The sequence below is a fragment of the Lemur catta genome, chromosome 3 (genome assembly GCF_020740605.2).
Source record: "Lemur catta isolate mLemCat1 chromosome 3, mLemCat1.pri, whole genome shotgun sequence".
NCBI classification, from domain to species: domain Eukaryota; kingdom Metazoa; phylum Chordata; class Mammalia; order Primates; family Lemuridae; genus Lemur; species Lemur catta.
The window spans coordinates 40,135,718-40,279,896 of record NC_059130.1 but is presented as its reverse complement, the minus strand read 5'-3'; the positions used below and the strand labels follow the sequence as shown (position 1 = coordinate 40,279,896).

Below are 144,179 nucleotides of genomic sequence, written 5' to 3'. Positions count from 1 at the left end.
AATTGATTGAACAAGCAGATAAAATCATCAGTCAGAGTTAGAGTATTTGAACAACCTGATCGAAAAACTTGACTTAATGGACATGTATTACTGTCTTGACCAGAGTAGCATATGCATTTTGTTCAAAATCTACAGAATATTTTACAAAAATTGGCTATATGCTAAGCCATAAAGTCAACCTAAATAAATTTTAAAAGGCTGAAAAATGTAGATAGGGGTCTTCTGAGCACAATTAAATTAAGTGAGAAATCAATGATAAAATGATAACTAGAAGAGATATCATTTAGTGGGCATTAAAAAACACTTCTAAATAATCCTTGGTTCAAAGAAGAAATGCTTATGCAAATTAGGAAGTATTTTTAACTGAATGATAATAAAGAACACTACAAATCAAAGTGTGTGAGATGAAGCTAAAGCAGGAATTAAAGAGAATTTTATAACTAAAATGCCAACTTAAGTAAAAGAGAGGTCAATCAAATTTAACAATGCATAAAAATGATAATACATTATGGCAAAGTTGAGTTTATCTCAAGAATACAAGATTTTAATATGGAAAATTAAATTTATTTTAACATTATGAGATAAATGGAGGAAAATCATGTAATAATCTTGGTAGGTGCAGAAAATACGTTATCCATGACTTATAAGAATTTAGCAACCTGGGAGTAAAAATAAATTATTTAATTTAATAAGGGGTATATGCAAAAAAAATCCAAAAAGTGAAAAACAAAAACAAGAGCAAAGGGAGGGAGAGAGAAAAGAGAAAGCATCATTTATAATAGTAAAACTTTGAAAGCTTTCTCTTTGAGATAAAAAATGAGACAAGTGTGCTTTCTCTCAGCAATTCTTTCAACATTGCTTTGGAAATTTTAACCAATAAAATAAAGGAAAAAAATATAAGTTTTAGAACAAAAGAAACATTTCATCATTCAAAAATAAGATTTTTGTATGTAGAAAATTCTATAGAATTCAAGGATAAACGATTAGAATTAATGAGTTTAGTAAGCTTGCTTGATAATTAATATACAAAATTCATTTATATTTCTATACATCATCAGCATACAGAAAATGAAATTTTTACAAAAGTGATCATTTATAAGATCACGTGAAGCCATGTTGGGAGATACGTTTCCATGAGGCCTTCAAAGTCCTACATTTCTTTCTGGGTATGTCAAGAATGCAAGGCCCTGACAACTTCTCACATGGGTCATATCTTAGGGTTGTTCTTGTAGTAAAAAATTTTGAAAGATGAGATAATGTCTTCCTCTGGGAAAAAAAGCAAACCTTCCTACTGCTTGCAATGGAATAATGGGTTTCCCAAGCTCAGTGCTCCTCAGCCGTAAAGCAAACCCACTTTGTATAGCATCTACCTGAGTTCCTTCATGGGCCTTGGTTTGAGGAAAACCAATGCACATGCTGCTTGCTATGTCATGAGTAATAGTTTTCATGTGTGCGGGAGCCTTATGTCTTCTGCCAGAATTTGCAAAACAATAATAAGCCAACTTATTAGCTTATAAGTAGTATAAAATCAAATATCAGACCCCAAAAAGTAGCTGGCAGTGAATCTAATAAAAGATGTGCAAAACTTCTTAGATGAAAATTATAATCCTTTATTGAGAGACATTAAAGAAGATGTAGTAAGTTGAGAGATAGTCTGTGTTTATTGATTGGAGGACCCAACATTGTGAAGAGGCCTAATCTTCCAAACTGATTATGTAGAGTTAGCACATTTCCAGTAAAAATTCCAACAGAGTTTATTTTTTTTTGGTGAAACTTTACAAGCTGATTAGAGAATTTATTTGGAAATGCAGTAAAGAAGAGCCAAACTCTCTTGAAGAAAAAGAACAAGATGAAAAGGTCTTGCTCTAGAGATATCAAAAATTATTACCAAACAATAATAATTGAGATGGTGTGGTACGGGGGCTGGAATTGACAACTAGATCCACATTAGAAAGTTGACATTGCAGATCAATGGGCAAGGATGGACTTTTAAATAAATAGTAATGGGAAAATTTCCTATTCATATGGAAAGAAATGAAAATATATCCCTGTCTCACATCAGATATTGTGTTGAACTATATAGAATTGCCACTTTGTAGTTCAAAATCAGCCAAATATAGGTAATTTCATGTAATTCTAACTAATAAAAAAATTCCAGATAGATTAAAAACTAAAAGTAAAAGGTAAAACCATAAGACTTCTGAAGATAACATGGGAGAATATATCCAGGTGCCAGGATCAGAAAACAAAACTGACAAATACTAACCATCAAGGAAAAGATAGATAAATTTGACTACATTGAAATAAAAAACTCTCTTTATTAAGGACATCATAAAGACAGTAGAAAGACAAGCAGAGTACAAGAAGATATTTTAAATGTGCATAACTGACTAATGATTTCCATCTAGAATATATAAAAATAACTCTTAAAATCACTAAGAAAGTGACAAGGAACCTAATAGAAAAATGGTTCGAGTTATGCAGATCTTCCAAATTTGACATATTTTATTACACAACTTCAAAAACTTACATTTTTTAACATCACCACTGGTCTTATCAGAAGAGTTCCTCAGTGTTGGGAAGCTGTCAAGCTTACCGTGGTACATAAAAGTTTTTCAAAATTCTAATTTTCTCTTGAGAGCTCAAATTTTATCAAGATTGTTTTCCTTGAAGTGACAGTTTCACTTGGCTCATTTTCGAGGAAATGTCTCCCAAACACCCAAGTCTAAAAGACTTGGGTTTATCTGTCGGTTGTTCTTTCAAGTAAAAATGGTTTTCTGTGAAAAAAGCAGCTAGTTCAGCTGGTGACTCAAGCAATTACACGTGTTCTTTTCCGCAAGATGCTCATTGTGCTCAGGTATGCTGCAGAAGCGCTTTAAGCATTCTTTCCATTAGTCATACAGAATCAAAAAGACATGTATTCAGGGTCAAGATGTAATAAAATTAATAATTTTTACTTTTTCAGCAGGGTCATTCTTAAGTGAAACTAGCATTTTTTTTTTTTTTACTGTGAGTAACGAATATAATTACTTGAGTACAGTCTGTTGTCATTGCCTTGATTTGTGCTAAGGCTTCTGTAGCTTTGCCTACCATCAATGCAAACATCAATGTAATGAAATATTTTCTCACTATTACTATGAAAATAGTTTGGATTTTGTGGGTCCCCTGAAAAGGTCTCACAGACCCCTGAGGGTCTGTGAACCTCAGTTTGACAACTGCTGCCCTTGGTAGGTGATTTTCCCAATGTCAACAACATGCCGATAATAAACACACCTACACTTCGGGTGGTCATTATCTTTTTTTTCCGCCAGAAGATCTCTCAGGACCATTCTGGCTGAGCTGGTAATCAGGACGTTTTGATGGGGTCTAGATGATGGAGCTCTTTTGACATAACCCATGTGAGTACACAACTGACATGACTTTGGGGCTGGATGCAGTGAGCTCAAAGATGGAAACAGGCTATGTTCAAAGTTTCCTATTATTTTTTTTCAAAGCTGGAAGTTAATAATGGGGTTGGGTTGTTTTGTTTTGTTTTTTAGACTGAGTCGAAATTTTCCTGCTCTAAATGTCATAAACCTACTTATTGTATTTCATAGGTTAAGATGCCTTTAGCAATGTTAAATTAAACTAGGTTTGGCCTGAGGGTGCCTCCATACTTTGAGTCCTTACAAAATGATCTGCAACCTAACTTAGTGGGCAAACTGACAAGCCCGAACTTTGGGACAAATATCTGAGTTTCAGCCAATCACAGCAGCCAAGCTTCCATCAATCACAGGTGGCCAACTTATCAGACCATGTTCCAATAAGGTAAATTCCAAGCTGTAACCAGTAAAGCTGTTCCTGCACCTCACTTCTGTTTTCTGTCCATAAATGCTGCCCGCCCACGTTGTGGAGCAAAGCTCTCTGCTCGTTCTGAGGGTTGACAAGTTTGCAAGTCGTTCTTTGCTCAGTTAAACTCTGTTAAATTTAATTTGTCTAACGTTTTTCTTTAACAGTATCACATAACAGAAAGCCCAGCTAAAATTGGCTTAAACAAAAAAGGGGATGTATTCATAACTCCAGGTCCAATTTGAGTCAGCAACTTAAAAATGTAATCAGACCCATTTTCTTTCAGTGGCTCTGTTTAGCCTCGTGCAGTGTCAGCTTCTAAGTCCGGGTTTTTCATGGAGGGAAAATGGATGCACTAGTTCTAAGAGTTTTGTCCATACACCACAAAATGCAGAGGGAGCAAGAGTTTCATTCCTTGAAGCCAACAAAAAAACATTTGTTATAACGTTCTGGGGCAGAACTGGAACATGTGTTCACCCCTGAAGTGCTAACCGCAGTCCAGAATGGGATTGTGATGGTTAACGTGGGCCTGAACACCTGTGCCCTACCCCTAGAGCAGTGATTTTTCAAGGGAGAATGACTTTGGCTCCAGGGGACATTTTTGGTTGTAACAACTTTGGAGAGAAAAGTGTGCTACTGGTATCTAGTGGGTAGGGGATGATGCTAAATATCCCACAATACCATAATGCACAGGACAGCCCATCCTCCAGCCCCCAATCAAGAATTATCTGGCTCAGAATGTCAATAGTGCCAAGACTGAGAAACTGCGCTAAGAAAATATTTAAATATGAGAATGAAATTGGGGAATTTAGCAAGAGAAAAGGGAATGGATGTTGGGAAGGCAAATATTATGTCTATTGTACATGTATTTTCCCACTTCTGGTCTGTTGGAAACCCTTTCCCATGGAAAACTAAGTATCTTCCATTTGGCCTCAATTCCCACTCAGGAAATTGGGAATAATTTATTCTTTTCATTAGGAACATGAAGGGATTCAAATGTTGTTGATTGCCTTTGAGAACTTTACATTAAAATTAAATAACTATGATAGTATTTGAAGTGAAAGTAAAAGAAAATTCTATCTTAGGCAGACACTGAGAAAGTTTTAAGAATCAAAATGAAGTCACTTGTGTTAAAAAACAAAAACAAACTCTGATAAATAGAGCTTGGGAAGACCATGAAGGGAGGGTCTCACTCATAAATGACTGATAACAAAAATTATCACAAAAGACTGTAAAAACCACAACCTGCACAAGCACCATCACAACCTTACACACAAAAATTCTTCTATGAGGACATCTGCCCAACAACTTCCTATCCAACCCTGGGCTGGTGCCAACCTTGTTATTAATTCTTATAGCCAAGGATAATGATCTCAAAACAGTTATGTAATCCCCCTCATTGTTCCTTTAAAGACCTTTGTCTCCCTTTACCTTCCTGAATACACACATAGTTTACTCTGGCATGCGTATTCTTATTGCAATGCCTTATTCCTGAATAAATACAATTTTCTTTTAGAGAGGCTCTCTGTTTGTTATTTAGGTTGATATAAATGGTGTCCAGAAGTGGAGCCTGAAGCAAGATCCATTTCGGAAAGAATTGGAGATTCTTGGAGCTGGTGTGCAGTCCTCACTCAAGCTCTTTGAGCTCCCTGCTTCCATGGCTGACTTTTCTGCTCAGGTGAGTCTGCTCTAAAGGCTGCGCCTCCTTGTTTTTGGTAGAGGCTTTTTCACTTTATCTGGGATTTGGTTTGCATATAAAGCTACCTTAAATAAAAGAGTTTGTATCCCGTTTGGAACCATGGAAGGTTTTTGTTTGTTTTTGGTTTTTGTTTGCTTTTTTTTTTGGCAAGCCCTTTTTGGTATAGAGACAAGCGTCTTTCTGGTTTGAGTAATCTGGTTTATACAGAATTTACATTCTGTCTAATTTAATCAGCTTTGTTTAATCTGTGCACCTGGGTTAAATTCTTTGTGAACACACTGATTTTGGTTTCATTTTAGTTTGATTATGTGTGTCTGTAAATTATTTGGCTCTTTTTTTCTTGCTGGCTTCTGAAAATCTTTAGAGCAAAAATTAATCTAAGTAGTGGGCACAAGATGGCTAATTATTAATAAAAGCCACTAAGATAGTCATCACCATCTAAAACACTAGTGCAAACTCCTCATATTTCCTGACAGGATTTATAGGGTTTTCTTTGCTCTTGAGAGATTAATAAGAAATGGAGTGAGATTCTCAAAATTCTATGGCATGCCAAGTTTTCTGCCACTCCAGTGGACTATATGGCTTTTCCTCATGCACATCATGGAGATTATTCAGAGTCCTCAAGCCTGTTTTTCTTAAGGCTGAATTAGAAATGGCAACTATGGAGTTAATATGTAGAGCTGTCTAAGTTCTTTCTCTCTCTTTATTTATTTTTTCTGCCTACTTTAAATCTGCTGCTTTTTCTGCTGGTGCTGTAACAACCTCACCGCTTATGGCCTTTCAAATGAGATTTTTAAAAAAGTCTTAAAGGGCTTTCAAATTAATGGCTTTGCAAATTACAACAGCTCCGTGGCAACCAACAACCTAGACATCTTTTTGGAAATGTAAATTTAAGTGTGCCTAACAGTTTCACAGGGTGATGGAACAGTTAACTGAAGGATTAATATTCCAAAAGAAGAAGAACTAAATACATGTTTATAAAAGTTAGGGTCTCAGATCAAATAGGTCAAAATCTTGAGCTCAGAGCAATAATACAAGGTATCTCTGTCTAGCATTAAGATTGCTTAATCTTCCACTTAGGATCCAGAAAAAGCAAGCAAACAAACAAAAAACACCAAACAACAAAAACTCAAAAAACAAAACTGCAAATAGCTTTTTAAAAATGCTTCCTAGCCCACATTGACTAGTCAACCAAACCATACCAGCAAACAAAACATAGATTTGTTACTGATTGAAGGCTACTAGCGTTATGGACCAAAGCGAGAAAGTCAACCACGAAAGACTGATTGAAATTTAGTGAGCCTTTATTTTTATTTATTTATTTTATTTCAGCTTGTTATGGGGGTACAAATGTTCAGGTTATGTATATTGTCTATGCCCCCCCATCCCCCTGAGTCAGAGCTTCAAGCGTGTCCATTCCCCAGACAGTGCACATCGCACTCATCATGTAGGTATGCACCCTTCCCCTCCCCTCACCCCCCACCTCTGTCCGATACCCAATTGGTGTTATTCCCAAATGTGCACTTAGGTGATGATCAGGGAAACCAATTTGCTGGTGAGTACATGTGGTGCTTATTTTTCCATTCTTGGGACACTTCACTTAGTAGAATGGGTTCCAACTCTATCCAGGAGAACAAAAGAGATTCTATATCACCGTTATTTCTTATAGCTGAGTAATACTCCATGGTATACATATACCACATTTTACTAATCCACTCATGAATTGATGGGCATTTGGGTTGTTTCCACATCTTTGCAATTGTGAAATGTGCTGCTGTAAACATTCGGGTACAGGTATCTTTGTCATAGAATGTCTTTTGTTCTTTTGGGTAGATGCCCAATAATGGGATTGTTGGATCCAATGGTAGGTGTACTTGAATCTGTTTAAGGTATCCCCATATTGCTTTCCACAGGGGTTGCACTAGTTTGCCCCCACCAGCAGTGTATGAGTGTTCCTGTGTCTCCGCATCCACACCAACATGTATTGTTTTGGAACTTTTTGATAAAGGCTATTCTCACTAGAGTTAAGTGATATCTCATTGTGGTTTTGATTTTCATTTCCCTGATGATTAGAGATGTTGAGCATTTTTTCATATGTTTGTTAGCCACTCTTATATCTTCTTTTGAAAAATTTCTATTCATGTCCTTTGCCCACTTTTTGATAGGGTTGTTTGATTTTTTCTTACTGATTTTCCTGAGTTCTAAATAGATTCTTGTTATCAGTCCTTTATCTGATGTGTAGCATGCGAAAATTTTTTCCCATTCTGTAGGTTGTCTGTTTACTCTTATGACTGTTTCTTTGGCTGTGCAGAAGCTTTTTAATTTAATCAGGTCCCATTTATTTATTTTTGTTGTTGTTGTGATTCCCTTAGGGGTCTTCTTCATAAATTCTTTGCCTAGGCCAATGTCTGTAAGAGTCTTTCCTACATTTTCTTCTAGAATTCTAATAGTTTCACACCTAAGGTTTAAGTCTGTTATCCACTGTGATTTGATTTTTGTGAGAGGTGAAATCTGTGGGTCCTGTTTCAGTCTTCTACATGTGGCTATCCAGTTTTCCCAGCACCATTTATTGAATAAGGATTCTTTTCCCCAGAGTATGTTTTTGTCTGCTTTGTCAAAGATTAGATGGTTATATGAGGATGGTTTTATATTTGGATTTTCTGTTCTGTTCCACGGGTCTGTGTCCCTGCACTTGTGCCAATACCAAGCGGTTTTAATAACCACAGCCTTGTAGTATAGTTTGAAGTCTGGCAAATTAATACCTCCCATTTTGTTTTTATTGCTTAAAATTGCTTTTGCTAAACAGGGTCTTCTCTGGTTCCATACAAAGCATAAAATTATTTTTTCTATATCTGTGAAAAATGATGTTGACCAAATGGGCTTCATCCCAGAGATGCAGAGATGGTTTAACATACACAAATCTATAAATGTAATTCACCACATAAATAGAAGCAAAAATAAAGACCATACGATCCTCTCAATAGATGCAGAAAAAGCATTTGACAAAATTCAACACCCTTTTATAAGAACACTTAACAAAATAGGCATAGACGGGGCCTATCTAAAAATGATACAAGCCATATATGACAAACCCACAGCCAACATCATACTGAATGGGGAAAAATTGAAAGCATTCCCACTTAGAACTGGAACCAGACAAGGCTGCCCACTGTCCCCATTACTTTTCAACATAGTATTGGAAGTCCTTGCGAGAACTATCAGGAAAGAGAGCAGAATCAAGGGTGTCCAAATGGGGACAGAAGAGATCAAACTCTCACTCTTTGCTGATGATATGATATTATATCTAGAAAACTGCAAGGATTCAACCAAGAGACTCTTGGAATTGATCAATGAATTCAGTAAAGTCTCAGGATACAAAATCAATACACACAAATCAGAGGCATTCATATGTGCCAATAACAGTCAAACGGAGAACCAAATTAAGGACTCAATACCCTTCAAAATAGCAACAAAGAAAATAAAATACCTAGGAATATATTTAACTAAGGAGGTAAAGAACCTCTATAGGGAGAACTACAAAACACTGAGGAAGGAAATCGCAGAGCATGTAAATAGGTGGAAAACCATACCATGCTTGTGGATTGGAAGATTTAATATTGTTAAAATGTCTGTACTACCCAAAGTGATCTACAGATTCAGTGCAATCCCTATTAAATTAGTGAGTCTTTATGAGCTGGCCAGTGGCACGCTCTCTGGCAGGGAATCCCACCGAGCTCGGAGTGTGGCCCTGAGCACAGGTTTTGTGACAACTTATATACCCTTCATCATTACACCATATGGAACATTAAACATATACACCTTGGGACATCTTAGGCAACACTTTTCAGCTTTGAGGTTATGAGATCATCTAAAGACCCTCCGGTCTTATCTGATTAACTATTTTAAATAATCGAATAAAAAGCAAGCAGGTTTACAGAAGCAGATAGCATCAGTTAGAACAAAGTACAATTTCCTACAACCTAAATAAGCATTGTAAAATTTAACTTCATATAGCTGGGCAGTATTTGTTAAATCGACTGCCCCTTCCCTTGGACCTAGGACCTGCCTTAGGTCACTTTGATTATTCACCCATTGTACTATGCTAGCAGATAGTCATCAACACAGTCAATAATCAGAAGACCTTCTTTCTTTTCTCTGCATCTGGGGTGGACTCTCGCCTTCCACCTAACTAGAGAGACCAGAATTTACGTCTGCTTATCACACTAGGAGATTTTGTTTTTCTCATATAATTCAGCTAGTCCTAACTAAAATGCAAACATTTGAATATTTAACTCTAAACTCATTTGAAACTGGAAAAAAAAGATATGAAGAGATATTTTTTTTGTTTTTTTGTTTTTTGAGACAGAGTCTCTCTCTGTTGCCCGGGCTAGAGTGCTGTGGCATCAGCCTAGCTCACAGCAACCTCAAACTCCTGGGCTTAAGGGATCCTACTGCCTCAGCCTCCCAAGTAGCTGGGACTACAGGCATGTGCCACCATGCCCGGCTAATTTTTTCTATATATAGTTTTTTAGTTGGCCAGATAATTTCTTTCTATTTTTTTAGTAGAGACGGGGGTCTCGCTCTTGCTGAGGCTGGTCTCAAACTCCTGACCTCGAGCTATCCATGTGCCTTAGACTCCCAGAGTGCTAGGATTACGGGCGTGAGCCACTACGCCCGGCCTAAAGAGATTTTTAAAAATCAAAAATCAAGGTACAATGGAAAGTGCTTTACCCAAAATTTTGGTCCACAGTCCTCATAATATTACTTATTGAAGCAAATAAAATTTAGCCATGTAAACAGGACCTATTTTGTCAAAAATATAATTTGGATACAACTGTCCCTTTATAAACTGGTGAGTTTGTCTTACTATGTTTTTCTGTCTTATGATTCAAATTTCAAAATCAAAGCTAGGGAATCTGCTTCTGTCTCTGTATTTGTGTTGTTTATATGTTTTTATGTTGTGTGTTGTGTGTATTTTTCTACCAAAATATACGAAAAAGCTCTGATTAATAAATTTAAAAGAAAAAAAGTATTTTATTAACACTACAGCAACTAACCCAAATGTTTTTAGTTATGTGACTTAAGTAAATCTTTGATAAATAAGCTAATTTTAAATTTGTTGATAAAAATAAAAGTGTCTTCAGAATTCTCAGCATACATTTATGCCTAGGTTTACTGGTCAGACAGGATTACATTTGTCTCTGCTAGATGCGTTTTAAAGTGTCAGGGTTTGACACAAAGATTATAAAACTATAAACCTGGCCTAAAAATAGAATGATTTTGTTTGTGTAACTCTTTGATAAATAAGACCAATTTAATATTGTTGGTTTAATGAAAACAGCTGTATACTCTGAGTTATCAGCAAAATCCCCACATATTTAACTTTAATGTTCTTTCTTAGGTGAACACTTGATATTCACAGGCTATAAAAACAGTTAGTGTGAACTAAAATAAAATCTTAAGCCCCCAGAAATACCCTAAAGATGAGTTGCAGGCCATTAGAAGAGAGGTCAAACACACCCCCTTACCCCTACCCCTTTCTTGGAAATGTCCTTAACAGGCCTAAGGCTATGCAAGACAAAGCTTAAACCACATAGATCGTGCCCTGTCACTTATCTCTGATCAGCAGACATCCTTAAGTTAAAACATGCCAAGCCTTTAGACAAAGCATCATTTCTTTAACTAATTACAAATCAAAGAATATTTAAACCCACCTATATCCCATGAGCCCCTGCTTTGATATGTACAGCCTTTTCAGGCCAAACCAATATACGCCCACTGCCTACTGACTCAGGGTCCTCTGTGTAATTCCTGTCTCCATGAATGTGTAAAACCAGGCACGTTTTCTCAGGACCTATTGAGGCCATGCGCTACCAGCTCGTCACACACATTTGGCTCAGAATAAACCTCTTGAAATTATTTTACAGAGTTTAGGTATTTTTCCATTAACAACAGGGAAATAACTTGAAATGATGACTAATATCTAATCTCAGTTTTCATAAGTAAATTATTTAAATTAGGTGAATATAAATGGGTAAATGTTTATAAATGAACTTTTCATGTAATTTAAGGTCTTAATTGTATATTAAATTAAGTGATAGATACTCACTATATGTCTAAGTTATTTTCAAATCAAATAAAATACTATGTGGCAGACAGTCAAAATTTCTTGCTAGTTAAGTGTTCACTAGAAATTAAGGTTACTAAGAGTTAAAAATTCTAATTAGTATACAAAAAAATAAGATATGCTTTCGATGCAAAAAATTATCAGAAAGGCATAAAATGTATTATTTATTGATAGAAAATAATAACTCTGTGTAAATTCAGAGGTTATTAAAGGTTGTTTCTAAAAGTAAATTTAGGAAGAAAATAGAAACAAGATAGAAAGGAACCAGTAAAGAGGAATGAGAGAGATGTGAAGAAAGTTATAGGTATGAAGATGTATTTCTTTTTTTTTTTTTTTGAGGTTGCAGTGAGCTATGATAACGCCACTGCACTCTACCCAGGGTGACACAGTGAGACCCTGTCTCAAAAAAAAAAAAAAAAAAAGCCAAGAAACCCCAACAACAACAACAATTTATGGTACACTGCATATTTCATAAGGAAAAAAAAAGCAATCTAAAGATTATTTCCTCCAAACTCCACCATTACTTTAATCCCACATTGTGTATTCTTGCTTAGAACCTCATCCTTCTGTTCTGCCACTGTGAATCAATTCTCCATGTTCCTTTTCGTAACCAATCCATCTATTTGTCCACTAAATCTGAAACTCTCTTTTCTACTCAGTAACCTACTTCCCATTATTCTCTCTCACATGCATTCTGAAAATTTCCTACAGCAACATGCAAATGTACTGTATTTTGTGGACATTTCTTTTTTTTTCTTTTTTTTTTCATGTGAGCATATTTATTATGAAGATGTATTTTTGGTAAGGAAGGTTAAAAGAAAAAGAATAATTTTGTATGAGGAACAATCTTGTGTATTAAATTTTTGTCCTAAAGTAAAAGGGTTATTTAAGAAAGAGAAAGCTAAGACAAAGCAAAAGGCTTAAGCATGTTATCCAAGTTCTGAGTATGTCATGATAAGGTTTGTGAAGGATGAATTTATGAAAGAAATTTTGTGTGTGATCAAGTTTGCTATAATTAGAAGGGAATTATGTCTTTCTAAAGATTGAGCTTTGATAATACAAATATACTGATGTAAAACTAAAAAGAATTTTGTTCTCTGTCAAAACAATGAGGTGTTTTTTTGCCAAGTGGTGATCTGCTTTTAGTAAAAACAGGTTTTTACTAAAAAGGTTTTGATTGTTAATTCTGAAATCTGTTTCTGTAAATTTTCAATTATCTCCTGAACTGCATCTTTTTCCTGCTTTTATAGTTTCTGTTTCTGCCACATTTCTTCCTAAGATCCATTCAGTTTCCCTAATTTCAGGTTAAAAATGCTGTCTTCTTTATTTGGAAGGGTAATTTCATTTCCCAAGGTACAGTTTTCCTCTTGAAGCTTCTCAGAAGTTCAATTTTACCTGTATTACACTGCACATGATTTGCAGGTCACACAACATTGCATTCTGCTCTCCTTTCTCCCCTTGAGAAATTCTGGGATGGTATGTCTCTCCATCAACATCTTGGCAGCTGCTGTAACTTTTTTCTCTGATTCTAACTCTGCTATGTGACCTGACAACAAATATTTGTCTTGAAGGCCTACAAAAGCAGTTTTCCTTGAGTATTACTTGATTCTGTGCTCTTCGCTTTTCTTGATGTGTCTGAATTGTTCCATGTAACCAGGAAACTTTCCATGCTGTTACTAAGAGCTATGTCTCTCCCTGCTCAATGTACTAGTTTTTCTGTTTATGTTCCTCTATAATATGGTGTACATTCATAACCTAAGACATACTCTTCCTGTGTCTGATTAAATTCAAGTATTAATATCTTTTCTTTGGGTTTGACTTCCAGGTTCCCCATAAGGAAAAGCAATCACACTACAGGAAGTTTTACTTTACCTTTTTGGTAACTGCCTTGGACAAATATTTTGCATTTTATCAAGATAATTTCAAGTCATCTTTGGTTTTTGATTACTTGGCAAAACTCAACTTTGAAAACGTTAAAGTAACTTTCTGTATATCTTTTGAAACCTTTTGATTATCACTCTGGTTAAATGAGTGACTATTATTTCCACAGTGACCTGTGATCTTATTTTGATCAAGTGTTTTAAACCTTTTGGCATCTTTGACAGGCTTCTCCAATATTAAAATTCTAAATTAAGTCTCTTTAACCTAATATTGACTTTGAGATTTTTTTGGTTGGGCCCCTGGAGAGCCTCAAAGGATGTATTTCTCATCTTGTAGAGATATGAAATGATTAGGCTTATTTGGTAAATTATATGGGAAGCATAGTCAAATGATAAGTGATACTAGCTGTTTGAGTTACATTTATGGGTATGTTATTGATATAAATGTTCTAAAATTATATAAAATTCTTAAAAATCTAATATGTCATTGGTCATAATTCTGATTATTATGTTGTATGCCACAAATTTTTTCTTGTCAATTGCTGATTATAATGAACTTCCATCAGATTTTTAACCATGGCTATTTTAAGCCTCTGTCTTCCATACTTATTGTTTTAACTTTTCTGTAAATAACTGATGGGTTCATGAAACTGCTAATCAAGATCAAGCAGAATAAAAGTTGACTACATGAGATTGAATAACTGATGAAATTAAAGTTATCATGACTTTTACTTGAAATATTAGTTCTTTATTTAAATGTTTTGTTTTCCAGATTTAAGGAAATTTTTCTCTTCTAAGCTATCTATAACTTACAGCAACTTGGTAAAGTATACTTTTGTGAACAAATGTGGAATCTTTTGCTTTTTCTCTTACTTAATTACTCCAAAATTCAGAAACTATCCATTAATATTCTTATTTTCTCTTTTCAATATGGTTATTTGCATGAATTCAATAAGAATCTTCTCTCTTTAGAACAGGACACAGTTGGAAACATTGGCTATATTACCAAGGATTTGACTGAAATATTATATTTGAGAATATGTATAGAATGCCTAACTTCAGGAGTTTTCAGCCTTACGGAGAGTAAATAAAAATTATCACTTCCTAATAGGCTCAAGAACCTTATAACTGTAGGTACAATCTAAAGTCTACCTTGGTTTGGCTTCCTAGCCTCAGGAGGTTCTTAAATCTGAGATTCCTGTGTGATCAACATAGAAAAAGTTATATTTTTAAAAGAAAAACTATAATGCACCTGTTATTAGATTATAGCCCTGTGTATTGTTTTCAAATTCTTGTTATCTATCTGTACACTAGACCAAATCCTAAATTCTTCTAGGTTCCTTTCTAAAACACAATTACTAAAAATGGGAAATATTCTGTTCCCAAAGCCCTATAAGATGAAACTAGATAAATTTTAACGGCCGTGTCTTTTGTCTGATGTGTGGGTCACAAAAATTCACCAAACTGCCCAATGCCATAGACAGAGGCACTCAAATTGCAAACTAGGACAAGAAATTGATGGCTTCATGCTGTAGACAGCTTTTCCAAAGATGTTGGAATAAAACTTCATATCTTAATGAGCCTCTTACCTCTCTTAAGGGCTACCTTTTTCATTTCGCAGAATAACGGCCATTTGATTTATTCAATTGGTTGCCTTTAAGTCTAGGTTCATGGCTTGAAATGATTATGCAAACAGATTGTCACATCACTATTAATTTTACTTTGTGTTTTTGCTTTTTAAACTATGTACTGGTTACTTGTTAAATTTTTACAGAAGTGCAACTCCTAATAGAATGTTGGCCCAGCACTTTGAGATGATGGCAAATGCCTATGAAACAGGCAAAATTCAGTTTAACAAGACTCCAGGTAGACTTAGCCTGAGAGCCCACTCTCTCCAAACCTTCGTTGTTGCTCCAATATGGCTAAAAGTATTTGAAATTGGCTCCTAGCTGCCAGTCACTGCCTCCAACATGAGACCAGACCAGCCACCCAGGACAGGTCCATCCAACACCAAAGGACAATCAACATCTAACTACAGGATGACTGATTAGTGATGCTTTTGGAGAAAGATCTTGATCAAAAGGGGAAATGTGAATGTTGTCAGAATTAAAATTGAGTTACTTGTGTTTTAAAAAAACCCTGACAAATAGAGCTGGGGAAGGTTATGAAGGAATGATTCTCATGTGTAAATGACTGATAACAAAGGCTATCAAAAAGTCTCTGCAAAAACCCCAAACTTGCACAAAGGCCTTTGCAACTTTACACAAAAAATACTTTTGTGAGGACATCTGTCCAGCAACTGCCTGTCCAGCTTGGACTGGTGCCACCCTTATTACTGATCCTTGCAGCCAAGGGTAATTATCTCAAAACAATTAGGTGAGTCTCCTCAGTTTTCCTTTAAAGTGTTTGCCTCCCTTTACCTCTCTGAATGTGCACATAGTTTATTTGCCTTATTCCCAAATAAGTATTATTTTCTTTTAGAGAGCTTCTTTCTGTTTGTAATGTAGGTCAGCAACACAAAGGTGTTATGGTTTACCTGAATTAGTAGGTAGTCTGTGATTTCCTGTCTTCCAGTTCCCTAGCTGGATGTTGTGACTAAGCCAACTGTATACTTATAAAGCCTTCCAAACAGTTTTCTCAAACTGTTATACACCCTGAAATAAAATTCCTAAAAGATTTACAGAGACTGCCTCTCAGACAAAAAGGAGAGAAATCAGACTGTTGGTAATATCCTCAGGATCCATCTCATCCTCAATACATGTGTGTTATTTCTTCCATTTCGATTTGACTACTTAGAGAAAGAAGAGGCAGGGATGTGAAATGTCTTCTCCTTTTGTAATCTGACTTCTTTTAGGGTCTCCTTGAACATAGACCTCCTGTATTCCTCTAGGGGATTGACCCACTCTAGTCAGGTTTTCATAGCATCACGACCAGCCCTCCAAACTGTCTCTGTCAAGGTCACTAATAAGCTTGTCATCTTACTCTTCTCTTGGCAGTTCATTCAACACAGTTGATCCCTCTCTCTTCCTTGAATGCTTTCTTTACTTGGATTTTAGGACGCTACACTCTCCTGTGTTTTCCACTTCACTCAGTACCTTCTCCTTTTCAGGCTTCTTTTTTCCTCACTCTCCTGATGTTGGAATGCCCCACCTATTAATTGTAATTCCCAGGCAACCATGAATAAAATAGCTTGAAAATATAGTAAAAGAAATGACAAGTGAACTAAAATGCAACACTAGAAAATATCTTTAAAATGAGATTACATAAGACATATTATATGTCTCATTTAATATAAGACATACAATATTATGTCTAATATCTAATATTTTAAAAAAGACATAGAAAAAATCAAAATGGCATAGGTAAATCCTACCTTATCAGTAATTACATTAAATATAAAGAGATTAAGTGCTCTAATCAAAGGATAGAAATTGATGGAATGGATAAAAAACATGATAAAACTGTGCTGCCTACAAGAGACATTTTAGATTCACAGATAAAAATAGGCTGAAAGTAAAAGCATGAGCAAAGCTATACCATGTAAACAGTAATCTCTCAAAAAAGAGCTGAATTGTTTGTATTAATATCAGACAAAATAGGCTTTAAGATAAAAAATGTGAGGGATAAAGAAAGATATTATGATAAAGAATTATGATAAAGAAAGATATAATGATAAAAGTGTTAATATATCAAGAAAATATTAATAGAACAATTATAAACATATATGCACCTAACAAACAGAGCCCAAAATACAGCAAAAACTAATGGAATTAAAGGAAAAACTAGACAGTACAAAAGACATAATTACACAATTCAATACCCTATTTTCAATAATGAATAGAACACCCAGAAAGAATTTCAGGAAGGACGTAGAAGACGTGAAAACATTATAAATCAACTAGACCTAGTAGACATCTGTATAAAATTCCATCCCATACCAGCAGAATACTCATTTATCTCAAATACACATGAAACATTCTCCAGGATAGACCATATGTTAAGCCATAGGACAAGTCTTAATAAATTTAAAAGAATTTAAGTCGTACAAAATGTATTCTTTGTCTGTAATTGAAATTGATAACAGAAGGAAATTTGGGAAATTCACAAATTCATGGGAGTTAAACAACATACTCCTAAATAACCAATAGTTTAAGGAAGTAATCAGAAGGGGAATTAGGAAGTACTTTGAATTGAGTGAAAATAAAAACACCACATACCAGAACTTATAAAACACAGCTATAACAGTGTGTAGAGGGAAATTAATAGCTGTAAATACCTATACTAAATAATAAGAAATATTTCAAATCAGTAACTTAAACTTTGCCTTCATAAAGTAGAAAAAGAGAAGAAAATAAAACTCAAAGCCAGCAGAAGGAAGAAAATAATAAAGACCAGAGTAGAAATAAATGAAATATGGAATAGAAAAACAACACAGAAAACCAATTAAAATTTCTTCTTTAAAAAGATTAGCAATATTGACAAACTTTTAGCCAGACTAATGGAAAAAATAGAGAAGACTCAAAATACTAAAATCAAGAATGAAAGAGGGGACCTTACTACTGATCGGACAGAAACAAAAAAGATTATAGGGCAATATCACAAAAAACTCTATGAAAAGTTTAATAGCCTAAATAAAATAGAGAAATTCCTAGAAACACACAAACTACTGAAATTATCTAAAAAAGCAATAGAAAATCTGGGTAGTTGTGTAACAAGTAATGAAATTGAATTAGTAATCAAAAACCTTCCTACAGAGAAAATGCCAGGCCCCTAGAGTCACTGGTGAATTCTACCAAATGTTTAAAGAAGAATTAGCTTCAATTCTTCTCAAACTCTTCCAAAATACAAAGAAAAAGAAACACTGTCCAAGTAATTCTATGAGACTAGTATTACTTTGATACCAAAACTTAAAAAAGACATCACAAGCAAAGTAAATTACAGACCAATGTCTCTTATGAATATAGACACAAAAATCTCAAAAACAAAACAAAACAAAACAACAACAACAACAAAAAGCAAAGTGAATCCTGCAACATATAAAAAAGGATTAAATACCAGGACCAAGTGGGATTTATCCCATGAATGCAGAGTTGGTTCAACATACTTTGAAAATCCATCAGTATAACACATTATATTAATAGGATAAAGGGTAAAACCACATAATCATCTCAATAGTTGCAAAAAAAGCATTGACAAAATCCAACACCAAAAGTACAAGCAACCAAGGTAAAATAGACAAACTGAACTTCATCAAAATTAAAGACTTTTGTGTTTCAAAGGACACTATCAAGAAAGTGAAAAGACAACCCATAGAATGAGACAGTGTTTGCAAATAATATGTTATAAAGGATCAGTATGAAGACAATATAAAGAACTTACAACACAACAAAAAGATAACACAATTAAAAATGGGCAAAGGGTTCAATACGTATTTCTCCAAAGAAGATAAAGTGCCCAGTAATCTCACGAAAAGATACTCAACATTGTTAGTCATTAGGGAAATGTAAATTTCCACAAGGAGATACCACTTTACACCAACTAGCATGGCTATTATAAAAAAGGCCAACAAAAAGAGTTGGTGAGTTGTGGAGAAATTGGAACCCTCATAAATTGCTAGTGGTACAAAATGGTGCAACTGCTTTGGAAATACAGTTAGCTCTACATTAAGCATAGAGCTACTATATGATTTAGCAATTCCATTCCTAGGTATATTTCTAAGACAAAAACCCCCAAAAAACAAAAAACAAAAAAAACTCCGTATCTCTACACAAAAAAACGTGTACACAAGTGTTCGTAGAAGCATTATTCATTATAGCCAAAAATAGAAACAACTTGTATGTCCATCAGTTTATGAGTGGATAAACAAAATTTGTTATAGCTATTCAGTGGAATACTAACCAGTCATAAAAAAGAATGAAGTACTAACATATGCTACAATATGGATGAACATTGAAAACATTACACTAAGTGAAAGAAATCAGAAACAAAAGACCACATGATGTATAATTCCATTTATACGAAATGTCCAGAATGGGCAAATCCACAAAGACATAAAGCAGATTTGTGATTGCCAGGGGCTAGAGGAAGAGAAAATTGGGAAAGATTGTTAATGGGCATGGGGTTCCTTTTTGGGGTGATAAAATGTTCAGAAATTAGATAGTAGTGATTGTTATGCAACTTTGTAAATTTATTAAAAACCACTGAAATACATATTTTTAAAAGGTGAATCTTATTGGTATATGAATTATATTTCAGTTAAAAAAAACCCCTCATTTTAAAAGAGTCAGAAATTGGGGAAATGTGCAGTCATTCTTGACCTTTAACATCACACATCCAATTCACTAGGAAATCCTGCCAGGCATGCTTCCAAATATATCCAAAAACACACCAATTCTTGCCACCTCCATTGCTACTTCCCTGGTCCAAGCAACCATTATCTCTTCCTCAGTTATTGTACTAGCCTTCCCACTGGACTTCTTGCTTCCTTCCATACTTGCCCCTACTCTATTCTTATCACAGCAGCTAGTATGGTGAGGTCATTTTTCTGCTTGAAAATCTCTCATGTCTTTCCACTTTAATCAGAGTAAAAGCCAAAGTTGTTGTTATGGTCCACAGGCTCTAGAGCTATACAGTCCAGCATATAGCCATTAATCACATGTAGTTATTGAGCACTTGAAATGGAACCTTAGCAAATGAGGAAATTTTAAGCATGTTTGGAACAACTTATGTATATGAATCTACTTTTCTAACTGTGAATTTGATGTAGTTTTAGACTTAGAAATCGAAGTACAGATTGTATTGGTTTGCTGGGACTGCCATAATGGAGTACCACAGACTGGGTGGCCTACCTAGGGATTTGCTTTCTGCTGATTCTGGAGGGTGACAGTCTGAGAACAAGGTTGGCAGGGTTGATTTCTTCTGAGGTTTCTTTCTTTGGCTTGCAGATGGCCATCTTCTTCTGGCATTTCACATGGCCTTCTCTCTGTGTGTGTCTGTGTCCTCCTCTCCTCTTCTTACATGGACACCAGTCATATTGGATTAGGGTCCACCAATATGACCTCATTTTACCTTTTATTGCTTTTAAAGCCAGCCAGATTTAGCAGCAGAGGATTGTATACCAACCTCATTTTACCTTTAAGGCTCCTATCTCAAATACAGTTATGTTCTGAGGTGCTAGGGGGTTAGGACTTCAACATACGAATTTTGGGAGAACATAATTTAATCCATAACATGGGTTAAATATGTCTGATAAAAATTGAGTATCCAAATTGAGATATGCTAAAATACATACCAGAATTTGAAGGTACAATGACGGAAAAAATCTAAAACATCATTTTTTTTTAAAGACAGGGTCTTGTTACGTTGCCCAGGCTGGCCTCAAACTCCTTGGCTCAAGCAGTCTTGCTACCTCAACCTCTCAAGTAGCTGGGACCACAGATGCATGTAAAATAGCTTTTTCATAATTTCTTTTATATTGGTTACATGTTAAAAAATAGTCTTTTAGATATCTTCACAAATAGAATATATTATTAAATCAATTTTACCTGCTCCTTTTTTTAATGTGGCCACTAGAAAGTTTAAAATTATATCCATAGCTCACATTCTATTTTTATTTTATTGGCTTCCCATTACCCAGTTGATTCCGTTTCCTGCTACTCTCCCCCAGTCTGTCTGTTCCGGTTTCACTGGTACACCTAGAACCCTGAGCTAGCTCCACATCAAGGTCTGTGCACTTGCTCTTCTTTCTGCCTGGAACACTTGAGCTCCAGATATCCCCACGGTAATAGTGATTAGCCTCAGAAGATAAATAAATGAGCAGGGGGGTGTTTTAGTCTGCTAGGGCTGCCATAACAAAATACCGTAGACGGGGTGGCTCAAACAACAGAAATTGTTTGCCCCCTACCTTCCCCATAGGATATTATTCAAATGTCACCTTATTGAGATCTTCCCCAGCCATACACACGTGCACACACACACACACACACACACACACACACACCATGAGGCAACGGGTGGAGTAGATTTTTAGGAGGTGCTCTCAGGAAGCATAATGAGGTCATAAGGGAAGTGAAAAAGGGAAGGAATGAAAGCCGTAAGAGGTGTCACAGCTGTGGGCACAAGGAGACCCTCTGAGAAACTAGGTAGGCCATATCAGAATGTTCTTGCTCAGGAACAAGGAAGCTGGAGTCTAGCCATCATTTTTCTCTAATTATTTGAGGATTGCTCCTAGAGCCATTCATTCCTTAACATTTCCATAGAAAAACATTGAAGCTTCAGGTAAAATGCCATTGGCATGAATGGGAACTGTCCCCCAAAGCTGCAGGGGATCTTGGGGGAGAGCTAACAGTCTGTGCTACACCCCTGCTATGGACTGAATGGTGTCCCCCTCAAATTCATATGTTGAAATCCTAACCCCCAATGTGACTGTATTTAGAGATTGGGCCTTTAAGGAGATAATTAAGGTTAAATCACAAGAGTGGAGCCCTGATCCAACAGGATTAGTGCCTTATAAGAAGAGACACAGAGAGCTTGCTCTCTTTCTCCATGTGCACAGAGAAAAGGCCATGAGAGCACACATCAAGAAGGTGGCTGTCTGCAAGCCAGGAAGAAAGGACTCACCAGGAACTGCATTTTCTGGTGCCTTGATTTGGGCTTCCAGCCTCCAGAACAGGGAGAAAACAAATTTCTGTTGTTTGAGCCACCCTGTCTAGGGTATTTTGTCACAGCAGCCCTAGCAGACTAAAACACCCCCTTGCTTATTTATTTATCTTCTGAGGCTAATCACCATCTCACCTACTGTATCTTGTATCAATTTACCTCATTTGTTGATTTTCTCCATCTACTATTATATAGCTTCCATGAGGGCAGATGCTTTTGTCTCTTTTGTTCTTTGTGATTTCACCAATGCACAGAACCATGCCTGGAACACACTGAGTGCTCAATACGTGTTTGTTGAGTAAATGAATGAATCCATGTCTGTAGCTTCAATTGCTATTGGTATCCTATCAATATAACATGTTAAAAACCACTACATAATTTGTGGAACCTGGTGCAAAATGAAAATGTGGGGTCCCTTGGTCAAAAATTTCAAGATGGTTTATAACAAAGTGCTAAACCAAACAGAGGATCCCTCTAAGCATGAAGCCATTTGTGACTGTATTGGTTACAAGCCCATGAAGTTGGTTCTGTATGTGATCCCCAAATACTCTAGCTCAGGCCTCTTCTTTGAACTTCATCCTGTACAGCACAGCTGCCATCCTCTCAGGCTTGGATATCTGAAGGCCTCTCCAGCTGACATTCCAAGTGGATTTCCTGCCTTCGCTCCCACCTAGTGTCTCCCGGTTTGTTGTGTGGCCACCACCCATCCAGTCATGCTGCTAGAATCCCACAGTCCATCCTTATGACTGCATCGTCCCTCACCCACATGTTTGAGTTCTGTCAGTTTGCCCCCTAAGCATCTCCCGAATATATCTACCTCCCCAACTGTACTAAAACCACCTAAAGCCACCTGTGTCCAAGTTATCCTAATTCCCCATCTGAACCCCTCCCAACTTTTCCCTGAAACCTTGTGCATCCGCTCACTATTTCCACGACAGCCACGGCCACCTCTTTCCATTGCAGACGTGATCATCTCCCTCTCCTGCTCAGGGTGCTTGCATGGCTCTCACCACTCTTACGACAGGTCACCATTTGCCGGTGGCTTTCAGAGCCCTGTCTGAATAGGCCCTGCCCTGCCTCCCAGCTGCATCTCTGTGACCCATCCCCTCCAGCCGCTGTGGTTTTCCACCAGTTCCCCACACAGTGCTGACAGACAGAAGGTGCTTATGAGTCTTCATGGAATGAGTGAGTGAGTGAGTGAGCTGTGGACGAGTGAGTGAAGGTGGGAACGAACGCTGTAGTCCAGGAGCACTTAGGTGGCACAGTCGAGAAGCTGCCATGAAGGACATGGTCTTCCTTTTGGCCCTGCCAGAGCTCTCTTCGGCAGAGGGACATGTGTGAGGAGGCGCTCTCTTGCTTTTAGTGTTTGAACATCATGCCTCAGTGGAAAGCTGCAGCAGAGAGGCTGCGGTGGCCCAGGACACCTGTCACAGCCCGCGTGACACCACCAGAGTGAAAACTACTGACTCGATAAGCTCCACATTTATCTCTGCCACCTGGGTGCAGCAAGAGCAAGTATGAACGTGATAGTTTCTGTTCCTATTTTTTTTTTTTTTTTGAGACAGAGTCTCGCTGTGTTGCCCAGGCTAGAGTGAGTGCCATGGCATCAGCCTAGCTCACAGCAACCTCAAACTCCTGGGCTTAAGTGATCCTATGGCCTCAGCCTCCCGAGTAGCTGGGACTACAGGCATGCCCGGCTAATTTTTTCTATATATATATTTTAGTTGTCCAGATAATTTCTTTCCATTTTTAGTAGAGACGGGGTCTCACGCTTGCTGAGGCTGGTCTCGAACTCCTGACCTCTAGCAATGCACCCGCCTCGGCCTCCCAAAGTGCTAGGATTACAGGCATGAGCCACCGCGCCCGGCCTCCTATTCTTTTTATAGGTCAGGACCTGGGGTGGGTGAATGGCCCTGAAGGTGGCTATGAGCTCCTTTATAGCACCAGACAGAATCAGGGCTGGGGGTGGCAAGCTGCTCCCCCAAGCTCAGGCCACTGGAGTGGGGCCAGGAGACAGGTGAGTGCCCGGCTCCTACCTCACCCTTGCTGGTGTGGGCAGTGGACCTACCCCGAGAGGCCACGCTTCTGTCAGTGGGAAGTTTTTGGTCCGTTCTGAGGGGCAGAGACAGACACTCTTTCCTATGTGGGGCTTCCGTGCAAAGCTTGAGGGCAAGGCTGGGCTGAGACACGTGAGCATCTAGAACAAGTACCTTTCCAGATGAATGTTCTTTGCTTCACATTCATGTAGAAGTGGGGCTAGGGCTCTAGGCCCTGTGTAGGGGAAATTCCAGGGAAGGGCTGATGGCAATGCTCTGCTTCTCTGTGCCTTGGGGCTCAGACACCCCAGTCAACACAACAGAAATCCACAGATCCTTAGAAGGCACTCAGAAGCCCCCTTCCTGGAAGCTCTCTATTGAAGCACACCCTTTGCAGGCTAACGCTGCAACCCAGCAGGCCTCTCACCCAGAGGTGTGGTCTCCTGGGAGGAGTTTTGATGAATACAGGGTCTCGCGGTGAGGAGCCCTTAACCCACACACCTGAAAGACTGCTATGAAGTCCCTCTGTGATGGCTGCTGAGTGCTTGCTGGGGTCTCTCTGGTCCAGACTCCAGTCCTGGGGTAGCCTGGGGGAGGAGGAATGGACTGGAGCCCGACTGTCCTGAGAGAGCATGTGGCTCTGAGGCACAGCCTGGCCCTGTGGGGCTGGCCTCAGACATGGGTGCCCTGTGCCAGCCCTGAGCCCTCTGTTCCCCTCCCCCACCCTGTCACCTTCCTGCTCTATCAGCTACCCTCCAGAGCAAGTTGGTGCTCTTACTTTTCCTAGAGCATTTTGTTAAGGCAATAAGTTGCTTTGGGAAACCAGGTTAGTGAAATTTCAGGCCATATCACTGCTGTGAAGGTATTTGAGATCTAAGGCTGGTCTTCAATATCTTTTGCCTTCTACCAACGTAACACAGTAGTAACATCTGCTGTAAAGCATTTTCTGCCTATTTTATCATGTGCCCCTCACAATAGTCTGTGAAGTAGGAAGGACAGTTATTCTTGATCCCATTTGGCAGATAAAATGGGATCTCTCTAAGCTTTAGAGAGACAAAGGACTTGCCCAAAGGTATGTTACCATAGAGAGGTAGAATGGTTTGACCTCATGGGCCTTTTGACCTCGAGGCCAGTGGTGTTTCCTCTGTTCCTCACACAGTCTCAAGGCTTGCTCTTCAAGAATGTTTTAGGTATTTATTCTAAATTTTAGCATAATTAAAGCTGTTAATTGAGTCTCTTTCAAAGGTATTATATATGATAAGATTGATGTGGTTTAGTTTACATCAATTCTGTATTGAGTCCATACAGAATTCTGGGCTGAATATTAGGAACAGAAATGGAAAACTCAGCCTCTGCCCTCAAAGAGCTCTCAGATGTGGGGAATCATCTTCTCACTGGTGCTTTCCTGATTTCTCCCCCATCTCTTCTAGCCCTTTGGGAAGAAGACAAGCTCTTTACTCCGCCAAGCTGGAGGTCTTGCCCCTTCAGAGCGGCTTGGTCCCGGAATAGAAATAAGTGGTTCTGGAAATCCGTTAACTGCTGCAGCCAGATCCTAATAGGAGAGGCCCTGTCTGAGCTGCGTCAGTGTCTCTCGATGTGAAAGAAGATGTCGTGGTGAGGAAGAGCATGAGGGAGAGTGGCACATCTCCTTTAGCGCCAGCCTGTGAACCTCCAGTTTCCCTCTCCACCGTGGGCTCTGTGGTCAGGCACACTCCTGCAGGAGGGGCCGCACCAGAGTTTCTTGAGAGACTGAACAAAATCTGTCTGTCTAGACAAGAGAAGCAAATGTGAAGGCAGTTGATGCTGGTGACACTCACATGTTGACCTAATCCCAGGTGACCATCACAGCTAACATACTGTTACAGAGATCTACTATGATGACTACATTTCTCCAGTTTCTTAACACAAAACTGGACCATGTAGCCCACCAGGTATGGCTGGGACCATAGGAAAGAAAAATCAACATTGCAACATTTCTGAAAAAGAACTGCCCTCCCCACCTCTCCCTCCCTGCCTGCTGAATTGCTTGTTTGGAAAGATGAGTTAGGTAAAGGGTTTAGCTGGGGCTGTGCTCTTCTGCCACGAGCTGAGGCTGCAGTCGATTTCTTTTGTGGACAGCTACATATTTTTCATTTTTGCTTCATTCTTATTCTTGTGGCACAGTGAACGGTTTTCCTTGGCTAGAGGTCTGGTTAACTCTTTGCTTTTCCTAGCGTCAAGGAATGTTCTCTTCTCTTAGGCATGTGACTTTGATATTCACATTCTGTCAGGGAGCATAGGCAGAGATACTGGCCTTTCTTGCTCTGTTCACCACAATCCTGGTCCTGGGAATCATTCTTAGGTAGAATTTTGGGACAAAATCTTCCCTTCCTTCTATCTTTAGTGCCTAACTTGTCCTTGATTTCTTTTTTCTTAAGAAACCTTTAGGACATATGAGATCGTGAAGTATTTGGAGATCTTAAACAATCAATACCCTTTATTATTGTCTATGAAGTGAAACAACAGAGGCAAAGGTCTAATTTACAGGTGTCTCTTGATTTGAAACCTAATTGATTCCTGGAGAGTCATGACAAATTGGGCCATTATAAGACAGACTCTCATTTTCTGTAAGCCCTGTCTTAGAGAGTCCACTCCCTACTTTGTAATTTAATCTCCTACCACAAAAATACCCAGAGTTATTTCTGACAAAATGAAACTAAAATAAAACACAGATATAAGCTTTTCAAACATTTATAAATGATATAAAGATAAATTCAATAGAAAAGCTATAACAATGTTTCATTTGGGGGGTTCTTTTGTCTTTTAGATTGAAATGGACTGGTTGAAACTTCTTGGAATGTTGCTTCCAGGAAGTCTGGATTGAGGTTATCTTCTTTCTGTGATAAGTCTCCCTGTAACCATGGCTCTCAACTGAGGGTGATCGTGCCCCCCAGGAGACATTTGGCAAGGTCTGGAAACATTTTTGGTTATTACGACTTGGTAGGGGTGGTGGCGGTCCTACTGGAATTTAGTGGGTAGAGGCCAGGAATGCAGCTAAATATTTTACAATGCACAGGACATTTCCCCACAATAAAGAATTATGTGACCAAAATGTCAATAGAATTGCAGCATTGGAACCATGCTTTATAGCAAGCACGGCCATTTCAAACTGAGTTAAAATTCAGGTCATTTTTTTGAAAAACAAACAAACAAAAAAAAGAGGTTTGCAAAATAGATTTATGTGAATACTTCTCAGTCTTTAAATGGTACTGGATGAGAGTTTGGGAGTAGGATAGGAGGGCAGGGTGTTCCACGCTGGTTGACTTCTTTAATGATCCCTTGCACTTCCACATCTAGTAAGTCAACTGAGTTGCCTTTAATGGCAACCCAGGTAGTCATTTGCTGCCAATTGTTACAGTATAGCTTTGGTTGCAAAGACAAGTTTTGGTTATTACTCTGTGGGTTTTATTTATGGAAAAAAAGTCATAAAAAGTGAGCATGGCTCACAAATCAAGCCAAGTATTGCCTGTATACAGACATAATATATACATTCTCCCATAGTTCTCACTGTTTTTCTTGGATCTTTAAATTTCCTGTACAGCTAACATATTGAATTTTCATAATTACTACTGCATTTCTTATAATTTATGTTTGTTTCCCAGAAACCTCTAAAGAGCTTCTTGTTTGTCATGAAGAGCCGATCTAGAGCTTTCACATAGCTATGAATGGATGCTTAGCAGTGATCTCCGATGACAGCAATTTTTATTTAAAGCGTTGAGGGGTGTCAATGTCTAAAAGTGCCAGAACCTTTCTGGATGCTTCCTCTGGTGCCTCACTCCCTACACCAGGAGGATTCTAGAGTAATCAGGTTTTTTAAGAAGTTTTCGTTAGTTTTTTGGATTCAAGAACCTCCTTAATTACCACTTTTCTTAGTGTTTAAAATGTGTCTGAGTTTAAAAAACTTGTCAATATTGAAGTGACAACACTCATTCTAATTAACTGAGTTCTTTCACTCTATATCTCTTTCCATTTCCTGGTGAACACATAAACATCAGTTTGGAAATTTTACTCTATTCTATTTCAAAATCTTTGAAGCAAGCGGCCTTCCTCATATACGTGTGGACTATCTGAATTGGGGAGTAGGGAGTCTGGTAAAAATGAGTGGAAAAGGAAAGAGACAAAAACAGAATAAATGTGTAGCCCAAGGGCCACAGTTGGCCAAATGCCTTCTCTAGAGTGTGACTTCCCCAAGAGAGGAACATCTATGGGGAAGGAGCCACATTTGCTTTGCTCACCACCTTGCAGCTGTGTGATGGTTAATTGTATGTGTCACCTTGATTGCACCATGGGGGGCCTGGACTAAACACTATTTCTGGTGTGTGTGTGTGAGGGTGTTTCTGGGTGAGGTGACGCTTGAATTGGCAAAAGGCCTGAGGAAAGGAGACTACTCTCCCCCGTGAAGGTGAGCATCTTCCAGCCCACTGAGGATCTGAACAGAACGAAAAGTTTGAGGAAGGAGGAATTCACCCTTTTTTTCTTTGTGCCTGCCTATTGAGCTGGGACATTGGTCTTCTCCTGCCCTTGGCCTGGGATTTACAACATCAGCTCATCTAGTTCTCAGGCCTTCGGACGTTGACTGAATGACACCACTGGCTTTCCTGGGTTTCCAGCCTGCAGATGACAGATCATGGGACATCTTCATCTTCATAATCTCCTGAACCAATTCCTCATAATAAATCTCTCTCTCTCTCTCTCTCTTTCTCTCACATGAAACATGTATGTATGTGTAGATAGTCTATCAATTCTGTTTCTCTGGAGAAGCCTGACTAATACAAACTGGTAGCAAACAGAGTTCCTGGCACCTAGAATGGATTTAATAAGTGTGTGGTGAGGGAATTAGTAAAATATCTTTTCACTGAAGAAAAAAGAGAGAAAGAGAGACCAAATCTCTTTGGGGAGGGATGTGTTTCATCTTTTTGTACCTCCAGAGTCTGCCCTGGGTCTGGTGTATACAGTAGGCACTCATTGAATGTGGATGGTGAGATAAGTGAAGAGGAACAAGAGACTCATTTACGTGTGGATTTGTGTCCAGTGCATACTCTTTCTATAATTCCTTGGAAGCCTGGGCAGTGGGGAATATTATACATGCCACATGAGTGGATACAGGCTCAGAGGGCCTGGATTTTGTGGTGACATCTTATTCCTAACTGGCAAAGCGGTCACTGCTAGAGCATGTGTCCCCAGGGCCACTGGGGGCATTACGGAAGAAAAGATGCTACTGGGTAATTGCACTGATTACTAATGCTGCTAACATTCCTCTTGCTTAATAATCCACTTTTAATTTTACCCGTGGCAGTTCTTAGTTCCCACAACACAGCAATAATTAAATCTGTGTTCAGATGGTTGTAAATGCACCCAGAGGTCTTAAGCAAAGGGTGAATTATTCTCATTTAAGTTAGAACATAATGCGAACATTCAGCCACCTCAGGAATAAATACTAATTACCCAAGTTCCTCTAAGTTCCACCATATCCCTTGAGTTTCTGTTTCCACTTCCAAATAATATGCAGGACAACAGGTGACAGGTTTTTATCTCCATACTGCAACAATCACTCTTTTGGTACCATAATCCTGAGGTATGGTTTCCAGAGTGGCTTATTTATAAAACAGAACCAGGAAATTGTGGCTGTTTTAAAAGGGCCTCTTTTCCCTGACATTCTGGAAATCTGTTTTTTAGAAAATGAGAGGAAAAAAAGATGAGGCATAGGGAAAAGGCTAAGAGAAGAGCCTTGCCCACCTGTTCACGCAGGGCACCTTCAGTGGCAGGTGGTCCTGTGGCCAGAAGCAGGGATCTTGTCCCCGTTTTCCACACAGCCCCTGGGTTGAAGAAGCCTGCTGGTGCCTCAAAAGACTAGGAGGAACGAATCTTTCTTTGATTTATGACTGGGATTCTGTCCTTTCTTCAAGGCACTTAACATTTCTCCCTTTTAACATGGGAGGTGGAGAAAGGTCTCTCCTCCTTGGCCTCGGGTCTTCACAATGCTCTCAGCCTGTGCCTGGCTGCTGTGGGGCTGTGTCATGGGACTCCCTCACAGGGTCCCGGGGAGCCAGGCAAACGTGAGTCCGAACCCGCTCCTGGCCCCGGTCCTGTAGGGCGATGCTGTTCCGGGCCCCCTGACCCTTGTTCATGCTGCCCCTCCTCGCCTTTCCCCCGGGGAATTTCTACTGCCGAAGGCCTGGCCAGGCTGGCCTCCCCAGGCGGGCTCCCGAAGCCCCCTGCCCACTCAGCTCAGGGCTCGCGGCACACACCCCGTGCTGGGACCGTTACCTCCACACTGCGTGTGCTCCTGTGCTTGTGGAACCGGACTGGAGGGACAGTCCCTTCATGACCCTCCTCTCGGGGCTGTTCCCTGGCTGGGGTCTTGCTATTGTGACCGGGAGGTTAGAGTTGGTCTTACATTATGCACAGGGCCCATTTTCAAGGGAGAGAAAGGGAAAATGCTTTCCCAGGTGACCAAGGCTGAGAAGCAGGTGGTTACGGGAGCCACCATCAGAGGGGCTGAGGATGAATTCGCTGGGGCCAGCCCCAAGGCAGAGCGCCGGCATCTGGCAGAGCAGGGACGGACTGGCGGGCTCAGCACGTTGGGCCTGTCTAATATTCTCCGCAGCACCCGTAGGTGGCGCTAGAGCCCCGGAGATCTGGCGGCCACGGGCCACTCCAGGGCCCAGGGAGCCAGGCGAGAAGGCGGGAGCGGGGCGGGCAGCGAGTCCCTGTCTTTGCGGCTGGTCAAGGACTCCAAGCCACAGACAAGACCCGCCCGTCAGGGTGATGATGGGGCAGCAGAGGCCACCGCCCATCGGTGGCCCTCTTTCTGATGGTAAAAGCAAAGGGTGAGATGAAGAATTCAAAGTGGGTGGGCGACGGGGAAGGAAGAGAGAGAGCGTGGAGAGGAGGAAGAGCAGTGGGCAGAGGAAGGAGGGCAGAGGTATGGAGGAGATAAGGGGAGAACAGCAACAGGGGCAGGCAGGAGGCCCAGGCGGGGAGCAGGGCCCCTGGGGGTGGGAACAGCCCGCGACAGGGCGATGCAGAGAAGACTGTGGCAGGAGCGGGCTGGGACACACGAGGACAGGAGGCGGCGCAGGCGGCCCCCGGTGAAGGCACCCCTCCCTAATTCCCCGGACCACGCAGAGGACACACACATTCCTTCAGGATCTTTTATTAACGTATAGAAAATGTGTTTAAAAAAGGAACTATACAGAGGCTAAAAGCAACCAGGACTAAAAATACTAGTTAACAATGGTTAACAAGCAGAGATTCCAGTCTTTGAGCTACAGTGCCATGAAAGGACGGGGAAGGCGGGTTTTTCCTCTCCCTTCCTCTGCATGTTTTTATTTGGATTTCAGTTCATTCAAGTGTGCGTCATCTCAGGAGCATGTACTCCATATTCTTCTTTTTTCCCCCCGTTCCTTCCAGTCTTTCTTTTAAGTAAGCACTTTTGCAAGCGCAATGTAGCTACAAAGTCAGTAAATTGGTCTTTGTTATTTTTACCTGAAAAGGCTGTTAAAGGTTAAAACGACAAACTCAAATTCAGAGGGATTGGAGGATTTGGTGTTTATGATTTCTCAGAACAACAACCTAGAGACCATCGTGGTGGGTTTCAGCTGCTCCGAGCCCCAGGCAATGATTCCCTCAACGTCACAGTGACTAGTTTAGAGTAAGTACCTGGGGATTCCTATGACCTGGAGAATATTTGAGGTTGGAATAATTAGGGTGCCTGTGTGTGTCTGTGCGTGTGTGTGAAAGCCAGGAAGGAAGAGGCTGAGTGTTAACCAGAATCGACTCCTGTAGGTGCTGAAGCTTGAGTGTGTGGGACCACGGCGCGAGTGTGGGCTTCAGAGCGGGGAGGGGCAGGAAAGCAGCTGGCGCTGGAGCACTTAGTTGGCTGGCATTTTTGCAGGAACCATGGTGTCTGCTGCATCTAACACATGGGTGTTGCTGCTGCCCGGGCAGCCCCCACACTGGAAAGGGACCTTAAAGAGCAGAGTTCTCTCTTGGGGAGATCTATTCCTTTATATATAAACATCATTCAGTTAAGGGGAAGGGGTTCATTTCTGGAGTTTTGGCCTAGCAGCTAGAAATGCCAAGTTACCACGTACAAATTTCCTTCTAAATTCCCCAAAGTAGCAAAGAAAGCTAAGATTGCAGCCAACTTTCCTCTGAGCCCTCCCCACCCGCTAGGGATGTGTGGCAGGTAAAGAGTGGGGAAAAAGAAACCAGGGGATAAATAAAATTAATTTCTCTCCCTCCTTCTTCTGGCCTCATTCCTCAAAAATTTCCACTGATGTGCTCCCGTAGGGGACCGTGAAGGTGTTTGTACCCCTGGGAGTCTGGGAGGAGGTAGCCCAACTCAGTCTGCAACCTGCTGGTTTTAGCCTAAAAAGTCATGGGGCTTCTGCTTTGGTACTATCTGTACTGGTTTGAACACATTAACAATATCACACTTTCTTCCTAAATTCCTAAATTCTCACCTAAATTTTGGTGCAAAATTGATACTCTAGGAACAGGTAGCATGTTTATTCTGTGGCTTCTCCCTCCCCAGTCCTGGCTACACTGTCTGCTCTAGTTTGAAAAAAATGACTTTGGAATATCCCATTCTTCTAATGTTGGGAGACAAATATGCTGCTGTGTTTCCAAAAGAGTGGGGTGGGGGAGATCATGTTTGTGTCCCAGTCCTTGTCTTCCCCCACTAAACTTCTGCGGACCCTCTCCCTCACCTCCCAAATTTAAAAAAAGAAAAGGAAAGAGCTGGATATTTCTTATTCCCCCCAATGATGAGGTTGAGGGTTCCCTGGAATAGGTGGCAAAAATAACGCCAGAATTCCCTTCTCTTCAAAGACAGAGGCGAGAGGAAGCGGCATCAGAAGCCCCTTTGTGAGAACATCAGTAAAACATAAGATGGTGGCCACCTGGCTAAATAAATATGAAAGGCATAGATTTCTCATAAAGGAGAAAAATCAAGGAGTTTAGACTTAGACAAAGAAGTTCAGAGTATGGCTTCTACTTAGTAGCTGTGTGACTCTGGGCATGTTACTTAACCGTCCTGAGCCTCCATTCTCTCTTCTGGAAAATAGTTAAACCTAACTCAAGGTTGTAGTGAGGATTTAATAAAGTAGTATATGTAAAGCCCTTAGCATATCTGGTAAAAAGTAGGTATGCAATAAATACTATTTCTCTTAGTCTTCATTTGGGGAGAGACCAATTAAAAAGCCTATACCAGACCTGATCCAGCTGTGTTACCAACTGGCTTTGCAACCTTGGGCAAGTTGCCTAACCTTTCTTGGCCTCAGTTTCCTTGAGAGGAAATAAAACAAGAGGATTGGAATAGGTGATCCTGAGTCCCCTCCAGCTCTGAAGGTGTGCTCCCAACGTTGGCCTGTTGGGAGGCAGTGCTGAGCATATTAGTGTTCAATGACAGGATGTTAAAGAGCAACACACGGTCTCCCTAGGGGCTGCTAAACCAGTGATGGGAAGAAAACAATAATTCTCGTTCATGCATTCACCTCCTGGCCCAAACCCTCTCTTGTGGCCTAGGCGTTCCAGACCTCCTGGGCATGTGACTTGCTTCTCAGAGGAAGACACTTGCATTGCCTGACCTGAACCCATGGTGCCAGTGCACCTATGCCAGTACCTGGGAGAGGCAATCTGATCCTATAACACTGAAAGGGTTAAATGTTTCTGAACTGCAAATTTAGCATTAGCCCAGCCTCATAGCCCAGACAATAAGGAGCTGTTTTATTAAGTTATCAGAGGGGGCAAAGTTTGTCTGCGGAACAAGAGCTGTGTTATTTGGATGTGCTGCAATAGCCTTATTAAGCTTGGGGAAGGAGGGAGGATTTCCTGTTTGGAGAAAATGCGACACTGTCCAAAGACTGCGAGGTTTGCCAAGGACATTTGGACAATGAAGTGCTGCAGGTGCAATGAAGTCATGTTTCAGGCAAGGGGTGACCTTGAAAAATTAATCAGAATGCTGGGGATGACAAATCAGGCTTGCGACTACTGGTGAAGAAAAAGTGAGATCCAGGCAGAATTGGTTGAGCAAGCATAGAAACCCTTCTGCTTCTAGTTTTCCGTGCAGTGCAGGCCTCTGGTGCTTCAGTTTCTCCTCAAGTAAAGTGGGTGAATTGACAGAAGCTCTGGTGGGAGGTTGGAGGCCTGAACCTGGGAGGCAAATGCTGGTACCTCTGCCTCGGCTGCTCATGCCTGGTCTCTGCATTTGTAGTGTGCAGTCATCTGTAGAAGGCTTGCTTTTAATCCCCAATGATCCATCAACCTCTTTTTAATTTTATTTTTCATTTAATTTTTTCTTCTTCCTAGCTGTTTCTTAAAGCTTGAAGAACACAGAACTGGTATGAACAAATCCAGTAAGGATACAATTAGAATGAACCAGAGCCATTTTTTCAAACTGGACCTGAATCTCCACCAACACATCATCTTAAAGCACACTGGAGTTGTTCTCCTGACTTGCTTTTGAAAGTTTTCATTTGGTCTGTCGTTTTCATTTGGCCTGGTAGTGTCAAAATGCCCCAGTATTGTTGAGAGAAACGTTATCACACACGTGTGAGGTTGGGTTATGGGAGAAGCAAAGGTTTGGGGAGGCATTTAGCCAAAGATCTTCAGGAACGTGGTCAAAGGACCTTGTGGTACAGCCAGAGAGAGGCTCTAGGCACAACCCAGAGGCCAGCCCTGTGACTCACCTCCCCTCAGAAGATATAACCTCTCTCATTGTTGCCTAGTTGCACATGGCCCGTCCAGGGAAGCTGGGCAGAGCTGAGTATGCAGCCCTCGGTATCTGGATGAGAGACCGAGAGCTCCCAGACTTCACAGATCCACCTCATTCCTTCGAGGGTTCAAGACCCTTCTGGCAGCCTTGGCAAGTTTGATGCAAGTGAAAACAAATTACCCCACCTTCTGTGGGATTATCAAGACTGAAGTTTGAATCTTTCAGAGGTTCCTTATCAAAGTTTTAAGAGTTGACAATGAGATGCCCCTAGCCCCACCTGCGCCCTGCGCCCTTGGAGGGAGCGCCCTGGAATTAGACTGAAGAGAGTCTGGCGGTAAGAAATCAAGCAGTAGAAAAGCACAGATCCTGGGTAAGTGGCTCCATCTTTCCTGAAATTCTGGGTGGAGATTAAAAAAAAAGAAGAAAGAAAAAGAAAAAATGTTTTCATGCCCCAGAAATATTTGCAAATCCAGGTCGCCAGCTACTCCATTTCAACACCCTCAGCTCGGTGCATCCAGTGTTCTTGTAGGGTCCCTCTTTTCTCCAGAGGAAAGGACGAAGAGGAACTCATGGACTCTTTCTCAACTGATGCTTTTAAAAGAGCTCTTTGAAAAGTTTCCATAATGACCTTTTGTCCCTTAACCTACAACTCTGTTCTGGGACTAGATTTTAAAAGTGAAAATGTGATTGGAATTGTTTGGTTTGGCATTGAGCTCATGGCAACCTTGGTTCTTAAGGTCTGTCTTTGAAATAACTGGGGGTTGGCTGGTTCCCAGGTGGAAGGAAACAGGTGTTAGGTGTCTTACCACTTTATGAGCAGGGGAGTGGGGGAGTTGGTAGGTGAGGAGGAGGGTGGATTGAAAAATTTAGGAAAGTTTCCTCTGCATTTCCTTGCTGCCATTTTGTAGTTATTCTTTTATAAATCCAGCTCCCGTACAAATCAGTCAGCCAGTTTTCCTGGGTCTTGGTTTGGAAGTGCTGGGAACCTGGAGGGCCTTGCTGTTCTCAACCCTCATGACGTTTCCCACGGGGTGTCAGGTGAGCGCCACCTCGTGGTCGTGCTTGGCAAGTCCCCCTCCTCCAGTTAAATCCAGCCTAAAGGCCAGCGGCTTTCCTCAGGGTTTGGCATTCTTGCTATACCCTTTTCACACCTGACCCCCTCACCTTCCAGAAATAACCCCAGAGAATGTGAGCTCATTATGCTGGAAACCATATTTATATGATGGGGAAATGAAAAAAAACAAAAAAAAACCCAGAGAAACTGCCTGGATCTTGGGTCTAGCTGTTTTTGTTTCTGTTTTGGGTATAAGTTGACATCCTGGTGTGTTTGCAGTTAAACAGCTTTCCTGGCAGTGTTCACCTCTATTCCTTTTTGAGTCCCTTGAAGGAAACTTTGGTGTGCTTGGGTGGGTGCTTTGTGAATACTGCTTACTGGATTCCCCTCTGGAAAAACAGATGTGCTTGGAGGACCAGGATAAGCAGGGATCAGTGGGCAGAGTTAAGAAGCCTGAGTCCAGCTGACCACAGCCTTGGGAAGAGAGTGGGGCACAGAGTTTCTTATGAATGGTGAAAACTCATGAGAAGAATCATTTCACTTAATAAAAGGAATCTACAAATCCTTTTGTGGAGGGTTGAGTGAGCTGATCTTTGAAGTCCCTTAAGATGAATCTAGGCAATGCTGCTGATACTATTTATAAAAATGTTCCATAGGGTAAAATGGTTTCAATGAAAGGCAGGTTTTGGTTTCTGCTGATGTTTTTTGACTTTCACCTGAACTGACAACACATAACCTTTTTCTGTTTCAGTTCCCTTGATGAGGTGGGCTGTACTGGCACCGCCCAGGTCCCTGAGCTCTGCCTCTAGAGACAAAAGGAGTTCAGCCTCGTACTTGGCATCATCTTTTCTGAAATGTTTTCTCGCGTGTGTGTGGCTTTTAGTATGCTTTCTGAATCTCTTTCTTTCTTTGTTTCAAAAAACAGGGCTCCTGGTGAATTTCCATACTTAATTATGTCCTCTCACCAATGCCAATTTTTACTCAGGTTTTCAGACCATAGACTAGTGTTGTTGACTGTCAAAACAGAAAAGGAAGCTAGAAATCATTCTAGTCTAATCTCTTACTCAACAGGTGAGGAAACTGAGGCCCAGAGAGGTGAAATAACCTATCTGATGTCATGTAGCTAACAACATGGCAGCAACTGACCTACACTGTGGCCGTGGCCCCAAGTCCCTATTCAGTTTGCTTCCTACTATTTATTCATTGTTGTCCCACTGTCTAGCCAAATCTTACTTAATTTACAGGATTCTTGAAAGGATTTGTTTCTGTTTCTTCTTCCTCCTATCTTTTTGAAGCCCATGGTGAATTGAGAGATGAAAATGCCACCCAAATTTTCCAGCCTTGGGTATGCCAGTCACATCCACATCACGGCAGTGGACAGGGCCTTGGAGCCTGCTAAAGAGACCATGCCCAGAGAGTGGCAGGCTGACTTCATCCTCACAATGTCACAGGGGTGATGGTTGGCCCAAGGGCCCGTCCCTTCCTGGTTTTCAAAGCCTAGTGAATGTGTGGATGTTTCCATCAGAAAAGTGCTAACTCTCAGGCTCATCCAGTAACTGGTTGGTAAAGGTACAAGATGCCCCCATTTGACAAACATGGGCACTACAGACAACAGACTGGGGTCTTGAGGGGTGGGAGAGGAAGAGGAGAAGACAGCTCATTTGGGCAGATGCTGCCGGGATGGTTGTCGCTGACATTTGATTTGGAGAAGTTGAATGGTTGTGACTGCTAGAGCCTCCAGCTCGCTTAGGCTTAAAAATCAAATCACGCTAGTGAAGACAGCACATCTCATAAAATGGGAGGCAGGCCTGCTGTCCTCCCCTAGTCAACTTTGCATTTCTGGATGTAATTTCCTCTAGCACTTTTCATTTTTCCTCTCGAAGGCAGAATAATAAAGGAAGATGGAGAAAGGCTTCTCATGATCTCACCTCATTAAGGGGGTGATTTCTGTTTCCCACAGGACCAAAAAAGAGAAAAATTACCCCCCAAACCAAAAATTCCAGTTCTTTCTAGGATTATCAGTCAGGGGAAAGACTGGCTGGGCACATAACTGCTCCTTCTGACTCTTGCTAAGCTACCCACACTAAGGAGAGCTTGACAGAAGACAGAAATGAGGCATTTAGTTTGCAATTCAGAAAAAAAAAATCCATGATGAGTAGGACCAGAAATGGAGAAAACAGAGCTAGGTAAGACCTGTGTTTCCTATAGCATCTGCAATTTCTGTGGCAGGTGCCCTGATTTTGACTTCTTCTGTCCTTTCTTCAATGCCTGACACCTAAGGGTGAAAAACAACAACCATTTTCCCCTCCTACCTCCTCAAAAAGTTACTTTCCAACCTGAGGGTGGGAGTCATGGCTTATGGCCTGCAGGACACAGCTGCTGTGCAACCCAGGGCCAGGAGCAGCTGATGCCTTGGGAACTAGATTCCAGAACAGCGGCTGGGCTTATGGGGCTCTGGGTCTAAGATAGGGTGGAATTAAGCAAACAGTCTATCAGGGCTGCAACAGAGCCACTAGCTCTTGAAAGGTAACAGGACACTCGGCTGGTAAGAGCAAAGGTGTCAGAAGATGAGAAGCTTTGGCCAATTAAAAAGGACTTAGGTTGTTGGGACAGGGTGCTGTTGATCTGTTTTCTCTTAAGGGAGGTTGTTGGCAAAGCTCTTGTGCTGAGGCTTCTTTTCTCGGCTGATGTGAGAACTTGGCCACCAAAGGCAGCAATCAGACCACAAATAACCTGGAAGGTGAAGGACATCTCAGAAGAAGGGTAGAAAAAGAAGGTGTGCGCCTGTTACCACAACAATCTGCACTCCATGACTTGCTGTTGAATTGGTCTTTTAAGAAAACTTCCCACTTGTCCTCCTTGGTGGGATAGGAGGTAAAGGTTGAGGGTGACTGGGTTGGAATGGAGGCTAAGGGTCAGGATCTAGGGCAGCAGAAACCAAGAGCAGATGGTAGCCAGCTGATTCCTGCTCCATCCCCACTTCCTTCAGATGCTCTTAATATGTTGCAAAGCACATTACTGTTACCCTACCCCCCTTATTTCATGTTATAAAATACAAACAAATGACAGAAAAGATTGGTTGACTCTCAGCTGCCCATTGCTCAGAACTGTAAGGACCGGCGTTTCCTCCCCGCCGCGAGATGGTGGTTGTAGGGGCGCATCTTCATTTCCACAAAGGGGATGGAGTACTCGTGGCCTTTCCAATGGTACCAGTTGATCCCCTAGTGTGAGAAAGATAAGCATGTCAGGTTACACCCCCCACCCTACCTTCTCCGTGGAATACACTGCTTGAAAAGAAGGGTAATGATGGGAGTAAGGAACCCAGGACGTGGACTTAGCTATTCTCAGCTAACAGGAAGCTTTGAGTTCCCAATGAAGGGAGAGGAGCAGAGTCTCTTTATAGCTTTCCCCTTAAACACGCATGTGGCCTGGATCTTCGCTGGGAACATGTTTCAGGTCACTCTTTGTTAGTTTTATGATTTTGGCTTTCAGGAGTGGCGTACACCAGTACATGGTGATGAATTTCAAAATCCCAACAGTGTGGAAGCATTTGGAAAGGAATAGCTGTGCCTAATGGCTCACGCCTGATGGATGACTCAGGTGGCTTCTACCTAGGATGACAAACCCTCTTGGTTTACCCAGAACTAAAGGGTTCCCTGTGCGTGGGCCTTTTGGTGTTAAAACTGGGAGTACCAGTTGGTCCATCTGGTCTCCCTGTCACCCAGCCTGGCCTATGGACTTACAAGTAGTAAGTAGTCTCTGATGGGGAAAGATGGTCTAGTCCACACTGGTATTTCTGATCTCTACTGTCCTAGGACCCCTTTTTAGGTTAAAGGTGAGCCCATGAAGCTGTCCTCAGAATTGATAAGCTCTTCGTGGGATCTGCTAGATGAGGAGATGAAATGGAACTTGACTGGTTGTCAAGGGCTCCTCTGGGTGAGTTCTAGCTCCTGGGTCCAGGTGCTTTCCTTTCCTTTCTCTAGCTTCTCCTAGGCCCTATCCTCATCCCCAAGCGACTGCCTTACTTTTCTCTCTTTGACAGTCCTTTCTCAAGACTCTAAGTATTTCTTTACAGAAGGGAGATGGAAGGCTCACATGCGTGTTTAGGACATAAAGCCTGAGCTCAGGTTCCATGGCTCAGGGTCACTCACAGCAGCTACAGCGTGTCACCCACCTGACTGTGCCTGGACTCCCCGTACTTCCCATTGAGGTTGGTGCGGTGGCAATTCTTGTACCACCAAGCTCCCTTGTATGACATGGCACAGTTGGTAACCGCAACATCATTGTCTCTATCCTCTGTGGAGAAAGGGCGTCCCTGATGGTAGCTGAGGGAGTCCCCTGCAAAAAAGATACATTTGTGAGGCTGTCCCATTTGTCACTTTTTCATCAGGATTTTCTGGACATTTGGCCCACTCCCAGCAAGCCTGGCCTCCACCAACAGAACCTTCTGCCTACCTCTGCCATGTCCACCTGGTTCCTCAGCCCACTGTCCTGAGCTCCTGCCCCACCTTACCCCAGGGCAGTCCCCTTCCACGCTGCTCTCTCCAACCCATCTCCTCATTCCCAGCCTCTTGCTGAGAACCCTGCCCACTTAGCCCCCCTTACCAACCCTGGGGTTTCCCCCAGGCCTGCACTGGGACACAGGACACTCAAGGCTCCTTTTGTCTCCAGAGGAGACAGTGATGAGTCAGGCTGACCTGGGCCATTCTGGGTCACCACTGCTCAGCCTCAGTGAAGACAGCCCCTCCCTGGCTCACGTGGTCAGACCACACCCAAAAGCTCACATTCAGAACTTGGTGCCACATGTCGGAAGGGACATTACCAAACTGGAGTTCCTATCCATATGACACAGGATGATGAAGAATCATGGCCATGTCAAAGCAGCAGCGGGCTCAAAGGGGCCCATGATCACTGTGGCCAGATATGTGATGTGCTACTGAGAAAAAACACATAATCTCTGTGGGGAGGTCCCAGGACTCACAGGTGGAGCCTTAAAGAGGCATATTGTGGCTAAGTATACACGGAGAAGTTACCTGGACATTAGAGCTGTTTACCAGTGGAACAGCTGCTTGGCGATGGGAGACTTCTGTTCTTAGAGTGAAGCAGAGGCTGAGTGTTCTCTTTGGGGGATATTGTGAATTGAATATTTGAAATGAGGCATCAGAGTGTAATTGATTATAACAGTTGGGGAAGCTTTTAGGAGGATTTGTGGCTAGGAAGGGTGGGAAGGGGGCTCATGCTATTTACTAACTGGAAGTGGGCTTAGATGCTTCTGAGCTTGCTTTAAGCTAAGAGACCATAGTCTGATTCTGTGGCGTCTGGTCCATGCTGACAGTGGCCACTCCATGCTTCTGATGTGTCCCACCATAACTTGATTCTCAGGATTGGTCTTTGTTTTTTAGGCAAGGCTGACCTCTCAAGGTGAGGCCCTAACTCAGTGTGTCATTGTCTCTGTCTTTCCCTCTTCATCTTTTCCTTCAGCCTCCAAGGATTCAGAGATTGTGTCCATCTAGAGCTAATCCCACCACCTGCAACTCATTCTTTCCCATCTCTTCCAGATCCTGGAAAAGGCAGATAAGATTTCTTACTTTTTCCTTTTATTTTCTATTTTTTAGCATTTTCACCTCTTCCTTGCCCCAAGTCACGTCCTTTACCTTAAAAATTCTTGGATTAATCCTACTCTCCAGTGATGGTCTCTTCTACCATCCAGTCCTTGACTATGTCTCTACCCACATCCCTGTCTTCTCCCTCCAGCTCAGAATCCGCCCTCCTCACTCCGCTGGAGCAATTCTCTCCAGCCCTGTCTGATGCTGGCTGCCCTCGTCTCTGACATGCTCCCAGCGTTGGTCTTGTGTCCTCCCAAAGTCTGGCTCCCCTTCCCATTTCTGCCTCATATAGCCACCTCATGTATCCCAGCTTAAGTCCTGGTTTTCGCTCTCAGACCACAGTTCAGATTTGTACTCCCCCTTAATTCCCAACATTAGTCAAGGCTCCTCTTATCTCCTGTCAGCGTGAGCACAGCAGCCCCCAGCCGCTCTCTCTGCTCCTCACTCACCCTTACTTCATCCTGTTCATGGCTATTACACTGATCTTCCCAAAACTCCACTTTCCTTCTGCCACTTGGGACTCACAACGCCCATCGCCTGCCAGGCTAAGACTAACTTCCTCTGTTCTCTCAGTTTCAGGCCCTTCAGGCTCTGGCTCTACCCGCTCTCCCAGTTCCTCCTGTTCCCTCTGAACGAATCCTCTGCCCCCAGCCAGGCCCTCCCCAGCCTTCCCTCCTCCATGGCCACTGCTTCTTCTCTCACTTCTCTTCTGGGGTTTCTCCTCCTGGCCATGGGGGAGCACATCCCAGGCATGTGCTGCTGCCTGCATGGACCCTCCCCACCCACCCAGAGCCCCTGCTCTGGACTCCCTTGAACTGGAGGTGAGTGTCATTTATTGCGTGGCGGGTGAGTTACATCCTAATTGTTTCTTTTTAAATTAGATGTTTAGTTCTTTAGAGGCTGTGCTTTGTGCTTCTTTTGAGTCCTCACGACTTGTACAGTAAGCCTTTAGGAGTTGCCCAACAACTTCCTTTTGATAACTTGATTGGGAATTTTCCATTCCAATCCAAGTAGAGTCCTAGGTAGACTTGGGTGTTCATAGCCTTGAGACATGGGGAGCAGGAGAAAGGGCTGAACTTGGACTGGAGGCCCTGGGGGTGGGTTATTGCAGGAGGGCCTTGAAAAGTGAGCCACGACTAAAGATAAAGGCCTAGGGAATAGAGCTGTGTTAACCACTGGAAAGAGAAGGGATGGGCTCTTCCTCCGCGTAATCTTTCTGATCTAGAAAGAACAACCCTTGTGTGGAGTGGCCTAGAGAGGGGCGGCAGCCTAAATAAGCCCAGGTTTTTCATCTTCTGAAGAAGACAAACCAGATATTCGAGGTGAGGGATCAGACCCTGATTAATTTATGATGACCAGCCAAACCGTTGCAGGATCTGGCTCTGAGCAATGAATGGTTAGTGCAGCCCAGAGTCCTGCCCTCTGTGGGCCCAGCAGCTAGGCGGAGCCAGAACAGAGGCTGTGGGCTGGGCCCAGGTGAGGCGGACAGAAGCACAGGCTTGGAGCAGGACGAAGACGCGGGAGGGAGGAGACCTGCAAGGAGGGGGAGGGCTCACTTCTCCTCCTGTGGGAGAAGTGAGGATGGCTTTTCTATAGGCGCAATCCTAATCTTACGGGTGAATGGCATCAGGTGATTTTTGAAATGATTTAGTCTGACATCTCATTTATTACGCTCCATTTCAATGGCTATTTTATGCCCCAAGTGTGGCAACCTGGGCCTTTTGTTGGGGCACTTCAGGCTGGTCTGGCTGTGGTTGGGAATGATCCCAAATGTGAACAATACCAGAGGAAAGTGTGTTCTCTTTGGAGTATCTGGCTGAGAAGAGGCATAAATGAACAGATGCAGTGACAGGAAGGGCAGCACTGTGTGTGATGCTCTTCTTAATTCCAAGAGGCATAAAAATGTTGCTAAACTTATATGCCAGCATTTAGTCCCAGAATTGGACTTAATGAAAGAGCCAATAATTCCATATACCAAGCAGTAGAATATTTGGCAAAGCAGGTTTTACGAAATGGGTTATAGTAGAGCCCAGGAAACAAACAGGCAAAGCCCAAGAAGCAGACTGGATATTATGTTCTGATGAAACTGGCAATGCAACAGAGCTCGCTGAGAGGCTTGTTTTGTTTAAGAGAAATACAGTAAAAATCTATACGGCAAACCTGACCATCTATGTGGTTCTCGTGGAGGAATGAAAAGAAACATGGCCAATGAGGAACATTTAAGCTGCATTGTTTGCTTCTTGACCGGGTGTTGCATGACTGCTGATGGCCGGGACAGGGTTGTGGGGGCGTCTCACAGTGGAGAGAATCTGTATTATTTTCATTAGTGCAAAGGTGGTTTTCCTAGATGTCATTGTAGAGATTTCTGCCAAGACAATAGGTGATTCTGCTCTCATTGGATAAGAACCCACAGTGATTAATCTAGATAAAAAAAGCAACCTTTTTGCCCTCATGTTGCACTTTCTTTTTTTAACCTTGAAAGCACTTTCACTGCATTTATCGCATTATTTTTTGAGTACTTGGTGAAGTAGGGCAGGTGTCATTATTACGATTTTCCAGATCAGAAAACCGAAGTCCTGAGGAATGGATTTTAGGTCAACTGAGCCATCAGGGAGGGCTGGGCCTGATTCCAGGCATCTGGTCCTGCTTGCTGGCTTGTAGAGGGTTCTGGACCCTGTGGGGCTGCCACTGCCCTATGCAGCTCAGGCCTAGGACGTGGGGCCCTTGTCCTGCCACACACCCCCTGCCATTGGGGATTGTCCAGGGGCATAGGTACCTGCGGTGCCGTTGTAGACTCCTATGCGGAGTTTGTACAGACTTCTGCCATCCTCGACAGAGAACTTGTCGTAGTAGGCGAAGACCGCTTCCTGGCCGTCCCGCATATCCACGCGCAGCTCGTAGCGGCCCTGGGACGTGATCCTGTGGATGTTGTCCAGCCCTGTGGAGAAGAGCAGAGGACCCACTGAGCCTGGCCCCAGCAGCTTTGGAGATGGGAGAGAAAAGTCACTGTGGCCTCGAAACAGATGTTGTGGGGAAGCAGAGGGGTGTCCAGGCTGCCTCTGCCTTCAGTGCTTCTCAGGCTGTTACCAAACAGATCCTGGTGGACTCCCAACTTCCTCCTGGTCCTCTGATGAGCTCTCACCAAGGCTGTTCAAGGGTCCTAACACCTTGTCTTGACCCTGTAACTGACAAGCCCCGAGCCTCAGGATGCCTGCCACCTCCCATGTCAAACCAGGGGATCAGACAAAAATTAATGAGAGGCATGACCTACATCGGCCAACACACATCTGGGTGTCTAATGGGAGTCCAATTAATTCTTATCGTTGGTTGGTTGATGGAGATCTACATTTTAGGTACCTACTGTCCCCCAGGAGCTGTAATAGGTAGTGTCAATAAAAGATATGGTCCCAGCCCTGAAAGAAGCCTACATAGTGTAGTCAGGAGAGACAGGACATAAAATGAGTCCTATGATTTGGGCCACAAAAGGAGGAGTGGCCACTTCTCCCACAGGCAATGGGTGAGAAAATTGGTTAGGATGGGTGCTGTGGAAAAGAGTGTAGCCGTATCTTTGCGTATGTATGGATAGACACCAAGGTGTGAGGGTGAGGGGACAGCCCGCTGAGGGAGTTCCTCACAGGGGAAACATCGGGGGTCTGCACGTTTGGAGACTGGTGCTGGGGCAGTGGGAGAAGAGCAGGTGGGGTCCGCAGTGGCAGAGACAGGCTCTGGAGGCAGGCTGGAGAGGGCTGTGCCTTGGCTAAGGTGCTCGGCCTTCACCTGGTGGTGATATGGAATCACTGAGAAGCTTCCCAAGGGAGGTTAACCATCCATTGCTCAGATTTGGGGTGTGAGGAAGATCATTCTAGTGGCCATGGGGACAATGGGTTGGTGCTGGAAGCAGGGGGCCAGTAAGGGGGTTGTTCCCTGGGCATCCAGGAGAAGGTGGCAGGGCTTGGATGAGAGTGGCAGGGGAGATGGAAAGGAGACCACGAATGTGGAACACGATTACCTGCCTTTCTCTCTGCCTCCCTTCATCATGCTGTGAAAATTTCCCCACGAGGACATGCAAGCAATGACACATTGACTGCATTCCAGGCTTGGTACCGCGGCCACCTGCCTGGCGCGGGTGTGTGTTTACCTCCTCACACCAGTTTGCTTCTCAGTCTACACCTCCTAGTGTCAGACCTCTAGGAAATTGCCAGTCACCTCTAATGCCACTTTCATTTTTTTCCCCTTTCCCTCCCAAGTCAGGTAATAACATTCTCCAAGGAACGAAGCAGAGTGACTGGCCCCGTTCCCCAGCTGGCTGGGGCTCCCGGTGCCCGCCCTGCCAGGCAGCTCACTCCCTTTGTAGTAGTCTCATGTCAAGACCCATCAGCATAAGAGACTATTAATGAGGATGGGAAGAGACAGAGAAAAGAGGAAAACACTACAATAAGATAAAAACAGATCAATAGTGGAGCCAAACAGAGCAAGAGGTTCTGAAAGCAATTCACGAGCTGTCAACTTCTCAGCAAACACAGGGTTTCTGATAGTCCCAGATGGACACAGGAAGGAGAGAGATGGACAAAAAGCCAGAGAAGCACATCAAGGGAAAACAACTTAGGTGCTACCCAGCCAAAACTCATCCTCCAGGTTCCCAAAGCCAACACGGTAATCAGCCCATTTCCGGAAAAAATCAGTCTGGCCATTCTGCCGCCTCTGGAATACCTAAGAAGAGAAAGAAAAAAAAATGAGGAGATACTAAGGAAAATAAACTGTAATAAGTAAAATGGATATAAGTGGGCTTTATATCTGCAGTGACAAAGATGCCCAGATAAGGAACATTTCAGAACAAAGCTCAGTATTTACGCAGTAGTTTTTGTAGGCGATGCTCAGAGCCCTTCTGTTGAAGGCCAGAGGCCCCTGAGGAATAGGCTGGAGGACGGTGCTGACACTAATTTGCACCCCTGTAATGCAGAAAGGACTCGGGATACATACCAAGCCCCTAAATAGTCAAGGGAAATAGGCTTGGCTCTCAAATTAATCTTTTACACCACAGAGTGCAGCAGAAAGCATTTCTCACCACAAGAACAGGACCAACTTCAAATCAGCTAGTAATAGTCATCATCCTGTTGCAGGCAAAGCAAGCACGTACCATTCACTTTCCGAGCTGTTTAAAAGCTGATTTCATTTAACCTCCAATACATCAGCCTCGGCTTCAATTTCCAATTATGCTTTAAGAAGGAGGCACAAATATGTCAGAAACAAAAAGAAAACGTCTCCCAAGAGTAGCTGTTATGAGCACAGCCACCATTTAACTCTATTCAAAAGCCACCCATTTTGCACCAGGAAAAATCCAGTGTCGTGTGCTAGCAGAGCTAGAGGGGAGCCGCACAGGTGGGCAGAGGGGCTGGGTCTCCATCCCGAGTCGATTCCGCTAAGGCTGGGCTGCGGTGGGGCCGGGCTGCGGGAACTCGCCCCGCACAGGCCTGCCCGTTTGTGACGCTGCCGTTTTTCTTCCACCTGTCCTGCCTCTCAGGCGTGGGAGGAGGGTGGTGACAGAGAGTGATGTCTCTCTTTCCCCGCCCACTGGTGTTCCCTGAAGGCTGTGACAGCTCTGGAGAAGAACCAGGAAGGCCAGGCAAGGATGGGGATGGGGTGGCCTTTGTAACTGGAGGTGGCTCTCTGTGTTCCGCCTGTCGTCATATGCAACCCAGGAAGGAGGCTCCTAATCACCTCTCCACAGAGAGGCTCGCGTCCCCCTGGGCGCTGCCTCTTCCTCCACTGCTGTGCCGCAGCTGCAGGCCCCCGCAGGGAGAGCACTTCTGGAGCCACCACTGCCTTTCCCCAGTGCCTTCCTGCATTGACTGTCCTTGCAGAAGGAGCAGAAGTGAAGCAGCCATCGGGAGGCCCCTTCACTGGCCCAGGCCACTGCAGCCTTGATGTATTTTGTCCTTCTTCTGCCCAGCCAAACCTGTGCGTGGGCTGCCAAACGAGGGCCCTAAGGGCAATTAAGAGCCCCAGGGTGGACATGTAGGGCAGGATCAAAGGATGGCAAAAGGACGATGCAGTTTAGCTCGGCAGGTGTCGGGCTAGGTGCACCAGAGCTCTAAAGATGTTTTCGTGCCAGGAGGGTGGGTGCATGTACTTACAATCCAGCCACCCCCGTCGGTGGTCATGTCGCAGTACACTTGCAGCTTCTGGCTCAGCTCCCTGTTGAGGAAGATGGTGTAGACCCCACTCAGAATGTCTCCATTCATCAAATGCTGGGCACAGTCTTGAGGATGAGAGAATACCCGGCCCCCTGCAAGGAAAAGAGGCAATTTCCAGAAAGGATCCTTTCTCCCACTATGTATAAGAGCCCCTTGCGTCACAGAGGGTTTTAGTGGGTTCCTGGTACTTCATCCAGAGCTGGATCTGCGTGGGTGTGGGGACTCTGAGTCACCCTGCTTTCTCCCTTTTCAACTGATGGTGAACTTATCCGACGATATATAGTTTTATGGGACCTGAGGACCAAAGGGCTGGCTCCTCTGCTTACCTATTTGTTTGACTTTAAGCAAATGGCCTGACTTCCTTGGGCATCAGTTTTCTTATCAGCAAAATGGGGATAATAAAAATCTCCCCCTTGCAGGGTGAAGATGTGTTAGTGCAGCTAGTGACTGGTTACTCAGGTGATAGTTAAGATGCATGGGCCGCAATAAATCCCTGTAGGGTCCACCTTTCAAAAGTATGAGAGGCATGAAGCAAAGCATTCTGTCATCTTCACAGTAGCCATTAAGGAATGCCCAAACAAGCTCAGTGTTAGCGAGAAGATGAATATCTATTCCCTGTGCAAAATCATCTCCTGATTGGACTAAACAATCAAATGGCCATGTTTTACAGTTCAGTTTACGTTTAAGGAGAGAGCAAGGGAAGTAAATTGCAGCTCATCTTTCAGAGAGAACAGCCCAATTTGTAGAACAATATCTAATTAGCTGAAAGAGAAACTTAAATCATGTGTCTTGAAAAGCTTAGCTTCAGGGCAAATTTTAATGCTTAGCAGGCAAACCAAGAAGCAGAGAAAGCCCACCAGAGGAGTTTTTCTGGACTGCAGTAGCTGATAGAGCAAGCTAACGGTAGAGCTTGCAGCGTGAGGAACGGTGGTTTGGGTGCTCTGTAAGGACAATGATCTCCTGGGTCAATGAAGACCGGGCTGCGATTGATACGTTCTGCATCCTTGAACTGCTGCCGTCCTGAAGAGAGGCGGGGGAGGGACCTCATGTGTCAGTCAATGCAGTGTCCCCTAGTGGCAGAACCAGCACACTACAGGCATGGCATAGGGCTATTTGGAAGGCCTGCTGGTGGGTCCGAGTAAGTGATAGCATAATGCCACACAAGGAAGGTGACATAGCAACCTCACTGGAAGCCCTGGCCATCTCAGATCCCATCTCAGATCATCAGTGGAGCCTCCTGTGTTAGGAAGAGGTCGTTGGAGTTCGGTAGACTTTATACAAGACCCCTTCGGAGGTGTGTTATCTTCTCCTTGGACCAGGACTGCCCTTCAGTTTGCTGCCACGCCAGGGTGAAGGGGACACCCATTTAGGGTAGTTTAGAAGAAGCATTGCCTACCGTAGGTGTGGTTATGCCAGGGAGTAATAGCAATATATTTCTATAGAACTTGTCTTTTCCAAAGTGTATTTTCATTTTCATTTAATTTTTGCAAGAGACTTGAGAGGAAGGCAGATTGGTACAGATCACAGACTCATTTTACAAAGAAGGAAATTGCACTCAGAAAGGTCATGACTTACGCAGGTTTCCTGAACTCATGTTTTCAGACCCTAAGTCAAGTGCTCTTTGCACTCAATTAAAAAAGGAAATATAATGTGTGATAGAGTTTACTGGAGATCTACATCTATCCATACAGCAAAAGACTAATTAATATCTGTATTTACCTTATAAGCATATAAAACTCCAAAGTTCTATATTCTATTAAATACAAAAAGTTCTATGTTCAAATTAAATATCTTTACCCCCCAAACTGATTTCCTTAATAGCTACAGAAAAGCTATTACATGTCATCTCCTTCATGTCTTAGAACTCTTTAAAGCTCCTGATCCTACCTATTCCTGTAGGTTAGTTACAGCTCAGGGGACATGTGTCAGTTGCCTCTGTCCCCTGTCCCTGTTGCTTTGGGAGTGTTGCTGTGACTTCCTGACTTCCAGGCTATTCTTGACCCGGTCTCTGGAGCAAGCAGCTTGTCTGCCTCCCTTTCTCCCCTCTTCTCTCACTGCTGAGTTTCTCATTTTAGAACATCAGCACATAATGTTCTTGATCTCCACTCACTCCTACTTTATGCACTAATAGCCCTTTCTCTCAAAGAAAGGTTTTTTCATTAAATCAACTCAACTTCTTAAAGGAGCCAGACTCCCAAGCTGCTTCCAATACCCAGTGTGTCCCCAACACAACGTCTCCCTCCAATCTCAAACAGCAGTCTCATACAAATACACATCTAAAACCAAACCACACTTCAGACTAGGGAAACAAGTGATTTTGTACAGGTGTCTTCACATCAGTAATGTAAATGATTTAATGTTTATGTTGCAGATATTTTCAAAAGGCTCAAACATATTAGTTACATTAAAGCTAGACCTATGACAACCAAATATAAGTAAACTGAGCTGACTTGTTCTGAAGAAGGGGAGTTTTGAATACCTGAATGACTATCATATAATGAGAGATTAATTTTTTTAAAGTCAGAAAATGGGAATAAAATTAACTTAAGGTAGAAGTATTGTCTAAGGGGTGCTAAAAGGCTGGATGGGGTAAAGGTCCCAGACTGCACCCTGGGAGAGGAAGGATCATGCTTTCTTCCTTCCAGGTCTCTAGCACTGAGCTGGTTGGTGGAGGCGCTCGCCAGTGTGCGTGAGGCTGACAGGTGCACCGCTCCACCCTGGACAAATTGCAAGGCCATCTGGTTGTTTATAGGTTCAGTTGGCTGCAATCTAGCCTGTGGCATTAATGTAAAGACAACCAGCATGCATTTTGCTTGTGCAGACTATCAGAAGCAGCAACCTGGATCTTCACATCTTGGGAGCTTGGAGAAGATATGACATTTACCATGAAACCACTTCTTTCTGACCTGCACCTGTCTTCAACACTACCAAAGTTTTGCCTCACCCTACAAGTCCTTGATCAAATTATTATTCTTTTCACCATGTAAGAGAAAGCAGAGGCTCACTAATAGTTCTCAAACCAGGGACTTTATTAAAATTCATATTCCTGAGTTCTGTGGCAGGCAGATCTACTGAATCAGAATATCAGAGGGTGGGTCCCTGGGATCAGTGTTTTACCAAAGCTGCTCAGACAAGTTTGGAGACCAGCTGGACTTGAATTCCACTATTGGTAGGACACATTCTCCTCTTCTCCTCAGAGAGGTCAAGAGGTGGAATTGGTCAACTAGACAGTGCCCAGAGAGCCCTTAGGTCTACTTTCTCTGCCTAGAGATCCATATGGCTGGGTGGATGAACACTGTAGGTTAAATCTCTCTCTTTCTCTCTCTCTCTCTCTCTCTCTCTCTCCCCCTCTCCCTCTCTCTCTCTTCTTCTCTCACTCCCTTTCTCAGTAGGTATGTCCTGAGTGGGCTGGTCCCAAGAATTAGATTGGGTGGGATGGGAAGGAGAGGGAATGAGAGATTCTATTTAGCCTCAAGTTTAAGGCTTGTGTTCTCATTTTTCTGATTTCGTTTTGCTTTGGGGGCTATTGGACTTTGGCTTAGCTAATAATAAAGAACATTGATTCCTGTTCTGCTGTGCTCAGTGTGAAAGTACTGGGGCTTCATACATTCTAGGAAACTGTCAGGGAAGACTTCAGGCATTCCTAGCTCTCTGGATGTCACACCATTTAATATCATCAGAAGCTCACCTTTAACCCTAACATAGATCATCCCAGTAATTTTTCCCAAGGCAGAAGTTTTAAGACCAAGAGCAAAACTGGAAGGCCTTTCTTTCCTTGGAGCAGTAACTGGAGCCTGGCCTGATAAGGAAGAATTATTTATTTTTTTTTAGCACAGGCTCTGACGATTACCAAGTTAAGAGTAAAGCAATGCTAAGTGATTGGTACACTGAAATGTCTCATGGTTAAGTGTTTCTAGATGTAATTGTGAGATCAACATGAACAGGGGACCCCCAGAAGTTGCTTTGTGTTGGGTGTCAGAGGCTGAATGCTGAGTCGAGTGCAGTGAGCTTCGTGACACACAGTGCAATCCAATGGTCCCAAAGTAAAAATGTAGTATATAGGATGAATAAGAAATTTACATATAGCTAAAAATAAATGAATTGGAAGATCTGATTAAGGAACTCTTTGAGAAGATAAAAAAAGGCTAAAGAGAAAGGAAACATAAAAAGCTATTTGGAAGATATCCAAATATCCATTTCAACATCAAGCTAATAGAAGTCTTAAAAAGAAAAATAAACACAGGAGTAAATGCTTAAATAAATAATGAAGATAAACATCTCAGAATTAAAGAGAAAGCACCTTAGATTTAAAGAGTTCATAGAATGTCAAACTGAAGACAGAAAGATAAATGCACTTCAAGACATAGAATAAAATGTAAGCATTACAAAAAGAAAGAAAAACATTTTTAAATCTTCTAGAAAGAAAGAGCAGATCACCTACAGAAGAACAAGAATCAGACTGACATTAGCTTTTTAATGGCAACATTGCATATGAGAAGACAATGGAATATTATGTTCAAATATGATGGAAACAAATATTTGTACCTAGTATTTTATATCTGATCAAATTGCAGTTCAAATGTGAGAGTATGAAAAAAACACAAAATTTCCTCAGGCATATGAGATTTCAGAAGGTTTGCCTTACAAAATCCATTACTGAAAATTTAGAATAATTACACAAATAAAAAGAGTGACAAATCCTGAAGATATGAAAAGTAAGAGTGATTAACTACTTGAGGAAAATTTCTTATTTTTGTCTTAAATGAAAGGCTGTAATCAGAGAAGAGAAAAAGAAAGCCTATCCATAACAACTCAGAGCCAAAATCTAGACAGGGTTTGTTGGATGGAGGTGAAGGGGGTAGGGAGTGAGAAGGAGTCCAGAGGGATTTGATAGCCTGCTCAAGTACTTGGATTGTTACAAAAAGGATACTATGTTGATGCATTTAAGAAAGCAATAAAGATAACTAAACATGGCTGTGGATCTGAAATCTAAAATCTGGTTCTTTGAAAATATTAATAAGAGAAATATGTCATTGGCAAGACTGATTAAGAAATAAAGAGAGAAATGAAAAAAATTAAATGAAAAAGAGAAAATAGCTACAGATACAGTAGAGATAAAAAACAATAAAAAGTCTTTTGAAGAGTATTAGGCCACTACATTCTAAAGCTCAGATGAAATAAATAAATTCCTAGAAAATTATAAATGATCAGAATTGGTAAGAAGAAATCAATAACTTAGATAAATAATTAATTTTAAAAACCTAGAAGTGGTAGTCAAACATCTTCCATTCCAAAAACAGAGAAACCAAAAGAAACAAACAAAACAACAACAACAACAAAACATGCCCAGGTAGTTTTAGTGATGAGTTCTGTCCTAAATAAATTATTCAAAATAAAATAAAATACAAAAGAGAAAAGAGAAAAAAGAGTGAAAGCTGAAGCTGTCCAGATGTTCTAAAGAATCAGGTAAGTGAAACAGGGATATTAGAACCTAATAAAGAGGTGTATAAAAAATTGTGTAGGATAATCTCATTTATAATCATAGATATGAAAAGACTAAACAAATAGTAGCTAACCAAAAAAAAAAATCATATAATAAACTAAACTGGTGTCATAAAAACAATTTGAAAACAATTTGAAGAAGTTTAACGACAAAGTTTATTACAAAAACTCTTAACTTGGAATAGAAGAAAATTCTATAACTTCATGAATGTTTTAAACCTCAAATCTAAGCAATGTTCTTGCTTAAGGTTAGCCAATTACATAGTTTCTTTATTTTAGAAAAAATTAAATAAGCCTTTTAATCTAAAAGAGGTTTAAAAATGAAGATTTAGCAAGGATCATGCAACATGAAGCTTTAGTTGTATTCCCTTTGAGAATGGGAGCAAGTCAAGGTTACCTCATATAACTATGACTATTTAACATAGTTCTAGAGGTCCTAGCTAATGTGATAAGGAAATAAAAATAAATAAGAGGTATAAGAATTAGCAGCATAGAAATCAAACTGTCATTATTTATAGCTGTATAAAACATTTACCTAAAAATAATAACAGAAACAATAGATAATTAGAATTAATAAGAGTGTTCAGCAAGATTGCTAGATACTGTATCAAGACAAAAAAAATCAATAGTATTTTTTTACATCAGCAATAATCAACTAGAAAATACTTATTTTTAAATTAGATAAAAGTCACAAAACAATAAAAATTATATAATGTTCAGAAATTAGCCAACAACATAAAGAATGTTTATGTTATGAAGATAAAGGAAAAACTTAAAACTCTACTTAGTTTTAATAGAGTTCATAAGGATGATTTTAATAAATGAAGATACATGTTTTTAGAAGGGATGACTCAGTGTTAGAAAGATGTCCGTTCTCCCCAAATTGTTAATAACATAAATTCATTGTGATTATAATCTCAAGTCAAGTTGAAATTTCTTTTAGGGAACTTGATAAAGTAAACTTTATAAACAAAGATGCCTATGGAAAAATAAAAGTCACCAAATAGTAAGTTAACCTTGAAAAAGAAAACCAAAGAAACTTGTTCTATGACATAGTAAGATATTAAGCTGTAGACATAAAAACACAATGTTGTGTTTGCAAAAGAACACATAAATAGAGAATGGAGTAGAATAGGGAGCTCAGAGGTCAGAGACAGATCCATGTACATATGGAAAGTTAATATGTAATAAAGCACCACAAACCAATAGAGAACAGATGGATTATTTAGTAAATAATGTTGGGAAAACTGGTACTGTATAGAAAGAAAAATGAAACTGTATCTCTACCTAGTACCACATATGAAATAAACTAAATATGGAGAATAAATCTAGAAAGCTAATAGAAGAATATATTGAAGACTACCTTTTGGCCTACAAGCAGGGAAGGACTTATTAAGAAAGATTTCAAAAGCTTAAATAATAATAACTAATACATATTTAGTACAGGAACTTTGGTGGGGTTTCATAGAAAAATGTTTCCAAAAGAAAAGAGGAAAAAGAAAAGACAAGAAAAATGGATAACTATATGAACAGGCAATTTACAGAAAAAGGAAACTCAAAAGGCTGACAAACCCATGAAGAGATATTTAAACCCAAATTCATTATTATTTAAAGAAATTCAACTAAAACAATGAGATATCAACTAAACCTATGAGACTGTCAAGAATCACAAAGCTGGACCATGTCGAGTCATTAGGAATGATGCATATCATTAGGAAATAAGAGCCTTCATGCATGGCTGGAGAGAGTGTTGACTGGTACAGCACTTAATTAAATTATGTAAACACATAACCTAAGACTGAGCAATTCCTCTTCTGGGTATATATGCCAATGACATTGCCTCACTGATCCATAAGTGGACATGTACAAGGTATTTACAGCAGCATCTTTTGAGGTGGTGGAAGGTTGGAGACAATCTGATGTCCATCTTTGGGTGAATGGAGAGGTAAAATATGATGGGTGCACACCATGCAGTATTTTGCAACAGTTGGAACCAAAAGACTATACACATATGGTTTCAAAATGGTGGCATAGAAGCAAGTTGGCTTTGCTTCTTCCCACAGAAAACCAAAAACAAATATACAGTGCTGAGATTATCACCAGCAACATCTTAGAACTCAAATATGAGGACAAAACATTTCTGGGGCCACAAAGAAGTGAAAAATCTCTGCAAAGATGTAAGAGAATTAAATTTCTATGTCTGTGATGCCCTTTCCCCCAATCTGCCCTGCAACAAGTGCATGGAAAATTTCTTCCTGATTCACAGTTTGTACACTGGAAAAAGTGAGATCAGGTGGACAACCATCTTCCCCACATTCTTGAGTTCCCTAGTAAGAGATCTGTCCCTGTCTTAACTATGGGGCAGCATAAGGAGTGCCATCATGGAGAAATATCACCGAAGACAGCCAGAGACAAAGTATGGTATGAGGTGCGTGGCTGGGTGGGGACTACCATCCCCAGCCCTGGAAACTCTGCTCTGTAACTTGGCCAAAGGAGATGTCAAATCAGAGTGGCTGTTTAGCAGCATCATGCTATAGGAGGTTCGTTCCACAAGTCCTCTGGGCATAAACTCCCAGCCAGCCTTCCCACACTAGCAGAATATTCCTTTCGGGACCTCTCCCATTCAGGACTGGTGGCACTCTGATTGTGTACTAGAGTGGAGGCAAACCTGGGCTTAAGGTGCCATCTATTGCTAAAGAGGAGACAGCAATCTAGCAGGAAAAAAAGACAATCAACAGGTAAATTACAAAGAATCTCCAAGCAAACATATCTGATAAAAACTAAACCAAGCCAGATAGAGAAGACTGGAATAAATAATTAATACTTCAATGCAAAGACAAAGACATACATCCACAAGAAACAGTAGCAAACATGGAACTATGACCTCCTCAAATGGACAAAACAAGGAACCAGTGACTGACCCTAATGAGACAGCTATATGTAAACTCTCCTACCAATAATTCAAAAAGCAGTTTTAAGGAAACTAAGTGATCTCTAAGATAACACACAACCCCCCAAAATTCAAGAAATTAGAGAAATTTAACAAACAGATTGAAATAATAATAAAAAATCAAACAAATTTGGAAGTGAGAAATACATTTGCTGAACTGAAAAATTCATTACAGGCCTTCAATAGCAGAATGAATTAAGCAGAAGAAAGAATCAGTGAGCTTGAAGATGGTTATTTGAAAATACACAATCAGAGGAGAAAAAAGAAAAAAGAATGAAAGGTAATGAAGATAACCTACAAGATATAGAAAATTACCTCAAAAAGACCAAATCTAAGAACTATTGGTCTTCAAGATGGAGTTGAGGAAGAGCAAGGGGTAGAAAGTTTATTCAAGCAAATAATAACAGAAAACTTTCTAAAACTTGAGAAAGATATAAATATCCAGGTACAGGTACAGGAAGGTCAAAGAACACCAAACAGATGTGACCCAAATAAGACTACCCCAAGGTATATAATAATCAAATACTCAAAGGTCAAGGACAAAGAGAGGATCCTAAAAGGAACAAGAGAAAAGAAGTAAATAACATAGAGGAGCTCCAATTTGTCTCACAATAGACTTCTCAGTGGAAATCATACAGGCCAGGAGAGAGTGGGATGATATTTTCAAAATGATGAGAATAAAAAAATACTGCTATTCAAGAATACTGTGTTCAGCAAAACTATCTTTTAAATATAAAGAAGAGAGAAAGTCCTTCACAGACAAACAAAAGCTGAGAGAATTCACCACCACCAGACCCATCTTACAAGAAATACTAAAGGGAGTTCTCCAATCTGAAAGAAAAATAATCACTAATGTGCATAAAGAAAACATTTGAAGGTATAAAACCCCACCAGTAGGCTGGGAAAGGTGGCTCATGCCTGTAATCCTAGCACTCTGGGAGGCTGAGGTAGGAGGACCATTCAAGATCAGAAGTTCAAGACCAGGATGAGCAAGAGCGAGACCCCATCTCTACTAAAAATAGAAAGAAATTGGCTGAAAACTAAAAATATATAGAAATAATTAGCCAGGCATGGTGGTGTATGCCTGTAGTCCCAGCTACTTGGGAGGCTGAGGCAAAAGGACTGTTTGAGCCCAGGAGTTTGAGGTTGCTGTGAGCTAGGCTGACGCCACAGCACTCTAGCTCAGGCAACAGAGTGAGACTCTGTCTCAAAAAAAAAAAAAAAGAAAAAACAAAAACAAAAAAACCCACCCAGTAACATTAAGTACACAGACAAACCCAAAAAACCCTAATACCGTAATTGTGGTGTGCAGCCCACTCACAACTCTAATATTAAGCCCAAAAGACAAATCTATCAAAAACAGTAGTAGCTACAGCAACCTGTTGTAAGATAGACAATATAAAAATATGTAAACTGAGACAACATAAAATCAAAAAACAGGAGGAAGGATTTTAAGTGTAGTTTTTTTTTCAGTTTTTCTTTCTTCATTTCTATTCTTTTATTTCTGATCTATGATGACTTGTCATCTCTTTAAAATAATATCTATGAGATGTTTTTTGTAAGCCTCAATGCAAATGCCTATAATAGATTCACTAAAAATAAAAAGCAATGAATTAAAACATACAACCAGATAAAATTACTTAACCACAAAGGAAGACAGTAAAAAGGAATAAAGGAAGAGAGGAGTTACAAAACAACCAGAAAATAAGCAACAATATGGCAGTCATAAGTCCTTACTTATCAATAATAATACTGAATTTAAATGGCTCAGTTCTCCAATTAAAAGTCATAGAGTGTCTGAATGGATAAAGAAACCAGTCTCAAATATGTGCTGCCTACAAGCAACCCACTTCTGCCTAAGAACGCACATAGACTGAAAGTGAAGACGGAGAAAGACGTTCCATGCAACTAGGAACCAAAGAAAAGCATAAGTAACTATACTTTTATCAGATAAAATAAACTACAAATCAACAACTGTATAAAGATACAAAGAAGGTCATTATATAATAATAAAGGGGTCAATTCAGCAAGAGGATATAACAATTATAAATATCTATGCAGTAGAGCTCCGAATAGTGGAGCTCCCAAGTATATAAAGCAAACATGAATAGACCTAAAGACAGAGATAGATTGCAATACAATAATAGTAGGGGACTTCAACGCCCCACTCTCATTAACGGACAGATCATCCAGACAGAAAATCAACAAAGAAACATTGGAGTTAAACTACACACTAGACCAAATAAGCCCAACTGACATTTCCAGAACATTTTGCCCAACTGCTGCAGAATACATATTCTTTTCACATGGAACACATGGAACATTTTCCAGAATAGACCATTTCTTAGGCCACAAAACAAGTCTCAACAAATTCAAAAAAGTAAAAATCATATCAACTATCTTTTTTGACCACTAGAAATCAATAACAAGAGGAATCTCAGAAAATACACAAACATATGGAAATTAAACAACATGCTCCTGAACAACCAATGGGTCAATGAAGAAATTCAGAATTTTCAAAAAAAAATTTGAAACAAATTAAAATGGAAATACAACGTACCAACATCAGATGCAGCAAAAGCAGTACTAAGAGGGAAGTTTATAGCAATAAATGCCTATATCAGAAAAGTTAAAAAGTTCAAATAAACAACCTAATGATACATCTAAAGGAATTAGAAAACCAAAAATAAACCAAACCTAAAACTAGTAGAAGGAAAGAAATAATAAAGATCAGTGCAGAGAAAATGAAATTGAGACTTAAAAAATAGATCAATGAAAGAAAAAGTTGGTTTTTTGAAAAGATAAATGAAATAAACAAACCTTTGGCTAGACAATGAAAAAGAGAGAGAAGACACAAATAAATAAAATCAGAAATGAAAAAGAAGACATAAGAACCAAGCCTACAGAAATACAAGGAATCATTAAAGACTTTTATGAACAACTATACACCAATGAGCAGGAAAATCTAGAAGAAATGGATAAATTCCTGGTCACATACAACTTACCAAGATTGAACCATGAAGAAATAGAAAGCCTCAATAAACCAATAATGCATAATGTAATAAAAAGTTTCCCATCAAAGAAAAGCACAGGACCTGATGGCTTTACTGCTGAATGCTACAAAACATTTAAAGAAGAACTAATATCAATTCTATTCAAATGCATAAAAAAAAAACCTGAAGAGGAGGAAATACTTACAAACTCACTCTATAAGGTTAGCATTACCCTGATACCTAAACCAGACAAGGACAGAACAACAACAACAAAAAAACTACAGGTCAATATCACTAATGAACATAGATGCAAAAAACCTCAACAAAATATTAACAAATTAAATTAAATAACGCATTAAGAAGATCATTCACCATGATCAAGTGGGATTCATCCCAGGGATATAAGGATGGTTCAACATACACAAATCAATAAACATGACACATCACATTAACATAACCAAAAAACAAAAACCATTTGATCATTTCAGTGGATGGTGAAAAAGCATTTAATAAAATTCAATGTCCCTTTATGATAAAAACCCTCACTAAACTGGGTATAGAAAAAGCATACCTCAAAATAATAAAGGCCACATATAACAAACCCAGAGTTAACTTCATACTAAATGGGAAAAAATTGAAAGCCTTTCCCTTAAGATCTGGAACAAGACAAGGATGTCCACTTTCAACACTTTTATTCAACGCAGTACTTGAAGTCTGCAAGACCGGCGCAATTAGGCAAGAAAAAGAAATGAAGAGCATCCAATTGGAAAGGAATAAGTCAAATTAGCTTTGTTCACAAAAGACATAATCTTAGAAAAGCCTAAAGACTCCACCAAAAAACTATTAGAACTAATAAATGAATTCATTAAAGATGCAGTGTACAAAATCAAGATATAAAACTCAGCAGCATTTATATACTCCAACAGTGAACAATCTGAAAAGGAAATCAAGAAAACAATCTCATTTACTAAAGCTACAAAGAATGTAGATAACTAGGAATCAATTTAACCAAAGCAGCGAAAGATCTATAGAAGAAAAAGTATAAAACAATGATAAAAGAAGTTAAGAGGACACACAAAAAATGGAAAGATATTCCATGCTTATGGAAGAATTCATATTGTTAAAATGACAATATTACCCAAAGCAACTTATAGATTCAATGCAATCTCTATCAAAGTACCAATGAAATTCTTCACAGAAATAGAAAAAACAATCCTAAAATTTATATGGAACCATAAAGGACCCTAAATAGCCAAAGAAGTCCTAAGTGAAAAGAACAAAGCTGTAGGCATCACACTATCTGCCTACAAAATAAATCAGCATGGTGCTGACATAAAAATGGACATATAGGCCACCAGTGGAACAAAAGAGGGAACCCAGATATGAATCTATGCATTTACAGTTAACTCATTTTTGACAAAGGCACCAAGAACATACAGTGGGGAAAGCACAGTTTCTTCAGTAAATGGTGCTGGGAAAACTGGACAACCATATGCAGAAGAATGAAACTAGACCCATATCTCTCATCATATGCAAAAACAAAATCAAAATGGATTAAAGACTTAAATCTAAGACCTGAAACTATGAAACTAACTACTAGAAGAAATCATTGGCAAAACACTCCAGGACATTGGTCTGGGAAAAGATTTTTTTGTGTAAGACCTCAAAAACACAGGCAACCAAGTGAAAAATAGATTAATGGGACTACCTCAAGCTAAAAAGCTCTGCACAACAAAGGAAACAATCAACAAGGTGAAGAGACAATACAAAGAATGGGGGAAAATATTTGCAAACTATCCAACATATGAGGGATGAGTGATAACCAGAATATATAAGGAGCTCAAACAGCTCAATAGCAAAAAACCAAATGATCTGATTAAAAAATGGGCAAAAATATGAATAGATATTTCTCAAAATAAGATGTACAAATGGCTGACTGGTATATTAAAAATGGTCAATATCACTAATCATCAGAGAAATTCAAATCAAAACCACAATGAGATATCATCTCATCTTAGTTAAAATGGCTTTTATCAAAAAGACAGGGAATAATGGATGCTGGAGAGGATGCGGAGAAAGGGGAACCCTCTTACACTGTTAGTGGGAATGTAAAATAGTACAGCCACTGTGGAAGACTGTATGGAGATTCCTCAAAAAACTAAAAAGAGAGCTACCATATGATCCAGAAATTCCACAATGGGGATACATTCAAAAGAAAGGAAATCAGCATATCAGAGAGATATATGCACACCCAGGTTTACTGCAGCACTATTCACAATATCCAAAATATGGAATCAACCTAAATGCACATCAATGGATGAATGGATAAAAAATGTAGTATATATATACATAATGGGTATTATTCAGCCATAAAGAAGAATGAAATCCTGTCATTTGCAAGACCTAGTGTTTGACAGATCAGTAGGATAACTATACTTTACAATAATCTATTGTGTATTTCAAAAGAGATGGAAGAGAATAATTTGAATATCTCTTGTATAAAGAAAAGACAAATATTTAAGGTGATAGATATCCTCATTACACTGATTTGATCTTTGCAAATTATATGAATGTAATAAATTATCATGTCTCTTCATGGGAATGGTTTGTTCAGATGGGATGATTAGTGCCCTACTTCCTTCTCCATACCAGGTCCCAAAGAAAAAAGAAGTTAGACCCCTCCTTTTAGGAATTACTTTTCTCAATGAAGCAGGAACTCAGCTGTTTCTAAGAAGTGGAGCAGAGGGAAGCCCCATCAGCCACCACTTTGGCAAGGAGCACATGTGGCATGTATAAACGTAGATAGCAATGGATGGTGATCATTAGGCTTTCCTTTCCAACTGGAATATCCAATAACTATGTGGATGTCCATTATCCACTATCTATTGTCCCAGAGTTTAGACTTTGCCAACCTTCATTAATTTTCACCTCATAAACTGAAGCTTCTGTTAGAGTAGACTCCAGACTTTTCCTACAAAGCACTGCAGAGCAGCTCCGCCTGGATGTGGGACAGTGGGGACTGGAGCAAAGGTAATAAAAGAAAACTTCTCATTACCCATCTCTGGGCACCTCTGTAAATGATTGTCTTCGCTTAACCTCAAGGTCAAGGCAACCTATTTTATAGTGTTCACTGTCTCTTAGCACAAGCTTTAGCAAGAACCTTGTTTGCTTTTTACAATATTAAAAGAGACAATGAAACCTGCCTCTTAGACTATCATTTCACCAAGTCCTGGCTGCTCTGTGGGAAATATTTGTTTCCTCATTTATATTCATGTCTCTAAAAGACAAGTAGACCTTGGATGAAATTTCAGGCGACAGTAAATTATAAATAATGTATCCATATTTTTTCTCTTCCATAATACTTGTATTTAATTCCCCCTAGAGTCTTGTGCAAACACCAGAGACAAGAGGATAGAAGCTATTAACATGATGGAAAGAATGAAATGGACTTATGTTATGTGGCAGGAACACAGTGGGGGAAGACCTCTTGATCAAAGGTAGTTTCTGAGGGTTTATGAGGGCCAGTTCTTCCCTTTTTTCCCTCTTCTTAATTTTGTTATTATTTTTTTGACATTTTAACTCTTTTCCAGACTATTAGGTAGGTATCTTGCTTGAAATGAATTTCTTATCTTCGTCCACCCAGGATAGGGGGAAGGTTTGTCATGGATGGAGGCCACTTTAGGCCCAAACTTTCAGCTCTGTTGTTCCATCAGAGTAGGCACAGCAAACATGCAGGATGATCAGCTGAGATCAGCCCATCCTAAGTGTAGGATGCTGCTAAGTGGAAAACTCAGGTACTGTCAATGAAGTTGGAAAGGATGCTAACTGCCAAAAAGAAATTAGCCTAAATCCTTTAGCGCTGGTTTGCCATCACCTAGGCTTCCGGTGCTCCTCAGACTTCTTGTCCAGCAGGATGATTCACGCCTGTGGTGTCCAGGTGGCAGCACTCCAATCTTGCGTTACGTGAACATACTCTGTTCTTCATTTTTGCTTCTTTCCCTTCCTGGTAGCATCCACATCCCCAGCCTTTGGAAGCTCATACCCTTGTATTCTCTTCCCCCTTAATAAAATACGCTCTTGCAGGGGTGGCAAAAGTGGGGGAAATGGGTGGCGCAGGCAATGAAGATTCATGAATATCAACATGCAAATGACCACATAGCCTAGTGTAATGTATTCAGGAAAATTTGCACTGGGGTGGCAGACAGAGCTTGAAATTAGAGGGACATTGGGTATCACTCTCTGCAGGCTATATCTCCTTGACTGTGCCATCCCCATAGGGGGTATCAGGAATCCTCTGCCCCTTTGTCTTTGTTTTACCAGAGACCTCTCTTTGGTGCTCTGCAGCTGGATTTATCTATTCAATGTGACCAGTGTCTATTATGTCTGTGTGCCAGGCTTTGTGCAAGTTACTTTCATGTGTATTATTTGTCCAAGAAGTTTTTATTCTGTAAACAGTCATTGCAGTAGGCTCTGATAAATCTCCAAGACAAAGTCAGCAGGGTTTGGTATGTATTGGTGACCTACATTTAAATTTGAGCTTTCGGTAAAACTGCAAAAACTTTCAAACATGGACATATCTTTGCCATGTACCACAGAAATAATACATAGCCTTCTCTGGTACCCCGAACTATGCACAGGGCAGCTTGGTCAACTATACTCATTGCATAGGAAATTGGGCTCTTCAGTTTTCTCCTTTGTGAGTTGGCTTTGGTTGTGCCCCAGGAGCCTAGGGTCAAGTGGAGTCTTGTAAAAACAAACAAACAACCTAAATACATTCTGATGGGCCCCTGCACTGTCTACCAAACAAAGCCACTATTCTGGCCTCCTCTCCAGATTTCCATGTGACTTGTTAATCTTCTGCTTATTTGATCCTACTGAGCCCCCAGCTGGATTTAGGATCCCAGACCCAAGCTACTGCACACCTTGCAGTGCAGCTGCATCTAAGAGAGGGAAATGAGGGGCACAGAAGGTGGTATACTTTTACAGCCCAGGTGGGTCTGGAGCAAGGCACAGCTATAAGATACCACAGAAACTTTAGGCACATTGTCATACTGCTCACAACTGCTAGCTGTGGCATCACCAGGATGGGAATTAAAAGCTCGTACTACACTGAGCAAGCACTGAAACCCATGCATTTTGGGGATAAAATGATTAATTTGGACCTAATAAATATGCAGATTGGGAGCTCTGTTTAAGTGTCTGTCATCTGTGTCCTTTTTATGGGAAAGAAATTCTTAATTCAGCGGAAAGCTCAAACCAATGGGTCTTTAAATGGTACCACGGGGGCCCCTTTAATTAACCTGTGAATGTGCAGGGAAGGACTTGAACAAGAAGAAGCTAACACCTTAGTTTTGAGATAAGACACCTTTGAAAGCATAGAGGGAGAGCTTACTTGACTTCAACCCCATAAAAAAGATCAAGAGTCCTCTAAGTTCCACTTGGTAAAGACATATCTTGGATTCATGTGTTGGTTACATGACCAGGGTTTATTTTTATTTTTTAATTAAAACATTTGTTTTTCTGATTAATGTGCTCATTGAAAATACTTTGCAAGGTTTAAAAAGTATGAAAAAGAAGGGATAAGAGGACTTGTTCGCAGTCTCACCACCCTACAGAGCCACTGGGGACGTTTTGGCATATTTGATCAGGGTCCTGCTTTGTCATTTAGAATGAGTCCAGTGGGGTGACACCTGGGTGGGGCTGGGGGACTTTCTGTCACCTCTTTGGGGATGGAGGGCTGGGCTTTGGGGCATAGACAGGGACCCAGTTGTCCTGGTGCTGTGAGATGGCAGGCAAAATGTGTCAGAGCATAAGGCACATGCTCACAGCGTGCGGGCAGCCATACATTACAGACTGCAGAGAGGCACCGTGGGACGTGGCAGAGAGACAAGTCGACAGCACAGACCCCAGAGATAGGGCATTTGGGGTCACATCCCAGTTCTCCGTCTTAGGAGCTACAGGATCTTGGGCAAGTTACCTCACCTCTCTGTGGCCCAATTTCTTCATCTGTAAAAAAAGAGATAATAGTCCATACCACAGGGGCTGTTGTGAGCATTAAATTAGCTAATACATGTACTGCAGTTAGAGCAGTACCTGGCTGTACGATAATGCTCAACAGTTCGATATTAGTTTATAATATTTCCTGTTACAGGTATTATGACATTTTTTATCCCTTAAGAGCATTTTCCAAGTATCTTCTGCTGACTTAAGGAAGAGGAGGCAGGAGGAACAGCTGGATTTAGAAGTAGAAGACCTTGGTTCAAGCTCGGACTCGGCTACTTACTGGCTATGCTAGCCTTTGATTCCAGGCACCTTGTTTCGCCGTCTGGGACATGGGGATCATGAGGCTGTCCTCACCAGTTGTTGTAAGGGCTGAGTGAGACCACAGGGATGTAAAATGCTTTGTATATGGAGAAGAGCTGCGGATTTAATATGGAGGGTTTACTACTAATACTTTTACCAGGTGAGACTCTGATTACAGACAGGCAGCAGAGAAAGGAGGGAGGGGAGGATGGACTTTGCTGGACAAACATTTGCAAAAGATCTGAACAAGAAGGAACCTGAGGTCTTTACTTGGTGCATTTGTTGGTCCAGGTAGACCAGGGGTTTGTGCTCCTGGGGTTGCCTTGTTAGTTCATGGCAGGACCTTGGAAAGGGGGAAGGATGGAAGAGTTTTCTTGATGGGCTCCTCCAGGCCAAGCCCCGGGCAGAGGCTGCCGAGGAGCCAAGCGTCAGGCAGGAGAGAAGAAGGTATCACAGTGGCTACTCCCTCACCTGTGGTGAAGGTGGTGGCAGTGATGCTGCTCCACAAGGCATCCTGGGCGGCCTGCAGGAGCACCGTGTAGTCTGTGTTCTCCGACAGGCCCTCCAGCCGGATCCAGGTGTCCTCTGCATCCACAATCAGCTCCTGCGTGATGGGCCAGAGGAAGAGAGGTGGAAGGAGTGACTGGCTTGTAACATGGGAAAGTGGAAGGGAAGTCAGAATCCCATGGGCAGCTACGTCAGTACCGCAGTGGCAATACCCTCCGTCCCACAGTAAAGAGAAAACTGTGCCAATAAGCAGAGAGGAGAGCTCCCATGTGAGATTTAGGCCAGCTTCTATCTCACAAATGCATATTGGGATAAATTTAGGTACCTGGGTTATTGAATCTGGGTTGCACTGGGTTTGCTTGAGAGCAGAGGAAGAAGCTGAGGAAGCAGGATTCTAAGCCTCCCTATTCCCATCAAACAGACTAGCTTTGCTTAAATCTATTCTGGGGATTTGGCTTCTGCATGTGGTTTCCCTTCAAAAAATGATTCCACTGCTAACAAAAAATTTGAAAACCAGTTTTCTAGATGGACTGTTTCAACTGGTGACATAAAACAAATTTTTTTTCTTTTTACTGCAGACTATACAGATGTAGCCTTTGTAATGCTTACCAGGAGGTACAAAAGCCTGTAGAATTTGGTATCCAGATCATGTTTGCTTGGCCTTGGTGAAAATTATTCTACTACCATGTACTTGGAAGTTTCCAACGTGCTTTGTGCCATCATTTTGGAGGCACCACCACAATCTAGTGAAGTTGCAGGGGTAGATACCCCTGTTACTGAGAGAAGAAACTGATCTTGGAGAGGGTTAGCTCTTTACCTCAACTTACGTAGAGAGGAGTAGTAAAGCCAGCACTAGCTCCCAGCTCTCTGGTTCTCTCCTCACCAGCAGGCTGTGTAACCACCATGGGAAACCTAGTTCATTCCCTGTGGATTGCTGCCATCCTCTCCCTCCAGTTTCCCCTGGTCATTCCACTGGTCAGTTTCCACATGACCTTGCTTGAGAGAAATGGTCTTTCCCCTTTCCAGCAAAATCTCACCTTGCGGCTTCCATCGGCAGATTTGTAGGTCAAGATGTAGTTCTCAATCTCTGCCCGGGGAGGCTGCCAGGAGATCAGGGCACTTTGTCTGGTGACTTCACTGGCTGTCAGGTTTGCAGGGGGGTCCAGGACTGCAAAGAGGAGAAAATGAGAGGGTGTGCCTGCCTCTCCAGTTCCTCCCTGCTTGATGTCAGGCATAAATATCTACATACTGACCCCAGCTCTGGCTTGGACAGGAGCATGAAGGGCACTCCTGGGTCAGAAGATAATTGTTCAGTGCCATGACCACTCTTGTAGCTACTCCCCCTTCCCTCACAGGGCCTCTGGACTTGGGTGTGACTTCTCCCAATCTGACCCTCTATGCCTGGGACCCTGATCCTATTAAACCCTCATTTCTGCAAGTTCACTCTTGAACTTACGACATTCCCACGTTTACCATTGTCTACTGTACTCGTGGTCATGATCTCCCTCGGCAGCTCTGTCTTCCATATCCAGCCCTTTAATATCCATCAGACTTTCCTGGGCCAGGTGCATTCCCAGTACTGGCCTCTCTTGGCCTGGTTCTACTGCTGTCACCTAGACTCAGAGTGAGAGCAGAAAACAGAGGTATCTGCCGGCCGAGAGCTATAGGTTGCTTTTGCTGAATTTGGGCTGCAGTCAACTAAAATAAGAAAAGCTCATAGCTGCACTATCCAAAGCCTATAGCGCACAATCCAGCCTACCACAAGGAAACTGATCATTTTTAGGATCCACAAAAGCCTCCAGGGATACAGGGTGTAGCGGTGACCGTGTACTCACGGGTGGAGAAGTTGGTGCTAATGGTGCCACTGGTGAGAGGCCCATTGGTGGCATACATGGTGACAGTATAGTGGGTGCTAGGAAGCAGGTCGATAAGCTGGAATTCCTCACTGACTCCATCAACCAGGATGGTCTCTCCAGCAACTGAAATCAGGTGCATGTGAATGAGCTTTGAATGAGTCCACTCAATTTAGGAAAGACCTGCTAAATCCAAAGGCATTTCACAAGGACTTCATGTGAGAGAATTTTGGAAAAAGTGTTTTATAGATAACCTAAGTTATCTAAAGTCTTTTATAGATAATCAAAGTCAGCACCTTATTCCATGAAAGGATCCCCTCTCATCTCTTTTTATATCTTAACTGAGGAAAATATTCCTTATATACAGGTCAAATTGTCTTTTATATAACCTCTATTTAGGTTTCTGGAGTTACAAAGAATAAACTGAATCCTCTGTTTACATGGCCTCTGTCTCCCCGCCACCCTTCCTGATCGAGTCTTTCTCCTCTAGATTGAGAAAATTCAGCCCCCACCTCCCCTTACATTTATATGACAATTCTAAAACCTTCACAATCCTGGCTGCTTTTCTCTGGACAAGTAGCATTTTATAAGTGTCCCTGCTGAAATGCAAAACTCAGAGGAGAATAAAGAACAATAATTGAGATGTACTGACCAATGAAACAAGCAGATTCAGGCTGTGCTTCTATTTGTGCCATTTATACGAATCCATCAGCTTTTGGGACAGTCATTTAACACTGTTCTCACATGTTGAGATTATTACAAATCAAAGCAAAAATCTTGTTTATAACCACTCTCCCCACCTCCCAATACAACCTTGTTAGTTGATTTTTTTGCACCCGTGGACAGAGCTTCACATTTATTTCTATTGCATTTTGCCTTGTTGATTGACTTTTGGACCACTGTTTTAGCTTATTGAAATATTTTTGAATTTGGATTCTGTTGATCACAGTTTGGTTTTACATACAAATTCGGTAAGCATATCTTCTCAGAATTCATTCAAGCTGCTGATAAAACTGCTCATTAGATCAGGGCCAAGCTTCTGTTGGGAAATTATTAATAGAATACTTCTGAATCATTCTGCATTTTACAAAGTTTACTAGGCACATCTCTAAAGTTGGTAGGGCCTGAGGTTTCAAGTTTCTTAGGATCTAAAGACATAGGAAGGCATACAAGCAAGTTAAAACCCAAACTAATACTTTGGAAGAGCGTACCCAACACTATCTTTTTAACATCCTCTTTTGCCCATCATGCCATCAGTCAGTGCTCAAGCCACATCCAACCATGGCAGCTCCTCAAACTCCTCATGTGTCCTCACTGCTCTGCAAATGCACACAGGCTGCTCTTTTTCTTGGAATTCCCTTTATTCCCCTCATTTTTTTTCTTTCACTTTATCTAAGACCTTCCTCTTTTTCCTCCCCTCCATGCCCTGACCCCAGTCATAATGGTCTATCAGATGTGGCCCTGGGTGTTCTGTGCTTGCCTATATCATACATGGCTCATACAGAGCTGTAACTATTCACTTCTCTGTACCATTGCCAGAGGTGAGTTCTGTAAAGACAAGAACTCATGTTTTGCTTCTGAACCCTTATTGTCTTACAGAGCATATGGCCCATGGGAGGGCATCAAAAGCATTTTTTGAATGAACAGAAATTAACTGCTATGAGGGAGCTGTGTGTTTTGTACCTGTGAGCAGGTGTGTGTCTGACTGCCTTAAGGGAATAAAGGAAGTTTTGACAGAGGAGGTAGGGTTGAAACTGAGACTTGAAGGATGGGGTTTCTAGGCAGACGAGTGGGGAGAGAATTTCCTGCTGGAGGAAACAACATGTGCAAATGTGAGGAGGGTTGAGAAAGCATGGTGAGAGTTAAGAAATGAGGGATCAGGGTCTGCAAGGAGGGGTGGTAGGAGTTGAGATGGATTGTGCATGCATACTGAGGGGTTAGGATGTGTCCACAGGAATGATATCCATTCTTTGAGGAAGTTGTTCAATCAACTACAGTTCCAGCTAACTCCAACAATGATCCACCATGTACTTTTCCATCTTAACTAAGGATTAAGTGGTAAGTGGGGTTTTCTAATGCATTGCTGAAATACAAATGTGCTAGTAGATTTACCAATAAAAATAAGGACATAAAGTGGTTTCGATAAAACATTTATAGTGAACCTGCGCTTGTATGTGGTAATCACTGATTCCTTTTCCAAGTTGTTTAATAGTCCGTTTTAGTTTTCACTTTCTCAGGCTTTGACAATATGTTTACTTCTTTGCACCTTACAGAACTGACTTTCTCTACCATTTTTGAAAATCAAGACATCTGCCTGCCTTCTATCTTCTGGTGTCTTTGTTCTCCGGATTCCTGAATATAACCCACAACAATTCTGTGATCACATGTTTAATTTAGGCTTTGTCTCTAAGCCTAGAAACTTGGAGTACACAACCCTGTTTTGCTTTGGGCTTCTCTATCCAACTTCAAATAGCATAAAGTGAACAAGCATGATGAAGAAGACATTACATTCAAGATTTTGTGTTGGTTCAACCTGTTGGGCTGGATATGGGTGAGAAGACAAAAACAACAGGAGAGTTTAGCAGTTCTGAATCCTTTGCCACCTGTTATGTTCATATGTTCCAAGCTTGGTCCTATAACGTCAGTATTTTTCTTACTCTGTAAATATCTAGAAAAGTCTTCTTCCTTGTTTGTAGCATTTTGGGACAAGTCTTAGCTCCATTCTGAGTTTTTGTCTTCCTAGTGCTACGCTATTTCTCTGTTTTTGCATTTGCCCTTGGTCACCTGCCTTTCTTGCACTGTTCAGATTCAGCTTTCTCAACTCCTGGAGTTGATATATTTTGCAAAGTTTGGGGATATCTTGAGGGCTTTATAGTATAAGTGAAGCTGGAAAATTTCTAATTTGTCCCTCATATTCACAGAATGGTTTGTTTCTTCACTTCCGTTCTGGTCTACATCATCCCCACCTGCCTGATGCACAGACATGCAGACACCCACCTGCGAAGTGAGTGAGAATGATGACGTAGTTCTCCACCTCACCCACTGGCACCTTCCACTGTAGCAGGGCTTCTGTCGGGGTGATGTTGGTAGCAATCAGATCCACAGGATTGTCCATGGCTGAAGCAGAATAGGAGAGTATCAGTTAAAAGTACCAGGAGGTGCAGGATGGAAGTGTAATGAACTAGAGCAGAAGTTTCACCCATGATGCACATCTGCTGCTGTGCTATACAAAATAGTGCAGCGAGTGGAGACCTCTTCCTTTTCTGCCCTTCTGGTTCCATCAACCCCTTTCTCTTCTCCTTTTTCTCCTTCCTCTCAAGTATCCAATTTCCCCTGATTGCCCCTAGCTCTTCCTTTTAATTTATTCAACTTCTTATGTGCAGAGCACTGTGTCAGGTGTTATGGGGGATTTTGAGGTATGGCTGTTGTGTTTTAGACATTTAAATCTAGATGGAGAAAGTAAGAACATGCAGAAATTGTCGTAATTCTTTAGGTGATGAGATAATCATGTTTAGCCTGTCTATTTGCACTTTTATAAATGTAAGGGTATGCCTTGTGGAAAGATCTCTGCTGATGAACTTCAGGAAATGTGATTGGAGCTGCCAAGGGCAGGAGTATCCCCAGGATGGAGAACTTTGAAGGTGTTCGGTAAGTACTTGTGGAATGACTGCACAGGGCTCAGGTTGCCTCTAAAGGCATATCTGATTATTGCATTCTTGCTTCACTACTCCCAAGGCTCACTCAGAGCTGAGTCCTGGATATTCTTTTTGTTGCATTGAGAGTCAAGGGCATTTTTATAGGCTTAGGCAGGCCAAGAGTGCCTGTCGGGGAACGGAGTGTGCTTGTCATAGGATCAGCTTCCTATTCTCACTTGTCCATGCTCTAAGCCTCTGCTTTATTACCATGCTTTTCTTCCATAAAGTTAGAATGTATTTCAGAAATGGATGTTATTATAACAGTTTAGGCATCAGCTCAACCTAAGCATCATGCCATTTACTTTTGGGAACCAAGATCTCCTTGATTTGATCCTGTTCTCTAATTGAAGGTTTTTGCTTGCCTATGTCCCTCACCACAAAGTAGCAACCAGAAAATATTTTTATACTTTTAAAATTTAAATTGTATCCATAATCTATGCCTTCAAAGAGTTCTTAAAATGCAGTCCTTAGGAAACTACAATTGGCTCCATCTCTCTGAGACATGTTTGATACGATAAGACAAGCATGACACCCTGAAGAGGTATCATTTCCACAAGTTGTAAGAGGATATACCTCAAGTTTAAACAACAACCAAATGACAACATAATAAGACACTTATGAGGCAAGCTAATTATTGGAAGTTGCCAAAATAGCTCTGCCTAAACTTGAAGGAGGGCAATTTGGGTTGGTAAACCACTGGAGTTGGCTCCCCAGATATCTGCTTTAGAGGCACTAGCTGCTGATGTGCAGGAACCTAAGGAGTAAGTTTTGACCTCAGTTGCTGCTCTCTTTTATCTTGGGAATAGGAGCTTCTTGAAATCCATTTCATTGTCCTCAATGGGAAAAATCCTGATTTCTTATATATGAATTTCTAGGACACTCAGGAAGGTGGGATTGTGGAATGACCGCATGAGACCCAGGTTGTCTCTAAGCATTGGCTTATTGGACATCACTTTCAGTCAATGCATTTTGGTACTTTAACGGTCACGGATAATTTGATGGATAGGGCAAGACTGAATAAAAAAAAGGCTGGGTTATCTGTAGTCATAGGCCTGGAAGTGGACTAGGGAAGATCAGAATATTCTGTCCTGTCTGTAGAATAATAATTTATGTGTTTCTGAAGGAATATTTCTTTGGCCATTGCTTTAAAGATGCTGTTTCTGAGCTTGTGAGAACATCTACGAAAGCAGTGAGAAACTCCAAGGTGTATTTCCCTCGTTCAGGAAATATCATTCTCCAGGGAAATTAAGCAAGCTCAGGAAATCCAGGTGTTCTCCTAATGAGGCAAGTTGGATACTTTCCCCTGTGCTGTGTGACCAATGCCTTAACTAGGAGATTTGGTCTAGGGGTTGGGAACAGAAAACCTTGGCTGTGCCTTCTAGTGACTTCTACAGCAAATCTTTGCTTGCTCTGCCTGGTGCACTTGCTGAAGGGCCAGACAGAGGGGCAGTGGAGCCACTGAAGGAGCTCTGTCCTCAGGCCCATCCAAGGGGCTTGTTTTCCAGAGGAAGGTCATGGGATTTGGACCACCCTTCCCCTCTTTCCCTTATTGCAAGCTGGTCACTCCCTCCCACCTCCTTCCTCTGGCTCATTGCACAGAGGCTGACTGAGGCTGCAAAGGACACGTGCATCCGATTGGAAGGTCTGTCGGAGAACCTGGACTACACCATGCCCTGCAGGTGGCCCAGGACAGTAGCATCACTGCCACCACCTTCACCACAGATGAGGGAGTTACTGCCACGCTGATGCCTTCTTTCTCCCTGAAGCATAAAGCAAGAGCAAATGCAGCTACTTTGTGGTCTCTGGCCATATGTGCTGAAGAATTTTATAATCCTAATTTCATTATTGGAATAACAACCCTTTTCTGAAATGAAATTTCCTTATCTGAGTCTTTTAAAAAATCAAATGGATGATACAGATGTCTGTTCTGGAATTTACTTCCATTGTGTGTGTTGAAAGGGCACGTTTTGTATTGAGAGTTCCATGAAAATTCTTAACCTAAACCAGGAAGACTCCTAGAGAGTGACTCTGTAAACTCTTAGCATTAAAGAAGAATATCCGGGGGAGAGAAATTGCAAATTGCCCTGCATGACACGGTGAATCGGAGGAGCATTCTGGAATAAAGCCTCGGACCCCAGAACCAGTGTCTTCTGTCTGAGCCAGAACAACTTCACTCTTTGCTTCCCCTGTTTGCTGCAGGTCCTCAGTCAGGGCCCTGACCCTACAGGCAACAGAGAGACATGCCTACCTGTGTGCACGAGCGTGCAGATGCGCTCACTCTCCTCCCTGCCCCGCACACTGTTGAGGCTGATTTCGTATTCGGTAGCGGGGTACAGCCTAGTGATGGTGAATTCTGTCACAGTGTTGGGCACCACCGAGCTGTCTAGTCGTCCCACTGAAGAAGAGCAGAATGCACAGTTACAGTTCACCGGCTCTCTCAGAAACACAGGCCGTGGTACAGGGGCTCCTGGTGGCACCTTGCCACAAAGCACAGATGGGTGCAGGATAATAAATGGCTCATGGGCTGGGAATGTTGGAGTTTGAAGAGGCCTTGCATCCCAGTCTCACCCCTTCATTTTACAGGCTTTTTGGAGCAAAGAAAAGTAAACTATTCATGAGATGGTTTTCTAACAGGCTGGTCTTCTCTGAGGCAATTACATTATGGAGTTAGAGGGCATGGCCACAGAAAGTGGCCTATGCAGTCCAGAGACAGGGTAGCCTGGAAGGCTGTCCTCCCCCCTCGCTGGAAGTGAGCGTGCCCCTACTTTGTTAACAATGCCACATGTGCCAGCAAGAACTGGCAGGATGCAGGCAAGGTCTGGGCCAACTTCCTCTGACTCATACTTGGCTGAAGTGGCAGAAATAGGACCACGTCACTGTGGTTCCCTCCAAGGCTCCATCTGGCTCTGCTGGGTCTTTAGCCATCTTCCTGGATTCTAGTCTTTGACTTTATTCTCTTAGGAAAGTGCATGTGACCTGGCTCTTGGCAGATTCTTTTGGGGCTCTCTGTTTCCCATTATACTGCCTAAGTAGTGGTGACCAGCCACCTTTGCTGGTGAAGGGCCTGCTGTCTGGGTGAATGCAATCAAGCCTTTCTTGGGAGGTGTTGGTGAGTGCGGGGTTTCTTGGCTCATCACCCGACTCTCATTCTGATGGAGCATGCCACAGACAGGAGGAAAAACCCCCGCAGGGGTTTTGATGTCCTGTGGGATGTGCTACTTCTCCCATAATATTCTTCACTCAGCCCCAAATCCCATTCATCTTTAAGAAATCTAATCAATTTATTACCTTGGGTGGGTCGATATGATACTCGGTAGTAATCAAAAGATGCAACTGGAGGGCTCCAGGAGACCGTCACTGAGTCCTTGGTCACGTTGCTAATTGTGATGTTTTTGGGGGGATCAATTCCTACAAGGACATGAGTGGTTGTGGGGAAAAGACAGAAAGCACAGGGTGAGAAAGGAATTCTCTTCCCTGATTGCACGCCAACCGAGAGCCAATGGTGTCCCGAACGCAGAGGAGGCCTTACTGTGTAATAGGGCACCCTTCAAACCACGGTCAGCCTGATGTTTCACCTGAAACCTTACAGGTATGGCCAAAGCCATGTTCGTGAAGAACATTTTAACAACACGAAGGCACGCTGGCAAGGTAGGTGCCTATGCAGCAAATATTACCTACCTGCGGGTCAACTAGGAGCTTTCCTTAAAGTTCATATATTTTGTTTTGAACTGGGAGTAACATAGTCATTTTCTCTGGGGGAACTTCTCTTAGATAAACCCAATTCTGCCTTTATCTCTTATTTTTTACCAGCCATCTTTGGTTCAATTTTTAAAAAAAACTGCCTATTGACTGTACGGGGATTTCAGAGTGCAAGTCCAGAACAAATCCACTTTTTAAAATTGTATTTCATTTACGCTGTGTACTTTTTTTTGACTGCTAGGGAATCACAGGATTGAATCAGCTGAGTGTTTAATCCACTTGTCCAGTTTGTCAGTTCTTGACAGTACGTAGGAAACTACCCAGACATACGTGTTCTTACCCCATGCACCTTACATTTGGGTTTGTATTTGGGACTGATGAGATGAGACTGATCCAGTTCATCTCAGAGCGTGTGTGTTTTCCAAACAACGGTCAAATCAACCCCATGCTCTGACTGCCAGGTTACTACCTAGTTGGTGCTAGTCCCCTGTGATTCTGAGGAAGCATCATTTGCCCCAGTGACCTTGCTGGGCAGTCAAGAGATGGCTGTCCAGAATAGGAACAGGTGTCTCTTCATGGTAGAGGGATTCCTCTTGGGGACTAGCTTTCTCCAGGGCTATCTCCTAGGCTGAGAGTGGGAAGACCTTTGGATTGATGCATTCAGGCCTTTACCTCCTCAAGACATTGAGTCTGTCCTGCCTTCCACTTGAGAATTTCCCATCTAATGCATCTTGTACAGCACTGGAAGAAGTAGCTGTTTCAGAACAGCTCATAGACGCCCCTGTAGCCATGCAGGCAGTGCCTTACTCCCTGAGTGTTTCTCTCTTTAAATTCATTGGCTTGTCAAAGGCGACTGTGAGCACCCCCTTCACCACCTGCTGTCCAGTCCTCCAGCCTCACCTGTGGTGATGGAGCCTACGATGGGCTCAGAGGTCACTGTGCCATGGACAGCCACCAGGTTCACAATGTACTCGGTGGCCGGCTGCAGGCCCATCAGGACAGTATGCCTCTTGGTGGCATCCAAGGAGACCTCCTTCATCTCTTCCTCCTCGTCCCTTGGGCTGTAGTTCAGAATGAGTCTGTCTGCTGGGGGAGACGGGTCGCTCCAGGTGATGTTCACACTGGAGGAGCTCAAGTGAGAAAAGTGCAGGTGGGAGATGGGGCGGAAGCCTGTGAAGCAGAGAGGTGGACGAAGCACATGTGAGGAGCAGCGCCGTTGGCCTAGAAGAGCCACCTGACTGCAGGGATCTGTGCTCCTTGCCTTCACCCGCTCGCCCAGATGGCCCACCCCTTGCTCTCTGGTCCTGCCCACTCCTGCTTTGCCAAGCCTTACACTGAAAAATAGATTCTGGCAAAATCAAAAATACCTCTGGGAGTCATTCAAAATGCTGACCCAGGATGTAAAGCCTCTATTCTGGAAGGCATTTGATGTGATCCCGTGGATCCCCTGATGCCCGCTGACTTAGGGAAGGAGGGCAAGATGGGCGGGATAGACGACCACGACCCGGCCGTGGGAAGCCGGACACGAGTTTGCAGGTAGATAGCAGCCCGCTCACCTCCGCCTTTGCCTCCACCCCTTCCCTCTTGATGTACTTATTAGTTTTCCCTCTAGCTCTCATTCTAACCATCTCTTCTTTCTCCCTTCTCTGGAGGAAACGGGGCGTTAGAAGAGTGGGTGGCCTGGATGGCCATCTCACACTAAGCTCCATGGATCCCTGAACACAGCTGGGATTTCTACCACCCCAGTACCTGTGAAGGCATCCACAGTGGACTCCAGGCTCTGCTGCCGGCCCCTCTCAGCAGTGACGGAAATGATGTACTCCGCCCCGGGCTCCAAGTCTGTCAATGTGTATGAGGTCCTGTCCTTGGGCACAGTGACCTCTGAGGCGATCCCCGAGGACGGCGTAAAGGTGATTCGGTAGTGGTCGATGGGGCCACTAGCCTTGGTCCAGATGAGGGAGATGGAGGTCTCCGAGGAGGCTGTCACCATGAGGTCTCGGGGACTGTCAAGTTCTGTGGATCAACATAAGTGGCCCGCGCTACACAGGTTCCCCAGGAGGGCCAGTGTTCGTGGGCCCACTCTGTGTGTTTCTAAGCTACCACAGGCTTGCTGAGCACAAGCACTGGCTTGTCCTTGCTGACACTTATCTCAGTTTGCTAAGTCCCTTCCCTCTGAAAGATGGCCGGGGGCTTGGCAACGAGACAGACCATCTGCAGGAAGACATTATTGGCTCAGATGCCACTGGAATACATCCGCCTCTGGGACAGAGCTGCCTGCTGGTTTCCAAGCTCTCCATATTCATTTTCTCCCAGCATTTCTCAGTAAGCCAAGCAGGGCAAACAGGAGTCACAGTCAAGTAGGGATGTGCCATTCCTGGCAGCAGTAGTGTACCCCTCCCTGACCCAGAGGCCACACTGACTTGTCTAACCGCGGGTGTGCAGGCAACTGCATCTGAGGACCCTGGAGAGCCTTTCCATGCGGCTCTCTAGAGAGAGTGTCTATGCTGAACTGAGCCTTGGGACAGGGGTTGGTCTAACATCCCCAGCCTAGCCCAGGCTGCTTGTACTGAAGCTACTGGAGTGATTTTGACATTTACCCAGGAATTGGAAGCAAAACTGCTAGATCCAGAGCAGCAATGGTCTCAAGTGGATTTTTATGTTGCCCTTGGGTTTAATGGTTGTTCTAGACCTTCACTCCAGTGGCCTTTTTGAGGGCTTTTGTGGTGCAAGGTGAGGTATAACCCTTTCTGCCCATTGTGGGATGGATGGTCTGCTTTGGGACCAACCTGTTTGAGCTTTTCCACCTCTGCTCTGCATAGCTCTGGGCAGCCCTTCAGACCATGGGAGACCCAGCAGAGGTCTATGGGGAAGAGGGGAACTCCATCCTGCATGTCAGATTTCAGAGGTTAGGCATAGGGTGGATGCCATCCTAGGCTGACATTGTCACCATTGACCTGTTCACTGGTGGGCATTGCCTTCTGACTAATTCTTGCCAGGACAAGCCTCCATGGCTACTCACACTCACAGGCTAAACCAGTCTTCTTCCTCATCAATCCGCCTACTCACCAGTCCTGGCATTCATGGTGGCTGGCACACTTTGCTGTGAGTCCATGACAGCAGATATTCCAATGCCATATTCGGTGCCAGGTATCAGATCTGTTGGTAGATGGAGACACAAACATTATTCTGTGTGTGTGTTGGGGACAGGGAAGGCTGAGAGGATGGAAGGAAATAATCTTAGACTCCTATTCTTATGTTGTGTTTAGTCCTTCTTGAATGCGCTCCTAATTTTACTTATTAGGAAATTCCAACTTCACTACTTAGGAAATCCATACCAAGTCCGTAGGATGAACCGGCCAGTGCAGAGCTTCCTGCCTGCTGTCGGGCTCTCTGGGGAGGCTGCCCTTGTCAGTGACCTTCAGAAGTGTGCTCCCCTGCGTATTTAGACAGTTGGGGTGGCTAGAACCAGTGAAGTGAAGTGGTTTCTTGCTTAGATTGTGAATTGGGGGAGTATGTAAGTAAGAGGGGCAGTGTGGGCATGGGCCTTTCTCATGTTTCTTGAATGTGTTATATGAGGACCAAGCTACACCTTTTATAGGTAGGAGCTGAGGCCACATGGGGACTCCTGGATCCCTTCTGGGGAGCAACAGTGGATGGATTGTTTTCCTGCGCACAGAGCTGTCAGCCTTTGATGCAGTGGTGTGCAGAAGCCTGCTGCTGCGGGCTCCCCACCAAGGTCAGTAATTCCAGCCCCAGGGTATCTGAAGCTATGGATCCCACTTTAGGGTGGCTTCTGAGGGAGTCCAGGAGGGTGGAGGAAATGCAAAAGCTGTTTAACTAAAGGGTGTAAGCGTCTCAGGAACTCCTTTGGGGGATTCAATACAAAGGATCACTGAGAGGCTCCCAGAATACCTGGACTTCTCTGGGTTCTCTCCCTGCCCTCTCCCACATTCATTTTCAGACTAACTGATTTGACTGGTGTATTTGTTTTCTATTGCTGCTGTGACAAATTACCACAATTTAGTGGCTCACAACAGCACACATTTTTATCTCAAAATTCAGGAAGTCTGAAGTCTAAAATGGTTTAGCAGGGCTGTATTCCTTCTGGAGGCTCTAGGGGGCAATCCTCTGCTTTTTCCAGCTTCTAGAGGCTGCCTGCATTCCTTGGTTTATAGTCCCTTAATCCATCTTCAAAGCCAGCAGCTTCGCATTATCAGATCTGTTTCTCTCTCTGACTTCTGCTTCCATTGTCACATCCACTCTGACTCTGACCTCCCCGCATCCCTTGTATAAGGATCCTTGTGGTTACATTGGGCTTGCCCAGGTAGTACAGGGCAATCTCTCTGTCTCAGTGTCTTTGATCACACCTGCAGAGTCCCTTTTGCCATGTAAGGTGACATATTCACGGGTGCTAGGGATTAGAATGTGGACATCTTTGGGGGCCATTATTCCATCCACTGCAACTGGCATCAGCTCATCCCATTTATTAGGACTGAGATTGTAGAAAAATGCAACAAAAATCAAATTGTCACCCCAGGTGTCTCCAACACTCAGTATGGGTCCTTCTGGTAGGCTCTTTGGGGGGCCTTTTGTGGGCTCCCCAGAATCATGGCTGATTACAATGCTTTTTCTGCATTTATATAATATTTGTGCTTTTCAAAGTTGCATATATTTTACAGCCTCATCACAACTCTGTGAGGAAGGTGGGATGGGCAGTCTTTTCTCCATCTGTGTTAGTTTCCTGTGGCTGCTGTTACAAACTATTGCAAACTGGGTGGCTTTAGCCAACAGACATTTATTCTCCCACAGTTCTGAAGTCTAGAAGTCTGAAGTCAAGATGTGAGCAGGGCCATGCTCCCTCTGAAGGCTCTAAAGGAGAATCCTTCCTTGCCTCTTCCTTGTTTCTGGTGGTTGCCAGCACTCCTTGGCTTGTGGCTGCAGCACTCCAATCTCTGCCTGTGTTGTTTGTGGCATTCACCGTGTGACTGTGTCTTCTGTTCTTATAAGGACACTAGTCATGTTGGATTTAGGGCCCACCCTAACCCATTTTGATACTATCTTAACTTGATTGCATCTGTAAAGAACTTATTTCCAAATAAGGTCACACTCACAGGTTCTGGGTAGATATGAATTTTGGGGGGACTGCTATTCAATGCAGTACATCATCTTTTTCTAAAAGGAAACCGTGGCACAGAGTAGCTCTGTGACCAGCTGGAGATGACCCCAGGCCTCTGGTCTCAGGGTTCAGGCTTCTAGGAGGATTGGAACGCCCCTTTGCTCCCTCCCACCTCATTGGCTCCCCAGGCCAGCTGTCACTTCCCTAGCATCCCTAATTTTGAGAGAAAATACTTTAGCAACCTTTCCTTAACAAATGGCTTGATTTAGCCCAGGGGAGTACAGTGTGGTCGCCAGAGGGCTCCACACCCCCTTCCTCTATATGGCTTTACTTCAGCCCATGCAATATATATCCCCATGCTTGGGTAAGGTAGAGCCTGCCTGGTCTTACTAGCCAGTTCCCTTGAATGAGTGCAGTCCCAGAGCCCTGGCTGGACAGGTAGTATAATCAGCCCTCTTTCCCTTTCCTGAATAAGCTCCATCTCTTTTCCAATCCTTAGTTCTTTCTTTCTCTAAAGTGGCAACACCAGTGGAAGTAAACTTTGAAGTCTGGTGAACTTTGAAGTCTGACATACTTATGTTAATATTCAAGCTCTGCCACTTTCTACCTGTGTGACTTTGATTACTTAATATCTTTGAGCCTCAGTTTCTGTAGAATGGGAAGAATAAGAGTATCAGAGAGTCACTGTGAGGATTAAATGAATCGATGTGTTTAAAGTACAGTGCCTGGCCCATAGTGATAGTAGCCAATATTTTATTACCTTGCATAGAGAATGATTTCAGGATTTTGAGTCCTTTTTTAATAAGTGGTCTCCTCTGCTTTAAAATATGCCCTAGGCAGGTACAGGCTGGTCCCAGGTACACCTGCTGTTGTTGGTGGGCAGAGGCCTAGCCTGTTGGCTCTGCTGGAAACCAGTGATTCAGGGAGCCCAGGTGTCAGGCTCAGTACCTGTCTCTAGACTGAGTAGGTGATTGCAACGCCCCCAGATCTGTTTGAAGCACACATTTATCTCCATCAATATGTTCGGTGAGTCCCAGCTACATCCTTGGTTGGAGAAATTAGATTACCTTTGGGACATAAACTACTTTTCTCAAGAAACTGATAGAGACCTTCAATTGCCTATAATGAAGTAGAAATTCTCCAACGTAGACGAAGGGTGACAGATGAGGGAATAAGACAGAAATTATATGTTGCCAAATGGATCTAACATATAACATTTTCATCCCAGTTTCTTATTTATGAAGCTTAAATGGAATGTTCAATAATTTACAATGGAATCATCTTCTCTAAGAAAACTGCAGAGCAGAATTTAAAGCCCTCTCTTCCCAGGTTTCCTGTCGAGGGGCTAGGGAAGTGGGGCTCACCCATGGGTTGTTGCCTGCTGCCTGCCTTTGATTTTCAGCAGCTTTCTTCCTCTGCTGCAGTGAATTGTTGCTCTCTGCCAGCAGGTAAAACACACTTCTGCTGGAAAAGAAAAGTGTATCCGAGGCACAGCTAGTGCATTTACATATATCAGTGCTTCGAGTACTCCTAGGGATTTTGCACTTTTTAAAGATCTCATTGCTCTCTATCAATGCTCTCTTTATCATTCTATCCAGCTCCTGTAAGTGGGAGCATATAAATGGTTCCTTTCTTAACAACAGCTCAGAAAATTCATCCCATAGGACACCACCACTCTCCATTCCTTATAGAACTTCCTTTGTGCTGCCTGGGGGCTGGTGCTTCTCTCAGTTCTTCCACCTCATGTCCATTCTTCTCAGAACCCCTAAGGCACACACTTAGCTACTCAACTACTATGATTGAGGGTCTCTTTCGTGTCAGGCATAAGGCCACATGCAGGGGATACCAGGGTGAGCTGAACAGACATTGCCCTTCTGGGGATGAAAAGGAATCTGTCCTGAAAAAGTAAACTAATTATTTAATGAGTGCCCATCACATGCCAAGCACCAGGCTACATGCAGCAGGTGATCTAGAAGAACAATGAAGAGCAAAGGGAGGGAGGTAAGAGGGGTAAAAACTGAAGGAGAATTTCTGAGTGTGTGATGGTAAAGAGTTGTCTAGTTATAACTAAGCTTCTTAGAGAGCCACGCATGGCATCTTATCTAATTCCCCTGCAGCCCTGCTGGGAGGGTACGGGCTAGGAGCAAACAGGGGCTCAGAGAAGTCCATCCCTTGACCAAGGTAACAAAACTAACACATGGTAAAACTAGGTGGGAACCCCAGCCCCTTGCTCTTTCTGACACATCATGGCATGGTTCTTGTCCTTGAGTCTTTTTCAGGTTAGTAGAGGGCAGTGGAGGGAGCGAATTGGGATTTGAGAGTTATTTGGTATCAAACTGGAGGCTGCTAACTAAGAGCCGTTTCAAAGGGAGGGTGAGATCGGCATGGGCTGGGGTAGCCGGAGAAGGCTTTCTACAGAAGGAACTTGAGCTGGACCTTGAATGCAGCTAAGACTAGGAAAGGCAGAGGAAGGAAACATGGAATTCTCTGTGGTCAAGTGGGGCCTGGTGAGCACTCATAGATTAATGAGGGCCAGAGAGGAATGAGGACTAGTGCATTCTCATCTGCACTGCAAGGCCCACGGCAATGAAGACAGAGTGACTCATCAAGAAACTTATTCTTCATGCTTGCTGCTGCTAGCGGGGGCAGTGGTAGAGAAAAGGAGGGCCAGAAAACTGAGATTGTTGTCTCTTGCCAGCAAAATCAAGAATAGGACACTTGGGATCCACAGGCCTGGTTGGGTGCAGATGGCCATGTGGAAACATGCACACTCTCCATCTCTAAGTCCCTGGGCTCATCTCCCAGGTACTCCAAGTCTATCAAACTGGGGTTAGGAATTTGGTTGCCATCGTGCATAGGACACCTGCCTTCACAGAGAGGGACAGACTGGGGGCCCTATCCCTGAGGAGCTCGTAGCTAATCTTTTAGTTTTTATAGTTATTATGTTGTTATTGTTAGTTTTCACATAGGTCTCCTCATAGACTCTTAGGTCTTTGTATCAAAGGACTTGGTTTGGTTTGGTTTTTCCCAGTATGTAGCATAGTGAAAACTACGTGAGGCATAGAGGCAGCACGGTGGCCGCGGTGGCAGGAGCGTTGGGAAGGTGCCAACAAAGGCTACCTGGACGGGGTTTGGAAGGGTCTGTGGAGGTTTGGTTGGGGGAGGGCATCCCAGGCAGAGAAACAGCACATGCAAAAGCAGCTCTGGCAAAATAGTTCATGAAAACCAGGGACCTAATATGGGGCCCCTTATAGAGAAATATTCCAACATTGGAACTTGGAGACTAGGGGTTTCATAGACGGTGAGAGATTTGGAGAGGATCTTCTGAGACCCCTGAAATCATACCAGATAGGCAACCAGTTTTAGTTACACGGAGAGCCGGGCTCCCAGGCTCCCTACTCTCATCTTTCATCTCGTCAGGGCTCCTGGACGAGCCGGCCTTTCAGGGACACTTCCCTGCTTTCTTGGTGTGCGTGATGTCCAAGCACCAAGAGCAGCAGTCAGTTCCATCCTGGCCCCACAAACCTATATGTAATCAGAACGATGATGCTACTAAGGACCATTCTCAGAAGGAACTTTCCTGCTGCCAGTGAAATCAGTGAGACACCCCCGTCCCGCAGGAGCGGCCCTTTTCTGGGTCTCTACTACAGACAAGCACCCCCTGCTGAAGCCAAAGCAGAGGCTGAAATATTCCCACCTGGCTTTTCTTCTGGGCCCCTCTCCCCAGCCCTTTGACATCGACAAAGTTCAGGCCCCTGTACCCCCAACTCCGAGAGGAGGAGGCACGTGGAAGCCTCTGCTCTTTCCCTTCTCTTCTTCCTGGGTGTCTGCAGCCCACTCGCATCTTCCTGCCCCCAGAAGGTGACACCATGTTTAGAGGTGCCTTACCAAAGTGACCACTTGGGGTCACTGTGACTTCACCCAAAGGAGGCTGAGCAAAGTCCCGCCCAGACCCCCAGCCCCAGCCCCAGGACCCCTCCTCCTCAGAGGACCCCAAGGCGGTGAAGGTCTGGAAGGTCTGGCGCTGGGCTTGGTGCTCAGGCACTGGTGTGTCAGGGGAGTGCAGACGGGGTGAAGTGGACACCGAGTGCCTGGGTCAGTGTTGCTTTGCCAGCTGGACTCCTCCTGGAGTCTAGAATTCTTCATGGAAAGTCTTCCTGTGGCCAAGCACAGGGCCTGCCTGTGCACCCTGAGGAGCCCACCTTCTCACCACTAGACCCCCATTTGGAACCTGGTGAGAAAATGTGGGATTTGGTAGGTGGCCCCCATTCCGTGTCTCCCAGCAACCAGAGGCCTGGAAGGTGACAACTCCCAAAGCCTGAGTATGGAGTGTGTGTGTGTGCGTGTGTGTGTACATGAATGCGTGTGCATGTGTGGTGTGTATGACTGTGTGTGGGAGACTATGTGAGTGTGTGCGTGCAAGAGTGTATTTGTGTATGTGTGTAAGCGTGTATGTGCATGTGCCCGAGTGTATGTAAGTGCAAAAGTGTGTGTATGTCTGAGTGTGTGTGTACCTGCATGTGTGTACCTGCGAGTGTGTACTGCCTAAGTGTGTATTGTGTGTGGCTGGCTGTAAGTCTTTGTTTTTTTGCAGCCCGGTGTTGTAGCATGTCTGTAGGATTGTCAAGCTTCTGGGTTTCCTGGGCCCTGTTGGCGGTTTTTCTGATGAGCAGCTTGCTGTGGGGAGACACAGGCAGCCCCTGTGTGTGGGAAGAGGTGGCTGGTGGGGGTGTGCTGCCATGAGGCACAGAGGTGGGCGCCCCGTGGGGTGGGTGAGGGATGCACTGAAGGGCCTGGGTGGCTGGTGGGGGCACAGTGCTCACAGGGGCCCTGTGGGCCAGCTCCTTTTGCCTTGTTTCTGGGCCATGGGGGTCCTCAAGTGTAGGCATCTACATTTCATCACGGCATCTGTTCGTCAAGGGAGACCTGGCGAGAGCGTGGATGTCTGAGGGCGAGCCCGCTCCCCTCCTGCTGACACGCTGCAGCCACGTGCCTTTCCCAGGACAGCTTAGAGCAGTCATCTCACATACAAAGGCCAGAGTAGTGTTTACAAGCTGCATTAGTCCTAGGCAGGGAAGCTGATTTTTTGGACCAAATCCCAATCAGGGACTGAGACTCTCTTTCCCTCTCTCCCTCTATTAGGAGTTTTCTATGTGATGTATTGTTTATTTGTTGCTGTCCAAGAAGCAGAGTCGTGTTGCCAGTCCCTGTTAGTGCCAGGTTCTAACCTGGAGGGACCCTGATGAGCCTGCAAGGTGTATAACACTCAGGGGGCCCTCTGGGACCGTAGGTGTGGTACACAAGCCAAGAAGGCATCATCCAGGAGAGGATGCTGACCCCAAGAGAAGACTTACCATCGAGGACACAGAAGCCACCAAAGCAGAGAAAAAAATAATTGTAGACATCGAGTGTGTTGTTCAGAAACAAATTGGGAATTCCAGAGGGAATTCTCTGGGCATTGCCTACAGAGAAAATGGGGGAAAATGTTTGGTATTTTGTGCCCCAGCCTGGGCTTTATGCAGCAAAGCGGGAGGTTGGGAGGTTGCTGCCGTGAGCCCTGGGGATGATCCAGAAACACGAGAGTCAGGAAGGGCCTGAATTCTACCGTGAAGAGGTAAATGGTGGCCTTGGAGACAAGGGCTTCTGCAGTGAGTAGCAAATACAGGTGCCACGAAGCTGTAAGGGTAGAGAGTCAGCTGAGAGAATAAAGGGACCTGACCTTGTGCCAGTGAAAAGCCAGGCTGCCCAGGCTCCAGGTCTGACTTTGTGGGATTAAGAACAATAAACAATCAAATGCATACTGAGTGCTCACCATGTGCCAGGCTCCATCCTAAATGCTTAAATAGGGAGATATCTGTGATCTCATTTAATCCTTACAACTCTATGAGGGAGATGAGGAAACTGAAGCCTAGGGAATTTAAGAAATTGGCCCAAGGACACACATCCATGAAGCTGGTCTCAAACCTGAGTGGAGTGACTTCCAAAGTCATGCTGTAAATGAGCACTTCTCGCACATTGATGTGCATGTGAGGTCCCTGGGGGATTTCTAAACCGCAGGCTCTGATTCAGTAGCTCTAGGGGAAGAGGGCTTGGACATCTCCCAGGGCGATGTCTGTGCTGCTGGTCTGTGTGCCATACCGTCAGAGGCAGGGTTCTACACCCCGTACCACACAGATTGAAGGGGGTCATCCTGGGCCATCCATTAGCTCACAGACCTCCTCATCCTCTTTCTTCTTCACCATCATCATGTGCTTGCTGAGTAGCTTACTGTGTTAGAAGTACTACCTTAAACTCATTAAATATATGGCCTCATTAAAGTTTCGTGATGACACTATGAGCTAAGTGCTATCATTCCTCTTTTACAGGTGAAGAATCAGAGGCTTAGAAAGGTTAAGTCAATTGTCCCAAATCACATAGGAAGTGTTGAGCCTCCCTATGGAGTTCAGAGTCTGTGCTCTTAACACTTTGCAAAGAGCAGAGCATTGAAATCAAACTGGGACTCCAGGGTGTGAACACAGGCCTTGGAGGCTGAAAAACTTTCCTCTTTAGGCTCCAAGTTGGGGAGTGAGGGAGAAAGTACAACTTTCTAGAGTTAGAATCAAACTCCTCCCTTTTGTCCCTTCTCTTGTTCACGGTCCTTCCTTCTCTTCCCCTAGATTCCTCAGCAAAAAGCCAACAATCTTGCAACTAGCGTCTCAGCAAGTACAAACATACTTGATTTTCTCATGCACCTATAATCCCTTCTTAAATAACATAACGCTATTTGCCCTTGTAAATCTCCCAGCAGTGAGCTTCCTGGGATAATTATGTGTAATATAAACATTAATATATTAATTTATAATTTAATGTATTAATTTATAATTATATATAATATAATATATATAATTATGTGAGCTCCCTGGGATAATTATATATAATATAATTATATAACTTTATAAGCCCAACTCTAACACAAAAAATCAACCTATTTCAGCCCACTACTCAATAAAGCTTCCCCACCCTTTAGAGATCTGTGGCATTTAAATTTGGACTGTCCCTTACATTTCACTCTGTTAGTAGAAGCAGGCATGGGAGGGAAACCTGACTGGGACGCAGAAGTGACTTTGAATCTCAGCCGTGCCCCCTGCCAGCTTTGTGAACTTGAGCAAGTTTCCAAATTTCCTGAGCTTCTGTTTCCTCACCCATAAAATGGGGATGCCAACAGTGCCTGCCTCCTGAGGGTGCTGCGAAGGTCACATAAGCTGTAACTACGGGGAGGTGTCTGGAATAAGGCAGAGGATCGAAGAATGTAGAACCTTCTTTCTTCCTGGTAGCGGGAAACGATAATGAGGACGTGACTGGGTTCTCCTTATGGCTCATGATTTTGTGGTGTCTCCTCCCTTTGAACAATAGCCATAGTTTTCCTATAACTGCTAATTACCAAATTAGCCCGAGGCTCTAGGCAGGGATGGGCTGCGCCCAGAATCAGTTCCCTCCTGTATCATTTCAGGTTTTTTTTTTTTGTTTAGTTTAATTTTGGGGACTGTTTCTAGCTCTCTGCAAGGCCCTATGCCAGCTGGTCTGTCCTTTCTATGTCTAATTCACCCCCGTTAACCTGCTTGGTCAGCAAATCTTCCCACGTCCTTGCTGTGCTTTCCGGAGTGAGTCTGTCTGGAAAAGGCATTTATTATATTTATTTTAACTAGCCTTATTTGGCAAGGCAGCCTGGGATTTCAGCTCAGGAGGAAAACAGCTTTGATTATTCTTCCCTTGTTTATTGTATGCACTCTTTGCTGTGTATCCCTTGTCTCCTAAGACGGCAAATACTTTTGCAGGAATCCAAGACACAAGTTAAACAAACTCTGTCTGTGAGCATGTTGGCAGCCTCTGGTCCTCGACTGCTTTGCACAGCATCTCCCTCAACTGAAAACCACACCCTGTATCTCCAGTTATCCACCCATCCATGAGGTTGGGCAGGTAGGTTTTCTTGGATGGGTGAGCCAAAGGCCCCAGGAGGAGCACTGACTAGGACCCACACCCACCAAGGGGACAGGGAACGCTTCCCAGCCAGGCATCATGGTCACCCAGGGCACTGCCATTTTCTCTCCCTTTGACTCCAGCACCAGCCTTCTGGCCAGTCCCCTGCCTCTGGCCTTGTCCGCCTCTGTACCGATCTAGTCGTTACATCACCTTATTTAAAATCCCTCAGTGATTCCCCATTGCACTCAAGAAGAAACCCAAACTCTTTATAGGGTGTATAAGGTATGACCAGGCTCTCACCTTGTCACTGGCCTATTGCAGCCTATGTGCCAGTCATAGTGAGCTTTTGCGGTTTTATTCATTCATTCAGTCAAGACTCAGAAATGCTGATCTAGGAGCTAGCATGTGCTAGACACTGGCCTGGACCCTGCGATTCAGTGATGAGCAAAACCAAGTATGATCCCAGCTTCACAGAGCGTTAGGTGTAGGGTGAAGACCGACAATCAAATAATCACGTGCACACGTGTGAAGTGGTGCCTTGAGGAGTGCTGAGGGGCTAGTGGTAACTGGATGGGATGAGCCGGCCTCACCCGGGAACCAGATGGGCTCCCCGAGAAGCCACCAGCAACACAGGTGCTGAGAGGGAAGCCTGTGTTCCCCAGGTGAAGAGGCTGACTAGAGCCTGCCGGGCGGAGGGAACAGGCTGTGAGGAGGGGAAAGAAGCAAAGCTGTGGGCCTGGAGCACAGACAGCCAGGAGCACGTGGGCAGGAAGTGAGACTGGAGAAGGGGGCAGACCAGGCAGGGCCTGCTGGGTCACAGCAAGGGTCTGGGTTCATCCTAACAGCGCGAGAAGCCCTGGAATGTCTGCACAGCACAATGGCGTAACCAGACACGGACTTTGAAAGGGCCACCGATGGTGTGAAGAGAGGATGTGAAGGGGCAGAAGAGAATGTGGGGATTCTCAACCATTTCAGTGCTTAAGATCAGAGATGATGGTGGCTTAGCCCAGGCGATGGCCGTTCGATGGACATTAGTAGACATATTTGATAAGGACTGAAGAGATGAAATCCATGGGAGTTGGTGGTTGGTTGGATGTAAGAGGGAGGGTTGGGGAGAGAGCTGTGAGGGTGTAGACTCAGCAACCACCATGTACCCAGAGGTAGGTTGTACTCACCTGTGAGGGTGGCCCTGGTGGTTGGGCCAAGGCCCTTGGGGACCAGCACCTCATGGTATTGCTCCCCTGCCAGGGTGCTGTACACAACCTTGTACTCCTGAACCTCTGCCTCACTGTTGTCCCACTCAAGGTCAAGGCTGGTGGCCGTGCGGGAACCAACTCGCAAGTTCTTGGGGGCATCAATCTCTAAAAACAGACAGACATCACCAACATCACATACGATTGTGTACATTTGTGGTGCATCTTGCACTTTAAAAAGCTTAGAGGTGGGAGTCCACACTCTGGACCTCTGCTAGCATTCAGTGCACCCTGTGTCCGCCCCTCGCTTCTCAGTCTGCCACAGTGAACTCCCTGGGCAGGCTAGAGTTTTACTTGAGAGTCAAATACCAACACACTTTGTGCTTTCCCTGTTTCCACTCAGGAGTTCCAGTGGTGTCCTAGAAACTTTAAAATGAACCAATTAATGTCACAAGCTTAAGAACAAAGCAAGGGAAACCCCAGTAGGGTAAAATCAAAGACAACTCCTGAATGATTAAGATGGAATAGGGCAATATACTATCGGACCATGAAGCAAAAAAAGACAGTTGATTTCAAGATTTTGAAGCTTAAGATGTCTTCCCCTGTGCTCATTTGCACAGACACTGCTGTAAGGTTAAGATGTAGAAAGAGGATGTGATGTAGTGGGAAGAACATAGTCTTTGGAGTCAGGCCTCAGTTTGAGCCCAGCTCTGACACTTTTGGTAGTGGGACCATGAACGTTTCTTTTAACTTCACTTGGCCCTGATGACCACCTCTGTGAAAGGGACAAAAAATGCTGACATTTCATCTTGTTGTATGGATTAGACAATGACTGTGAAGTATGTGGCATGGTGCCTGGTACAAAAATAAGTGCCAAGCCCTGGGCTGACTCCCTGTTGCCCCTGAAGCTTCTCCTGAGTTCCAACAACGTGGCCCCCGATGCCTGCTCTGGGGCTGTGATGAAAGGACCCAGCCTTGGGTTCTCTCTCCCAGGACTGGCCATCCCCTCGGGCTTATTTGGGTAGAAACAACCTAAACAACTTGCAGTGTAATAAAGTGCTGCCCAAAAAAACTGCCACTTAAAAAGTTCCAAATACTTCCTGTCTTTGAGGCTTGAACTTGACTTTGGAGTGAACCAGCCATTTGTTCTGAGAAAACCTCCAGTGGATTGTTTTAATTTGCAAATGCAAGACAGGTTTCCACCAACTGTTCTTGTGGAAGACTGAAACCTCTGAATCAATCTGAGCAGAAGCTTTGGAGTGAGAAGTGTTTTGTTTAGTGATGTAAATTGGTGAATCTCTTAGCAGATTTATGTCTCTGAAGCTTATTTTTCTGAGAAATGTTTTCTTACTCAGTGTACGTTAGCACACCAGACACTGTGCATTCTTGACGTGTCATGTGTCGTTTCTCTAGCAGTTGGATGGAAGAGCTTGGATGGACAAGCATGTGGAGAGACTGCACAAGGGGCTGGACTGGGCTTGGGGTGTGCAGCCCGAACTGAACTGGAGCAAAGTGAATTTAGGGTTAGGGTTGAGGCTGAGACCTGTACTGAGTGCCCTTCACAACTAAAAACCTAGACCTTGGAAATGTTAGACTGTGGTTTTGTTTCTTTGGTTTCGGGGTGTTTTTTGGTTTTGATCACAGGGCTTGTGCCCTGTGGAGAGGGGCAATGTTTTCTCTGAAGGGTTCAGACACTTCCAATGTCAATGATCCTAAAAGAGGTCAATCCTGAGAAGGAGAACTTGGCAGTGGAACTGTTTGCTCCCCCGGCCTTGAAACCTGACCTCTAAGAGGGGCAGCTGAAGGGCAACCCTGCTGGTGGAAGCTGAGCTGGTCCCCACAACATCAGCAGGTCCCCAGGTAGGCAAAGACAGATGTCTAGTGGAGCCCCTGTGGAGGGGTGTGGCACTGCGGACTCTGGTGATACCCATGTCTAGCCTCTAAAACATAAATGAGACCAAGTGATTCCCCTGGAAACAACTTTTCCGTTGCTTCCTATTAAAAATGCCTGATCGTGGTCTGCAGGGCTCTGCGTGACCTGTCCCTGCCTGCTTCTCAGATATCACCTGGGAACCCATGTGCCCTTATTCACTGTGCTCCAGCTCGAAGCACATCAAGCCTATTCCTACCTCAGGGCCTTTGCTCTGGCTACTACCTTTGCCTGGAATGTTCTTCTACAGATCCTCAGGCTTAGGTCATTTAGGTCTTAGTTAAAATGTCACCTCCTTGGAGAGACTTTTCCAAGCTACTCAATCCAATGTGGCCATCCCTCTACATCACCCATTCACCTCTCATCACAGTACTCATGATTGAAATGATTTCGGTGCTTGTTTTCCTCTCCGTTGCCCAATTCTCCCTCTGGAATGTAATTCTGGTGAACCAGGATCTTGTCTGTTTTGTTTATTCTGTAGCCTCAGTGCCTAGAACAGTGCTTGAGACCTGGTAGGTGTTCAATAAATACACGTTAAGTGACTGAATGAATATTGTCAGTTCTCTGTCTTGTTTGCTACCTCAAAGCCTTTAGAAAAGTCTTGTTACCTATTTCAGTGGTGGGGCTTTGAGGATGCTTGGGGTGAGGTGGTGTGGGGAAGAGAACAGCCCTGACTGAAGGTACTGGTCTTGCAAAGGCAGGAAGCCCCCTTTGCGGTTTGCAGCCAGATTCTTGGCTGAGGTCCAAGTACCATCCAGGTTGAGACTGTGAAATAATTTCCTGGAGAATCCCAGAGTGGAATCACCACGAGCTGGTAGGGACTTGAACTGTTGTGACTTGGGAGTTCCCTATTAATTTCCCGGGGCTGCTGGTGTCTTAAACAATTAGAAATTTATTGTTTCACAGACTAAATGTCAAGGTGTTGACGGGGCTGCTTCCTTCCGAGAGCTCTGAGGGGAATCTGTGGCATGCCTCTCTCCTAGCTGCTAGCGATTTGCTGGTGATCTTTGGCATTTCTTGGCTTGTGAAGAATCTCTCCAATTGCCGTCTTCATCTTCACGTGGTGTTCCCCTTGTGTGCATGTCTGTGCCTGTGTCCAAATTTCCCCTTTGTATAAGGACACAGTCATACTGGATTAGGGCCCACTCCAATGACCTCATCTTAATTTGCTTATCTGCAAAGACCCTATTTCCAAATAAGGTCATGTTCATAGGTACTGGGGATTAAGACTTCAACATCTTTTTAGAGGACACAGTTCAACCTATATCAGCAATAAAGAGAGGTCTGGGGCATTTACATCAGCTGTCAAAGCTGCAGCCTGTGGTTGACCAAATGCTCTGGTGGCTGTGCTTGGTGCCTTGAAGGGATGTGCTCAAAGCGGAGGCCTCCCGTGGAAACGATCCCAGCAGCTCCTCCAGGAGAGCCACTGAAGTCAGAACTGCCGAGGGCAGGGATGGGTTTTGGGAATTGGCCCCTGGGTTTCCTTGGGTTGGCTTCTGTCCAATTTCCGGCCTTTGTCTGCTTCAATCAGGGTTCTTTCCTTTTTTCAGCACAGCTCTAAGACCCAGGCAAATATCCCACTCACCATGCAGAAAGCAAATCTCTGTTTTAATTGCCTGTGCAATTAGTGCACTCCTAGTGTCGAAGCCATCACCTGGAAAAGCACTTTGGCTAATTGGAATTTAAGCAGAGTTCTGAAATGACTGAGGGGCCTGCCGAGAGGGTCTGGGTACCTTTTCATCATTCAACTGGCACCTCCCAGCCAGGGCCTTGAGAATCTGTCTGCAAAGCTGTTTGCATTTTCCCAATCCTTCTGGCCCCCACCCCCCGCCACCGCCTGCAGCAGAAGGGAGAGGCTTGGGGTGTGGCTGGGGCTGCATCCAGAAGGCAGCCACCTAACAGCTGCCAACCCACCAGGCAACCGGAAGCAGAAAATCATGCCACAATGAACTGAGACTCAGGGGGAACTCCTAGGAGGCAGGATGTAATTATCTTGATTGGAATTTTCCTGGGCCACCAGCCAATCCTGCTTCCATCCTGTCGACCTGAATATCGAGAATCTGTTTTCATCACGCTATTGGAAGCTCCCTTGTTCTGCTTTGCCTCTTCAAACCCCTTATCAGAGCAAAGCACAAAGAAACAAGTTTTCAAGCAAAAATTATCTTGAAAGTAAGGAAAGAATGCAGGGCTCATGGTTCATGGGAGATACCACCGCCCCGAGCAAGTGGTGTTGTGGGGGTGGGGGAGAGAAGGCTGACCTTGAATTAACCAAGAAGGGACATTGTGGGATGTCCTTCCTCATGCTCGGCCCTGAAAATTTTTAATTCAGTGAGGGAGAAGGAAGGAAGAGAAATGGGCAGAATTTAGTTCCTTTTTTTAAGGAGCACACGCAGTCACTGGGAATCCCAAGATACGTTCAGTAAAAATCTTTCTGGGCAGCCCCTGGTGGGAAGGTAGCATCTGGCACAGGAGCTGGAGAGAAAACCTGAAAGAGCCTTTCAGAATCAAACCCTTCCTTCTCCACTTTGCCGGTGTCTATGCTTGCTCCCCTTTAAAAGGGAGCTTTTCCCCTCCTGGTGTTCCTTTCTGTGTCTAGGGAGCCTTGTCACAACACTCCTGGCCTCCCTGTGAGCTGGGAGGATGAACTTACCTAAGCACTGAGCTCTGGGGCAGGACCGGGCACGGCCCTTCGGCTCCTGTCTCTTGTGGGATGGGCTGCCCCTGGGGTTCCGGCCTCTACCTGTTCCTCACGCTGTAAGTCCTCACCTGAGTAGCCCTGGCTCCTGCCACATGGAGACACTTGCCAACTCCACAGTGGCTATCCAGTTTGCAAACCCATCTGGTCACACTAAGCTATGTGCTCCAGTCTAGGGGGTATTTTGGTGTCCATCTGTCTTAAGCTTCGCCTTATTAATCAATTGATTTCAAACACAGGAGGCGCAGAGAGGTGCTATTTCTCCAGTCACTGAGCCTCCTTGAATTCCCTGGGTTCACCCCTGGATGGGCTGTTAGGCCATAATCAAAAGTAGGATGCTTGAATTAGGGATTCTCCTTCTACTTTACCCCATCAGAAGATACTAGATCTCAGATCTTACAGTGTTATCAGTTTTCTTTGATCCCTGGGACAACTTGGAGTTGGCAGAGACATTCCTTGACATGTGACCTCCCCAAGGCAGAGAGGCCAAGACCAAGATTCTGGGTTAGATAGAGATGCAATCACTAATCTGTTCATAGGCCCTTGTTGACCCAGTGAGGGGACTTTCTGACACCTCCTTTGGATGGTGCCCATCCTACTTGTCTACTAGTTGTCAGACTGATGGGCGCTGAGAGAGGGAGCAAGTCTTCCTGAGGTCTGGCATTCATGACTGTTGGTGAAGCTCTTCAGGAGTCCCGACAGCCTGGGGAGGGGGAATGAGTGGCCGTCACAGCCAGGCAGGAGGCATTCATATGGGCTCCATTCAGCCTCTCGTCTATGGGAATCAGGCCTCACATTAGCCTGACTGCTAGTGCAAACCAGTGACAGGTGAGTCACAGAATCTCAGTTGCATGGTCTGCCTATGGCTGTACAGGTTGGGCTTTACCACCTCATGGTGGTGAGGTCATTATAGATTTATAGAATTATTACAATGATTTCCAGAAAATGGCAACAAAACATCTTAAGGAAGAGGCACATTTCCTGAATTCTCACAAAATTGTCATTTGGGCTAGCAATATGGATGCTTAAATGTGTTCAAGACAAACTTGTCATTTCATAAACAGTAAACCTGAGGCCCATAGTGGGGAAGGACTTACATCCAGTCTCAGATCTGGCTGGTAGCAGAGGTAGGACAAGAACATAGTTCTCCTTACTGCAAGTGCACTGCTTTTCCTCTATGGCGTGATGTCGACATCCTCAGAGGCCCCGAAACCCCTCTCCCTTCCTTCTTCTTCTTCTTTTTTTTTTTTTTTTTGAGACATGGTCTTGGTCTGTTTCCCAGCCTGGCAGCAGTGGTGTAGTGTCATCATAACTCATTGCAACCTCTGACTCCAACTCCTGCCTCAGCCTCCTGAGTAGCAGGGACTACAGGCACACACCACCCACTATGCCTGGCTAATTTTTCTATTTTTTGTAGAGATGGGAGGTCTCAAACTTCTCGGCTCAAGCCGTCCTCCCACCCCTGCCTCCCAAAGTGCTAGGATTACAGGCATGAGCCACTGTGCCTGACTCGCTTCCTTCTTGCAGGGCCTGTGATTGCCCAAGCACACCTCATCCCACTCCCTTAAAACACCCCTTGCTGTGCCGAGACCACCAGCTGGTGCGACCCCTCCCTGCCCCACGCTTGTTTGACTCTGGCCTGTCACAGCTTTACCTGTTGTGAATTGGGTGGTGGTGGAGTCACTCTCGTTGGTCCCTCGGACTGCGCTGACTGACACCTTGTAGCGGGAGCCGGGCCGCAGGGCCTGCACCGAGTACTGGCTCAGCGGGGGCTGCAGCCGGAAGGTGGTCTTCCCACCTTCCCCGCCCACCAAGCCATATTTCAACAGAATGAAATCAACTTTGGCTCGAGGTGGTGTCCATTCCACAAAAGCCACGGTGTCGGAGACATCTCGAACCAAGATCTGCGTGGGCCCATCAATGACTGAATGAGAAGGATCAGATAGAACAAAAAGTTTGGTTGAGAAAATAGCCTTCAGCATCAGCTCTGTCCTTTCCTTCTACATTGTCTGCCAGTCGGAGAGGGGGAGGGTGTTATTAGCCCATTTTATAGATGAGGAAAGTGAGACACAGGAAGATGAAATATCTCTCCCGAGGACACGTAGTTTGGCAATGGGGAACTGACACTGGAACTCAGTTCCCCGAATCTTGGTCTAATTCTTTGACCAGGCTGTAGCTTTCAGGTGGGGGCGTCCCCCACCCGTGCAGGGGAAGGGCACTTGCTAACTTGGGAGAGTCAGCCCTTTCTCTCTGGACGTGATGGGACTGGGCTTCCCGTGTTCTCAGCTCTCACCTTCTGACAGCCCAGAGGAAAGACCTAGGAAGTGACTGGCCTGTCTAAACATCCGAGACTTCCAGCTTGGCTGCCAAAGAGGTCACTGTGAGCCTTCAAAAGATGTTCCTGTGCAGCCAGTCCACCCCGCTGCCGAGACTGTGTCAAAACCCAAAAGACATTCGCATTTGTGGACGTGAAATATGCCCCTAGGGAAACTCGCTTCGCTGTGTAAGAAGGACCTTGGCTTTGGGTCACTTTTTCCCCACCTGTTCTTGCACCTTCCTGAGCCAGAAGGGCACTGCAGTCACATAGGCCTTCAGGGCTCCCCAGCATGTGTCCCTCACAAGCCCTGGTCCCTGGCCCTGTGCCGCTGAGGGCAACACCTAGAAAGCTGGTTGGTTTCCTACAGGGCCACCATCCATGTTCCAGCATCCACCTGGGGTCCTGTTCACACTGAATTAGATGATGGGTGGCGGTGGTGAGGGAATGTAGAAGGGGAGTAGAAGAAGAAAGGGCTCAGTGAGGAGAACAGAAGGTGGTGTTCTCAACTTCCTGTGCGATGTCTGCACGGCCAACATGCCGTTCTTTGAGAATTTCCTATTCCTTGCTAAAAGAGTAGGTCCCGCTTCCGTGGTTACATTTACTATGTGACCACAGCCCTCTGACTGCAGCTGATTAATGTTAGTATTAATATTCTTCGAGGATTTGCAGTTGAAACAGAAACACTGGTTCTCTCACTAGCCTGTGCAGCACTACGCAGAGCCAGGGCTCGTGTTGCCATGTTGCCACACCGACACAGAAATAGAAAACATCTGGTCTGCAGAAAGGGAGAGGAAGAGGGGGAGGGAGGCAAAAATGAGAGACCATGTGGAGCTTCTAGAAGAATATAGAGAGTGACTGGACTCCTGACACTCCGTTTTCTGATTCAGGTCTTTTGTGAGGCCCAGATGCATTTCTGGCTCTGGGGCTCCCAAGAGACACTCTATGCCCTTCCAGTAAATTCTCTCTCTTGCTTCACCTAGTCCTAGTAAGTTTCTCTTCCTTGCTACCAGACAGGCCTGACTTATCTTTTTTCACCTGTCCATGTGGGCCCACCTCCTGCTCTGTCTCCTTCAGGATTATCTCAGGCTGACCGTGTGCCTCTCGATTTTTCAAAGTCGGGCCTTTTCCTGGGCACCCCGTCTTCCCTCTGGGTCTAAGCCTAGTCCTGTTCTCTACTAAGCAGCTTAGGATTTTTATTCTAGCACCAGCTAAAATGAAAATCACCAGATCATTTTGGTGCCACCTGGTTTGGAGTAGAAATGAAGTCCTGGTTTTCATATCTGAGATAGTAATGTGATTTAACAGAACACATCTGGATGGTTTCTTTTCAGCATGCTGTACTTGGTGGTTTCAGATAACATGGGCCTTTTACATTTAATTTAATTTAATTATGAAATGGAGCAAATGACCTCATAGCTATTGTATAAGCATAATACCTGAAACATAGTGACACCCAGTCAATGGGTGTTGAGTAAATGAAATGAATGGACGGTAGGTCCTCTTTATTCATGAGAAGAAGGGGAAGCATTTCAAAGAATTGGAGCTTTTGGGGGGAAAAAAGGTGTCAGGGAAACTCTAATGACCACATAAGGCTTTTGTCCTTCAACTCCTTATATCCACAAAACCCTAATCATAACGGACTGAAAGTATTAGAACGCGATTACGTAGCACAGAGGGCTCCAGCTGCGGGGGGTCTTGTAATTTGCATTCACAGAATGGCCTGCCTGGAAGAAGCCAGTCTGAGTGCCTGATGAGGACACGGAGCTTCGCAGCAGGGGTTGGTGTAGGTCAGACCTTAGCAGAAGGAAATAATGAAACAATCGTTTCTTAAAAACAGCAGACAGGACAGGGAACCAGCCGTCTTTTCTGTAGCCACCTTGGACTCTGTCCTTCGGCTGGCTACTTGGTAGCAATGTTCCATTCCAATCACGGAGGTATCAGCTTACTTTCAATTTAGGTCCTCATTTCTAAACAAACACAAGTCCTACTCAAAAAGTAAACTGGAATAAATATTTTTCCATTTCCTCATGACTCTGTATATGATGCCAAAACATTAAGGAATTTTTTTTCCTTAATTGAAAAAAAAACCTCTGCCTAGCTTTACCACAGATTTCTAGATCTGGAACTTTAAACTTTAATCTTAAGGAAATTCCAAACCAAAACACACTGCAAATTTTGCAAAACTGTGATTTGGACTACCTAAGACAAGATTGGACCACCTTTTCTAAGCACTCGCAATGCTTGAGGAGAAAAACATCTTCAGCTGTAATGTTCTCTATCGTCTTAGGAGCCGTCTTCTCCTTGCAGCCTTTTGTCTTCTACTAACGCTTTCTTAATATCAAATCACAGGAATGACTGGTACACCCTGAAACTTTCTATATCAGAAGAAGGAATCTGTACATGCTGGTGTTGGGCTCAGAATAGGACACCCCGAAGTATGGCACCCCAGCATGTTGAGTGCTTGGAACTAGCGGGGACTGAAGGGCCTCAGAAGCAGCCTTAGAAGCAAGGTCTCTCTGACCTCTCCCGTCCTCCTGCCTCCTGCCCCTCTCACTCCCCCTGAAGCAATTCATAGAAATCAGAATCTCTCTTCCCTAAGGCGGGTCATAAAAAGTAGAACTCCTCTCCCCCAAAGCAAGCCATAAAACCTGGAAAGGCCACTCTCTCTCTTCTCCCTTCTGCCTTGAAGACCATCATTCCAGAGGGCTGCTGCCCCACTGGGGAGGCCGAGAACGAATGCTACGGAGAGGTCAAGAGGAATCTGAACAGAACGGCCTGGCCGGTTTCCCCACTTAGTCTTCACAGCCTTAGATCACAGCCTTTGTCCAAACCCATTTCTACACCACTGTCTTTTCCTCATCAAACCTAAGCATAAAAATAGAGTGTTCTCAGGGTCTTCGGGTCTTCCTTTCTACAGGCTCCCATGTCACGTAAAACTTTGTCATACTTTCTCTTGTTAACCTGTCTTTTGTTATGGGAATGTTGGTTGTGACCCTTGTGATGGGTGAGGAAAGGTATCACACCTTCCCCCTCCTGCATCAAATGTGAACTCTTCAGGTTCCAGCAAACCCTTGGGAACAGAGCGGTGGAAAAACTCCAGCCACTGGCCTTCTAGAGAGATTCCTACACAGCACTTTAGGTTTTGTGGCTATAGGGTTTCTTCTAAAACATACTATTTGGATCAAAGCAGTGGTTTTAAAGTCTTTGGGGTGGGGGTAAAGCTCTTTTTTTTTTTAAGAACATAATTTTAAATGCCTGTACAAAATACAAAACAAATCAAAGTGGAGCTGCCCTCGTTGGAGGCATAGAAGAGGGAGTTGTTAGAGGTCTGACTCTCCCCTGATCCTTGCCTCAAGACACTGCCATGGAACCCTAGTGCACTAAAGGAACGTAAATGAATGCCACGATAGATTTAAACACATGTTTTCTAGATTGGGTATAAGCCTCAGCACCTGATGCTGTTTAGTTTGGATTCAAGTAGCAAAGTATGAATCACTAATCCATAAAAGTGGTCTCATTACATAGGGTTGTGCTTCCTTTTTCTGGCCAACTTGGCCTTTTCTCTTGGACTTGAGATTGGCTTTCTGGGGTGTCAATTTCTGTTAATAAAAGATAAAGCTGTACCTATATTTGCTTAATCTCTGAGTTTTAGCTCTCTCATCAATACAATGAGAACCCAAAATTATACCAGATGCTATTTGTAACTTTTGAGACATTCTTGGTGAGGGCACACACATATGCATCCCAATTGCTAATTACAGCATTGAAGTTGAGCATCGTTTGTTAGCTAAGGAAATAATAAGGCAAAATATGACACAATTAATGAATTGATCCTGGAAATACAATGATTTTGAATGAGATGAACTATGAGAATGAAATAATAATAAACTTTAGTCATCACCTTGAAGAGTGACCCGCCCTATCCCTACTGGTTTTGAATGACTGGGTTCCTACTGCTTTCACTTCCAAGTATGTTCCCCAGGTATGCATGTATGGATCAGGTATGGAACACTTACACTCATCCACATGGTGCTAATCACTTTGTGTGCTTCATCTAATTTAATCTGCATATTAACTTAAGGAGGTATTGTTGCTCATCTTTGTAAAATGAATTGAGTTTTGGGAAGGTTTTGAAGATTTTATCCAAATATCACAATAGGTAACAGAGAGTCTTCCTGGTTCCAAAGCTCATGACACTAGGGCCTGACAAATGAGGCTTCTTAATGAGTAAGATCAGAAGAAATATACTGTAAATCTTAACAAAGAATTTTATCCATAGGACACTCTCCCAGATGTCTGTGCTTGCAAGGAGAGCAAGAAGGAAGAGACCAGCTAGGCAGCTGGTAGAGTAGCTCCATCTCCAACTAGCAAAACCATCTCAGCTCTGGGAGAAGTTCTAGCAGCTCTTTTGTCTCTCCACCTCTTGCGCAACTCTGCAGTTATTTGCCCTGAGTGACCTAAAGGGTTGTCATAAGGAGAAGGCTTGGGGGCACTCACCGGTGGAGACGCTGGCTGAGGTTGGGGGGCTCCGGGCCTGTTCTTTCAGAGCCACCACGTTGACAATGTACTCCTCCCCAGGCTTTAGCCCTGTCTGGTTAAAGGACGTAACATCACTGGGGACCTGAGCAATCACTCCTCCTTCATTGTTCTGGAGAGTGGGGAGAAGTAGAGAAAAATCACCGGGAGAGAAATCTGATGAGAGAAAGATAAAGGTGTGGAACACTGACTGTGAACGTCTGTTCCCACCATGCTGACAGCCGAGGGTCTGGGGCCACAGACAACTTCTAGCGGGCTCAATAAAGATGCCACCACTCTATGAGGATTTGGCCTCTCCTGAGTTTGCCAATAAAAATTAGTCATGAGGTGATGCAAATTGACTCTTGCCAAAGATTAAATGTTTGATGGTTACGGTTAACATCCATCAGAGTTTTTTGGGCACTGATTGTAATGAGCATGCCCTTGGCTATTTAGAAGAGTTGTGTGTGTTTGTGTGTAAACATCTACATTCCCAGATTTTTTTTTTATGAGCTAGAGCTATTATTTTGCTATATCTGGAGTTTCTCATGGTGTTACATTGGGTACAAATCTGTCAGTACCCTATTTACCCTTCACTCAGATGAGTTAAGCCTCAGTGACACAACCAACTATGAAGTACCAAAAAAAAAAAAAAAAAAGAAAAGAAAGAAAATGTAAGCATGGAACAAAGAATAATACAAAGGAGAGAGGAAGGAGACAAATTGGTGGAAGAGGAAATGAGAAAGAGAAACTGGACGTTGGATCCAGGATTCATTATTTATTATCTATCTTTCTATCTTATCCTTGTCTATCTATCTCTCTATCTAACATACATTTTCTATGCACGTCTCTGGAAATGGAGGAGACAAGAGGGCCTTTTTTATGGCACTGATCTTCTCCCCTACCCTTTGGTCTCTATTTATGTCACCCAGAGTGCCCTGTATGTAATTTATAGCCATACTCTTAATATGGCTATAAATTGATAAATACCCCCCAGTGACCTCAACCTACAGACCACAACAGTATCAAACCACGTGGCCATACACTGGACCTTGGCATGCCCTGGCTAGCCCCCTCTTAGAGTTTTACACATTGGATGCAAAACAGGAGAACCTGTCATAATTTTTTCTGCCTGAGCAACAGGCAGATTCTCCATTCCCTGTTATAAACCCAATTGCCTGCTACACTTTATTGGCCATTTTAGCTTAGATAAGACATATAATTAAATATTTGTATAGAATGTCTGTTCAGATATATTTATCTTGCCATGATATGACATGACTATATCCACATAAGAGAATGGGGCATCCAGGTTTGGTGAACAGAGCCCTGGATTAGGAGGTGGAATTCAAGATACTCATTGTAAGCCTGCCACCAAATAGGTGTATGATGTTCTTTAAGTTTTCTGAGTCTTAATCTTTATAAACTTAACTACATGTAAAATAAGGGTTTGCATTCTGTGAACCTGAAGGTGTTTTATAACTCCAGCAGTCCATGGCTCTAAGAATTTTGAAGTAAAAGAATGGTGAAATCATAGTGTTGTTAGCCAAAAATGTGTCATTTGTCATTAAGTCTGATGAATGACTGAAAAAATGCTCTTTGATATTGAAGGATGAAGACAGAGGGAAGGAGTATGATTGAACTTTATGTCCCCATGAGTGGTATACTTAGGGAGGACATCAGTCGGGTCAGCAAATTCTGGAAAACTGGAGCCATTCAAGCACCTCTGGAAATTTGAAGAAGTAGGTTTTAGGGTTAATAAAATAAAATACTGCTTTAAAGAGTAGAAAGAAATCTTAGGATACTTTTAAACTCACAGACTGATAATATAATTTCTTTAAGGGAAATGTTGCTTAATTAATAGGTTACAAATTCATTATGAATAATTCAAGTAAGTCATGGTGTTTTTTGTGATATACCTCTAACCTTTAGAGATTGAAGCCATGCAGGCTGGCTTTTTTTTTTTTTTTTTTTTTTTTGGTGCATCTGTCTGCACAGAATGAAGTTTTGGGTTGACTATGTTTGGCTTTTCTTATAACCTAAAGAGAGGGTCTGGTTTTCGTGCTCATTGAAACAATGGCTCACCAAACCCTGGAGCTATCTCAGCAGAGAGCTGGAGCTGTGGCTTCTTCCTGCATCCTTCAGTTACCTACGGCCAAGGTGCCATGCTCAGGGATACTCTTGTTAGTTGGTCCTTACTACGCCTGTGTGACAGAAATGTTCTACAGCCCAGCCATCCACAAAATGTTCTTTGGTGCCTTTAATGACATGGAGAGAGATACTGGGTAGTGCCTTCCTTGCTGCCACTGATTCCAAGTTGAAGGTACAAATACTCCATATGAGGCTGTTTAGCAGTCTAACAAGTGAATGTTACCTTTGGGATGAAGCTGATCTCCCACCCATCGAAGGGAAATGAGAAAGGCTCCCACTGCACCTCCACGGTGGTCTCTGTGATCGTCTTGAACTGTAGCCCTTGAGGAGTAGGGAGATCTGGAACACAGAAAGGTAGGTGACAATGTCACGGCTATCCCTCAGGACAAAGAGCATTGCCTGGGCTTTGTCTTGGTAAACTCCCTCCACATCCTGGGTGTGGTGGTGTCTGGTGGACAATCCCAATCTTACTGCAGACACAGTGAGTCCCAGGTGCAGGTGGCCCACTCCATTGTGTCCTGGTGCTCAGTGTTGGTGGAATACATGGGTAGACTTAAAACACAATCTGTATTCTATATAAATCATTTTTACACTTTTTATTACATAATAGGTCACACTTCCCTTACTTATGTGGCAAATCTTGGCATTTAATATATAATATAATGCCTTTTTCAGAGGACTTGAACACTATCTTTAGAAGCTTTACAGGATTCCTGGGAGGCAATATCATGGCTAATATCACTGTTCTCATTTTTCACACAGAACAGGGAGGAACACAGTTGGCTAAAGATGCAGAGGAAGCCAATTTTGGAATGAATACTAGAATGCTTTTCTTGATCATCTCATGTGCATTCAGAATATTTTGTTTAGTTCTAGGGTGGTCTGGATTTTTCATTTCATGTGCACAAGCAAAACAAAGGCACACACAGAGGGCAGTAGCAGATGCTGGGATTTTGCTCTTGTTATACTTTCTCCTTCTTTTCTCCAGTTGTTTCTTCATTATTTTTCTCTTCTCTTCTTTGCTTGCTTTTGCCTCACTTATCTTATTTTTTCTTTTCCTTTCTTAATATCCCTCTTTTCCTCTCACTAACCCTTCCCCCGCAGCCACACAGACACATACACATGCACAAGTGTAGTGAGGTGGAAATGTGTTTGTCCCGGTGGAGTTCCAATTACCAGCCCTAAAATACGACAGCAGGACTTTTCTCAGTTCTCCAGGGAGCCTGCGCCCATTCCAGCTTGGTCTCTCACGGGCTATTCCCGTTGGAAAACTGACAGATTTTCATCCTTCCTGTGAGGAAGCTTCCCATGCTCTCTGGTTGGAAGGCAGGACTGACTGTGAACCCGTGTCACAGTCACGTCATGTCAGGTGGTTTACATGATTTTGTCCTCGTCACCTGGGAGCTTGCCTGAGAGGATGCCCTGAATTGGCATGAATCAGCACCACAGGAGACGGGAACCTCATCCCTGCACGTGCACGTGGATCAGAGAGGAGACACTTGGGAGTCGGGCCAGACATTTGGGTGGTGACTCATCCTGGAGCAAGGTGGGAAAAGCAGATGGTGACCCGCCTTTCTACACAATCATTGTAGATACTTAAAACTGGATCTCAGGCACCAGGGGAATTTTGTTTTTAACAAAGTTCCAATATAGACAGAGATAATTATAGACACATTAACAGAGTCAACACACATAGGAGGAGCCCAATATTACGGCAGGGTTTCTGTTAACTGAAAAGCAAGGGGACAAGGTGACTTCTTAAATCCTTTCCCCTCTGCCTGTCTCTGTTCTTGCAGCCTTCAAACCTCCATTCAGTCCTTGAGCTTCCATGAAGCCTTCAAGGCCAACTCTTCCTGCCTTGACCTTGTCCTTTTCTGAACTTTCTTGGCATTTGTTACCAAATACCATCGTGCCATTTGAGACCTACATAAAATGGGCTCACGTCTCTTACCCCTTACCTGGTGACAAGCCCATTTACTGACCCAGGGGCTTTCTGAGTTCTACAAGGCTTGTGTTCTCATGGTCACCTTTTGGTCCACTTTCCTGTTACGGCTAAAATCTCTGTATCACTTTATACCTCATGTCCTTTGAATGTTCTCTTCTCTTTTCCCAGAATTTAATCAGATACAGCCCGTCTTCCTCGATATCTCCACAGGCTTTCCAGGTGAGGCACACAGGCATTTGTGTGCATTCAGGTTTTGTAGTAAACTTGGGTAATGAAAATGTCTCTCACCTATATGCCTCTGCTTGGCTTTTGAAATTCTAAAGTAATGCAGGCTTATTGTAACAATTTAAGAATTTAGAGGTGAATAAAGAAAAAAACGCTTTCCTATCTCCTTATTCTACTCTTTGATGTAGTCAGCATTAACAATTGGTATGTGATCTTTCCTGTTTTTCTATGCTTGAACATATACAAAATATAGATGCACACCTATAGAAGTTTCCCGTGTTGTAAATAAAAAAGAAAAATTATCCATCTCTTGTGGAGAGCAGTTAAACTTGTTCTCTGTCTTTCCTTTTCCCCCCCTTTGAATCTTTCTAAACTATGTTCTAGAGCTTCAACTTTTATAACTAAAATGAACTATCAGATATTTTGCTAACAAAAGACCATGAAGAAATTATGCCACCTCTCTATCAGAAGTGGATGTTGTCAGCTGTGGTTTTAAATAAGATTTTTTTCCCCACTCTGCTATACACTTACCATCTGTAACATACCATTTAGCACTTGCTTATTATACATCCTGTTTCATATCTCCTGGCTTTAAATCCCTAACTAGATTCAAAGTCTGTATAAGTCTCATATGTTACTTGACTTCTAACCAGAGTATAGCTTATAACAAGATAGTGCTCAATAATTAAATTACTTTTTGTCCTTTTGGTTCTATAATTTATGAAAGGTGACTGAATTTGGAAACTCTTAATCAGAAGTGCCTTTTTAATGTTGTGCCCTTTCTAAGTGGGTCGTGTCTGCAGCCCTTCCCCTCAAGACCAGTGACTATTTGAGGCATCCCTGAAGAATTAAGAAAAGACACTGCCATCATGAATGTCCATGATCTCATGTAGGAGAAAAGAAAAATGAAGTCGGATGGGGGAATGGTACGTACGGGTGGCCACCTTGGCAGTGATGGGAAGGCTGGGGATGTTGCTAATGACAGCGTAGACGCTGATGTTGTAGGTGAGACCTGGCTCCAGCTCCGTGATGGTGACACCACTCCAATCTCCAGGCACCCGCTGCTGGAGCTGGAGGCCCCCCAGGGCCATCGGCTGGTAAGAGATCACATATTCCGTCACTGCCATCGGCCCGTCCCATTCCAGCTCAATGGACCTGTCGCTGATACCAGCCACTCGCAAGTCCTCTGGAGGGGCAGCTACCAGGAGGCAATACACAGACAGCATGAGCTCAGAGGATTGCCTTCCCCATGCTGGACTCAACTTTCATCTCACCCCCATGCCATGTCTATACAATTCCACTGGGCTCAATGGCTTTGAGTGATTCATAACTCCCTTTGTGGGCAGGGTCCTGACTTTTCTGTGCTTAGCGTCCCAAGCTCCATAAGGTCATGAGCTAGTGGTGTGCTGGAGCCAGCTCCTACTGGCTTGTGAAAGCTGCTTGTCAAATTTTCAGGAAATTTGCAAACCATTGTTAAATCCAGCCATTATTAAAAATTAAATTTTATAAACTATAATTAAGCAAGTTATATTAAAAACAAAGGTAATAAATGCTCAAAACTTATCAATTTCAAAACATTTCACTACGTGTTACTGTTACCTATGCCCTCAAGTTAATTCACAAGTGTTGTATCTCTCTGGCAGAAATACTGTATATAATTGTGCTGGACTGCATGTGTGTTCCCAGCTCTCTGTTTAGTGACGTCATGGTGGGAGTTTGAAATTGGCCGTGGAGAGAGTATTTATCATGAAAATAGACAAATGCTACAAATCAGGGCTTTTAAGTTTTTATTCCTTCAGAGACCCAGTTGTTAGATATTTAACAGCAAACCACCGGCAGATGAAAACATTCAGTGGCCCTTAATTGTAGCATTTTCCCTTTAGAAAGGAGTCCATTTAAGTTTTGAAAGAAATATAACTTGTGTTAATTTTTATTAGCCTTGATCTTAGAGATGATGATAAAGAAACATTCTTGAGGACTTTGCTTTTCTCTCTTGTCCTACTTCTCAAATGCTACTCGAAGAGTCACCAAAGGTTAAAATAAATTGAAATAGCCTTTTGTGTACGATTGCCTTGGGAAATGAAGATTCACCAGTAGTATGGGCATTAAATGACTAAACTTTTAAGACTAATTAGAGGCTAACTCCAGTGTGGCTATAACTGGACGTGCCCATAGGTTGAATCAAAGATCAGGCCAATATTTAAAGGGTCATAATTAACTTATACATTTATATGTACTGGGGCTTTGATTAGTTTAAGAGTTGTTCTTGGTTTTGAGTCTCTCCTCTGGGTAATCTCACCCTTTCACCTGCACAAGCCCGTAGGCCTAGGCCAGTGGCTTTTCACAGGCCCACGTGTGTGGAGAGCACCTGCCTCTCGTGCTCACAGGCACTCCCTTAAATCCTCAACAAAAGCAGATAGGAGAAGTCCACTAACAGATCTCAGGCTCACAGGATAGAAATTAGTAGTATATATTTGCAACGCTGCTCATTTGCTTTGATTGATTTTGTTCCAAACCCTTCACTTAATAAAACAGTCTAGAAAGTGGAGCTTTCTCTGACTAAAGATGGCAAATGTTGACCAAAACAAAAAATTAAAAATTAATTTTTTAAAAATTTATAAAATTAAAAAACTATAAACTAAATGAAATTTAAATAATTAAACTTTCAAATAATGTTTTATAGACTTGTATCATTTATAATTCTGACGTTATGAGAGCCTGGAACAGCACTGACACCTCTGTATAATGCGTACAGAATGACTCCCGGAAAGAATTGGTGATACATAGGACCCATCAGGGTTTTGCATCATTATACTGATCGTTTATTATATGCTAGGTAGAACATTAACCACTTTTACATGGGTTATCTTATTTCATCCTCTCATTGACACTATGGGATAGGTATCATTATTGCTCCTACTTTATAGATGAGGAAATTGGGTCACACGGTCAGCAAACATAAAAGGTAGGATTTGAACCCAGGCAGAGTGACTCTAGAACCTCTTAGCCAATATACAATACCACTTTACATTTGTATAGCATTTCACAGTGTATAAAACATGTTTAGACATATCATCTAACTACAATTTAAAAAAATCCTTCAATAGCAGCCCTATGAAGCAGTTTGGGCTGCTATAATTATCCTAAACTTACACATGAGAAGACTGAGGGATGTGGCATGTCCCAGGTTAAGGGATGTGCCCCAGGTCACATGGAGCTGGGTCATAGCAGAACCGATTCTCAAACCCAGATCTTCTATGTGTAGAGTTCTTTCCCTACAAATGGAGGCATCGTACCAGGTGCCTTCTTTCATTCATACACAGTTCCCCAAACTAAACTATATTAGGAATAATTTGGATAATCTTTTGGGATGTGATCTCCAGACTGGTACTTTTCCTCGACGTAAGAAAACTATTTTTTAAAAAAGGTTCTCTAGGCCGGGCGCGGTGGCTCATGCCTGTAATCCTAGCACTCTGGGAGGCCGAGGCGGGTGGATTGCTCGAGGTCAGGAGTTCAAGACCAGCCTCAGCCTCAGCGAGACCCCGTCTCTACTAAAAATAGAAAGAAATTATCTGGCCAACTAAAATATATAGATAGAAAAAAAAATTAGCTGGGCATGGTGGCACATGCCTGTAGTCCCAGCTACTGGGGAGGCTGAGGCAGTAGGATTGCTTAAGCCCAGGAGTTTGAGGTTGCTGTGAGCTAGGCTGACGCCATGGCACTCACTCTAGCCCCGGCAACACAGTGAGACTCTGTCTCAAAAAAAATAAATAAATAAAAAAGGTTCTCTAGTGCCTGTCTCTTGTGATTCAACACACTGATCCCAAGTTTCCTGTGCAGGCCCGCTCCTGTCATAATGACAGAAATGGCCATTCCAAATTTCAAGTCACCACCAACCCGAATGGTATTTGTAACAAGTCAGAATATTCCTCTTGGTTCTTTCTTCCAGAAATAAAACTAATAATGACAATGGAGGATGATCTAAGGAGAGCATTTTGGGATTTTAAAGCAAAAAAATAGGTGCAAAAGAATTTACTATTTTGGCCACCTAACTTGAAACGTGAGCCTGGTGGCAAACATTGCCTCCACTTCTGACTGCGAAAGCAGCAGCTGGTGTCAGCAAGGTGGAAGTAGTCCTGTGAGTGGTGGCTCAACGGAAGAGACCACCACACTGGCCCTATAGCTTAGCAGTAGCTGTGTACACTGAGCGTCAGTGGGCCTTACAAACTGAAGTGACATTGAACTACAAAACAAACTATAAAAGAGCCTTATGCCTTGACTCAATGAGTTTATGGTGGGTGCAAAGTATTCTTGACTGAGAATAAGTCTTACTAAGTCTTACTTTTCAGGGGGTTCCAACTTTGAAAGTTGAGGAAACAGGCTATTGAAAGGGAAAAAACCATGGCTTGAAACACTGGGGTTGCTTATCTGCAAAGATGCCACTTGCTTAAATGTTGCACTTATGTGGTGAGAGCAGTTGGAATTGGTTCTGTGATGTGTCTTGCTCCAAAGAGCAAATGGTTTCAGGTGCCAAAGGTTGGGCTGTTAGCCATCCTGACAGAGGTGACAGTGACGAATCTGCACAGGTCTGACTGAAGTCCAGGGAACAGCTTTCTGGATTGTTTCAGGAGCCTGCTGTGATGTTTCTTTTATCCTGCTGACTCACAGGGAGTTCTTGCAGCTGCCTGGCCAGCCCCCGCATGAACCACCATCACTGGGAGCAGGCGTGGACAAATGGTTGATGTGCTTCTCCACCTCACCTCCAAAACCTTGTTTTTTACCATTTGACAGGACTCAACTTTCATATGAAAAGGGCTACTTCTTTGTGTATCTGGCTTTAACATTTTTATTTTTCAATTCTGTTCTACTTAGCATCCCAGAGGGGATTAAAAAGTGCTAGAAGTTGGCAGGAGACCAGGGTTCTCATTCTTACTCTGCCATTAATTAGCTGCCTGGCTCTAGGAAAATCTCTGTCTCTCTGGACTGCTGCTTTTTAAATCTGTGAAATGCGAAGAAGCCTGGAGTAGCTTCTTTCTCAGGCCTGTTTCAAGTGCTCATATTCATGAATTTTTTGTTCTATTTTCTGTAGATGGGCAGAAAATGGAGGCAGAAAGCTTAAGATTTTGTCCCATGGCATGCTGTGAGCACAGATCAAGTCCAGGAGGCAAGTGTAGTGGCCCTGGCAGCACTATTCAATTGCAGTTGAGCACTGGAGGCCTAGGGGACCTCAGAATGCCGTCCACGCAATGGGCAGCTACTTTCTATGCCCTTGCCAAAGAGAAGAGAATGACCTATGAGGAAGTGTATTTTGTGGCTCTCCATGTTTTCACCTTCCTACCCTTCTCTCTCCTCTCCTCACCCCTGTGGGCAACAGAAGCAGTCGAGCAGTAATGTGTGCACCTGGCCAGAAATGTCAAACAGTGGATAAATAGCCCCTTCTCCTACAGCCTTTTCACAAAAAGCAAGTAAAGTAGCACTTTACATAATGACCTAGATACTTCTCTGGGAGAGACCTGTGGCTCTTGGTTTAAAAGACAGGCCTTAAGAACAGACCTCCTGCAGTGAGTGGTGCCTCCAGGGTTGCTATAGAAACAGATGGAGATTATGCAACTGTCCTTCCTCACATGCTTTGGGAATCTGTAAAATGATTTATCTGGGCCTACAGAAGTTTTCCTCAAGCAACACGTGCTCATGGTTTGGACTCAATCGAATTGTAGCTATGCTAGCAGCTGCTGAGTCTTCCCTGAGGTAACCAGGAGGGTTTATCTCCAGTTCAGTTTGGACCCTGGCTCAGATCAAGATTTTATTTGCAAATGGATGCATCCCTGTAGAAAAGCAGAGTTAAGAACATGACAGGTATGTCCACGCCAACAAAGATGGAGTCTACTAAGAAGCACGTGAGCAATAGAACAGCATTAATACAGCAATGGCCCCAAAGGACCGTTAGCATCCTCCAGGTGGGGCCTCGTAGAGCCTCATCCTCTAGGTGGGGACTAGAGCCATGCGTCAGCCTGCTTCCCAGAAACTGCCTGGTGACTTCAGATTCAGAAACAATAAGGCTTAGCTTTAGCTTGAATTTCATCTAGGGACAATTGCTATAGTGACTATCAATATTTTTAGAAAGACAGTTCAATTCAGCAAACAAAATAGGGAGGCTACGTGAAATAATTGAATATGGAAAAAAAATTAAGAAAAATTATGAAAAATTTTTTTCCTAAGCTGCACATTACTATTGCTTTTCTTTTCATTGTTGCCATTGACCTTTTAAACAGAGTAAGTTGAAGTCACGTGTGCAGGAGCCTCCTCTGTCATCTAGGTGGGGACCACTGATGATGCTGAGGGACAGAGGGCTGGTGCCATGGGCTTTACCGGGCTTCTGCCTTACACTGATGTCAGATGGTTGGTCGGAAAATTCCCAGAACTGCTCAATTAGAAGGTTTTAAAATGTTTGATTTTTGTTATTGTTTACTTTAAATCTTCCCAGTGGGCACTCTGAGTGCTAAATGGAAAGGATCAATTACTTAATCTGTACCGCTTAAACCACAAACAAATATATGGCCAATAGTCACTGATTTAGTCAGAAGAGGATGAGCAATAATGAAATAATGAAAATAATTTGATTTAGGTAAAAAAAAAATCAGCCCCAATGAGATATTGATATTTTTCTCTAAATCACTGTTGGACTTAGATCTCTATTTTAGGACATCACCTTTCTCTCAGTTTCCAGTTTCCACTACATATGGGGTTGGTTCCAGTTTGTTATATGGTCATCTGGAACAAAGTGAGTCATAGCCTTTTAATATGCAGGACTAATTGTTAGAATGTTAGTTGTTTCTCAATGTCTTTAGTACTTTCTTCCTGTTTACTTAATTCCTGGCCTACATTTTTCTCCATGTGGACACACTAGATCATTTGATAAATTAATAATAGCTTACAACCTGTAAGGTCCAAGATAATTAGACAGCCCCACAGCCTAACCACCATCTCTTGCAATAGCATTGTCAAAGTTTTCCCCGGAATATAGGAACAGGTGAGGGAGATATTTTTGAGCAGGTAGAACTCTTGGAATCCCTCTGAGTTAGAGAAGGGCTTTGCCCATGTCCTCAGTCTCTGCCTTCCTCACTTCAAGGACAGTGGGGTGTTGTCATCATTGTTACCATTGCCTTTGTTCCAGTCTTGGGGGTAACGACCCAGCTTTCAGCCTGAACTTGACCTTTTCTGATTTCTGTTCTTTATCCCCTGTAATCTGCCTCATCAATTATTATTGACTCAAGAAATCAGCTGTCTTGGAAAGCAAATGAGTACCACACAACTGGGAATTATTTTGCCTAAAATTCACCTTCCCTTTCATCCCTCTTCCCCAACTGCCTGGAGGTGTCCAGTTAGTTTGCTGGACCACCCTCGCCACACACCCTTCAGAGTTCCCCTTCCTACCTGCTGAGCAGTCAGGGCCCTGGTAGCCCTCTTCACAGATGCAGAGCCCCTCCTGACAGTGTCCTCGCCCACTGCAGGCATTCAGACACCGCCGCTGGCCACAGTCCTCACCAGCGTAGCCCTCCTGGCATAAACAGGTACCATTGGCACATGTCCCCTTCCCCGAACAGTCCCCGGGGCACCTCAGCTCCCTGCAGTCCTCGCCAGTGTAGGGCTCTTCACAGACACACTCCCCGTCCACGCAGAGCCCCCGGGAGCTGCAGTCTGTCGGGCACCGGAGTTCGGAGCAGTCATCCCCGCTGTACTCGCTGTCGCAGATGCACTGGCCGTCCACACACACACCCCGGCTGGAGCAACCCAGCGGGCAGTAGGGCTCTGAGCAGTTCTTGCCAAACCAGCCTTCGTTGCAGATGCAGCCACAGGACTCAAGGCTAAAGTTGCCGTGGCCACTGCAGTGAGGGATATAGTCCAGTTGTCCTGGAATGGTCAAGGAGAAGGTCAAAGGGTAGCAGTGGCCTCTCCTGTCAGTGGTGCTGGGGAGGAGTGGGCAGACACCTCTACCCATTCTCTGAGCACATTTGTGTTGCTGAGAGTCCAGCTCAACATGGTTTGTACATAGTCAATTTAATAAACATTTTCACCTAATGTGGGCTATCTGTGCCTAGCACAGTGCTGGGGGTGAGGATGAATGAGATCTGGCCCCTTGCCCCCAGGAGCTCACCTTCAGGGTGTCTGAGGTTGGGTTCCCTAGAAGCAGACCTTAGATGAAGATTCATGTAAGAGTGATTTATTGGAAGGTGTTCCCAGGAACAGGTCCTAGGGAAGAGGGGAGGATAGGGAAAGGAAAGTGTCCAAGCTGGGGTGCATTGTCAGCAAAGTCCCGGGGAGAGTGACTTGGGTTCAGTCCTGCAGGTCACATCTCATCGTGGGTAAAGGTGGTCCCTGGGGGCATGTGAATTGCCAGGCCCCTCATTCTCTCTTTGGGCAGGACAAGCAGGTTCCAACAAACTGAGGACAGCCCTCTGACAAAGATGCCCAGATGCTGGCTGTGGGGACTGAGAGGCGCCCAGGGGGATGTAGGCTGAGCACTGAGCCAGCTACGCAGAGGACGCTCGTAAGTGGTACAAACCTGTCCCGCACCCTCCCTCCCTGCCACTTAACCGACTGGGCTCATTCATCAAAACCCAGTGCCAGGGCTATTTCAAAGACTTCCCAGAACCTCGGTCTCACTTAGGATCTCAGGATTCTATGCATATCTCTGTCCTAGCCCTTACTGCAATAAAACTACAGTGGTTAATTTATCTGTCTAGCGTGAATCAAGTAAACTTATAAAGCAAATGCAAAGTGAGTACCTGCTCAGCATCCTTCTCTGCACTTGACCCAAGTATGTACAGTCCATTAGGTTATATTCTTGTTTAATTTTACCACTTCCCACAGCCCCCATGACCTGAAAATATACTATGCTGACATTGCTTAACATAGCTCTTCCTTGTAGGCTTTTTCCACAACTGTGAGGGATCCTGGTGGAAAAATCCCACTTGTGGGAGCCGCCTGGCTTCCCGAGCAGCAGAGTCCACGTCCATGGAAACCTAGGATTTCCTACCATTCCCCAGACCCATTGGAAAGATGAACTGACCTGACAGTGCTCACTGAAGACCAGGGGACTGAACAACTGGACTTGCTCTTCTATTCTTCAGATTGTTATTCACAGTGTTGGTTACGGGAAGAGGAGGTGAGAAAAACCCATGGCATATTTCACTGCTCAAAGACCGCGCCTAGTCTTGCCATGTCTCAGGGCGAGCGTTTCTGGCATCCCTCTGGAGCCTGGGCCTTCCGGGCTCTGCCAGCACTGCACGCCTGCCCTCCTGCCTTCAGCTCGTGAAAGCCTTGAGATCACGGGCCCCAAAGAGGTGAGTGCTTAAGCCCAAGATGATAAGACAAACACCTCTTCTCATTAAAGAACGGAATTGCGTGGATCTAAGGTAGCTTTTGGGAGAGGAAAGCTGGGCACGAAAGGGATGGAAACAATTCCTGCTCATTGGGGGTCCACTGATAAGGGCCATTGTTTCTCTGGTGTGTACTGGAGGCCAGGCTCTCATCCGGAACTGATGCGTATATATTTAATAACTCCTTGCGGCTCTAGTCTAGCGCCATTTGTAGATGGGGGAAAGAAGGCACAAGCTGTGGTACTTGCTTAGATCATAAGCTAGGAAGTAACAGAGTCAGGATTTAAACTTGGAAGTCTGGCCCTGAAGACGTAACCACGTCTCTCAGAGAGGTAAAGGTAAACTCGTAAGGTTAGTAGTTGGAGAGTGGGCAAGGCTAGAGGTAAATCTCCGGAACATTCAGCCTTTTGGAAGATGGAATAAGCTGTGTGTGTGTGTGTGTGTGTGTGTGTGTGTGTGTGTGTCGTGAGTGTGTGTGCATGCGTGTTTGTGTGTCTGTGGAGGGGGCAGGAGATAAAAACTTCCATCTTGCTGGAGAAGATGGGGACAGGTCCTCTGGGACCTTAATGACTATCATTTGCTCAGATGGGAGAAAGGCTGTGATTGAGTGAGCAGCGTGCCTGCATTCTCTAGTCCCTCAGGTTAACATGGGCAGATATCAGTTCAACAGCCTGTGAAAACCAAAGATGAATGAAGACAGACATCAAATTCCCTGCTCGCCACCGAAGTCGCTGTACTGAACCGATGTACCGTTACCTGACTCATCCCCCCAAAATCAGGCTAATGTATTTGAAACCAGCTACGCGGTGTAGAGAATCCCTGAACTGAATCCCCCGGGAAGGCTGCGTTTATATCTTACAGACGTATTAACCAGCAGCTACAGACTGGGGCACTTTTTTTTTTTGACTGTGTGAAGGGATGCTGGATTTCGCACGGAGTGCATTGCTCCCTCCCACTTGTTCTCCCTTTCTTCTCAGCCTCTCTGTCCCCTTCTAAGACCACGCTGCAGGCTCCCCAGACTCTACCTGTGGCGGCGCTTTCTTGGCAGCAGTGGGTGTTGCACTGGTCCCGCAGCACCGACACCTCCCTCTCCAGCATCTCCACCCGGCTCAGCAGCTCCTGCAGCATCTGGGCTGAGCTGGTACATGGGCAGGCCTTTTTGGGGAGGTTGATCCTGTGGGTGAAGGTGACCTGGCTCTCGTGGTCTGAGGTCTGGCTCGTGTACTCTGCCAGAGTCTCGTCTTCGGCACTCACCTCCTGCTCAGCTGAGGCCTCCAGCCCTGAGGAGCAGAGGCTGTCCAGGGGCACATTAATGTTGTAAACGTGGTTGAAGATCATGGGCTGCTCTTTGCTGGTTGTGTTGTAGCTGGCAACGCCTCCTTCCTCCTCCACTGCTTGTCTCTGGACCCTTTCTGTGGTGACCTCCAGCTGACACTCAGAGGGCTTGAGCATGGAGCCCAGAAGGATCAGGTTGACACCAATGAGCATGTTCTTCAGGACCACCGTTTCCCCATCTGCCCCCATCCTCTCAGCCAGAGCTCTGGGCTTAAGACTGGCCTGCAGCACACAGCATGGAGTTTCGGGAATCTGCAAGAAAGCCACGGAACAAGACAACCTCTGAGACCTGCGCCTTGGCACCATGGCTCTTCACAATCCTACATGGCTAAAGACTAGGCAGCCAAAGATTTTCAAGGGGCATTGGGAAGGGACAGTGGCTGCCAACATTATAAAGGTCCAGGACTTTGTCCCTGAAAATGGACACTGCTACTGCAGAAGGCTAGTTTGTTTTCCCAAAAGGCTTTTCTAGAACACATGGGTCTGGCCCTCATGCTGGGCAAGTGGTTCCTCATGCTGGGCATGCGAGGGCTTGGAGGCCGTGAAGATAGGCTACTCATCTGAGGAGGACTCAGAGCGTCCTTTGTTCCAGCTGAGAAATCAGATGAAGGGGACCATGGAGCCTTAGGCGTACTCTCCCGTTTTCCCAGATGTTTATTGTGGAGGGCTCCACCAGCCACTTCAAAATAACTTCTTCAATAACTCCTCTAAGCTCATCTATTCAACACAAGTTGACTTTAGAATAACCAACCAGGCAAATAACATAGTTCCAGGTAACTGTGATTGTTAATAATCCTTGGGTACATTTGTGATTATCTGGGACTGTGTGAGCTGAACTTTCTTTTCATCTTCTCATTAATATAGTCCCAGTGCTCTGTGACAACAGGGTTCCTTTCTTCTGGGTTCCTGTTTAAATTGCTAGAATAATGAATTAGCTCCTCTGCTGGTTACCTAGTCACCAAGAACCACAGAGCACAATAAATTCACAGTAATGCAAATATGTTTTTCAGAAATTATATTCCCTTTGTATTCTCTATGTAAAAGGGAAAAGAGGTTTACAAACTTTGGTTCTGAAAGTAATGTTAGAGCTACTGAGAAGATTAAGGACCAAGGGCCCAAGTGTCAGTGACTATGAGTCTGAGAAGAAGGCAGCAATTGCTGGCTGGGACTGACTGTATGTGAGCTGTATGCGGATTGTGTTCTGCACCCGAGCTTGTGTGGCCCTCAGGACAATGCTGTGAGGGGGCATTGTGCTTAGCCCCATCCTATAATGGAGAAAATTCGGCTTTGAGAGGTTAAGATTTGAATGCTGGCCCGACTGACTCCAAAAGCTGTGTTCTTAACTGCTGTACCCCAGAGTCTTTCTTGAAAGGGGCATTCCCTTTTCTCTGGTCTCTGATGGAAATTGTGTAAATTCTACGATCTTCCCGGAAATCCTAAGATTAGAGACTTTTGCTAGGGCCAGATTCAATGTTCCTTCCTGCAAGAGCATTCTTCTTTCATCTTTTCCCTCCGGTCCCCTCAGCTATGCCCCCAACCACAGGCTGGATTCATGCTGCACCCTTCCAGGTCTCTCCCTGCTTGCTGCAATTCCATGCTAGACCATGATTTCCTTTGCCTGCTAAGTCCACGTCGGTCAGACCACGTGTTACCTGCAGCATGTAACCGTCTCTCCAGGACAGCGAGAGTGCCCAGTACATAGTTGTTGCGTGAATGCATGAGCGGATGCATGGAAGGATGGAAAGATAAATTCATGCATAGCTGCTCAGGGGGGAAAAGGTTGAATCATTCTTCAACTCACTGAATCCTTTCCCATTATCCTCAAGTAAGATACCGTTCTCTTTAATTCAGTTCTGGGCAATTTTCTGGGTTGATTTTATTAGGAGTAAGTTGTGTTAGTGACTAGTATAAAATCAAATCTTATTATTCAGCCCTTATATCGTATATTGGACTATAATCTGTACCTGTTTTCAATATAGAGAGGAATCAGGGCAGAGCAGAGCTATTGAGACTATAGTCTCTGGAGCTAGACTGCCCACGTTCAAACCACAGCTCCTTTGGTTTCTAGCTATAGGAAGATCCCTTAACCACCTTGTGCCTCAGTTTCCTCATCTACAAAGTGGAGATAATAATGGTTCCATAACTATAGGGTTGGACCGATGATGGAGTTATTGTTTGTATTATTCTTACCTAATGCTTTGCATTAACTAAAATAAATAAATATGGTTTGTGGACAAGTAGAAATAATTGTTCTGGTTCTTGCCTGGTCCAAGGACTGCCCTGAAATCATTGGAACATATTAAGTGTCTTATCTGTCAGTGCACAGCAAGAAGCCCAATCCTCAGCATACCCTTGTCCAAAGATGGCTGAAGTCCTTGGAGTGATGTGGGAGATGGTGATGTCACTTCCAGATGAGACAAATTAACCTTGGGATAAGTGGAATGAAATGTCTGAATCAAATTGCCCTCCTACCTGTAAGCTCTTCCCAACCCGCCTCTCATGCATGGCTCTACTTGCCTTCCCATTTTCAGCTGCTCCAGGAATTACACACTTAAGTGTCACTTGGGCCCTTCCACCACAGAAAGTCTCCCAGGAATGGCTCTGCCATTAGTCATTTACATACAGAAGAGCCCTTAGTTATCTCTCTTACTGACTAAAGTTTATTCATCTGGTCCATATTGAAATTGATGAGTAACTTTTTTCTTCTGGAAATTGTAAAATTATCACCTAACTCCTCATAGCACTTAATGCAGCTTTTTTGCACATAGTAGACAGTCAATAAATAAGTGAAAGAATAAACAACATTATAGATGAAAAGGAAGATAAGTGACAGGAAAATAAAGAGGGGAAAAATGTTAAGTACCACACTTAGTTCTAAAGCAACAACTACAAAATTATAGAGAGAGGGAAAGGTGCAGCTTTGTGTGTGCAGAGCACTCTAGATTTTAGTCAATAACTAAACTTAGTATGAGTCAGTCCACAGTGTGATTTTCATAGTCCCCTAAATCTTATTTAAACTTAGGGTTTATTAATTGAAATATAGAATAAAGACAGACGAGGAGTTGTTCTGCTCTCTACTGCACTGGGCATTGGTCACTTCTTGGTGGTGAGGTGGCCGGGAGGTTGAAAGGACTCAAAATTCTCATCCTATGAGAGAAAGGAACTCAACATTTGGGTCCAAAGATGTGAAAACTCAGGGAGTACATTTGTACATTTTCTATTCATTTGACAAATATTAAGTACCTACTACATACTGGTCCTTTTATGAATAGAAATGTCATTCAAGTGTGTATGTGTGGGCAGGTGGGGGCCAGCAATAAATAAACACTGGAAAAAATAATTATATATACCATAAATAATTACCATATAATACAAATTATATGATACTTAATGTGTGATCAGGTAGCATGCATTAGTGTGTGTTTGTGTAAGGAAGTGGTGACTACAGTGGAGGAAAAGAAAAGAAAGGAAGGGAGCAGGGCAGTTAACAGGGCAGGGGTCGTGTTGGCGTCTCATGGTCATGGTCAGGACAGGCTTCTCTGACAAGGTGATGCTGAGTGGAGACGGTGACAGAGTGGGGTGGTGGCAAGCCAAGCAGACAGGGAGGAAGCTTAGCCCAGCTCAGGGGGCACTGAGCGCAGGGCTCCGCGGGAGGAGCTGGCAGGTGAGTTGGACAGACAGTGTGGCTGGGTGTAAGAGAAGAAGGGGGCAGGTGGGGAGAGGAGGAGACAGGGTTGGAGAGGTCATGGGGGCCAGATCTTGTGGGTCCTCGTAAACCACTGCGAGTTCTCTGGCTGTTACTTTGGATGCGTGGTCTCTGCTCTCAAACACATCCACGTATTGAACATTTATTATGACCTTGCCTGTCCTCAGGAAACTTTCGGTCTCATGGAGGAGATGAAAACAGAAGTAAATGTAGTGATAGAGCAATATGATAATTACCTAATACACAGAATGCCTCGAGAGGGCGGGAGGTGATATACGTTGTCCCGGGGCGGCAGGCAGCGCCATGCAGAGTGAGCATGGTGACCGTCAGTGCTGCTGCCAGGTACACAGTAGGACTACATTGCCTGGCCCGCTCTTGATGAGGTGAGGCCCTGTCACTAGTTCTGTGACAATGAACCGTGGGAGGAAATGGTGTGTGTCATTTCCAGGCTGGTGTATTCCATTGCTGATGGGAGACCTTCTAGAGCTTTCTCCCTTCCAGGGTGACTGGTGGTGTTCAAGATGGTGGCTGCTCGGTCAGGCTGGGTCCCTGCTGACTCACACCGGACATGCAGTGTGGGAAATAATCCTTTGGTTTTTGAAGCACAGATTTTTGGGTTTGATTTTTCCCCCATGACCTACCCTATCAGGAAGTAATACAGAACTTGATTTTAATGGATTACTCTTTAGGCAAAGAAGGCAAAAGTTCACCCCACTCAAAAGAAATTGCATTTGCTCAGACTCTCAATGAATTCAAGTATTTGAAGGGCTGTCAGATGCTAAGGGATTGGACCTTTATATGGCAAAAGTTCCCAGGGAGGTGGTTTCCACCAAATAGGGAATCTACAGGTAAACAGATTTTGGCCCAATATACAGAATAGCTGTCTTACTAGTGAGAGCTACTAGATTGTCAGGACAGGTGGAAAGTTCTTGGTCACTGGAGGTGTTCAGGCACCAGCTGAAACACTCCTTAATGAGAATGCTGATCGGGGATTTCAAGCATCAGATGGGAGACTGGACTGAAATGAACATTAAGGTCTTCTCTTCCCTGATACTTTATACATTCATGGTCTTAGTGGGCTTTGAGGAGTCTACCAACTGTAATACCATATCTATGGGTAAAATAACAGAACTTTCTTCTTCCCTAGGCTAGAAGTCCAAAAGAAAGGTGTCCCTAGGGTTGGTTCTTACTGAGAGCTCAGATAGGGAATCTATTCCATGCCTCTCTCTGATCTTCTGGTGATTGCTGGAAATCCTCAGGCATTCCTTGGCTTGTGGATACATTACTCCAGTCTTTGCTCTGTTTGCATATTTCGTCCTCCCTGTGTCTTCACATGGTTGTCTTGCTATATGCACACCAGACATATCGGATGAGAGGCCCACCCTACTCCTGCATGATTTCATCTTAACTTAGCTGCTTGTATCTGCAATGACCCTATTTCCAAATAAGGCCACATTTTGAGGTACTGGGGGTTAGGACTTCAACATACCTTCTTTAGGGGGGATGCAATTCAACCCATAACAAATACCAGTAGTAATTGGGCCAAGATAATCACTTTCTTAGTATTTTGTTTATTCCTAGCAGCAACTCTATAAGCTAGCGAGGAGTGATATTTAGGAGTCAAGATACTCCGCGACTGGTCTGACTTGGGCTGGCACCAGTCAGAAGGGGGCAGCAATCAGAGCTGCTGCGGACAGCCAGGAGGGCTCTGGGTGATTTGGCTGTGATGGTAGGTCCTCTTTTTACTTCCATTATTTGTGATGAAGAAAATGAGCTTCAGGAAAGGCCAAGGAACCTGACCAAGACGGTGCAGTTAATGAGAGAGGAGCCGAGACAGAACCCCGATCTTGCTGACCAGACTGTGCTTTGAACTGCTGCTTGCAGCCAGCTTAATTAGGGGCTGCATAACATTCCCATGGAAAGACTTAGAGCTCCTCCAAGTCAACACTCTCCTCTCCTGGGTTCAGATTTAGGACTTCCTGACAGCGATGACTTTTAGCTTAATGTTTTTCCCACCGATCTAGCTTATCTCCCCAGAAATTGCTTCTGTCTTCCTTGAGAGGAGGCTCGTCTGATGGTTCTATATTTAAAAGCACCCAGCCTCCACTGTGTCGCAAGAATCAGGAGCGACTCTAAACCAGAAAGCCTTGGTCCTAGAGGAGTTGGGGAACATTTTTTTAAACTCGCCCTCCTCCAGGACAGTTCTCCTCCAAAGTAGCAGTTATGGAAAACCAGAGCTTTGCATGAGCTCCCTCTGGCTTCAGTCACTTCTCCAAGCTCCCCTGAGGTGTCCCTACCCAGCTCAGTCACAAGCCATTGTTAACCACACCAGTGCCGCCAACCTCTCTGCTTCTCTCTTGCATTGCTTTTCTGGGGAAGGCAGAGACAGAGGGTGGGATGAAAGGCATCAAGTGCTCCATTTTTCTCACTTCATCTGAGGCCTGCTGAAGGGGGAAAGGAAGTGAAACTAATGTTTATTAAATGCCTACTTAATAATGCCCCCAGTGTTGCTAAGCTCTTGTCACTTCATAATTATTTCAAAGTGGCTTTCTTTCTTATGTCCCTGGAAGCTTCCGTTTCTGGCTTCACTCTGTATCTCCACCTGCTATTCCTCTGTATTGCAAAGGATCCTGACTGTTCTGCAGGTGGGCCCTTTCCTTGGTACTTTTCAGTGATTCTGGTGGGCAGACTTTTGCAACTTCCTGTAAGGAAGGCCTGGCCCAACGCCATGGAATGTCCAGTAGTGCTGCATTAGATATGCTCATCTCCTTTAGAGGGGTCCCACCTGTTCTGAGACCCATGCCATGTCTTTGGTATGAGGCAGTAAGCGCATGGTTAAGCCAGATGCAAAACCTTTGTCTCCAAAGGCAACTTAGGAGGCTTAAGGGCACTAGCAGATCTTCCTCTCTGCCCCTCACTATCTTTCCATATCTCAGACAAGTCATTAGACTGGAACTAGTAGACTCTAGGACTGGAACCAAAATGGGCCAGTCAGAGAGATAAACTGGTAGTAGGAGAAGGAGGATGCCATGGTCTGAGTGTTTGTGACCCTCCAGAATTCATATGTGAAATCCTGCCCTCAAGGTGATCATGTTAGGAGGTAGGGCCTTTGGGAGGTGATTAGGTCACGATGGCAAAGCCTTCATAAACAGGATCAGTGCCCTTATAACAGAGGCCCTGGAGGACTCCTTGTCCTTCCCCCATATGAGGATACAGCCAGAAGGTGCCATCTAAGAACCAGAGAGGGAGTCCTCACCAGAATCAGAATTCGCTTCCACCTTGATCTGGGACTTGCCAGCCTATAGAATAGTGAGAAATGAATTTCTGTTGTTTGTAAGCCATCCAGTCTATGATATTACATTCTAGTAGCCTAAGCAGACTAGGACAGGGGGAAAATGAGGGAAAATCAGAGAAGGAAGGTGGAGAAGAAAAAATGGAAGAGAACTTGGCTGGTGAGAGAAGCAGACAAGAGTTCCACAGGTAAAGTGAGAAAATATAAAGCTGAGGGATAATAATAGACCCAGCGTTCAATGATGCACTCGCAGTAGTGAGCAAGACAGATGGCTAATGACCCCACAAATGGGAAAGCAAGAGAGTTGCAGTGATTCCATAGATTGATACCCAAGAGATCTGTGCTGTTCCATTGATTCATTTCCTCCACTCCAGCGTCCTTATCAATATAATTATCATGGCCAGCACCAGAGGTGTCTCTGGGTAATTTGTAGGTGGTGGGTAACAGCATGGTCCTCTAGGCTGATTTAGTGCCATGCTAATGAGGTGCTCCCACCTCTCCAGGGAGGCCTGCAGGGAGAGGTTCCGGTCACCCCAGCTTGGCTGAAGCTCATGTCCTCACCTAAAGTTGTTCTTAAGTGGCTTTTTATCCTGTATCCTGGACCTCCTCTGGCTTTATTTCTTCACACTGAAGAGCTTTTCTAAGGTTACGGAAAAAATTCCATGAGCCATCCCCATTCAGGGACATGGAGGGGAAGGGAGGAGGAGCTGCCTCAGGAAGGCTGGGCGTGGCCAGGGTGGGGGTGGGCGGACGAGGGCAGGAGGGAGGGAGGGCAGTGGCCAGACGGCACCCACTGAAGCTCTGCCTTTGGGCTTTTCCTTTTGCTTTTCTTTTTTTCTAGAGTCAGAGAGGGGATGGAAGAGACCAACATGGGCAGAGGGTCCTGGGGGTGGGGGGAAAGGGAGAGAGAGAATGAGCATGCAGGTTGTGGGGCAGGTGACCTCCTGGGAGCAGGTGGCCAGGGCTCTGTTCGGATTTTCTAGCTTCTGCCAACCTTAGTCCCCACTCTGCCCTGGGGGTGATTTATACACCAGAACTGTATCTGTGGAAAATGACACTCTTTTTTTGTGCTTCTTCTTTTTTTTTTTTTGGTTAGAATTAGTTTAAAAATAGTTCCCTCCCTGCCGTCGGATGCTCTGTCACTTGGAGAAAGAGGGTAATTATGAAAGACGAGGGTGTAATGTGATTACCGCCGGCCCCATTGTGTCAGGGGAGGCAGCGAGGGGCTGCGCAGAGAGCTCAGAGCGGCTCGTCTGCGTCAGCACTGGGCCTTTATTGGGCCTGGCAGGTTGCTGAAAAGGACCTGAGGCCAGAAAACTCCCGGCAGACAGGACTCTGCGGCTGGCCCAGCACTGTCAGCAAGGACTGGAGTAGTGTGCAGGCCAGACTGCATGTCGCCTCCCTCCAGGCCTGGCTGCCCCATGCCCTGAACCACGTGCACTTCCTCGATGTGTCCTCACGTGGGAATCTGCAGGAAGGGACTTCGGTTCGGAAGCCGAAGGACTCATTCATTTCTCAGCACATGCAGTCGGCCCAGTATGTTCGTGGTTTGTGTCAGTGTGGATTAGAGAAACCACAGTGGCAGGGAGGTGGCAGCTGGCTTCTGGTCTTGTCCTCTGCTTCTGTCTTGTACCATCCAGGAGAACTCTAATTGACATGGCCTTTCAGAGCCACTCCTCCTTCATCTGGAAAACGGGGTCTTGAATATCAATCAAGGGAATGGTACCAAGCGAGTAATAAAAATCTCCTGGTCGGAAGTGAAGATGAAGTCATCTAGGTTTGAATTCCCACTTCACAATACAACTGGCAAGGCTGGGCAAATCTCCCCACCGGCCAGAGAGGGGCCTCTTTCTTTTTGGGCAGCTGTGGTTAATTGAAAGTCTGTCTTGTATTACTAACTTTAGCTCTAAAATTTTACTGTGCATGATATAGGTTTCCCCATGAATTTTGGTAAATAAAAACCCCATTTAGGTGAGAACTTATGCAAGTTTTATAGACTCCAGAGAATTCTTAATACTTGTAGAGTATTTGACAGTTAAATGTATGTAATTAAACATACATACCCAAACTATATATGGCCCCAATTAATCTTCACAAGAGTCAGTGGGATTATTTTATAGATGAGGCTTACAGTGTGGGGATGATTTGCCCAATTACACACAGGAAGTTAGAGCCAAGCTACATCCTGAATCCTATTTCTAGGCTCTTAGTTCATAAGAGATGCTATGGCCTCCCTCTATCAGCTGCCTCTATCCTTCGGAAGAAGGTAGGATATTCATTATTTAATGAATTCCTAATTAATCTACACTATTTTGGTAAAAAATTCTTCCAAGAGTTTGACCTTTTGCTATCATTAATGTCTATTTTTTATCCGTGTTTCTTGAGCTTGGAGAACAGCATGTCACCGTTTGCTGTTCAATTATTCTTCTTGAAGAGTCATACTACCTTTCATCTTTCTCTTCTTTACATTTACTAAAACTGTGAAGAAAGTTCCTTCAAGAGAAAGATTGCCAGCCAGACTGTGGCCCAAGCTGATGGTTTCTGTTTTCTGTCCCCACCTCTTAGGACAGATTTGAGAGATTGGTTCAAAATATAAGAAGTGGTCTCTGCCCTCATGGGGCTTATAACCAAGTTGAGAAGACTAGACTGATGCACATGGAATGAAGGACAGGACAAGGCAGTCCGTTTGTACGTATTGAACTGAAGAGCACCCATTTTCAGTTCATGGGCGTCCCAGGGGTGAATAGAGATCAGTGTGGGAGAAGTGGCCAGAGAGGGCTTTCTCAGAGGTGGAGTCTGAATCTGGATGGAGGGGCGGGGTTGGAGGGGGGCAGGAGCTGTGGGGAGTGCGTAGGGAGAGGGGACAAAGGGTAGAGAATGAGCAGAGTTAACTGGAGCCCACCGCTAAGTGCAAGGAAGTCTGGCCTCTGACGGGGCCATCTTCAGTCTTCACAAAGGCTTAAAATCAGTTAAAACTAGATTATGAAAATACTACTACAAAATTGTGTGTGTGCCGGTGGATAAGGGGCTGGTCACTTATTAGCAGTCCTTCTGGAGCTTGATGTACCGAAACCAGTGGAACCATGCTAACTTATAAACATGGGCTCAGAACTTCTAATTAATTAAATCTGTAAATACAGGAACTGATCGCTTGTTTTTTTAGGACATTGAAACCCATTAGAAACAAGAAAATCTTAGCAGTAGTCACCTTTAAAAATTATTCCTGCCCATATCCAGAAGACCAGAGAAATTCATCTGCCCTAAAAACACCTAATGACAGACTCAATATCAAATTCATGCTGTTTCCAGTTATATGATATAACTATATTGCAGTTGATCCTTCCAGCAGGAGCTGAATAATTGTTTTCATATATTGGATAGCCATTAATTTCTCCAGATGACTTGTATGTTGGAGGTGGCAACTTATTAAAGTTTGGCTCTAGTGGTCTAAAGGAGTTATTTACTCCATTGTGTAAAGTAAGTCTTTTAGAGCATAAAATAGCACCACCCTGACCCAAAGACTACAAGTAGGTGAATTATATCTTCTAGTGCATGAAATAACATAATTATTTTCTACCTGAAATTTGAGGAAGCTCAGAGCACTGGTATATGGAGCACAACTTGCTTAATTAAATTTAGTTACACACTGATTGCATACCAGGAACTGAGCTAGATTCCATTCCAGATGTCAGGGGCACGCTAGAGAAGTCTCAGGCAACTTGCTGTGTAAGTGGGAGAAAGGTATTCACATAACAAGAATAAATAGCAGACCGTGATGAATTATGGGACATGTACTGTAGCAGAGTTATAGGACATGCTTCTGGGAGCCCAGCAGAAGGAGTCATTTCAACTGTAAGACACTCTAGAGAAAGGTCAATGGAAAATGTGGCCTTTTAGCTGGGTCTTGAAGAATGAGAAAGATTTCGAAACAAAGAAGCAATGGAAAAGGCAGTTGACATGGGTGAGGAGCAGAGAATGAGGAAAGTCGAGTTTGAGGGAGGACATGTTTGGTGGAGTAGTGGAACACAGGGGTGTCTGTGTTCAGGGGTGAAGGGTACGAAGAAGATGTCAGAGAGCCGTGATTGGCATCTTTGGAAATGTGCTCTGCGTCTGTTGGACTTGTTGAGCCCACAATACTTTTAAAGCAGGGCATGACATGATTAAGAAACCCTTTGACATCTGCAGCTGCAATTGGCTCCAAAGATGAATTTCGACCTGAAAAATACCGAAGATTTTTTTGCCTGCCGTTTATCTTATTTTGCAGTTATTTAGCCAGTAAGGCTCAGATTAGCCTTCCTCATTACTTTTGAGAGTGGTTTTCCAGGGTGCATAATTTCTTAAATTCCTTTTCTCTAACTTTCTTTTTTGACAAAATGCATTTTGCTCTCCATTAAGTTATACTGCATCATCTTTGTTCATTATTGTTAAAAGGGGACACCAATGGAATTTGAATGCTGTTTTATTAACTGCTATGTATTGTAAAATATTGGACTTTTAAACGTCTTCAATCTGAATAAAGACAGGAACTGACCATTTAGCTCTGTGCAGCTGCTTTTCTGATGAATGAAGAATACAGATGACTCCGAGTGGGCTTGGAGGGGCGTCAGTAAGCAAAACACGTTTTGGGCATTCCCAAAGTTCATGTATGGTCCACATAGGATATGAAAAAAGCCCACTGAGGGGGCACAGAATGTTTCGGGTGGTTTCAGGTCTATAACTGAAATAACTTGTGCATGGTGTCCAATTCTTCCTCCAGCACGACTTGCCTGCCTCCCGCAGCCTTCGCTGCACACCACTGTGCAGGATTCCTTCTCTCCACACACCCAGATCTGGAGCTCTTCGTTTGCCCCTCCAGAGCCTCTCTGCGTCCTTTTCCTCCCTGATGTCTTGCCCTGGAGCTTCCCATCCTGCTGAAGGGACACCCCAGCCAGAGAGCTCAGCGTGGAGGAGGATCCAGTCCTGGCTGCCTCCCTGGGAGGTTGCCCTGGTGGGCTGTGCTCCGCTGCTGAAGGGACTCTGCTTCTTTTGAGGTGACCTTCTCTGTAAGACTGACATGACTGTCTTTCCAGGTTCTGGTAGCCTCTTATCCACTCCCCTCATATCTTTTGGGGCTTAAGGATAGTAAGAGCTCAGCTTCTACGACTAGTCCCAGACCACCTGGATGCAGATCCTCAGTGACCAACCCGTGGCTGTCCAGTACCTGTCCCTGCAGGTGCCACAGGAACCTGACTTCCTGGGAAGGGCTATTTACTCCAGACACCTCTTCCTGTCCCCAACTCTGCTTCAAACTTACCTTCCTCTGTGTTTCATTCCCTCAGTAGTCAAATGCCAAAGTAATACAAGATACAGTATTGGCAATAAATTAATGCCTTCCGAAAACCTATTTGGAAACAGACAGGCCTTATACTATAAATAACAGTGACATTTTCATTTTAACAACAGCCTTCAACTAACCTAACAGTGGACATGGTTCAGTGTGGCTTCATGCTGTAGCAGAGAATAAGATTCATTGCCTGTAAAAGGTTTCAACATTTTTTCTCACATTGATCTTTCTACCTTTCCCCTTTTGAAAAGCACTAAAATGAGTCAGAGTCATAGAACACCTGGCATTTGTAGAGCTTATTCTGGTTTTTAAGATGTTTTCATACATATAATCTTGGTTGATCCTTCTACCAATTCTGTAAAGTATATAAAGTGGACATAGCGCTCCACTTTACAGACGAGTAAACTGAGGCTATGCCTATGAATAACTAGCTATAAAGTTGGTACTAAAGAATCCAAGTGTTCTGAGTATAATCTGTGCTACCTCTGAGAAATATACAGTATAAAAAGGAATCTAGCTTCTTTAGTTTGTTTTCCTCGCAGGGAGAACTGGAAAAATACAGTGATATTTGAAAAAGGAATGAAGGCACAGGCTTATTTATTTATTTTTATTTCTCAGCATAAATATGTTCTCTAAATTAAAAAAACAAACTTTTAGCCTTCTACTTCCTCTCCTCTCTGGGCACTTACAGTTGCTTTCATGAGCAGCTGGCTGCAGTGGGAGGACGGAGCTCCCTAAAACTGACTCTAAGCTGCAGAGCTGGAGGTGGGTTGGGTCTGGCAGCCACGGTGAGAGGAGAGTGAGTGGAGGAGCCCAAGCTGGTCAGTGTAGAGGGAAACTGCTCTGTTTCTCTCTGTGGATTTACTCCACAACCCTTCCACTCCAGGGCTGGAGCACTGTGCCCCAAGAGGCTCTCAGGTTTCCCCAGTAACAACTCAAAACTTGATCCTTTCCTGGGAGTTTGCAATGGGAAAACCTATGCCTTTGATCCTAGTTTGCATTATCAAATGGGATTACTGCAGGGAGATCATTATAAAAGCGTTCTCCCTGCTGAGCAAGACACCAGCTTGATTCACTAAATGGAAAGCTCAAGCAGGTGAGCTATTTCTCAAAACCAACTCTGATAATTTTTCATGCCTTATTCATCAGGGGCTGTGTTTGACGATAATTATGAGGTAGGCAGTGACATGTCCTTCTACTGTTCTGGAATATTATACTTCCATTAGTTTAGATCCAGAAATGTGTCTAGAACAATCCAAACTTTTGATCTGCAAGATGATTCCAAAGTATTAAGTCAACAATGAATATTTATCACCTTTTCCCAAAATAAGATCTCTGGGATTTTCCTAGAAGACCAAATATATGGGACTGGTGCCTGGGTTTGTCCAAACCAGCTGCATTTGATTAGGAAGGGAAAATCCCCACCCCCTTCAGGCTGAGCCAGTCACATAAGATATAAGCACATGGCCCAGAGTCTGTGAGTTGTGCCCCTTGCAGTGTACATTTGGGAGTACACTGTGAAGGAAAGGAAGGGCTTTCTTTGACTGACACGTACATAGTCTAGGCACATGCTAGGCAGTCTTCTAAGGGCTTTATATATTAACTCATTTAATCCTCACAGCAATCATACAGACTATTATTATTGTCCTATTTTATAGATGAGGAAATTGAGGCACAGAGAGGTTAAATGACTTGTCTAAAAATTGCAAAGCCAAGGTGAGGGTACCAAGATTCAAACTTAAGCAAACTGGTGCCAATGTCTTCTCTGAATGTGAAGAGTATATCCAGTGGATTGGGAAGCCTTTTTATGAGAAAGAGTTTGTGACAATTATCTCTCTCTCTGAGCTCAGGCAGAACTTGTTACAACACTTATCATGATAGTTATCTGCAGAGATGTTTGTTTCTCCCTGGAGGGTCTCCAGAGGGCGGGATCTATAACCCAGTTTTCAGTTATCTCAGCATCCAGCACAGAGCCTGAAGTCTAGTAGGTCCTTTCTCCCTCTCTCTCTCTCTCTCAGCATATACATACACATACATGCGATGTGGTTCCAGCTATCCTTACCTACTGAGATGTCCTGCATATTCCCACAAATCGGTCTTTCCTCCTTCCAAAGTTTCTGGAATTTTCCTCTCTGCAGTGTTACCTGGGAGAACTGCTGCTGAGAGTGTGCAGGGTGGCGCTGAGAAGACTGGCACACACCGTCCTGCTAGCCATGAGCACGATTTATTGTTAGGGTGACAAATGTCCTGCCTGGCCACTTCCCAGCCTCTCTCACTGAGACTCCCAGATTACAGGTCTCCCACACTCACATTTCTTTTGATTACTGCTGCCTGTCATATTGTTTCTTATCACTGACCTTGGCGCCTGTCAGATCGTCCATACCCCTAATTGTCTTTACCCACCACATGTCCATCTTCACTGAAAGCTGGTTCCTCTGACTGCTCAGGCTCTGTCACTATCCCACAGATTTATTTGCTGCTTCTCAGAAATGCAGGAGTGATCTGTGACCTTCCTTGCCCTTGGACTTGATGAGGTGCCTGGTTGTGAGCTGGGTCATACACGGTCCCCTCCAGGGGGCAGACTTTAGAGAGGGGTTATTGCCCGGTGCGCAGGACACCCACCTTGGAGACACACATCTGTCTGTATCTCCTGCCACTTCCATCCACTGGCTTTATGAGCTTGAGCAAGTCTTCTGACTGCTCTAAATTTTCTTATCTGTGAAGTGGAGATTATGTGTAGTGAGAATCAAGTGTACAGGAAAGTATTCCAAAAACTAGTATGAGGTGGCACGTAATTGATGGGAAGGTATCAGCATTGTTAACAGATCAAAAATAAAGAAGCACATGGTCTCCATTTCTCCATGGAGCAGACGTTCATTCTGGGACATCCAGCCATGGAATCATCTTGAGCAGAACTGAAGATGCTCAGGTGACACTGAGTGACAAATCCCACGGTGACATTTGTAGTGTGTCTTCTAGACCCATAGGTATCGATAAGGACCATTATTTCATGCAGATGATCAATAACCCTCAGGGAATGGTCAACTCTGCTTTCCAGATTGGGGTTGATTAGAATGTAAATTGAGATCTTAATCCCCCAGGAATCACAAGGATTCTTAAATTATTCCTTGGTAGTTCCTGGGCCATGTGATCCCTAACACTGGGCTCTGAGAAACCAGAGTGGCACCAGGGTGGAAGCTATTCACCCAGCAACAACAGCTGGATGTGAGGCCCAAGAGGCAAGCATGGGGCCTAAGGCCAAGGTGGCTGTCCTGAGCCGGGCTGGAGCGTGAGGCCGGGAGAGACTCAGGTGGATAGTGTGGCACCTCCAGGGTGCAGCCAGGGTCGACTGACAGTCACAGGGCTGGGTCAGAGCCACTCAGGGCAGAACCAAAAGCAGAGGAGGCACATCTACACAGCTGATGTGCGAACCCCACGTGGCCGGCATCAAGGTGTATGCCTGCCAAGTGCTATGGGCCTTGGCAGTGAGAATCCCTGAGCCAAAAGGCTAATGCCAAATTGATACATCTATTTTTAAAAAATGTTTTTTTCTGATTGGAAAAACAATACATATTTATTATAAAATAACTAGAACATACAGAAAGGTTGTATTTTTATTAATAGTACCCTGATCCAGCAAAGGTCACTACTGATTTTGGTGTATTTTTTCCTCTGTGTATATTTCCACAATCGAGATTGCACCCTATTTGGAATGGATATTTAAACCACGAGCCCAGGTGGCAGGTCGAAGGTTGACCTGAGTCCACACTGGCAGCTGCTCTGCAGGTTCAAGCAGGTCAGACAGATGCCAGGGCTGGCCAGGCAGCGGTGGGAGCTGGGAAGATCCCAACAAGGGAATGGCTTCCATACCTTCCCCGCTGCCAGGGCACCAAGCACCTGTCTCTGTAAGTGGTGGACCCCCAGTTAGTGTTGATAGGGCAACCAGCTTCCTGTCCACAGCTCTCCTCATTAACCGGCGTGAGGAATTGTGTCTGAACCCATAGTGGACATTTTTGTTTTGGTCTCAACTGGAATAACGAAGCAGGCCTATTCGAGAAAGTCCTGTAGGAGAGAAGGGCCTGCTCCCCTCCCCGATGCTGCGATTTCTGGCCTATCTGAACAGCAGGGCCCTCGGGCAGGAGGACCTGAGCTCTGGAGAAGAGAAATTCCAGCAGTGACAGGAGTGGCTGGACTGGAGACTGCGCAGAAGTGACAGATGGGGTTGAAAGCCCCTGGGCTCACTCTCCGCAGGCACTGGCAGCTGAAGCTTCAAAGGGAAGTAGGAAGGGACAGTGGCCAAGTCTGAGTGGAATACAGAAGCTGCTGGCTTCTCCCTGAAAGGTGTGCTTGGAAAGAGCTTCAGGTACGTGGAGACCCAGCGAGAAATACCAAGTCAGAGACCCTGGAGGGTGACTCCAACCAGAGGGCTCTGGGGGTGTCATACCCACCAGTGTACCTGTGGGACTGGGAGAGGATGGCTTCCCGCCTTCTAGAGAGATCCTGAGAGTAATTCTCACCCTAAGCACTACAAACTGACCTCAGGGCTCAGATTTGTGGATGTTATTTTGGGTTTATCAAATCATTTTCTAAGATCTTGTATTAAGAATACTTGAAATAGGAAGCAGGATGGTGCCACAGGTGTGGAGCTTGGACATCATACGGGCCTGGAATCTCGTCTGGCTGTACTAGCGGTGCCACTGTGTGCAAGTGACATATTCTCTCTGAACCTCAGTTTCCTCATCCATAACATGGAAGTACGTACTAACAGCAGAGTTGTTTTAAACATTTGATATATAATATCTAGTAAGCATTTGACACAGGGCCTAGCATATAATTAGTGCTCCAAAAAAGTGTTAGCCCAACCGATAGTGTTTTCTGAGCTGCCACATGGGACTCAAGCTAAGTGAGCGCTTACTATCAGGGGTGTTCTGATACGGCTATGCTGGGTAATTCAGGAGCACGGATGGAAGTGATTTTATCAAACTTGTGACGTCAGTTCATGAAGCAGTGTCCTTATCAGCTATGAAGATGGCCTTCATTGACAACTTCTGAATAGGGTAAAATGGCAGCTGGGAGCAATGGGACGTGTCTGCACCTTTCTCCCAACACATTGCCCACCGCCACTGTACTTGAATTTGCAAACAACTAGCAGTTTTTCAGTATCCCCATAGACTGGGACCTGAGAACATAGAGCCCCTCTGCCCCTTCTTCCCTAAGTGATGAGTTAGGTAAAAACAATGCTAAGAGTTCCAGGGTGGTGTTAGGGTTAAGCAGCTGTTACAAGGAGGGGAGCCATAGCTTCCATGGCTTCTGTGGCCTTGTGTCACCCACTAGCCTGCGTGGGCTTAGCCTCTGCCACCTGTAAGGCAAAGGCTATGTAAACTATGGCTCACCCGGCACTGTTGTTGGGTCCTAAATCAGCCTGGAGCCAGTCCTTTGATCCCCAGAGGAAGCTGCTGCAGGAGCTTGCTGAGATCAGTGAGACGGCCTCCAGGAAGGAGCAGCGGTTGAATTTTTCTACTGTAATTACTTCTTTGTGGGTTCCCTGAATAGTCTAGAGAGGACACTTTTCTGGCCACGCAGGGATGTGTGAGGGAAGAAGCACATCTCTATGGGGAAAATTAGTAACATGAGGTGAGGTCTAATTTGTCTTTGAGGGGAGTTGCCTCTTCCCCCGCCCAGAATGCTTGGGGTGCAGGGAGGCTGTGTTCATTCCCCAGCCTTCATCTACCGAGGGCCCAGGAGGCGCTGGGCTTGACGGCTGGTGCTGCGCTGCTGCCCACGCCAGCCAATGGACTCTTACGATCTGCAGGGATGGAAGAATAGGCAGTGCGGCTGCCCTTGTCTCTTCTAGCGCAACCTCAGGAGAGGCTGCAAAGCTGCCGTGGGCAGAACTCGAGTGACAGCACTGCCCTGACTCATACCTGAATCTCAGGTACAAGTCATAGCCTTGCTGTTTGTGCTGGCACACTGACTCAAAGAAGCACTGTCTCATCATGAATAATTTGAAAGGGGCATTCAAACGCTTTTACTCTGTTGACCATAAAAATGCATTTTACTTTGTAACCCAATATCTAATACCATGTATTCTAATTCAATCTATTTATTCTATTCTCCTTAAAAAAACACAAGTTGCAGCCCATTAAATTGGTTTCAAGATCCACTAATATATCACAACTCACAATTCAAAAACCATTGCATTAGAGCAGTACTGTCCATTGAACATACAATGCAAGCCACTGAATGTGAGCCACAAATGTAATTTTAAATGTCCTAGTAGCCACACCTAACAGGTAAAAATAAACAGGCGAAATTAATTTTGATAATATATTTTATATGGATAATTTTTATATAGCTAAAATATCATCATTTTGACATGGAATCCATGTGAAAATTGTGAGTGAGATATTTTACTCTTTTTATGCCTACTCTTTGAAATGTGGTGTGTATTTTATACTCACAGCACAGGACTAGCCACATTTCAGGTGCTCAATAGTCCCATATGGCTGGTGGCCATGGTATTGGGCAGGGCAGTTGTAGGGGACACTTCAGGAAGAAGAACCAAGTGTTTACCAGGGTGTTTACAGCTGCGTGAGGCACTGTCACACATCTCCTTCCTTCCTCCCTCCCTCTCCTCCACCTGCCCTTCCTTCCTTCCTTCCTTCCTTCCTTCCTTCCTTCCTTCCTTCCTTCCTTCCTTCCTTCCTTCCTTCCTTCCTTCCTTCCTTCCTTCCTCTGAAGCTGCAATTCCCAGGCACTCTGCCCCAACACCAAGAAATGTATTGTAGCAGAATGGGCTTTGGATTAGTGTCTGGATTTATTCATAGAAATCCTACCTTTTTTTATCTTTGGGGAATAGTTGAGGGGAAGGTTAAGAAGAAGGACATTCATTCTGCCTCTTTAAGTAAATCTCAAGGTGTGTAAGTTAATGAATTCAACAAATAGTTATTGAGTAGCTACTGCATATCCATAGTAAGCCAATGTCTTGGCAGCTAAAGGATTTTTGAGGGGGTCTTTTCATCAGACATAGAAGATAATTTAGTTAGGGTTTGTCCCTCCTTTGTCCTTAATGGCTTTTCTTTTATCTCTGTCTATACTCGGGGCTGTGTACCCTCCCTGTCTGCCTACTGGGGACTGGCAAGCCCTATTCATGGGGCAGGTCTGGAGGAGATGGCTGGGAGGACTGCTGTGAGCCAGTGCGGCCGTGCTCCACACCCCGCTCTTTATTACGTCCATGATGACGGGACTTGCAGTTGACATTGACATCAAGCTTTAAAATTAAACCTTGCTTACAAATACATCATCAGGTTTAATTTTCCCAGCAACTCTAGAGGTTGAAATTATTATCTTCATTTTGTATACAAGGAAATTAAGGCTTAGGGAGGTTAAGTAAATTGTTCAAGATCACACGTTTGTTCAAATCAACATATGTTTTCTGAGCACCTACCAGGCACAATATTTCATGTTGGCTATATAATATGGAATAAGGTTCCAGCTATGGGCAAATCTCTTTAGTGCTAATTTCAAGCTTTTTCTTCCATACTACACTATCCTTATTTTATGTAAGTGGAAATGCTCACCAACTACTCTTATTTTGTTCTTGGCTTAACTTGACTCATCTGTCTATCATCTGTCCTCACTTACTTAAACAGTTAATTGGAGGCCAGGCACAGTGGCTCACACCTGTAATCCCAGCACTTTGGGAGGCTGCGGTCAGAGGATTACTTGAGGCCAGAAGTTCAAGACCAGCCTGGGAAACATAGCAAGACCTCGTCGCTACAAAAAACAGAAAAACTAGTTGGGCATGGTGGTGTGTACCTGTAGTTTCAGCTACTCGGGAGCTGAGGCAGAAGGATCACTTGAGTCTGGGAGTTTGAGGTTGCAGTGAGCTAGGATCATGCCACTGCTCTCTAGCTCAGGCAACAGAGTGAAACTCTGTCTCAAACCAACCAACCAACCAACCAACCAAAAAACCCACAATTAATTGGATATTCAGGGACAGAGTCCATTCTGTTCTCTACATTTATCAACTCCTTTTAAACTCATTTAGGACTTAAAAAATTGGACAGTCTCCCCTGGATTTTGAGTCACCTAGTTATACTAATATTGATATAAATAAAGCAGAAAACTGAAATTAGGATTCAAGATTCTCATCCTTCAGAAAATTATCATCCTTGAATTTTTATAGCTAAATACTCAGAATCATATTTTCATGGTGCTCTAGAACATTCTGTGATATAGGTTGTTAACAGAAGCTAAGTGAAGAGAGAAAAATATATCTGTAGCACACTCCTTGTGTCAAATAAATTAAAGAATCATAGAATTTAAGGGAGTCCAATAAATTTCTTTGCAGAAGAAATTTTCAGAGACTTTAACATGCAAATGCGATTTGTGGATCATCAAGATGGATACAGATATAGATGTAAATGTAGATTTAGAATTGATAAGTAGATAAAGATACAGTTTATAAATATAGATAGCTATACAAATAGGAGGCAGCATCATGTAGTGGTGAAAAGAATAGATTCTAAATTTAGACGGCCACAGTGAACCCTGACTCCAATAGTTGCTAGTTGTGTGACTTCTCTTGTTTCAGTTTCCTCATCTGTAAAATGGACGTAATAGAGTTGTTGTGAGGGTTAATTTAACTAATACATGCAAAGCATTTAGAAGAGAACTTGTAACATGATAAATGCTCAGTAACTATCAGATGAAACTATTATTAACTCTACAGCTATATTTGGCAAACAGAAAATCCCAAATATTGGACCAACAGCCCTTCTTTTAAACAGCATCTTAAGGGATTAATATTACATGAAACACTCTTTGTAAAATGCTTCTCAAGGATTTAGAGCACAGGTTGGAACAGGTGAGGAAAATGGTAGGATCTGGGGCCATCTTCTAGATGATAGGGGGAGAGTTTTGTATAATGTCACTGGTTAAGAAAAGACATTTCCAAGGGTGGTATTTGGTCCTCACCATTATATTAATAGTTTCAGTTCTGAGAAGGCACAGGTTGGTAGCCCAAGAGCTCAGGAGCCCAAGGATAGCACATAAGTGGCATGTGTGTCCCTACTTCTGCATTCTTTCCTCATGACAGACATTGCTAATTGATCGAGACCCACCCCCCTGCCAACCTTTTCAATATGGCACTTCATGAAACTCTCAAAAAATGATAAAATTTGTGTGTGTGATAAGCCTACTTTATGTCCCTGGGTACAGCATCATTTGGTGGTGAAAAAAGTGGCAGTACTTCACCATAGCTGGTTGCTGAAACCTTGATATGTGGTTTGGACAATGGATTTTATTGAGCCACCAAATTTTCAGGCAGCTCTGTTTAGCACTGGCTTTGCTTAGAGCCTGAGGAAGTTAAGTCATAAGCAAAGTCATGGTGGTAATAGTCATCGTAAAAGTAAGAAGGAAATTGGTGGGGAGGTTAGTGAATGGTAACTTGGGTGAGCTTCAGGAATTAATTCCCTGAGAAAGATTTAAGTCACGATTCCTGAAGCAAGAATTAGACAAAAGTCTAAGTGAGAACACTTGTTTCCTCATCTCTCAGGCTGTAAGGATCATTCTAGCAGTTGAGATTATGTCATGTCCGAGAATAGTTTCCTGTGCTCTCTACTCTCATCTCTGTGTACTCTCAGTGAGTGCAGACTCCAAATCATGGAGGCAGAGGGCAGAATTTAGAGATCACCGTAGACTATTTTATGTGACAGGTGAGGAAACAATCCGCATTCTTAGCGGTGGGGCTGAGTTTTGGATGTGGGTCTCCGGGCTCCACGCTCTTTCCTCTGCAGAGGCCTCCTCTGTCAATGCTGCCTCATACTTTCCCTGTACAACCTAAGAGCACCATGTTTTTCACTGGAGTCTTTCCAATTTCTTCTCTACTTCCCTTTCACTGTCTTTAGATAAAACTTATTTGTACCTCCCACACAAAGAAGAGTGCCTAGTGAAATGTCATTACTTAAAGGAAAAGTATTACTGCAATAATGGGTTCTTTCATATTTTACAGTAAAAAAAGTGTAATTTTCTATGAGAAGGAAAATTTTGTATCAACTCTACGAGTATTTTGGAGTCTCTCTGGGGTCTAATTTGGGCATCCTTATTTTGCATGTGTGTATATGAACTGGGGGAGATGTCTGACCTCATCGTCTGCTTTTTCTCATAAGAGCACCTATTCCAGGAACAGACTCATTCCCAGCTCCCCACATGGCCTGGGAGCAACATGCATTTTGCATAATCATCTGCATGACATTCAGCAATGGATATTCTCAAAACTGCCTTTTCATTTGGGGACTGCACCAAATGGACCTTTAGGGAGGAATAAGTCCATTGGGAGAAGAGTCAGAACCTGAACCTGTTCCTTGGAAGTCTATAATATAAAGTTATTTAAAAATTTATTTATAAAATGTCTTGTCCATTCAGCAAAAACATAACAAAAAATAAATTATTTCGGTTTGTGTCTCAACTATGTAGTGCTGAGAAACAATAGACGTTTTCTTTTATATTTGTCTAAGAGGTATCAAGTGCCGCTGTGTGTAGACAGCACTGTGTTTGGTGATAGTATAAAATAGACTTAAGAACACAGTCTGCTCTACACCAGCTTAAATTCTCACTAAGGTGACACCATAGGTAACACCCTCCCTCTTCCTCTTCTCTTCCTCCCAAGAGGGCTTGAACTAACATCCACCCAGTGCTTCAGATTCTAGGATGGTCCAGAATAAAAATAACTTAATCAGAACGGGCACTTTCCCTCCCGTGTGGCCAGGACAGCTTCTGCTGCTGATGAAATTTCTCTCGTAATGGGGCCAAGCCCAGGCAGAGGAGGAAGCACCAGTGCTTTTCAGCACAGTCACAGACGAGGCAGGCTGTGGTGGCCTCCTGGTTCCTGAAGAGCAGGGCCCAAAAGCTGGGAAAACAAATGCTTGACTCTGCGAAAGGTGATTACTTCATAGGTAATCTAGTAAGGAGATCAGCCAGTCTTTGGCTCTCACTGTTTCCACATTGCTCTTGTTTACAGACCATGATTTCTCTCTCTCTCTCTCTCCAGGCTACTAATGGAGGTGAGAACATAAAGGTATCTTCTGCTAAGTCTTGAGAGATTGTTGCCCCAGCTGGCCAGATACAAGAAGGAATCGTGGATGAGCCTCCTCCTGTGGGCTGGGTGGCAAGGGGTTGGGGTTGCTCGCTGGACATCGCTGGGTCTGCACATCACGGGTGGAGAAGCATTCACAGGAAGGCCCGTACTCACAGCAGAGTCTCCTACGGAGGTGTCATATGGGGAAGCAAAGGCAATGTGTCTAAGGCTGTCAGCTACTGTCCAAGAGCCTGGGCAAGGCAACAATTTATGAGGTGCCTTTGACACCGAGTGTAAGATGAGGCTTCATCAAGCAGATTTTTCTGGCTGTGTTGTATGTACATTCACAAAGTAATTTACAGTTCCCTTGGAAACATGAAAGAGTTTTAGTCTAAATTTAGAGTGTTCACTCTGAGCCGATGTAATAGGCTCAAAGCATATTCAGAATGAAGAAATGTGGGACAATTCGCCCATAAATCTGTGCACATCAAGCCCATCTATCCAGGCACAGAGAACACAGTTGCTCCTGTGGGAGGTCAGTACCCCCTCCCACTGCTCATAGTCAAAGGACAGAGGGGAGGTGAACACTTTTCTGCCTGCTCCAGGAACACTGGTCCTCGATGCGTTGTTTTTTGGTTTACTCCTTTGCCTTCTCAGTTGTGTGAGGCCCCATGACATTTTCCATCTGTCTACTGTTATATTTTCTTGCAAAGTATCGTCTCTGCGTGTGGTCCCAAGGCATCAGCATGCGAAGCTCTGGATACAGCCAGATTGCATTTTCAAGATCCGTCCACACGCTGGTTTCTCAGGAAGGCTCTGACAGCCCCACATCCATTTCCAGAGAGCAGGTGTGAGGCAGAGCTCCGGGAAGAGTGAAGCTCCACCTCTTATGATGACAACATATGCAGTGTCAACTGTCTCTGGGAACAGTGTTCCTTCCCTGGGCCTGGTCACTGGCCACCTCTTGCTTGAATTGAATGAGTCCTCCAACTGCTCTTGCTCTGCCTCCTCTGTGTCCCGCCCGCCCCCCCCGCCCTCCTTCGCACTGCCAGGGGCTGATCTGGCTAACACCGTGTGCATTCCCCCAGCATCACGGCTGCTCACTGACATCCCCTGCTGGACTGTGACACTGTGACCTTCCTGCCTTTGCCCCATAGTTGGCACACTGCCTATGTTAATTCAGAGAAGTTCATTGAGTTCCTGAGTGAATAAAGCCATCTGACAACCTTGCAATGTCTCCCTGATGTCTATGTTCCAAGCTCACTAACTTGAAGATTAAGCTGCCCTATGATGGGACTCTATTTAGGTCTCTAAAGTCTTTCCTCTCCTGGCCTCTTGATTTACACTTGGGAATATTGTATGCATGTTCCTACTCATTCTGGTTCCTACCATGCTTTGGTATGCAGCATGGAGTTGCTGAATTCTCTGAATCTGCCCCTGCTGCCCATCTGCCTACAATGCCCTTGACAGACCTTCCCTGTTCCCTACTCCCCTGCTGCTCTCACCCCACCACTTGCACCTTACTTACCTAACTCCTCCTTAATTTGAAGACACTGATATCTCCTCTTCCAGGAAGCTTTCTATGATCCTCCCCAAGCTGGGATAATTGTGTCTCCTTATCATGCCCACAGCTAGCTCTCTGTCATTGCACCTTCTACATTGCTTTCAGAATGCATTTTTATATTTGTCTTCTCTGCTGGACTGTGAGCTCCTTAAGGGCAGAAACTGAGCTGAGTTGGGAAACTATTGAAGGGTTACGAACAGAGGAGTGACATGATCTGACTTATGGTTTAAAAGATCACTTGGTTGCTTATGGAGAATGATCTCACGGTGGGGAAGGGGTGAAAGTTGGAAGTACAAAGACCAGTTAGGAGACGGACCTCATGGTACAGGTGAGGAGTGATGGTGGCTTGGACCCGTGTGGTAGTGGAAGAACAGATATGTCATCATCAAATTCTGGATACTTTTTGAAGGAAGAATTGATGAGATTTTTCTAATGGGTTGAATACAGTAGGTAAAAGAAAAAAGGAGTAAAATATGGTGCCAAAATGTTTGGTTTGTGCAAATAGAAGGTTGACATTGCATTGACTAAGATGAGAAAGACTACGGAGGATCAGGTTTAGAAGAGGGAGTAATTAAGAGTTCAACTGGGGACATATGAAATTTGTCCCCAATTAGAATACCAACAGGTGTTATGGAGGAGAGCATTGGATACATGAATCTGGAATTCAAGGGAGAAGTTGGGCTGGAGATGTAAATTTGAGAGTCATCAGTGAATATTCATGGCAATAGGTGCAGTGAGTATAGGAGGAGAAAAGAAGGATTCCAAGGACTGATTCCTGGGACACACCAACATTTAGAGACTTCATTGATGAGAAGAGACCAGCAAAGAAGAATGTGAAGGATGCCAAGTGAGGACAGTGCTTCAAGGGGGGAGGAGGATTCAGTGTATAAGAGCTGAGAATAGAAGCAATAACATGAGGACTGAGAACTGACCATTGGTCTTGGGAATGTGAAAGTCATAAGTGACTTCAGAGGAGAGAAAAATGGACGATACAGAGTAGAGAAGATATTTACTGGACTGATGTCCTTGAGTAGGAGAGAGAGGACAAGATACACTATTCAAATAAAGGGGCCAGTTTTAGGTAATAACCCAGTCACTGGCGGGAAGGCAGAGTGTATGGCCATGCAAGCAAGCTGACTGGTAGATTGGGAAGTGGGGGTGGGCAGAATTTCTCTGCTGATTGCTTCTTTTTCTCAAAGAAATGAGAAGCCAGGTCATCAGCTGAGTAGAAAGGTGAAAGCACATGTCTTATTCATGTCTGTTTCAGTTCTGTGTCCCCAGCAATTGATATGGTGCCTGGCAGGTGTTTGGCATTAACGTAGGTTGGTAAGTGAGTGGACTGAAGCTGTGTCACGTAGCTTGACATTAGGGTTTTTTCCTTTCTTTCTGCTTGTCTGGGAAGTGTCAGCTCACTCTAGTTTTGAGCTGTCCATGTGTTCAAAACGCTTGTTGGAATGGTGCAAAAGGAGAAGAGAGTATCTGTGGTAGAAAACAACATGCTTTGTGATGAAAAATATAATAGATGAGTTTTTGCACACTGTATGCATGTAGTGTGTTTATATGTATATATGTATATGTATGTTAATATACATACTTTAAAAAATGAAACCAACTTAAATAGTTGTTAATAAGACTAGATACTATATATTAAATAAGAAGCAAACCCATTTTGGATCATTGTTCTTCCCTGTTATAGACATGGGCAACATTCTGTCAGCTGTAAAAATATAGATCCTTTCAAAAGATTGTGGGAAGATCAGGGGAGGAGCAGTGGGGTGGGGGTGAGGGGAGTTTCCAGGTAGCCCCTTGAGCTACATTAGAGAAATCACTGCACCTCATCTACCTAGCCCTCAGACTGGCCTGGGTGGGATCATACCCTGCTCCCCCTTCCCAGCAATGAGTTCCAGCCAGCTCCTTCTCAGTGATTTTGCCCAAATGCTCCTAATACTCTGTCATATTGCCAAGAGCAGAACATGAGGAAAGGCTTTTTTAAAAAATCTAAAAACTGAAATGGTGGGGGTTAGATAAGCAAGGAAGAGGAGTGTGAATTACTAAAAAACAGAACTGAAAAGTTCTGCAGAAGCATGACATATTTTGCATTTGGAAGCCTTCCCAGCCTGAAGCTCACTGCAATGGGAAAAGAAGGGGCAAAGCTGGCATCTGTTGGATGATGGTGGTGTCTCTGGGACTGCGGTGGCTTCAGGCTGCACAGGGGCTGCCTGTTCCTCTCCTCCCGAGTGGAGGCTCTGGAGGAAGGCAGCAGGTAAGCAGCATGGTCCATTTTAGTTTGCTTCTGTGATCTCCTTTTTTTTCACATCTTATTTTTCTCTTGGTTTTTCTTTTTTCCTCCATTCCCCTTTATCCTTCCTCAAGCAATTTGTAGAATTCCCTGTGAAAAGCAGGCAGCAGGACATATGAGTATCCTCATAGATTAGGATGAGACAACTGCCATCAGTTTGACTCAGAACCGGGAAAGTGGTAGGAGACTTAAGGAGAAACGAGATGAGATCGCATGGAGGGAAGTGGCCCTGGGGGTCCTGCCGGAGGACAGGCTGGACGAGTGGGGAGAGGTGGGTTGAAGCCTTGATGTTTGATCCTAGGGCTCTGAAATTATTATATCAACTAGACTATTAGAACGTGGAGAGTGAGGGGGTGGTCTCAGGGCTGACGCAGAGGCAAAGAGAGATTGTACTTGGAAGTGCCAACCATGACAAGGTGGGTTGTCTATCAAGACAGATACACACAAAGCAACCCGAAGGCAGAGGAGAAAGCTTTCACCCGCATCCACCCTGGTGTGCTTCAGCCATTAGCGCTTCTGTTTCTAAGCATTAAAGTATAATAAACGGGAAAAATCTTGTCAACTGCCTGAGACCATATTTATTCAAATCAGCCAGAGCAGGTTTCTAAAAGCAAATGTCAACAAATCAGAAAGAGGTGGGGGATCTGGAAACATGTAGTCCTGAAACAACTCCAAAACAGGTTATCATGCTCAAAGACGACTCATATGTTGCCAAGTTCCACAAACCTACCAAAGTTGCATACCTTGTTGTAAAGTACCCATAGCTTTCCAAGCATTCAACACTAGTTTGGTTTTAGAAGGCTGTAATAGT

General features: G+C 43.7%; 1 protein-coding gene across 2 annotated transcripts; it reads right to left on the bottom strand.

The window, feature by feature from the left end:
- Positions 1-38,855: 38,855 nt before the first annotated feature.
- TNR (tenascin R) lies at positions 38,856-116,367 on the bottom strand. Of its 2 annotated transcripts, XM_045547300.1 has the most exons (21): positions 115,795-116,367; positions 112,824-113,300; positions 106,324-106,587; positions 103,443-103,558; positions 101,051-101,201; positions 95,891-96,160; positions 89,594-89,779; positions 78,410-78,499; positions 77,093-77,356; positions 76,244-76,513; positions 74,933-75,052; positions 73,893-74,039; positions 70,947-71,066; positions 67,932-68,075; positions 67,134-67,264; positions 66,061-66,193; positions 47,782-47,933; positions 46,261-46,357; positions 44,424-44,585; positions 40,216-40,379; positions 38,856-39,262 (listed from the first exon to the last, which is right to left on the bottom strand). In XM_045547300.1, exons 1-21 carry the CDS (start codon positions 116,291-116,293, stop codon positions 39,143-39,145), a joined length of 4,077 nt encoding a protein of 1,358 aa, XP_045403256.1. In that variant the 5' UTR covers positions 116,294-116,367; the 3' UTR covers positions 38,856-39,142. The 2 variants fall into 2 exon arrangements, with proteins under 2 accessions (XP_045403256.1, XP_045403257.1); XM_045547301.1 differs by lacking the exon at positions 115,795-116,367 and having other exon boundaries at positions 106,324-106,483; positions 112,824-112,904.
- Between the last annotated feature and the right edge of the window lie 27,812 nt (positions 116,368-144,179).

Excerpts from the sequence above, each read along its gene's own strand:
- TNR (XM_045547300.1), bottom strand. The coding sequence starts at position 116,293 with ATGGGGGCAGATGGGGAAACGGTGGTCCTGAAGAACATGCTCATTGGT. Across the intron at positions 78,500-89,593 it reads CACCAGGGCCACCCTCACAG|ATCTGATACCTGGCACCGAA; the intron begins GTGAGTACAACC and ends ATCTACCAACAG. Across the intron at positions 74,040-74,932 it reads ATCATATCGACCCACCCAAG|TGGGACGACTAGACAGCTCG; the intron begins GTAATAAATTGA and ends GCTCTTCTTCAG.